Source organism: Bos indicus, chromosome 18 (genome assembly GCF_029378745.1).
Source record: "Bos indicus isolate NIAB-ARS_2022 breed Sahiwal x Tharparkar chromosome 18, NIAB-ARS_B.indTharparkar_mat_pri_1.0, whole genome shotgun sequence".
In the NCBI taxonomy this organism is placed as follows: Eukaryota; Metazoa; Chordata; class Mammalia; order Artiodactyla; family Bovidae; genus Bos; species Bos indicus.
In genome coordinates this window covers 19,812,627-19,956,805 of record NC_091777.1, presented here as the reverse complement: position 1 = coordinate 19,956,805, position 144,179 = coordinate 19,812,627, and the positions used below count along the sequence as shown (strand labels likewise).

General features: G+C 46.1%; 1 long non-coding RNA gene across 1 annotated transcript; it reads left to right on the top strand.

Annotated features, from left to right (window-relative positions):
* Positions 1-81,501: 81,501 nt before the first annotated feature.
* LOC139177069 (uncharacterized) lies at positions 81,502-143,703 on the top strand. The gene is made up of 2 exons (XR_011561475.1): positions 81,502-81,984; positions 140,593-143,703. It is a non-coding gene; the product is annotated as an uncharacterized lncRNA (long non-coding RNA).
* Positions 143,704-144,179: the final 476 nt, after the last annotated feature.

Here is a 144,179-nt window from a genome sequence, read left to right as displayed (position 1 = left end):
TGGCCATTTCCTCCTCCAGGGGATCTTCCCAACCCAGGGATCAAACCCAGGTCTCCTGCATTGCTGGCAGATGCTTTAACCTCTGAGCCACCAGGGAAGCCCCACCACTCAAATAGAAACTCGAGGACCAGGGTCCATTTTGTTGCATTTTTGCTGCATGCACTCTGGCCTGAGCAGGAGAAGGCACCCAGGAAGTGTTTGTTGAGTGGGTGAATGACTAAGAAGGAGGCTAACGAAGTCTGTGAGAGGCGGGCAGTTTTCAAGGTGACACAGGTGAGAGTCTGGCCAGCCAGGTAGTACTAACATGATGGCAGGTGAAGGCACCTGCATGAAGGTACATGTGGATGCCAGTCAGGTAGCCTGGGAGTCTGGGTCAGGTGGAAGATGGAATGGGCCAGGAGCCTGCTGCTCCCCAGGGTCTCTGCCTTTCAGGAACGAATTTCTCTAAGTTTTCTTGCAGCAGAAAGGAGGGTGGCTAGACTGCAGATAAGGTTCTCCCCAGACCCAGGGTGTCAGGGATAGTTAGTCTTACCTGGAATCTGCTCTTGTCTTTGCAGGTCACAAAGCGCCCTCTTGCCTTCTCTTATTACTGTTTTACCACCACTCTAGGGGGATGCAGAAACATAGGCCAATGGCTTGCCTGGTCTCTCAGTGAGTAAGTGGCAAGGTTGAGCCTTCCACCTGGGTGTCCTGGCCCTGGTCTGGCCCACCGTGCCACCAGGTCACAGCCGTCTCCAAGATGAAGATCCATGATGGTGGGGAGCTGGCCTTCAATGAACAAAAGGAGTAAACAGTGCAGTCTGAGTGCAGGCCCAGAGGCCCTTCCTGCCTCCGACTTTAGAATTGCCATCATCTATGACCAGAACTGGGCTTCCCTGGTGGCTCAGATGGTAAAGGATCCACCTGCAATGCAGGAGCCCTGGGTTCAATCCCTGGGTCAGGAAGATCCCCTGAGTAAGGGAATGGCTACCCATTCCAGTATTCTTGCCTGGAGAATCCCATGGACAGGGGAGTCTGGTGAGCTACAGTCCACAGGGTCACAAAGAGTTAGACACAACTAACACCCATGTGACCAGAACCAAAGCAGCCATTTCTTCCCAAGGAGATGGCAGTGGGGAGCCCATTGGTTGAAGGTTAGAGATCAACCTGTGTGTATCTAACTTTGATCCCATGTTTTCATGAGCACATTAGCAATTTACTTAACTCTCTGTGCCTCATCTTTTCCTACCTGTGAAATGGGAAGATCAATGGTACCTACCCCTCAGGGCTGCTGAGTGTTGTCAACACAGCCAACACAGCAAGAGCTAATATTTACTGAGTGTTTGTTTGGGACCTGTGCTGTTCTAAGCCCTGGACATGCATCCAAAGTGCCCAGTAAATGCCAAAAGCTCTTGTGAAACAAATCACCTTCCTTGGATCCTTCTATGACTTCATGAGGTAGGTCTCCTATAATCCCCCTTTTATCTATGAGGAAACTGAAGCATAAAGAACTTCTACAGCTTGCCCAAGATGGTACAGCTGTGAAACAAGGAGCAGCGATGCAAACCAGACAGCATGGCTGCACAGCAAAATTCCTCAGCACCACCCCCCTCTGACTCACAAAGGCTTCTGCACACAGTATCGGGTTGAACTGTGTCAAACTTCAATCCTTGTCCAATATCAGCTGTTTCATGTGGATCAAAGCCCTAAGGGCTTGGCAGACTCCCTGGATAAAGATGATGCAGATGAGGACGAGGACAACTTGGGTCCATGAAAGAGGATATGAGGGCGTGTCCCAGGCTGCAGGTTGGACTCTTCCAGGGATGAGGGGGTGGTTGGGGAGGGGGGTCCATGGAGGGCCAGGGAACTTTAGAGGAATTGCCTGGGAGGTGACCAGGAGAAGTGAGCTTTACTTTATCATGGTACAGAACTAAAAGGGCAGACCAATTAATCATGGAAGTTTCTAAAAGTGCTTTTATTTTGCCATTTAGTATGCCAGCGAGATCATTTCCCTTAATGTATACTCCTGGTATTAACACGCCTTAATCCATCACAGGCTGTATTATGAAATTACTGTGTTTTACTCCCGGGTCCTGCGGAAGATCATTAACCCTACTCTTCTCTGGGCCATACATCATCGGAGGGATTACCTCATGGGTCCAGAGACCCCTCTCCTTGGGCTACACAGTGGGGCTGCCCCAGTCATTTTTCCTCACCTCGCCTGACAGACAGGGCTGTTTGCATTAGTGAGCAGATGGTTCCTGGGTGAGAAGCAGATGTCACCTCCCACTTGTCACCTCTCCTTCCAGTGACCCAGGTTTCCATGGAACACAGTGTTCACCCAAAGCTGCCCTTCCCCTACCTCTCCCGATGCCCTCAGGCAAGTCAGGGGCTGTGTTCTTCTGTCCTTAAGCCCATCAGGGACTTTGGCTGTCAGATCTCCCCATCCTGTGACTCATCTTCTAGGGAGCTCTGCTCTGGGCTCGGGGGGAAGCAGACGGTGGCCAAAGGTATCTGGCATGAACCAGTTCAAGGGACCATCTTATGTCATCCGACTGGATTGCCCCATGCCATCGCCCTTCTCTTTCCTTCCCCAGGCTGCCCCATGGCCACATGATCTACCATGTCCTTTCTTTTTTTATATATACTGTGTATAGTTGATTAACAATGTTGTGTTAGTTTCACGTGTACAGCAAAGTGATTCAGTTATACATCTATCCATTCTTTTCCTGTATAGGTTATTACAGAATATGGGGGAGAATTCCCTGTGCTATACAGTAGGTTCATGGTGATTATTTCAGCAGTGTGTACGTGTCAATCCCAAACTCCCAGCCTATCCACATTCTTAAATCCAAAAACTGAGATGTCATCTCAATTCCTTTCTTGCTCTGACTCACCCTTGTCCCTCCAAGAGCAAATGTTGTTGATTCTTCTAACAAAAAGCATCCTGACTCTTGCAGCATTTTTCTGTTTCAATGTTATCTACCTTGATCCAAGCCTGGATGAATATGGTCACCTCTAAGGTCTCCCTCTTTTGACTCTCACCCCCACTGCAATGCATTCTCCACTGAGCAATAGAAGGATCTTTTAAAAACATAAATGCTTGGGGTTCTAGAACTACCCTGTATTTTTACAGGTGTGCATGTGAACATTCATTGAGACATTCACTAGGGTGTGTGCACACTGATGCACTCCCTGAATCCAGTTTATACCTCAATTTTTTAAAAAAATCAGATTAATCCCCCTGCTGAAAACCCTCCTGTGACACTTCCTTGTCCTCACATGAGTCTGTAGAACTCCCAGTCTCAGTCCTAAGTGACCCACCATGCTTCCTTCCTGACACCATGTCTGGCGGGGGCCTTTGATTCCCACCTCCAGACCTTCTGTCCTCCTCTCCAGACCAGGAGCACACGGAGCTCAGGCCAGCCTCACCCAGCCTGCTAATATAAAGCCTTTTTCCTTCACCAACACTTTCTCTCACATGACCCTGGCTTATCCTCTCTGTGGCACCCGCCACTACCTGATATTATCGTGAACATTTTCCTTTCTTCCTTGGCTGCCCTGGGTCTTCGTTGCTGCACGCAGTCTTCCTCTAGTTGCGGTGAGCCAGGGCTACTCTTTGTTGCAGTGTACGGGCTTCTCACTGCGGTGGCTTCTTTTGTTTGGGAGCACAGGCTCAGTAGTTGTGGTGCACGGGCTTAGCTTTGTGGCATGTGGGATCCTCCTGGACAAGGAATTGAACCCCTGCCCCCGGCATTGGCAGGTGGATTCTTAGCCACTGAACTATCAGGGCAGGCCCATTTGTTTGTTCTGGACTCTCATTAGTCTACAAGCTCCATGAGAACAGGTAGCACATCTGTCTTGTATCCCTGACCTCCCAGGGCCCTGCCCATCACTTCCTGGGCTGGCAGAGGTGTGGCACCCTACCCACTCTGTGTCTGGGGTGATCATACCATTATGTTCAGATCCATAGAATAAAAGGGGGCGGTCTGTGGGCAACGCTGGCCATGGGAATAATCTTGGAGAGCAGCAGCTGGACCCACAGGTGTGGGCTCTTGCTACAGAAGTGAAAATGCAAGGCCCTTCCAGCTCTGGAAGCCTCAGTGTCCCCAAGCTAAGCCCTCCTGAGTAACGCGAGGCCTGGACTCTGCTAGGTGTGAATGTGGGAAAGAGGCAGCAGGGCTGAGGATAGCTCTGTGTGATTCAAAACACTTCACGTAGGCACGACTGTCCTTTAGAAACCCAGGATTTGGGGGCTTTTGAGACTCTGGTCTAATTACCGGAGGGAGGGAGAGGGCACAGGTCATCGAGGGGGCAGGGCATTGCCTTTGGCTGAGCCCTTCACCAGGAGAGGGCGGAAGACGCACCTCCCATCCGGGTATCTGCAAACTGCGTCAACACTTCGGAGCTCAGGCGAGTCATCTGCTGGCAGACGGGGCGGGGCGTGGTGGGCTGGGGTGGGGGTCGGAGGTGAGGCATTCAGGCCTTCTCAGAGGAAGCGAGCAGACAGTGAGCCTCCGGCACAGCACACAGCTCACACGATGGTGACTTCAGAGCCCTCAGAGGAAGCAGGGCACACTGGGTCCCAGAAGCCGGAAGCAGATATTTAAGGTCAGTCTTCATCTGAAGTGAGGTTAGTCCTTCAGTCATGTCCGACTCTTTGTGACCCTATGGATTGTAGCCCACAAGACTTCTCTGTCCATGGGATTCTCCAGGCAAGAACAGTGGAGTAGGTTGCTGTTTCCTTCTCCAGGGGATCTTCCTAACTCAGGGACCTAACCCATGTCTCCTGTATTGCAGGCAGATTCTCTACCATCTGAGCCACCAGGGAAGCCTAAGAACAAATCCCAGCTGACACAGAGAGTGTATTAGGGGGCTGATCCTGGGAAGTACAAATGAGGCAGTGGAGAAGGAAAGAAAGCCAGTGTAGGCTTTGCCAGTGAGCTGGTACAGCCGTGGGCGGTGGAGACTCATTTCCACTGGGCCCTCTGAGCAGTCATGGGGAAGACACCTTTGACTAATCGCCCTAGGAGGATGGGGGCTGGGCCATTTACCCACTGAGTCTCATCCCGATTGACTGAAGGTGGTCCCAGGGCATGTGCACGTGTGCACACAAACTCTCTCTCTCTCTCTTACACACACACACGCACACACACTCCTGACTAGTTGTGCTGCCTTGCTGACAAGCAAGCTCCCTTGGCCTCTGAGAAAAAAAAAGAAAGAAAAAGATTGATGGTTGGGGTAGGAGGCTGCCAGCCTACCGGGAAAGTGAAAGTGTTAGTTGCTCAGTTGTGTCTGACTCTTTGCAACACCATGGACTGCAGCCTGCCAGGCTCCTCTGTCCATGGGGATTCTCCAGGGATCGAACCCACATCTCCTGCATCTTCTGCACTGCAGGAAGATATTTCATCACTGAGCCACCAGTGAAGCCCCTCCTTTGTACATGCTGCTGCTACTGCTGCTAAGTCGCTTCAGTCGTGTCCAACTCTGTGCGACCCCATGGACTGCAGCCTACCAGGCCCCTCCGTCCATGGGATTTTCCGGGCAACAGTACTGGAGTGGGGTGCCATTGCCTTCTCCCTCCTTTGTACATACATGAGAGTAATTGTGATAGCTCAGTTGGTAAAGAATCTGCCTATAATGCAGGAGACCCCGGTTCAATTCCTGGGTCAGAAAGATCCACTGAAGAAGGGAAAGGCTGCCCACTCCAGTAGTCTGACCTGGAGAATTCCATGGACTATGTAGTCCATGGGGTCGCAAAGAGTTGGACATGACTGAGCAACTTTCACTTTCACACATCACTAACAGGGCAGGAAAAGGAAAGGAGGCATTTATTCCTCTCAGGTGACATTCAGAGTGAATCTTTTATCCCCAAAAGGCGTCCAAACTGATCTTTTTTTTTGTCCAAGGTCACGGAAGTCTCTTAGTTTTGTGCAGGATACCCTGGAGCCATAGGGACCAGTCTTGATTTCCTGGCAGTGACCCAGCTGTGCAGCAGGGACCCAAGCTCAGACACTCTGGGCCATTTCCTGGCCCAGGGCCTTGAGCTCACATTTAACCTTCTGTGTGTGACAAGCAAAATCTAGCAGAGTAGCTCTGCCTCCAGGGGATTCCAAATGAATGGATGATGAAAGAAGGCAATCATCTGAGCTGTCCGCACTGCAGGGCCTTTGGGTGTGCTCTCCATTTGCTCCTTTGCCTGAAATCCCCTTCTTCGGGGTCCTCCCCTGGCTGACTTTTCTTGTTATCCTCAGAGAGGTCATTGTTGACCACCCTCTCCAAATGGGGCTTCTCCGTTGTTCTCTCTCCACACCCTGTTTATTTCTGTCACAAAACTTGCACCGTACCATAGCTATTTGATTGCCTCCTCACCTGCCTGTGATCTGTCTCTCTCCTGGGTCTCTAAGCTTTTAAATGTGAGCACTTTCTGCATGTTTTGCTCACTACCGTATAACTAGCTGGTGCCAATCACAAGATGGATGGATGGATGGATAGATAGATGGATGAACTGATGTTTGGACAGATGAGTGGTAGATGAATGGATGGACAGATGGATGGATAAAAAGTTACCATGAAAAGCAAATGAGACAGCATGTTTGGAAATGCTTTGGAAATAGTTAAGCATGATATAACATATCATTCTGAAATGCTAGCACCAGGCATTCTGATTGAGGCTTTACAAACGTCACCGTCACCAGTCATCTGACTGCTTCCTGGATGCTACGCTCCCATCTTTCGGGTGGAAAACAAGCTCTGTTATTAACCTGAGATCACAAGGCTGATGAGGGATAGGATTAAACCCTAATTAAGTCACCCTTGAAGCTTGCACTCCTTCCATTATATCCCAAATTTCTCATTATTAAAGAAAGTGACTGTGTAGTGTGGTCCCGTGGTTACCAGCAAGTAGACAGCTAGACACCTTAACCGAAATAGCCCCAAGGTGGTTCTTGAGTTACTTTGTCCTCTTTTGGAAACTGAATCTGCCTCCTCTCACTGTCCATTGTCCTTTCTCGCTGTTGTCCCCCAAGAACCTGCATCCATACCCATCCATCTCTAATGAACTACTTCCAATTACTTTTATTTTTTTGGTTTTGAATTTATTTATTTTTTAATTGAAGGATAATCACTTTACAAAATTTTGTTGTTTCTGTCAAACCTCAACATGAATCAGCCATAGGTATACATACATCCCCTCCCTCTTGAACTTCCCTCCCCCTCCCACCAATTACTTTTAATACAAAACCTGTTCTTGTGAAAATTACGTATAAAGTGGGAATGAAGAGTGCCTAAGCAAAGAAAGCTGTTTGCAATTTAGTCACAATCTCTATTGATTCCTTTAGAGATTTTTTTTTTTTTAATTCTCTTTCAGGAAGTTACTCCAGAAAGTTGAACTTCAGGGGATAAGTAGTATTTAAGCAGGCTACAAGTCCATGGGGTCTCAAAAGAGTCAGACACTACTTAGCGACTACACAAACACACACAGATAAACAAATACACTTGTGTATTTCATAGGGTTCTTAAAGAGAACCAAAGGAGAGGATCAATGTGGCAGTATGCTGGGGGAAAAATATGTCAACTTGAAGATGTAGATATTTAAGAAGATGCTACTGCTGGTTTTGCTTTCCAGCTTTATTATGATGCATATGACTATACTGCATTTTCTTCATTTATCCTCACATAACATTTTACAGAAATAAATCCAAGTCAGAGGAAATCTCCAGGCTGAGCAGCCATCACGTTGACCAGGAATATTGGAAAATGCAGATTCCTAGTCCCTAGTCTAGACTTACTGAACTATAATCTCTGGGTGGGACCTAAGAAATCTGTATTCTCAACAAGGTCCCAGGGGAAATGGGATAACTGGCCAATTTTAGAAAGTTACTGAAGAGGGAGAGAGAGAGCCAAGTTGGGGTCTGTACTGGATGGAATAGTATCCGCCTATCAAGTCTACAACCACCCAGAACCTCAGAATGTGGCTTTATCCAGAAGTAGGGTCTTTGTATGTATAACTTCAGTCAGTTCCGTCAGTTTTGCTCTAAAAAAGTCACAATGAACACTGAATTCAAGAACACTGAACCACTGCTCCTGGGAATATAGGGTTAGATTCCCATGAGACTTTGGTCACGGTATTTTCATCAATCTAGCATGTATGTTTTTTGCGTCTTTCCATCTAAAGACAACTTATTTACTGTATACTCTTGACTCATTAACATTGAACCCAAGGCCCCCGCCCTATAACTGATTCCTGAACGAAGCTTGTCTAACACTCACATTTTCTGCATTTTCTCTGTAAGGTACATCACAGTCTTCTTGCTCATAGGAATGACTTGGTGCCATTTTATAGAGCAAAATCACCAACAAAAAACACAACACTGAGCAAAGTCAAAAAGACACCTGTTTAGGAGAGCGGAAACAAGAAGGCAGAGCTATGAAGCCTCAGCCAGGAATGGCAAATCAGGCAACTCACATTTTTCACCATTCTGTGCATATCTTTAATGACCGTGGGTATTGACTCGGGGGTCACAGATAAATTTTAGCAAGTAGGTAAATTTAGCCAATACAGATACATGAATAGTGAGTGTTAGTTGCTCAGTCATGTCCAACTCTTTGTGACCCCATGGACTGTAGCCTGCCAGGCTCCTCTGTCCACAGAATTCTCCAGGCCAGAATACTAAAGTAGGTTGCCATTTCCTTCTCCAGGGGATCTTCCTGACCCAGGGATTGAACACAAGTCTCTAACATTGCAGGTGGACTCTACCACCTGAACCACCAGGGAAGCCCAAATGAATAGTGAGAATCTACTATAATTAAGATGAAGTCTTTCTGGATTAGAGTGGGCACTAAATCCTAGCCAGGACATACAAACAACCTGAATGTCCATTGAAGGAGGAATGGATAAAGAAGATGTGGTACAGATATACAGTGGAATATTAGTCAGCCATAATAAGGAACTAAATTGGGTCATTTATAGAGACCTGGATGGACCTAGAGACTGTCATACAGAGTGAAATAAGTCAGGAAGAGAAAAAGAAATATATTAACACACATATGTGGAATCTGAAAAAAAAATGGTACAGATGATCTTATTTACAAAGTAGAAATAGTGACACAGATATAGAGATCAAATGTACAGATCCCAAGGGGGAAAAATGGGTGGGATGAATTGGGAGATTGGGATTGGCATATATACACTTCAATTCAATTCAGTTCAGTCACTCAGTCGTGTCTGACTCTTTGCGACCCCATGAATCGCAGCACGCCAGGCCTCCCTGTCCATCACCAACTCCTGGAGTCACCCAAACCCACGTCCATCAAGTCAGTGATACCATCCAGCCATCTCATCCTCTGTCATCCCCTTCTCCTCCTGCCCCCAATCACTCCCAGTATCAGAGTCTTTTCCAATGAGTCAGCTCTTCGCATGGGGTGGCCAAAGTATTGGAGTTTCAGCTTTAGCATCATTCCTTCCAAAGAACACCCAGGGCTGATCTCCTTCAGAATGGACTGGTTGGATCTCCTTGCAGTCTATGGGACTCTCAAGAGTCTTCTCCAACACCACAGTTCAAAAGCATCAATTCTTCGGTGCTCAGCTTTTTTCACAGTCCACCTCTCACATCCATACATGACCATTGGAAAAACCATAGCCTTGATTAGACAGACCTTTGTTGGCAAAGTTATGTCTCTGCTTTTGAATATGCTATCTAGGTTGGTCTTAACTTTCCTTCCAAGGAGTAAGTGTCTTTCAATTTCATGGCTGCAGTCACCTTCTGCAGTGATTTTGGAGCCTCAAAAAATAAAGTCTGACATTGTTTCCACTGTTTCCCCATCTATTTACCATGAAGTGATGGGACCAGATGCCATGATCTTAATTTTCTGAATATTGACTACTATGTATAAAATAGATTAACCAATGAAAGCCTTCTACTCAGTGCTCTGTAGTGACCTAAATGGGAAGAAAATCCAAAACAGAGGGGACATATGTATATGTATGGTTATTATTATTATTATTTTTTTTTGCTGTACAGTGGAAGCTAATGCAACCTTTTAAAGCAACTACACTCCAAAAAATATTTTTTAAAATAATGAGGTACTTATAAGAAGAGGAGAGGACACACAGATATAGACAGACACAGAGGGAAGAAGGTCAGGAGACAATGAGAGCAGGAAGGCAAGGACTTGAAGCCATGACAAGGACTGCAGGTAGCTGCCCCAGCAGGAAGAGGCCAAGAAGCATTCTTCCCAGGAAGAGCGGTCCTGCCAACACCTTCCTTTCAGAGTCCTAGACTCCAGAACTGTAGAGGAATACATTTATGTTGTCTTAAGCCACCCAGTTTGTGGCATTTTGTTCTGCCTGCCCTGGGAACGGGACTCAATGTGCTGGTATCAGCCGAGTTTCAGGACTGCAGGACCATGGGGTGCCGGGGAACCCCTTCCATTGGGCAGCCAGCCCAGATCTCAACGCTATAGCCTTAACTCGAATAAGAGGATGTTTGGGAAGACAACAGAGGACAAGAATGTGTTCCATCAGTTCAGCAGGTTATTATTTGAGTCCTCGGAGCCCTACATCACCTTCCAGCGGCCTTGTAGCTGCCTTTGCAAGCACTCTGGTCCCCAGCAGGACTAGACCCTTCCACCTTCCAGGAAAACATTTGGTGCAGGACCACACCCACATATTTGTTGGGTGTATTTTCCTACACCAGGAACCCCATCTTCAAAAGCTACATCTTTGAACTGCAAAGAAAGTGGCATTTTCCTCGTCTCTGAAAACTCAACAGCTTAGAGAATGCTTCTCCCTGACATCACATCAGTCTTGCCATCAGTAATAATGTACATCCATGAAGCAATTAAAATCCTGCAAGGTGGGAAATTCATGGTCAAGGTGTCTTGCTCAGGCCTGGCACGTGATAGGTGCTTAATAGATAAGCTGGAGTTGTCCAGACACTCCAGAAGTAGACATCCCCCAGTAGATACACTGGGGGGTGATTCTCAAGGATAAGACTCTTTGGGCCAAAGGACCTTCAAGGTCCCTCCTTAGGACTCCGAGTATGTTGGATAAATGAAGGAGTGGTCAATTTCTAGCCCCTCCCACAACACATGAGAAAACAATGGCTCTGAGGCTTACCCAAGATCAGACAGCTCCAGAGCTCTGAAATCAAGAAGGAAGGAACTTGTTCTGATGCTGCTTCTGGAGGCTGGTTTGAGCCTCCTTGCGCACCTGCATCAAGGCCCTGGGATCCCCCTCAGCCTGTCCTGGTGATGCCAGTTTGTAGACCCATTGGAAGGGCAGGGATGACATCACAGCATTCATTCTGAACTTGGGTGTTCTCCAAGTCCCTCGGCTGTGCATTCGTTCACAGGCTGGAGGAAAGTGAGCAAGGTGGCTGGGAGTCACTGAGCACCTCCGGGCATTGATGCCTCAGAAACCAGACTGAAGGAGTGGACAGCTGGACAGGTTCTCAGAAGGTTTGGGGCTGGATTAATCAGAGTTCTCCAAAACCAGTGGGCTAAAATTAAATAAAAATTATGTGTGCTCAATCAGTTTAGTCATGTCCAACTCTGTGCAAGCCTGTGGACTGTAGCCCACAGGCTCCTCTGGCCATGAGATTCTCCAGGCAAGAATACTGGAGTGGGTTGCCATGCCCTCCTCCAGGGGATCTTCCCAACCCAGGGATCAAACCCTCCTCTCCCGCATCTCCAGCATTGCAGTGGATTCTTTACCAGCTGAGCCACCTGGGAAGCCCAAGTATAACTAACAAAATACATATAAAAAGAAAGAAATACTGTGAGAAAGAGAGAGAAAAGGGGTGAAGAAGGAAGGGAAGGAGGGAGAGAGAAAGGCAGGCCATAAGATTGTGTAAGTCCCAAGGGGGGCAGGAGAACACTGATGTTCCAGCTTAAAGCATCAGACAGAGAGGACAAATTCCTCTTTCCTCCACTTTTTTGTTCTATTCAGGCCCCCAGTGGATTGCATGGTGCCCACCCACACTGGGAACCCTCAGAAATAAACCCCGAAATAGCATCCTATCCGGGAGCTCCATGTCCCATCAAACTGATACAAAATTAATCATCCCAGGGGCTCTTCCCAGAAATAGAGCCCACTCTAGGGTGTCCACAGGTCCACAGCCCTCCCTTCCCCTTCCTAGATTCACAAGATGTCAGAGGAGGAAGGGCTCAGAGGGATGGCTAATCTGAGATCACACACTGAGGACCAGACAGGGAACCACTGTGGGTGGCTGGACCAGGTGGGGGCCTCCAGGGAGGTGATGACCTGTGGACCCACCCAGAGAGCAAGTGCATCAGTCATTGTCACCTTTAATGTTGCACCAAATACAAAACATCTGGAAGGCCAGACTCAGTCTTATATCCATTGAATCTGATTTTCGGGTTTTCCTGCTGGAAACTCTGACCCATAGAGAGAGGCGGGGCTGCTATGGGCCATGTGGTAAGAGATGAGCAGCATGAAGATGAGAACCAGGCTCCACCCCCACTCTGACTGCCACCTTTTGTTAATTCATCAAATCAGCAAACTCTCCACCAGCCAGGTGGGGACGAGATAGTTTCTGTTTCTGAGGAGCTCTGGAGATCTGAACTGAGCAGAGCTAGAAGGACCACAGAGAAAGCCCATTATACAGATAAGAAAACTGAGGTCCATGGAGGGGAAGAAACTCTCAGAAAAATGTACGGTGTCAGGCAGAACTAGGACTCATATAAGTCCTATATAAGTCCATATAAGTCACAGAAATGTGACTCATATAAGTACATACAAATGAGTGTGTGTGTGAGTGTGCTGGGAGTGGTTGTGCTAATTTCTTTCCAACCTTCTGTGAGGACAGAAGAGTACCTGGCCTAGAGCAGGTACTTGATCGGTATATGGTTTGAGGGTGATTACAAACTGAAGGATCCTGCTTTGGGAACTTGCAGGCTGAGAATGTGTTCTCCTGGCATCCATTTCTCCCAGAAGGCTTCTGAGCTATCTGCATTTCCCCCCAAATTCCTGAGCATTCCCTTTGGGCACCAAGTTTGACATGCCCTCTTCAAATTCATAATGAGTATGAAATAAACAGAAAGCAGCTCAAGGTGAATCATTCATTAATCATAAACAAAACAGTCCCTGATTGAGGATACATCAGCACAAACCATAAAAAGAAAGGGGGGAGGGTTGCCCAATCTCTTTATTTAATATTAACCACATTATGTTTTTTCATTTGAGTTCTAAGAAAGACTGCTCCCCACTCCCGGGTGCTGTATGAACCCAATCCAAAGTCAATTTTTCTTGACTACATGGATGCCTGCCTCACAGGTGCTGAGAGAGAGATGAGGGACTTTGGAGCCATGGTCACTCATGCTAGATGGATCCCCAACCAGCAGGACCATCTCCTTGGGGCATGGTAAGGTCTCATCCTCAAACCAGTTTCAGCATTGCCTGATATACATGGAGGGAACACAGCCACCTAGCTGAAGATCTGTCCTTGGGAGATGCACACATCACTAGGGTGGAAGCAGTAAGCACCCAAGGCACTGGGCAAATAGCCATCTATTGACATGGCTGGGCTGTGGCCCAAAGGGGTATGGCCTTATCTGGGGGGTGAGGGAGATACATAAATATCAAGTGGCTACAGACTGCTCAACTACAGTTACATTTTTTCTCTTTTGCTTCTGCTTCCATGATGGATATAGGTTAAGAGGTGTGATCCCATTTTATAGGTGGATAAACTGAGGCTCAAGGTGTGGAATAATGTTCAGTGCAGGGCTCTTCCCCCTGCCAACACCACCTTCAAAGCAACATTGCAGGCTCCTAAGGGAAAGCTGTTACTTCATGACCGAGCATCTGTCCCTCCCAGGAGAGGAGGTGTCTTTTGACGGAGGTGGGAGACGTTGGGCCCTTGGCACTGGTGGTGATGCCCGAGTGTCTTCTCCCCTCTCTGGCACTCGCCACCTGCCAACCATCAGCTCCACTGCCTCCGTCTGGCTGGGGAAATGCCTGAGCTCTGCTGAGCTCTTCATGAGAGTGTGCAGTGCCTGGTGGGCGTGGGCACACCCCCCCCAAGCCATTTGCACAGCATGGGGGTACTGTGATCCAAAGGTGAAACTCAGGAGTTTACTTCCCAAAAAAGCCCAGAGATGGAGGGCAAGGATTGGGAAGTCAGAGTAAAATCTGACACAAATTACCTGGTGCTTGCTGGAGTGGAATCAGGCAGTGAAGCTTCCAGGGCCAGTCTGGTTTGGTGCCATCTCGGCGGAGCAGAGAGGCTGGCCAGGGAGGTGGGGTGCTGACGTGGACGTCGAGTGGGCTTCATGTGGAAATCCAAGGCCATCAGAACTGGACAAGTTCTGAGGGGTTTTCTTGCCTGGGAGTTCCAGACGCCAGGTGCCTAGCAGGCTGCAGTAGAATGGCTTGGAAGCTTTCTTTAAAAAGCAGATAATTGAACTTCACCTTCAGAGATTCCAAATAAAAAATTGGGGATAAAATAAATAAGTCCTTGGAATTTAAAGTACAGCATCCTGACATCATGACTGTAGTTAATAATACTATGTTGCATGTTTGAAAGTTACTAATTAATTTACTAAGAGAGTAAATATTAAAACTTCTCATCACAAGAAAGACTGTAACTATGTGTGGTGAGGGAACTTAACTACACTTCTTGTGTTGAGCATTTCACAACACATACAAGTATTGAATCCATATGTTGTACACCTGTGTGCATGCTAAGTCACTTCAGGGTGTCCAACTCATTGCGACTGTATGGACTGTGGCCCACCAGGCTCCTCTGTTCATGGGATTCTCCAGGCAAGAATACTGGAGTGGGTTGCCATGCCTTCCTCCAGGGGATCTTCCCAACCCAGGGATGGAACCCACATCACTTATATTTCTTGCATTGACAGGCAGGTTCTTTATCACTAGCGCCACCTGGGAAATCTAATGTTGTACACTCAAAACTCGTGTAATCAAAAAAAAGGACAATTTGGAGTGCAGCTAGGGTGTCCATATTATTGTTCAGTGCCAGACATGATCCTGATGCAAAGCCTACTGGTAAATCACTGTTTATTGATACCCCTCTCATTTGACAGGGGAAAAAATTTCAGGCCAGTAATGAAAAGGGTCTTGGCCAAGGTCTCACAGAAAGTTAGAAGCACATCATTCTTTTTTTCATAATTTTATTTATTTACTTATGGCTGTGCTGGGTCTTCGTTCCTGTGTAGGCTTTTTTCTAGTTGCTGTTAGCAGAGGCTGCTCTCTAGATGTGGTGCACGGGCTCCTCATTGCAGTAGCTTCTCCTGTTGCAGAGCTCAGGCTCTAGGGTATGTGGGCTTCAGAAGTTGTGGCTCCCAGGCTCTAGAGCACAGGCTCAATAATTGTGACCCATAGGGCTTAGTGACTCCCTGGCCTCTGGGACCTTCCTGGATCAGGGATTGAACCGGAGTCTCCTGCATTGGCAGGCAAATTCTTTACCACTGAGCCACCAGGGAAACCCAGAAGCACATCTCTCAATGTCCTCTTGAGTCCTCCTTACCTCTGTTTCTTCCTTCCCCTTTTCATTCATGCAGTCATTAAACAAACGTTTGGTGCTTGCTATGTGGCAGATACTGTGTTAGGTGAAAAAACAGCCCTGATCCCTCCTCTGCTGAAGCAAAGACCCTATTGGGAAAGACTGGAATTAATCAAATAATCCCACACTGAAGTAAAATGACAACTACGATTAAGAGAGGCAGAGAGGCTGTGTCAGGGGCATGTAACACTGTCCAGTGTCCTCGTATGGAAAATGGAATTTCCTCCCTTGCCCTGTCCCCTTCTCTACCTATACAACTCACACAGGATCTTAGCAGAGAACAGATACTGCAAACATAAAAGTAACTGTTCAAATGCTTGGCCTATCATGATTCTGATATTGGTGGTGGTTTAGTTGCTAAAAGAGAAGCAAATGGCAACTCACTCCAGTATTCTTGCCTGGAGAATTCCATGGGCAAAGCAGCCTGAGGGACTACGGTTCATGGGGGTCACAAAGAGTCAGATACAACTGAGTGACTAGTTGCTAAATTGTGTCTGACTCTTGTGACCCCATGAGCTGTACCTTGCCAGGCTCCTCTGTCCATGGGATATTCCAGGCAAGAATACTGGAGGGGTTGCCATTTTGTCCTCCAGGGGATCCTCCCAAGCCAGGGATCAAACCTGCATCTCCTACATTGGAGGCAGATTCTTTACCACTGAGCCATCAGAGAAGCCCCTCCTGACTCTGGTAGGCACTCAATAAATATTTGTAGAATTGAACTGCTGAATTGAATTATCCTGCAAAAATAAAGCAAAGATTAGCAAGCATCCCCAGCACCAACCCAGGGTTCATTCAATTTTCCTGTTAGTGCTGACCAGACGCAAGCTAAGTTTTCCAGATCTGAACAAAGATGGCCTTCTGCAGATCCCTGAAATGTCCAAGCTGCTGGGACTCAGCTCTCACCTGATTCATCCTTGTCCTCAACTTCACAGAATGAGATACTGGGGCTCAGGGAGGGAAAAGGCTATTCAAAGTCACGCACAGGAAGAGTGACAGAGCCAGAGCCAGGCCTCCCAAATCCCAGGAAAGCTGAAGATGGACAAACAGAAAAGTGGATGTGTCTGGGGCACTCAGATGCTAGGCCTGTGACTCTGCGTGTGGAAAATGCCACAGTTAGGAACATCCTCCATGTATTAAGTAATGCTCTATGATGGGACCTGTCCCCAAGTGCCCACGACCATTTCTCCACAGGCCGCAGCCAGGAGTAAACATCTACATATGTTTGATAGACAATGATTGCTTCTTTGTTTTCTGTTCTGGTAAAACACTCATATTTCTCTTTGTGTAACCACCTGCTCCCTTCCTGCTCTCAGTTTATGAAGTCTAGGTAGAGTTGCCTCCATCTGCCTCCAGGGAAGGTGAGCACATGTCTCAGACTTAGCCAATCACCTTATTTCATCTCCTGTGCCATAGTGATTGGTTCAGAAAAGGACATGTGATTCAAGGTGATCCAATAAGATTCAGCCCTGGGGTTTTGACCAGCACTCTCCCCATTGTTTTTGCTAAGCTGGTGAAATGTTATCCTGGAGCTTCTGGTTGACATCCTGCATTAAAGCTGAAGACCTTTTCTATAAATGAGTCAACAACATGGGGTGGGATGTTGCAGGGAGCCAAGAAGTTTAGGAGAAACAGGCTACATACATAGATGTAGTCATTCCTGTGACTGAATACTCTGCAGTTATGGAGGCAGTAAATTCCCTGTAACAAGTTAATCCAGAATGGCAGAGACCGCCACCAGAGATCTGGGAAGTTTCTGCTGAGAAACAATTACCCAGTGTGGAACTCTGCTTTGCATCCTTCTTTACAAGTCCCACACAGGTGAGTTCTGGCCAGTGAAATCAGAGACAGAATTAAAGAACACCACTACCACCAAAACCTTCCATGCCATCTTTCACACTCCTCTCTTTCTCCATCAAGGGCTAAATGGCAAAGCACCCAGGAAGATTTGGGAAACCATATACTGAAGATGGCATCAGGTAGGGTCCCTGAATGACAGTATGGGTGAAGGTGCTTTCTCATTCCACTGCCACTTGGACTGAGGTGAATGAGAAGTAACCTTCCATTGTGTTAAGCCACCAAATTCCTTGGACTTCTTTGTAATAATGGTTATGTCATCTTAATGCATTCATCTGGTGTTGCATGATAGACAATAGAAATCAACACTAGCTAACTTAGACTAAAAACGATGTATTAAAAGGATGGTAGTTGCTCACAGACACTCATCAGGAAAAATAGAACCAGGACTCGGAGCTGTCCTGCTCAGAACTATGCCCAAATTCATGCCACAGAACTGGAGCCAGGAGGACACCACTGGGTGCCAGTCTCACGTTGCCTCCTGCCAGTCCTGATGCCAGACCTTAGTGCTGCCCTAGCAATACTCTCATGCTGCCTTTGAGAATCTGATACAGCTGCCACCATAGCCATGATCTTTTTCAGCATGGATTCTGGTAAGTCCCTGCTTCTCCATGTCCAATGGAAAGTCTAGGGCATGTATTGGTGGAGCCTGGATCATGTGACCGTACTGTAGCTGCAAGGGAGGCTGGAAAAATGGACAGATGGCATTTTCCCACCACAGTAGTGCAAGATGGGCTCTGCTACAAAAGGTGGGGAATTCTCCAAACATGAGGAAATGCTTCAAATACAGGAGAGCCTGATGGATAGATAAATACATGCTGTAGCCAACTTGAGATGGATTTCTGCCATTGAGAGAGCCTAATAGCATAGTACTCAATAGTACTCATAGTACTTAATAGTACTCATATATGCTCCAAATTTTGTACGAAATAGAACATAGGGATTTTCTTGGTAGTCCAGTGGTTAAGAATTCACCCTGTAATCTAGAGGACACAGGTTTGATCCCTGGTTGGGGAACTAAGATCCCACATCCCACAGGGCAGAGCAACTAAGTCTGTGCACCTCAATGTCACATGACATCACTAAGATCTGATGCAGCAAATTAATAAAAAAAAATTTAAAAATAGAACATAGGTACGTTCTAGAGATTGTGTTACTAAGTATGTGATACATACTATCTTACATAATCCTCATAATGACCCAACAGAGATAGAAACTATTATTCTAATTTTGCTGATAAGGAAATGGAGTTGTGGGGAAGGAAATTACTTGCCCAAGGTCACACAGCAAAGATGTGATGAAATCTTCTAACTTAGACACCTGCATCACAGTTATATTTCCCAAAGATGCAAGTCTCTCAGCTTAAAACCACAGTGGAATTCAGATGAACTGGGAAAATGAGTGGGGTATTCATGGACAACTGCAAGAGTCCTTTTGGGTGCAAGACTCAGCCTCCTGGGACAGGCTACCCTGAAGAAGAAGCCCAGGTGTGGTCAACTTTGCCAAGGAAGAAAACCTTGGCTATAGGATGTTAGGGAAGGATTTGGAATCTGAATACAATGGAGGAGCAGTTGTTTCTGGTATGGTCAGCCTTGGGGACTATCATCAGAGTCCTGAGAACAAGAGAGATGAAGGTAAAAAGTGAGAAGGCAATTTCATTCAAAAACTTGACGCAAGATGCTTCAGTCCACGTCCTTGCTTTGGGACCCCTCTGATGGGGGCTGATCCTCTTCACTACCGTGAAGCTTTGCAGCACGAGGCTGCAATGCATCGTGGTGGTGTCCAGAGCAGCGCTCACACCCAGTGTCCTGGAGAAGACTTGTGAGCACCTGTGAGACTTACAGGAGCTGGGAAGTGCTGTGGCAGTGAGTGGGGACAAGAGACAGTGGAACGTGACATTTCAAGGTCAGGGTGGACCTCAGTGCTAACCCCCAGGCTGAGTCAGGGGCACATGTGCTGGCTGTCTTCCGCTTGCTGCTCCAGATCCTCTCTCCACCCTTTCTGCCCTGTTCTGCAGACCTGGATTATGAGCTACAGAAGGGGGATCCCTGGTCCTTTGGCTTTTGTTTGGGTTCAACCAACGGGACGCACTGGCAGGTCTGCCTCCAAGAGTCACCATGACTGACTGCCTCCTCCACCTCCCCCACCCTCCAAAGTCACGACTCCTCCTAGGGACCCTCTCCATACAGCCTTCTGTCTCCAGGATCTCTTCATTGACCCCATATTGGGCTGTTTTAGGCCTGCGTACATGCATGCTGAGCCACTTCAGTCTTGTCTGACTCTCTGAGACACGATGGACTGTAGCCTGCCAGGCTCCTCTGTCCGTGAGATTTTTCATGGCAGGAATACTGGAGTGGATTGCCATGCCTTCCTCCAGGGGATCATCCCAATGCAGGGATCAAGCCCATGTCACCTGCATCTCCTACACTGCAGGCTCATTCTTTACCACTTTTTAGGCCCAAAGGAAGGTTATACTACTGCTATTCGTAGCCCCCCAGGCTGCTCCATTGCAGGTGGATTTTCTACATCCTGTTCACATCGTTGTAGAGTCCCAGTATCAAACCTGCCTCTAGTTCCCCAGTGTGCAACACTCAAGTTTTGCATCTCTTTCCAGATAGGACTCCAACCAATATAAAGAAACTTTGATTCCACCGAAAGATAACCTGCATCATGATACTGAGGAACAGTATCATATAGAATTTTGCATCATCTTTTTTTTAAGATAAACACTCTTGTACAAGAATGTTGGTGGGGTTTTTGCAGTCCCCCATGCATCTGGTAGTCTTGTCACAGCATTCTTTTTACTTCCAGTTGGCCGCAGATCTGCCATTGTTGGGGAAAATGCCATAAACCAGGGAGTTCCTACAAATGGCTGAGGGAAGATGTCATGGAAACAGCTACTCCAGGGGCTCAAAAATAGAATGCTGAATCCTTAAAGACACCAAGATGATGAGCAGGCTAGGGCTGTCCTGTGGTGGAGCTTGGATTTGGAAAGAGCTTGTGATAAACTGGGGACTACAGATCCCTAAACACCTTCATAGGAGGGAGTCACCCATGTTTCTCCTGTTGACCATCCATTCTCCTTGGACCTTCACTTGGCCTAGTTGCAAACAGCCCAGCCTGAGATGAGCAAGAGCTAGCTTCTGATCTCACTCTGAACCCCCTTGCAGTGGGGCCTTCTCTGCAGAGTCCAGGTGGTTCAGAAAGCCCAGGCAGAACAGGGCAGGCAGCGGAGGAGACAGCCTGGGACCACTCACTACCTCCTATCAGGGAGCGGGAGGTACAGACGAGCTCCCAAATCCATGAGCTCACATTCACTGGACCTATTTTTAGGACGACAAATATACCCACTCAGGACTTCAGAAGAGTGACTCACTACGGCCCAGAATGGCCTCCCAAGCGAAGGCTGGCTTTCCTTCCTGCCACAGCTCCAACCCTGCCCATTTTCTCCCCCGGGAATGTCCTTCCAAGTTACTGTCTGAGGTGCCTGATTAGGGACTACGAACTTCCAGAGACAGCATTTGGGAGGGAAACCACTGTAGCCAGACCTTGCCTCCAAATAGCCACTCACATAACCCCTGAAGTCTTTCATGTTCTGAGTCACAGCTTCAGAAAAGAGGCCATTGGGGACTTTCCTGGTGGTCCAGTGGTTAAGAATCTGATTTGCAATGCAGGGAACAAGAGTTTGATCCCTAGTCGGGGAACTAAGATCCCACACACCACAAACCAACTAAGCTTGTGAGTGGCAACTGCTGAAGCTGGTACTCAAGAGTCAGAGAGCCACAACTGCTGAGCCCATGCCAGCAAGGAGCTTGCATGCCACAGCTAGAAAGTCTATGCACTGCAACAAAAGATTCTACATGCCAGACTAAGACCTGACACAGCCAAATAAATAGCTATTAAAAAAAGAAGAAAGGGGAAAGGCCATTTGCTCCAGGATAAAGCCTAAACTTCCACCTGCTCAGGGATTTTTGACCCACCAGCTCTGTCAACTAGGCCAGAGTGGAGGTTAGACCCCAGACAGAAGTCATCTGAAGGAAAGAGCTTCATTTTGACTAATGGGTATCCCTGAAGCTTTCCATATTTGGCTGCACATGCTGCATTGCACAGTTGCAGGGAGCATCACCCACTGCCTGGTCATCTTGACCCGTCATCATTCTTGTAACTGCCCTCTGATAGATGGCAGTAAATAACAAAGCAAAGGGCATCTGTCTCCTCTTCACTCATTTCAGAGGGACTTAGGCCAGTTCCTGGTCAATCCTAAAGGAAATCAATCCTGAATACTCACTGGAAGGACTGATGCTGAAGCTGAAGCTCCAATACTTTGGCCACCTGATGCCAAGAGCCAACTCACTGGAAAAGACCCTGATGCTAGGAAAGATTGAAGGCAGGAGAAGGGGACAACAGAGGATGAGATGGTTGGATGGCGTCACCAACTCAATGGACTTGAGTTTGAGCAAGCCCCAGGAGATGGTAAAGGATAGGGAAGCCTGGTGTGCTATAGTCTATGGGGTTGCAAAGAGTTGGACATGACTTGGCGACTGAACAGCAACAAGGCCAGTTCCTGAGTTTCCAGATCACAAAGGCCATTAGAGGACAGTGGTGGGAAATGTCCCCTTCTCCATTCTTGGAAAGAATGGAACTCATTCCCTGGGGCATTTATGCCACCCTCTGTTGCCTCCCTCTCCCCATCTATCCCCACAAAGCCATATAGGCACGGTCTCAGGATACTTCTCCATAAATTCTCTTTTTGTTGGAGGCCCAGCAGATAATAATTTAAAGAACTAGTCACTGCTTGCAATTAAGCACAGAGGAAATAGATCAGGCCCATAATTTATGTCTGTGCAAGGTTGGACTGGATTCGTAATTAATGTTTGCTCCTTTTAATGAAATAATCCAAAGGTCTGCACTTCTGTCATTCATGAAGGTAATTTTTCAATTGATTAGTAAAATAATACTTGAAAAGTAAATGCACCTGCTTCTTCCCCGAAATGTCTCAGTCAACCGGACACTGGTTGAGACGCTAAAAAAATACCACTCCAGCCCAGTGGACACCGGGCTCCACACCATCAGCATGCAGAGCACCCGAGAAGGAGGCAAGGTGAAAAGTAATTAGAGCAGCCTCGGTGACCAGAATCCCTGTGTGGCCCTGGGTTGCAGAGCAGATTGGCCTTCCTGCCCGGCTCCTGCCTGCTATGAGGGGTTGGGCAGGACTAGGAAGGCGCAGAGGGGGCCCAAGCATTCTGGTTTTCCCAGTGGGGTCCCAAACCCAGGGTCACAGAGCACCAAGCTGCCCTGGGATGACCTTGGGGAAGATGCTTCAGAGGTCAAGCAGGTGCCAGGACCCAGCTGGAGGGCACTGTGGCCAGGGCAGGTGCAGGCTGGCCAGGGTACCTGGCAGAGAGCCAAACACAGAATAAATATTTTTTGCTAAGATCTCTATCAGCCCAGAGTTAAAGGCCACTGAAAAATGAGATCCAACACTTGTTAGTAGTCAGGAGATACAAGATTTGATGGGCAGTGGGGGTGGGGGTGGGGAGGAGGGCTTCACTTAAAAACTGAAACTAAAAGTTATGAATACAATTTCACTTTATGTTCCAGATGGTAAAGTTTAGGCCATAAAGTAATACAGCATCAACTCCTAGAATAACTCCATTATTGATTTGGGAGGGGGGTAGTTTTTATCCAAAATTGTTTAGTAGCTTGATGTAACATCCTTCCCCTCACAATAGATTTTCACAGTCCAGACATAACAAAGATGATCTGGGCAAAACTATTCAAAGACTGGAGCTGATTTTTCCCAAGTTGGTTCTTCATCTTTGACATTTGAAGGACTCAGCTATCAATTATTGAACAAGTACTGAAGTCCTCAGCCTGTCTGTGGTCATCCCTGCCAGTTGTTTTCTCCTCCTGGGTCATCATGTGCCAGTAGCTTGGCGGGGAGTCCAGCGGCTCTCCAATACCACTTCTGCAGATTTTAAGAAATCCAGCATCTTTGGAAGATGATTTATTTCTATCTGCAATCAACTAACATTTTAATGACCACCGCAGGTGTCACTGGTGAGGAGAGAAGGTGGCTGTTCCGGGAGCACTAACTTTACAAGGGGTTAGATCCTCAGGGAACACCTCCGTGGGTTCTAGGCATGCAGCCTTATCTCTGCAACCTCCTACTAGTGGGGCCTGGGAGGGCAAACAGTCAAATCACTGGACGCTCGTGGATCCCTCTCCTAATACTTGCTGGACAAAGTTGCTTGGATGGTGCCTGAAAGAAAAGTTTATCAGGGACTTTCCCAGCAGCCCAGTGGTTAAGAGTCTGTCTTGTAATGCAGGGGACGTGGGTTCAATCCCTGGTCGGGGAGCTTAGATCCCACATGCCACAAAGCAACTAAGCACGTGCACCGCAACTACCGAGCCCTTGTGCCTGAGCCTGGGCGCCACAACTAGAGAGCCTGCAGGCCCAGCATAAGACCCCGCATGACACAGTGAAGACCCCATGCACTGCAGCTAAGACCCAATGCAGCCAAACAAGTTCAACGTTTAAAAAAAGAAGAGTGTATCAGTTAGGATCTTAGCTGCAATAAACAGAAATGGACTGGCTGATTTAAGCAGAAAGAGAAAGCAGGAAAGTGAATCCCTGGGAGAGCCCTGAGGGTTTCCTAAAAGCACCAGGGCCATTGCTTTCTCTAAATGAAAAATGGGCCAAGAGGGCAGCATGTGGCAAGGAAAATGTGAGATGGGATTTTTGTTTGTTGACTGAATAAGCTCACGGATGCCGATGTGCTGATATCACATGTACAGGCTCTGCAGAAGCTGGTCATCTAAAGCCCAGCATCTAGGACATGCCCTATTCTCCAAAGTTCAGAATGGGGCAACTAGTCACAGGTGACTGTTTGAATTTAAATATAAATTAAAGTTAATACAATTAAAATTCCAGGTCCTCAGTTACACTAGCCTCCTTTCACATGCCATAAAGTCACTTGTGGCTAGTGGCTACTGGGTTGGACAGCCCAATATATATGGGAGCCATCCATCGACATGTAAAGTTCTCCAGCACAGCGAAAGTCACTCAGTCATGTCCGACTCTTTGTGACTCCGTGGACTGTAGCCCACTAGGCTCCTACCAGGCAAGAACACTGGCGTGGGCTGCCATTCCTGTCTCCAGGGGATCTTCCCGACCCAGGGATTGAACCCAGGTCTCCCACATTGCAGGCAGATTCTCCTGCACAGCCCGGCTCTAAATTCCCACCCCAGTCCTGACACAGTGTCCCTTTCAACCAAGCAAGCAGCCTGTTGCAGCTTCTGAGCTACCAGGACACAATGACCCAGGGCTGGGCCCTCCTTCTCTGCTTCAGCCGGGCCTTCCACCTCCCTTCCCGGAGGAGACTAATCTGTATTTGCAGCTCCTATTCTTCCCACGAACAATGAGGCAGCTCCCCGGGAAATGGCTGGATCCCTTTCTCCAGCATCTCCTTTACGACTCCCTTAATAGGTGGAAATGCTTGATTATTATTTCAAATGAATATAATTACAAAATCCTCTACTTAGAGTAATCTTCCTCCTTTGTGGGAGCAGACGTCTCTTTTCTCTCGTTTTCTCCTTTTTGAGAGGCACTTTGCTGCTATGAAAAGTGAAATTAAATGGTTCCGGCAGGACGGTCTCTCCTCACACTACGAGGGGCAGAGTAACCCTGGGTCTTGCCGGCAGCCCGCAACTGCATTTCCACACTCATTCTCTGGGTGGACGTGAAGCTGCAAGAAAACACAAACTTGGAGGAAGAGCCACTGGCCCCTTAGCTCCTTGAAGCATTCTCACCCTTTTCCCAGCCCCAGACTGCCCTTCCCCATCTGGGCAAAGATGCCAGGTGTCTGCCCCCGCTAAACTCATTTGGCATTCCCTGCTCTTTCCTCTGCACCTCGGACTCAGGGAGCTGCTCTGGTGACTTCACAAGGGTCCCCTTCTGTCCAATGTAAAGCCTGTGTTCCCCATGAATTTGCATTCCTGGAAATATCTTCCATTATCGTAGAGACATCAAAGGCTCTGACTTGAGTTCAAACCCCAACTCTCCCACTCACTGACTATGTGATCTTTGATGAATGAATCACTTTCTTTGAGCCTTAACTGCTCCACCTGTAAAAAAGAAACACTAACCACTGTGTACAGCAAAGCTTCCACATTCTCACAATGGGACTCTGCCCTGGCCCTGAGTGATTGGTCCAGAAATGAGCACATGACTCCTTCCCGGGGGTCTTTGGATGTAAAATGAGAGAGCCTCGTGCAGCTGGGAGGTGTCCAGTAGTCTGCAGCCATGTTTTCCCTGCTTAGAGGAAGCTGGCCAAGGAGGAATGAGCAAGAAAGAAGCAAGGAACACAGGGAAGCCTGTCCTCAGCCTGTGAGGACAGAGGCCCCACTGGTTTGTTCACCCCTATCTATCCAGGTCCTGGAAGGATGCCCAGCACGTAATGGGCACCCACCCACTGATGGCTGCAATGCTGAAATAATGGGAGACAGAGAGTGGGAGACTCTGGCCCCATTATCCAGAAGTCCAGATGCTTTTCAATTCTTCAGTGTACTTGACCGTCTAGCCCTTCTGAGACTCGGCCCCTCTAGGCTTCTGCTGGTTTGACCTTAGTTTCTGCCACTTGCAACTCCCAGAGTTCTGATACCACAGCCCTGCGGACACCCATCCCCTCCTCAGCTTGTGCCTGCAGATGTGCCCAGGGTGAAGGGAGCCTTATGAACATCTGGTCTACCCTCCACTTTCCCATTTTAAAGAAGCAATTCAGGACTTGCCGGAGCCTTGTTGCATACTGGCAACAGCCTAAGGAGAGAACACAGCTCCTGAGGCTGGTCCCTTTGTACATTTGAAACCCTTCCTCTTTCTCTGCTCAGTCCCAGAGGTGAAGGCTCTCTGAATAGTGATATTCTCTCCCCAGCCAGAGGATTCTCCCTCTGGAGAAGATACAGCCTCCGGGAAAATGCAAGAAGCTCTGCTCCCATGTCCAAGTGTATTCATTACTGAGCTAGAGGTGCCCCCACACTCCACCCACTGCACGGCCTCCTCCTGGTGCATTCTGTATGGTAAAGGAGATGCCTTCAAATTCAAGGACATAGAATGGAAATGAGGCATGTTCACAGAGCTTTGAGCAAAGAGGTGGCCCAGCTCTCCAAGGCCAGGTACCAACCACACACACACAGACACCACTTAACCTCATGTCTCCCTTCCAGACAGCTGAGTGGACCCCTGTTTCCTTTTGCCATCAGCACCTCCCCTCACTATGGAATCTTGTAGACATTTCCAATGTGACGGCAGGGCCTGAAGGACATCTGCGGATGCTCTTGGTGTGGTTTTGGGCCTCAGGATCAATTTTGCTGTATGAGCAGTGCGACCTGGGGACAGATGTGAGCTCAGGTCCCAGTTCTGGAGTTCTGTGCCATCATCATTGGCTGTCCAGTTGCTGGTCCTAAGTACAATATTAACTGGGTCAGTCCCTGCGGGCATAGTTCTGGAGGGAGACAAACGGAGGGGACAGTGCCCCCTAGGTGAGCCCAGGCATCTGGCAGGTATGCTGGTAATGAAGTATCTCCTTCAGGTCAACATCAGCATGACCTGAGGATCAAGGAGGGCTTCCTGGAGGAAGTCATGTATCCAGTCAAGAATGAGGAAAGTTTGGATAGTTATGGATGAGGTGGAGGATGGGGTTTCCCAGCCAAAAGGAGCACTGGAGGCAAAGTAAAGGGACCCATCCTGCTTATTGAGACGACAAATCCAGGAACAAAAAGTAAGTCTTACGACCACAGTGTTTCTTGCTAGTAAACTGAGGTCAGCTACTCAGGATTATCATTCATGACTTCATTCATTCACTCACTCAGCACCTATTAATTGAGCCTGGTGAAACTGAACTTAATTGGAATAGAAATTGGAAACCAGATTCAGAACCTTTTTGTTCTTGATATAAGGATACAGAGGTAAATAAATCAGACAGTTCCTGACCTGGAAAAGAGAAGGAAGTGGAGGAAAAACAACCAAACGAATAAACACACCATTCCAAGCAGGAATTCCTGCTGGAATGTGCAAGGTGGATGAGGGGGTCCAGGTGGCCAGAGAAGGCCTCTCTGAGGTGGGAGCCTTGGAACCAAGACCTAAAATTGGAGAAGCAACCAGCCACCCCAGAGGGAGTCGGGAAGAGAATATTCCAGGCAGAAGAGAGAGCAAGTGCAAGTGCTGAAAAGGAAGCTGAGCACCAGACAGAAGGTCCACGTGGTCGAGGGCAGGGGCTCAGGCAGTGTGGTGGGCGGGGGAGGGAGAGGCCAGCGGGGCTGGTCATAGGTCACAGGTCATGGGGCCTCGGAGGCCAGACCATGGAGCTGTGGATTTCATCCGATGCCTCTGCCCTGACTACGAATCACACTGTTATGAAAGTTATGTAAGCACACGCTTCCCCTAGAAGAAGGATCTGCAAACAAATGGGGGTCGCCGCCTGGTTTTGTCCTGCCTGCAGGCCAAGGATAGCTTTTCCATTTTTAATGGTTCTTGTACAAGTGCCCACGTAGCCCTGCAGTGCCTTGATTTTGCCTCTTGACTTGCAAAACCCAAAATATTTGCTATGCGGTTATTTGCAGAAGAATGTAGTTGATCCTTTGCCTAGAAGGATGCCAGATAAGCAATCCCTCTCTAGGAATATGTTTATCATCACCAGTGGGTGGCTGGCCGAGGGTGGGGGATGTTCTTCTTTGGGGGGAAGAACAATAAGATAACCGAGTAATATCTAAAGAAAAGACACTCTCCTCAACTTTCCAACATGGGTGTTCTGGGTACAGAGAAGACTGGAGGACTTCCCCCATCACCTCATGTCTCCCCACAACTTTTCTCCCTCCCAGCTCCTGGAAATCCAATTTCCTAGTTATGGCCGTGCTTATTAAAAGCATGATTGTGGAGGCTGTTTACCCCAAGATCTATTTTTGTCATAACTGTTTGTAATGGTTAAGCCTCAACAACTTAAACACTTCATACAAAATAATGTATCTTCAATAAACTGAAATATTAACCAATCATATGTAATGGTTCCTTTCTAACAAATGCCCAGTTCAGGGTCCTCGGGGCATCATAGAAATTGAAAACCGTATTGATGGACTGGCCAGCTTTCAAATTACACTGCGTGGGGATGAAAAAGCATAGGAAAAGTTCTCATTATAGCTCTCTGACATTAATTTGAGCATTTTTATATGTGTGTCCTATTAAACACTTTAAGTGCTTTTTGATAATTGTGCTTTGTAGTTTTTACAGCACTTCAGCCTATTCCCAGTTCAATTTCCTCTTTTATCCGATGTTTGAAATATTGATTTCTGACAGATAAAAGCAAACCTTATAATCTCAGCAGCGAGTAATAAGTGAGTGGGACGAGGCTTCAGAATGCATCGGGGAACGGTCATATTTGAAACAGTCTTTGTTTTATTACATTTCGTCAACAGAATTTACTTACTGCTCGCTGATATTTATGTAAAAAGCCCGGCCGCTGAGAGGGCCGTGATATTGCCAATTTCAGGTCTAGTTTTTGCATTTAGTAAGATAAAAGAAGCTTCTCCCTGGGAGCCCGATGATTGCAGTGGCTTAAACTGCTGTCAGCCGGCTGCAAGTAACTGTGATTTATCTTCTTCAGATTGTGCCGTGGCGTGGCGTGGCTGCAAACTTTTCTTTCAGTTTTGCATTAAGAAACTGACAGCCCATTGGAGTGCTTAAAGCCTCGCCTCGCAGGCTGGCCCCAGCCCCAGTGGAAACGCTGGCCCTGGGAGACGCCTGGAGTTCATAGTGGAAGCTGGAAGTGAGTCAGAGATCATGCTGTCTGCCTCTCCCGTGAAGCTCAGGGACCGCCATGGGCATCGAGATTAGTTTGGGGGCTGCACAAAACGTCCCCCTTTAATGATGCTGTCTCCCATTCAGTCAGCACAAGTATTTTTTACCGGGTCATGTCCGGTTGCTAGGGCTACAGAGATGAACAAGGAAAGTAACTGCCTTGCTCTTAAAACACTCGCATTCATTCCAGTAGTGATTCTGGAATCAACCGGGGGTGATTTTGCCCACCCCCTCACGTGGGATACTTCTGGTTGTCCCAACTGGGGAAAGAGGGTGTTATTGGTCTCTTGCACGTGGACGCCAGGGAGGCTGCTAAATGTCCCGTGTGCACAGGAATCTCCCACCACAAAGAAGAATCCGGCCCCAAATGTCAATAAAACTGATGCTGAGAAACCCTGTTCTAGTGGAAAAGACAATTAACCTCTAAATGGACAAGAAAATAGCAGGCAGTAATACCGGCAATAGGAAAATAGAACAGGGCAGCGACAGAGAGACCAGATGACATTTAAACTGGGGGCCATGAGAAGATCTGCAGAAGGCGTGTCGCTGGCAGAGAAAACAGCTCCTGCAAAGGCCGCACAGCAGGAGAGAGCTCACAACCTGAGTTGCAGGAAGAAGCCAGGGAGGCTGGAGGCGGGACCTAGGAGCCTGGGAGGAACAGCAGCAGCATTATTGAAGCAGTGTTGAGAGAACTTTGAGGCTGAATGTCGTGTAAGAAGACAGTAGATTTAGAATGATGCCAAAATTCTGTCCAGCTATATGTTTATTTTAATCTGGATTAAAAATATTGCTTAGGGTGAAGATAAAGTATGCAAGGGAAAAAAAAAAAAACACTTAAGTAAATCATCACTAAAGTGACACAGCTATATTAACAGCTGTGAAGAAGAAACTGAAATGAGTTGAAACTGGGAGGGGGAAATAGAGACCAGGAGGGTCTTGCCCAAGGCCTCAGGGCATATGAGGAGCAGAACTGCACAAAATCATTTTCAGGAACGTCCCTGGTTTTCCAGTAGTCTCAGGGTTAAGAACACAGAATATGAAGTCAGGGCTTGTTTTTCCCAGAACCTTGGGAGTCATTTATAACCAAGGAAAGACCGTTCAGGGACCCAGCCGAGCTCCAACTACCAAAGACTACCATGGATTGCAGCCTCTTTTGGACATCATGACCACCCACCCCTGCTGCCGGAAACCCTCCCATGTGCTAATACTTTCAATCAGTTAACAAATATTTATTGAGCACCAACCATGTGCCAGACCCTGGAGACACAGCAGAGAACAAAGCAAACCAAACAGAGGGCTGCCCTTCCCCTCTGCTCCTGCTAGCAGTCCTCTGGGCTCTGGAAGACTGGCCGTGAAGCCCATAACTGGAGGTGAGATGGCAGTCAGGGGCAGCTAAGTTATCCTGCAGTGACAAACATACCTGGGACTCTCATTCACTCTACATGCCCATTGCAGGGCAGTAGAGGGTCTTGGGGGCCTATGGGGTAGCCAGTGTCTGGAGCAATACCAGTCATTTTGGTTGAGGAAGATAGAGAGTGGTGAAGCTTGTGCTTCTGCCCATATGGTATGTCTGCTCCCATATTCTTGGCCAAAGGAAGTCACATGACCACATCTGAGTTCTGGAGGATGAAGAGAAGAAGCCAGATATCTGAGATCAACCCTAAGGAGCGGCGCAGCGCTCCAGGGATGGAGGGGTAGGCTGGAGAAGCCCGGGTTCGGGAACACAGTGAGGGCACTAGCCCTTGAAATGACTCCTGAGACGTCTAATGGGTAGAGCTGCAGGGCCAGAGTCTCCAACCACAGGCCTGCAGGCGGCATTCAGTCCGCAGCCATGTGATGTTTAAAAACCAGTAGCTGATATTTTTTAATGGGCAGATTTTGCATAAAAATCAGTTTCTCTTAAAAAAAAAAAAACAAAAACTCAGAAGCACCAGCCCCATTGGGTTGGCATTCTCAGTGGTGACAGTCAGCTGTTCCTGGGAGCAGCTGGCCTCCAGACAGGGCCCTGTCTTTGTTCCCAGCACTTTAAGTCACCTTCCCAGCCCTTAGGTTTGGACTTCGCAAACCCTGGTCTAATCTGTCACGCAGATGAGCCTTGCAGAGAGAAAATGACCAAATTCAGACCCGTTAGTGGCAGACTCGAATCGGAAGCCGTCTCAATCTCTGGCTTCAACAGGCTGCTGGGAGAGAAGGGGGTTTTGACAAAATGGGGGGGTGGGCATGGTGGGGAAGGACAGAGGTTGGAGAGAGCCAGGGCGGGCCGGGCCATGCACACAGTTGCAACAACGCTGCTGTCTGGGAATGTACACTTGTTCCCGCCAGGCACCCAGCAGAGTTCTCAAAGCCCAGGCTTGGCCAGCATACCCAGCTCGCGGTCAGCCGGGCAGGGCCAGGCACTGCTCACTCCTCATAAGACAGCGGCCGCCTCCACTCCCAGACCTCTTCAGAGAATTGCCTGTAAGCTGGAACCAGACATGCTTAGAATTTCAAAGGGGATCGTTAGCATTTTCCATACTGGCCTGGTTATTTACAATTCATTAAGAGAATTAACTTTGAGACTGGGTTCCTCTGATAAACCACCAAAAAGGAAATGGAAGGCTAAGGGATAGAGTAGGGAGGGGATCGAGGCCAGGGGCTTGGGTGTGGGGGGGGGTGGGGGGTGGGGGCAGTGGTTTTTGTAGAAATACAGATAGTCCTGCCTCCTCAACTTCCAGGTGACAGAGTAGGACACCGGCCCAGGGGAGACTTGGGAAGTCTCCTAGCTCCCATGAGTGGGGCCATGGGGACGGCTACATACCCAGGCACAGCGGCCAGTCCAGAATGGGACCCCGTACTTGTCCCGGAGGGCCATCTTACTCCAAAGTTCTTCAAGCTTGTGTAAACAGAAACTGCTGGAACAGCGGAGGCCCTAACACACTATGTACCAAAGACAGTGGGCTTCCCAAGGCACTCAGCAGTAAGGAATCCGCCTGCCAGTGCAGGAGATTCAGGTTCGATCCCTGGGTTGGGAAGATCCCCTGGAGGAGGGCATGGCAACCCATTCCAGTACTCTGGCCTGGAGAATCCCCTGGACGGAGGAGCCCAGCGGGCTACAGTCCATGGAGCTGCAAAGAGTCGGACACGACTGAACAACTGAGACACCAATGCCAGTACAATTCCACCTTGGAAAGGGGACAACCGGATGGAAAGGATGAAGATATCAGTCCCTCGGCCCTGAGGGAGCACCACCTGTCGGGACTCAGAGAAACAAAGATCCAGTCTAACTGAAGGAAGGACCTTCTTGGCCTCCTGGGGCCCTGCCAAATGCCTGCCATTAGCACCTCTTCCAAATAGGCTTTTGAAAAGTTTGCTAATGCATGACTTCAAAGCTCAGCAGTTTCATGAGACCTCATCCCCTCTACCTGAGGGCTAGTGGCCTCCTCCTTCCTGAGGACCTCAGGGGTATTAGATTTAACTATTTAACTATGTATAAAAGAAGGTTTATAGCATTGATAAATTGAGGATCTGGTGAGAGCTTGCCGCCTGCCTTCCAACTGTGTGGTTCCTATGGACAATAAAGTCCTATTTGTAAATTCTGAATGTAGGGTCTAATATTCTGCTACTTTTACGGTTACGGAGTCTTCTCTAGTTCCTCATATTTAATGCAAGGGACACAGATTTCTTTCTAAAGGTAGTTGTAGGAAACCTGCTTTTAAAAATAAACATACAAAAAAGGAAATTTTAAAAGATTAAAAGCCAACTTAAAGAATGATGTTAAGTGAGGAAATTCTTTGGCAGTCCAATGGTTAGGACTACACAGTTTCACTGCTGAGGGCTGAAGTTCAATCCCTGATCATGGAACAAAAGTGTCACAGGCCGTGCAGTATGGTCCCCCCGAGAAAGAATAATGCTAAGTGAATAGCAGTACAGGGGTCTGCAGATGTGACCAAAAGTGTAGTGATGGCACATGAGTGCCCTAAACCAGACAGTGACTCTCGAGTGCAGGATTCCCAAGAGTCCTGGCAGAAGAGCCCGTGAGTGACTTCACAACCGGTATGATGCCTTACTCCTGGTTCCTCAGTACGTGGTACATAGGTATTTCAAATTGCACCATCAAAGCAATGAATGGGTAAAGAATCTAGAGACACTAAGGCAGAAATCTGAGTAATGCCTGGGGTCAGGGAAAAGGGTTTGAACCATACTGAGAGTGCCAAGTTCTTGACACACGCATATCACATCAGGATTTCAAGACCACGGTGGGCATTCCTCAACCACACATTTCACTTCCCCTGAAGCAGAATGCAGCCTCAGAATCCTTCTCAACGCTGCACTCCAGGCACCTAATCAGAAGTAATGGGGACAGAGTACCTTGGAAATATACATTACCATATGTAAAAACAGATAGCCAGTGGGAATTTGCTGTATCACGCAGGTAACTCAAACCAAGGCTCTGTAACAACCTAGAGGGGTGGGATGGGGAGGGAGATGGGAGGGAGCTTCAAAAGGGAGGGGATATATGTATATCCAGCGCGGATTCACACTGATGTTTGGCAGAAACCAACACAATACTGTAAGGCAATTATCCTTCAATCAAAAATGAATAAATTTTAAAAAGAATAAATCACAAAATGAACTCTGTCCTTCTTGGACCATATGACCCTTTTTTGGTTGAGGGGAGGTGACATAGAAAAGTATAGATTTGTTGCTTTTCCAGGCAAAGGAAGACACACTGGGCTTCTGCCTCAAAAAAGTATGTGTCCCCCATCCCAAGAGGATTGGATAAAGGGTTTTATAACAATGAGTCCGAGTGGGGTCTCTGAAGAGATTAGTGTGTGTGTAGGGCTCCAGTCCAAGGGGTCGCTAAGAGTCGGGCACGACTGAGTGACTTCACTTTCACTTTTCACTTCCCTGCATTGGAGAAGGAAATGGCAACCCACTCCAGTGTTCTTGCCTGGAGAATCCCAGGGACAGAGGAGCCTAGTGGGCTGCCGTCTATGGGGTCACACAGAGTCGGACACAACTGAAGTGACTTAGCAGCATCAGCAGCAGGGCTTACACTCCTGAATGACCATTTGAGCTTCATTCCAGCCCCTAAAATTGCAAGCGGGTGTGAGACACTTGAACAGCTAAGCTTATAATGTTATTCCTCAAACCACCAAGCGGTCCAAACAGCTGCCTCTGAGTTGAGGCCAAAAGTCTCGAGAGGTGTTCTGTTTTCTTGTGGAGCCAGACATTCCCACAAGCCTCAGAGTCCCTGTTTGGTGTAAGGGGTACAACGGGTGATCTGGAGGCCTCTTGGCTATGATGTTGCCAGGAGGCAGTGACAAAAGTGTGATTCACAGTCTCCAGGGCTTCCACACACCTGGCACCTGCCAGGCCTCAGGGGACAGACTCTGGAGAGAGGACAGTGACTGCAGTGGGAGCTGCCCGATTTGACCAAGTGAAGGACAGGGAAGCCTGGTGTGCTGCAGTCCATGGGGTTGCAAAGAGTCGGATACAACTGAGCGACTGCACAGCAGCAACAAATTCCCCAAGCCCTGCACACTTCCACCCACCACAGGATTCCCTTCCACAGCATCTCTGACTGGTAGCTTGAAGATCCTGCTCATATCCCTCCAGGGCTGGGGAGGTCACTGCTTGCCATCCACCACAGTTCTGGAGGGTCTTTATTTTTATACAATCATGAAGAATAATGTCCATGAGGAATCTTTAACAACCTGGGAAAAAGCCTTGCAATGAAACATTAAATGGGGGAAAAGCAAGATATCAAAATATGTCACTATGGTTTTTTTTTTTCCCCCAGTTTTGTTGAGGTGTAACTGGCAAATTCAATCGTATATATTTAAGGTGTACATGACGATTTGATAAATACATATATACATTATGAAATCATTACCACAATCAAGTTAATTATGTATGTCATTGTGTTTATACGTAAGTTTAAAATGCATTAAAAGGGAAGAAGGAGGTGGGTGGCATTCAATTTAAAATATTATCCACAGTTGAACTTCAGTGATAAGGTAAGAGGTGAATATTTTTGTTTTTCCTTTTCCAAAGTTTTCTGTAATGTCACATCATTTTCATGATGTGTGTAGTGGGTTCCTGTGGTTTATGGCCAACTTATCAGCCTCATCTTTTGGTAAAGATATGTCGGTTTTCCTTTCAAAACCATCCCTTCTCACTACAATCTGCAAAATCGAGTGGGACTAAGCCCACACCCACTCGTTCCAGGGAAGGGCACATGCCCCAAGCATTCCCTTCCCCCTGGCTCCAGTGATTGGTTATGGGTAGATTCACTTCTGGAACATCTGGAGCAATTAGAGAAGAGATGAAAGTTGTGAGGATAAGTGTGCAGAGCTACCGGCAACCATTTTACCACTTCAAAGAGAGAAACTGTCTGAAACCGAAGCTGGACAAAAGGGAAACGGAGGAAAGATGGAGGTGCTGAGAGAGAGAGCGTACCAGCTCCCGTGAGCACCTGTATCCAGCCGTTCCTGAAGTCCACATCCCCCTGTAGTTAGAAAAACAATAAGCTCTTTTTATGCTTAAGTCAACCTGAGTTGCAAAACTGTCACTTGCAACTCTGAGTGTCCCGACTAACTCAGAGGGAAAAAATTAAAAAACAAAGCACCAAGCCTGCATACCCACCCTTTTGGTCTTAGTTTTGAGTGGGGGGAAGAAAGGGCCCTTTTCTCCTTTTAGTCATTTGACGGTAACTTCTCAGCTTTCTGCCCGCCTTCCCCTACCACTGTTCAACACACAGGCACAGCAAGGTGAAGGTAAGGCCTGGCACTGTGGTTGGCATCCCTTCTGATGTGGTACCATCCCAGCTAAATCAGTTATTAATACGTAGCCTCTCACCCTTGAAAACACTCCCTTATTATTTTATTTTTGGTTCCCCTTGAAGCAGACCCTGAGATAAAGATTAGGGCACAGATCATTTATTTGTACATGATCCTAAGAAGGGTTTCCAGGTGGCTCAGTGGTAAAGAATCTGCCTGTCTCTGTGGGAGACATGAGTTTGATCCCTGGGTCAGGAAGATTCCCTGGAGAAGGAAATGGCAACCCACTCCAGTATTCTTGCCTGGGAAATTCCATGGACAGAGGAGTCTGGTGGGGTATAGTCCAGGGGGTCGCAAAAGAGTCGGACACAGCTTAGTGACTGAGCGTGAGCACAATCTTGAGAAGCAGCCATGGAGAATAGGGAAGGCAGTTCACCGTGCATTAATGAGGCAACAGGAACTCAAGCCTGGGGTCCTCCAGGAGACTGCAGAGAACACACCTCAGAGTTGTGCACTGAGATGGGAGGGAGCTGAGAGCACAAACACTGACTCCCATGTGTCTGGTAGAATGCTGCTCTGGGGGCAGTAACTCTCTGGCACTTCTGGTCTGCCCTGGGCTCAGCTGAGAAAGGTTGCCAGGGAGGCAGAGAGATGCTTCAGCAGGAAGTTAGAGCGTGCACTGAGCAATTCATTGAAAGGACTGATGCTGAAGCTGAAGCTCCGAGAGTTTGGTCACCTGATGCAAAGAGACGACTCATTGGTAAAGACCCTGACGTTGGGAAAGATTGAGGGTAAGAGGAGAAGGAGCCAACAGTGAATGAGATGGTTGGATGGCATCACTGACTCATCATGGACACGAATCTGAGCAAATTCCTGGAGTTGGTGAAGGATGGGGAAGCCTGGTGTGCTGCAGTCCATGGGGTTGCAAAGAGTCACACACGACTGAGCGACTGAACAACTGAACAAATCACTGTGGGTAAGCAGATGCCAACAGAGTCTGCCTCAGCAGAGAAAAATCAGTGCTCGGGATGGGACAATTATCTACCAGGTGGTTGGGGATCTCCAATCATAGAGGTTTATTGGCAGGACACGCTGGCTGTGTTTTCTCTGGATGGTTTGTTTGGGTGAGCTTCTATGACTTTCCAGTTCCTAGATTGCTCACTTACAGAGTGACTGAAGCATTTTCCTAGCGAAAAAAAAAAAAAAAGGGAATGTGGAGAAACTTCAACATTCTAAGAAAATTCGACTCATTGCCTGCTTTGTGTTAATCTAGCCATTTTCAAGTTCCCCCTTTGCAATTACTGCAATCAAGTTATTATCAATCATACTATCAATTGCTTGCCCCACTCTAGGATGTAGGTTAAATATTCTTGTGTCGGTGGGATGCTGCATCCTAGATTTTCATTGAAATCTAATGACTTTCATCTTCAAAGAAACCATTTGGAGCTAACGCTTCGTCCCCACCCCTGCTGGTTTAATCACAGCGCTTCATACATCTCACATTCTGAAGATAACACCCCGTTCAGTGTTTATCCCAGTAAGATGCTTTTCAAGGGGGAATGTGACGATAGTGCCCACTGCAGCGAAACGATGGCTCATCACCCTGACCTTAAGAACTTGTATCTAGCTTTGGATGAGATGCAGCTAGGATACTTCTGTGTCTGCCTGTACTGGGACTGGGCATCTGCTCCAAACAACCTCAGTGAAAGTCTCCAATGACCAGCATTGGAAATAACCCCAGGTCACAAGCAGGCACTTCTGAAAAAATGGAATATTTAGTATTCGCCAAAGCATTTTTATAGGTTTAATGCTGCTTCAATTTTCCCATCACCTATTAAGCATTCATTTAACAAGTATCTATAGAATATCTGTCACATGCCAGGCACTGGGGCATCACAGTGAACTCTACAAAGATCCTTCAAAGCACGTCACCTGCAGGCATTTCACAGTCCAGAGGGAGAGGCAGCCCATGAACAAGCACCTTCCAATATAAAGCATCACACATTCAGATCAGTCCCATGAAAGAGCAAAATGAGAAGCCCAGAATGCAGAAATATAGAAGAGACCATGTTTAAGGCAGGATGGCCAGAAAAGGCATGTCGACTGGGTCTGCCAAGAAGCGGACAAGAGTGGGGATTTACTGGGCATAGTGCTGGAGCAGGAGGAAGTGGGGAACCTTTTGTGATGCGGGTCTGACACCCATGAAAGGAGAGTGGGAAGGAGGGCTTGTGTACGAAGAGTCACAGCCTGAAGTGGAGTTCTGAGAAAGTTCTAGAAAGTCTCAGTCAGGTCCAAGGGTAGGAGTTGCACAAAGCAGCATGTACATGGGGTAGAAATGGTCCAGTTCTAGAACCCAAGACACGCTCTATCACAGCAAGTCTGAGTTAGCCTGGGCTCAACATGAGAGCCATAGTGGATCTTACCAAGTGACAGCTAGAGGGCCCCTCATGGAGAGAGCTGAACAAGGCACCTCCACGGCCAGCACTGCCCCCACTGGTGATCCATTTCTCCATGCATGTTCAGAGAGCAGCTCCCCCAGAGGTGCCATGGACCTCTGTTCCCAAGGGGACGCTTAGAAGGGGGAAGAAAGTAGGATGAACTACAGCAGCAGTCTCCAGTGTTTTGGGGACCAGGGACTGGTTTCATGGAAGACAATTTTTCCATGGACTGAGGGGATGGGGGATGTTTCAGAATGAATCAAGAGCATCACATTTACTGTGTACTTTATTTCTATTATTATAATGTCAGCTCCACCTCAGATCATCAGGCATTAGATCCCAGAGGTTGTGGACCCTTGAACTACAGTCCTGACCACTGGGGTTGGTCTCAAGTCTGTAAATGGCACTGACTCTCTCCCTCCTTCACCATGCTGGCATGTGTGTGCTAAGTGGCTTCAGTCATGTCCAACCCTATGGACTGTAGCCCACCAGGCTCATCTGTCTATGGGAGCCTCCAAGCAAGAATACTGGAGTGGGTTGCCATGCCCTCCTCCAGGGGATCTTCTTCACCCAGAGATCAAACCCAAGTCTCTTATGGTCTCCTGCATTAGTAGGCAGGTTCTTTACCACCTCCTCCACCATCCTTTCCAAATTCCCTCCATCCTTGGCAGTTCTGAGACTTACTCAGTGGTGTGCCTCCACCCTTTGTTGCTGAGGAGTCTGGGCTCTTGGTAATCATGCATTTCTCATGCTGGGGTTGCTGCTCGTGTCACTCACAGCTACAGTGGGGCAAGGGCATAATGAGAGGCACAGAAGTTGGGTCACCTGTGTCCGCACACATTCTTCTCTGCCCCCACGGTATAATAGCAGCCCTCACCCTTCTTAGTGACAAGGTCAAGTTCCCCAACAGCCCTGGACAAAAGGTGTCCAAAGTACCCTTCTGGCAGTTACAGCTTGTAATTCAGTGGAACTCTTGCTGTATCCCTTGGCAAGAGTGTATCCCTTGGGGAGTCAGAACCTTGAATTCCACAAAGTCCAGAGTTCGGGGGATGACAAGCACGAGGTCCCCTGGTGGGTCATTGGGAGTGATGCTCAGTGAAGTCCCTCTTGCCTCCATCCCTTGCTTCCTGGGTGGGTGTATTTTCCCTGTAGAGGACCCAACGTCATATAAACATCTCTGACATGATGCATATGTTGCATCCAAGAGGACCAGGAGGGCACCCCATCCTCGCCTCCAAGCTGCCACTCTAGTTGTGCATTTAGAGGGCCATGCTAACAATCTGTAAGGCAGCTATTTCTGTGGTATGAGACACAACCAGTCGATACCACAGTTACAGGCACAGTCTCTCACCTTCTCCACTAGGAAGTGTGTCCATCCCCAGGGAAGATGCTACATTATGTGGGATTCCATGCCTATAGATCAGGGCTTTCTCGAGTCCCTGGACAGTTGTGCTGGTTGAGATACTGCAGGCAGAGAAGGCAGACTCACCCCTGGACTAGGAATTCACCCCTGTAAATACCCATGACTGGTGTGGTCAGCTTGTGTCTGCAATGCCCCTGCCCCTTGGCCTTCCCAAAACGGACTCCCTTCTCTCCACTGGATTTGGGGCTTCCAGTCAATATCATCCCTCCCAACCATCACAGCAGCTTACTCCTGTGTTCCAGGTGGGGCCTACCTGGCCTCCCAGGGGTGTGCACATCTCCAGACTTGACCAATCAGATGACTCTGCCTCACTGAGCTATCAAGAAGAACCTGCTCCCAGGGTGCTCCAATGGTGTTTTCTTAGATTTTGTATGTATCTGCTAGGCATCCATCCATTGTGTGTGCTAATATGTCCTCTGCTGAACACTTTCTTTAGTATTCACGTAGTATTTGGAAAGTGAGTCTTTCTATTAATCTCTGGAGTTTTCCCTCTGTGTAGCTCTCTCTTCTCCAATACTCAGTCCTGCAAACTCTAGGTGGCTTTGTCTTCCAGACTCTGCCTTTTCAACTCAGGGGTCTATTTGACTTCACCCTTCCTGCGCCATGACCTGGAAACTCTCCCTAGATAGGTAAATGGGGCAATCATAGGGCTCACCTCATTTCATTCCCCTTTTTCTTCCAGGGTGGCTCTTCTTCATTGCTTAAAGTTCATTGCCTTGCAAATTATTGTTTCATATATTCTATCCACTTTTGATTGTTTCACATACAAGAGCAAATCTGAAACTTGCAAGTCCATCCTGGCTGGAAGCAGACCTCCAGATCTTTCCTCCATTTTACCTTCTTCTGTTTGCAGACACTAAGAAGCAGCCTTAGAGGACAGAGGAGCCTGGCAGTCTACAGTTCATGAGGTCGCAAAGAGTCAGACACGACTGAGTGACTGAGCATAAGAAGCAGGCTTATTAGTGGCCTGACTGCTATGCCTCTAAGGACACCACGTTCTACGGTTCACCTTCTCACTGTTCTGCAGATCAAGCCACATGGCTGCCCTTCTGAATTTGCAAGTCACAGTGATAACTGCAGCCTCCTGGCTTCTAGTCCTTCAGGAGCCCGCCATCCTCATGACTACTAACAAGCCCGATTCTGCAGCCACCTCTCCTGCCAGCAGCCTTGCTCTGCAGAGAAGACCCACCACCAAGTTTCTCAGTGCTGTTGGCATCTGCCTCGCTCAGAAGTGTGTTCTTAATGTCATTGATGAAGGGTGTGTCCTCTGAATCCTCCAGGGCAACACAGTTCTCTCGTGGGTCTTCTGGCTTCACATAATACTGCCTGCTTATCTCCCTCAGCCTTTTCCTTCTTCTGTCATCTTCCAGAGCAACTCAGGTATTTCAGCTTCACTTCAGCATGTTCAGTTCAGTTCAGTTCAGTCGCTCAGTCGTGTCTGACTCTTTGCGACCCCATGAATTGCAGCACGCCAGGCCTCCCTGTCCATCACCAACTCCCAGAGTTCACTCAGACTCACATCTATCAAGTCGGTGATGCCATCCAGCCATCTCATCCTCTGTCGTCCCCTTCTCCTCCTGCCCCCAATCCCTCCCAGTATCAGAGTCTTTTCCAATGAGTCAACTCTTCGCATGAGGTGGCCAAAGTACTGGAGTTTCAGCTTTAGCATCCATCCTTCCAAAGAATACCCAGGGCTGATCTCCTTTAGAATGGACTGGTTGGATCTCCTTGCAGTCCAAGGGACTCTCAAGAGTCTTCTCCAACACAACATTTCAAAAGCATCAATTCTTATGCACTCAGCTTTCTTCACAGTCCAACTCTCACATCCATACATGACCACTGGAAAAACCATAACCTTGACTAAATGGACCTTTGTTGGCAAAGTAATGTCTATATGCTATCTAGGTTGATCATAACTTTCCTTCCAAGGAGTGTCTTTTAATTTCATGGCTGCAGTCACCATCTGTAGTGATTTTGGAGCCCAGAAAAATAAAGTCTGACACTGTTTCTACTGTTTCCCCATCTATTTTCCCATGAAGTGATGGGACCGGATGCCATGATCTTAGTTTTCTGAATGTTGAGCTTTAAGCCAACTTTTTCCCTCTCCTCTTTCACTTTCATCAAGAGGCTCTTTAATTCCTCTTCACTTTCTGCCATAAGGGTGGTGTCATCTGCATATCTGGGGTTGGGCCATTGCCATCTCTAGGTTTCTAAAAGCCCTCTTGGCATTGAGTTTGCCCCATATGCTGGAGCCTTTGCCAGGGTATTAACCCCTGTGTTCCAAGAAAGTGCCCCAATTTGATGAATTCTTGCTTATTCAGTCTTCTGTTCTGATCCCCTCTATTGAACAACCAGAAATTGTATCTCAGGTGACTCCTGCTAGTAAATGCTGGCTAATTCAGGCAGCTCCTTCAGAATGTAAACTCTTTCCTTCCCTATCAAGCTCAGCATGTCCTCAGCAGATTTCTATTGGGATGGTGTCATCACATTTATAGAGAAATTGAGGTGTATCATACATAATGCTGCTGCTACTGCTGCTGCTAAGTCACTTCAGTCGTGTCCGACTCTGTGCGACCCCATAGACAGCACCCCACCAGGCTCCTCCATCCCTGGGATTCTCCAGGCAAGAACACTGGAGTGGGTTGCCATTTCCTTCTCCAATGCATAAAAGTGAAAAGTGAAAGTGAAGTCGCTCAGTCGTGTCCGACTCTTAGCGATCCCATGGACTGCAGCCCACCAGGCTCCTCCATCCATGGGATTTTCCAGGCAAGAGTACTGGAGTGGGGTGCCATTGCCTTCTCTGATCATACATAATAGAGGGACATAAATCCTAAAGGTAGAGAGAGATTACTTTTCATGACATGAACACGCTCAGCCACCCAGCCTCCAGATTAAGAAAGAGAACACAACCAGCTCTCCAAGGAGCTCCCCTGGTAGCCCGTTCCAGGCCCTGCCCCATCCCTTTCAAAGACTAGCATGAGCCTGACTTCACCACGGGTTAATTTGGTCTGGTCTTGGGCATTGCACAAGTGGAATCACGCAGTAGGTCTCCCCTTGTGTCTGTTGGACCTTCTTTGGCTCAACACTGTGTCTGTGAGTTTGAATTTCATCCATGTTGTCAAGCGAGTTTATAGTTTACTGGTTCTTGCCGCCGTGTAGTATCCCACTATATGCTTACACCACGAGGTAGTTACCTCTCCCCCCACTGTTTATGGATGTTGGTTTCCTTCCAGTTTTGCACTATTTTTGGAATAGTCCTGCCATGGACATTCTTGTGCGTGTCTTCTGGCAAACACGTGATCACATTTCTTTTGGGAACGCACCCAGTGGTGGGACCGCCAGGTTATATGGAAGTTGTAGGTCCGTCAGTTATACTTCGGTTTGTCAATTTTGTTTACCCTTTCAAAGAGCCAGCTCTTGGTTTTATTGATATTTTTCTATTGTTTTTTCTCATCTCTATTTTATTTATTTCCTCTCTGATCTTTATTTCTGCTGACTTAAAAGGCTTTGTTTGTTTTCCCCTTTCTAATTCTTTTAGGTGGTAGGTTCAGTTCAGTCGCTCAGTCCGACTCTTTGTGATCCCATGAACTGCAGCAAGCCAGGCCTCTCTGTCCATCACCAACTCCCAGAGTTCACCCAGAGGGAGGTGGGTTAGGCTGTTTATTTGAGATTTTTCCTTGTTTTTTGAGGAAAATGTACATCACTATGAACTTTCCTCTGAGAACTGCTTTTGCTGCATCCCAGAGATTTTGTGTGGTTGTGTTTTCATTGTCATTTGTCTCAAGTATTTTTTTTATTTCCCTTTTTGATTTCCTCATTGACTCATCGGTTTTTTAGTAGCATGTTTTTTAGTCTCCATGTAATCATTTTTTTCTCATCTCTTTTCCTGTAGTTAATTTCTAGTTTCAGGCCATTATGGTCAAAGAAACGTCAGCTATACTTTGAAACAAGCTGGCAAAGGGGACTTTCCTCCCTGACTGAAGCCCCAGAGCTAAGCTATCACACACTAGGTGATCAGGACCTCCATAATCTATAGAAGAGTAGAGGATGCTCTTCTTCTTCTAGAGTCTCCAGACTCCTTATGAGGTGACTGAATAAGTCCTATGAGTATCACACATCACCCACTCCAGTCTATAAGAGATGAGGAAACGCTGGAGAGGAACATGGAGAAGTGAGAAAACTGTCAGCTTTGAGAGTCGTCACCCTGAGCAGAGAGTGCTCTGACTCATGAGGAGGGAAGAAAAGGAATGAGACACGGAAGACCTACCATTCCCCAAGCCACGGAGTGTGCACAAGAGACCGGGTGTAGCAGCTGGCCTGAGGCCGCCAGCTGGCTGCTGGCTGAGCCATGGAGTCTGAGGGCCCCACCCCAAGCCTGCTCCCTGGAATGAGATGAGAAGCACCCTGGGAGTTTAGGCGCATGTGTCTTAGGCTGGGTTGCTCCCATAAGCCGCCCCGTGCTAAAAATTTGAGTGCAAGCAGTTAAAGAGATGAACCCAGGAAGCACTGGGAGGGGAAGGGGGGACTGGCAAAAGGATCGGAAGGGAGCCAGTTCCAATGTGGCAGGAGCAAGCTGCTGCTGTGTGGGGCATGCACCTGTGGGCATGGGAGTTGGGGTGTTCATGCACCACCTCCTATTCATCTTGGCTTGAGGGCTACTCCCAGCCTCATTTGTTATCAAGAAAAAACTGCTCCACTCACAGAGAACAAACTAGTGGTTGCCCATGTGGAGGGGAGAGAGGGGCAATACAGGGACTGGGGAGCGGCAGGCACGAAACACTGTGTATAAGACAGGCTGTGGGAATGCATTGTGTAACACACGGAATATAGCCAATGTTTTGTAATAACTATAAAATGAAACCTTTAAAATTGTTTTAAAGTATTTTTAAAAATTTGAAAAGGAGCTGCTCCCAACTATGTTTTCTTAAATTCTATACTTGACTATTTGGTATCCATTCATTATAAGGCCAACCATATTAACTATATATGCTTATTTTCTGTACTCTTGATACTCCGGCATTGAATACATCTGGCCTCGTTGACTGTGGAGGGACTGTCCCTCCCAAGGCTAGATAATTCCTAGAGGTAATAAACAACTCACCTGTGGACATGTACTGAAATATACACCCAACCAATCCCAACCCCATACCCTCCAACCACCTCCTTCATCTGACTCTCACCCACGAAGGCAACATTACCCTTGCCCTAAAACAACCCAGGGCCAAATCCCAGAAACCAGGGACCACTCCCACACCGCAAAGTCACAAGGATTATTCAGACTAGCCAGTCCCAAACCGTTTCCCTGCCCTACCTTTCCTGAAAAATCCCAGTCAAAGTTCTGGCCTGGACTTGCCCCGACTCCTGACTCCCAATCAAAATAGTGCTTTGCTCTGTGGCTGTGTAGTGAGGCATGCTCCTCTTCTTGGGAATTGTAAGTAATAAACATCTTCTTCAGCAGCAAAGACCTCTTCATGCTGTCACTCGGTCACCTCCATAAATTAAAATCCCATGGGGACATTTCCAGACACAAGGTACAAGGGCCTTGCAACCTGGAGCTACCAGGGGCACCTTTCCAGTCCCATGCGGGCAGCTGCTAAACAATGATATCAACCCAGAGCGATGCAAAGCTAAGAAATGGACAGATAGAGCTCAGACCACATTGTTGGAGCACCTGGGTCCATATGCTTTACTCTGAGCTTCTGGATTATATGAACCACCTCCACCACCAATTTTTTTTTTTTCTTAAATTTTGCTTTAATGAGATTTCTGACCTTTACAGCTCAGAGTCTTGGCTAACATACTCTCTCCTCTGAGGTCCTGATTAAGTCTCACCACCCCCAGGAAGCCCTCCCAGATTACTCCGACTTCCAGTCTCTTTCTCTTCACAATGCCAGTTGTGTCTAGGATTTCATAACATTTTATATTATTCCTGCATATACCTTTCAGAATACTCTCTAACCACTCCATGGCTTCTCCTTGCTCCTAGTCTCTGGAGGGCAGGGACGCTCTCTGATAACTTCTCTTATGCCCCTACTTCTTCTGGGCACGTTCAGAGCTGCCATTTGCGATCAAATTGTCAGTGGCCTAACGACAGAGGACCTTCCTGCTCCCGGATGTTCAGGCACTGCCCCTCCGAGAGAACCGACAAACTCAGCTCCAACTTTCTCCCCAGTCTTTTCTAGAATTCAGACACATCCCAAGTTCCCTCTAGACTCCTAGAACCATCAAGAACCACATCTGTCAAGCATTCACCCGCCTGGCTCACTGGCAGATATTAGTGGGAAACCCTGAGCGGGCTGAGGTGAATGCAGACCCCTTGCTGGTGCCTCATTCAGCTTTGCTGTTCACCTCACCCTCCAGCTGGTTCACCAGGGAGAGGCGGGGAGTGAGGATCCCGCTTCCCGAGTGGACTGATCCCGTCACAGCCACAGCGCTTTGGAGTCATGCGTTTCTGGGTTTGTGTTTGGGTTCACCACCACCCGGCTAGATGTCTTCAAGAAAGTTTCATCCTCGCTCTGATTCTTAAGAACTTTCCAAGACAGACGTAATAATAACCCTGCAAGGAGGAGTTCCCTGGCAGTTCACTGGTTAAGACTCCGTGCTTCCACTGCAGAGGGCACAGAAGAAGAGTTATCTCTTGAATTTCACATTCATCTGTTTAATACTCTGGTCTTCCTGTGACGTTTCTTTTCAACCCCTGTAATGGGGCCAGAGGAGGGATGTTCCCAGGATGAATAAATTCTTTGGTGCAGGAGAAGGAAGGTCAGCAGTCTGGGAGCCACATCAGTTTGACCCATTTTATAGACAGATAAGCTGAGGCTGAGAAATTCTAAGTCCCTGCTGACCGAATCTGCTGATTCTTCTCTGGACCCTCTCTCCCCAAGATCAGTGTGTTCCAGTATTTGCACACCTGGGCTGCTCCAAATGTGGCCAACGATCACTGCAGGGCCATGAACTCTTTCTTATTGATTGATGTCAAGTATAGAAACTGAAGGTAAATATTGAGAAAATGTTTTTGGAATTGTCAATAACTTTGGAAATGACACAATATCCAAGTTCCTGGTCTGTGGACTCATTTCTACAAACAAGATAAAACCTGTTCTGGTGGCAAGGGAACTGCATGGTAGCCTCGTGAAGTGGACCGTGCCTCCACCAAAGTGAGCTGAAAGAAGAGAAACTACTCCTCCGGCACCACTAGTTTGGCAAGCATCATCATGTGGGTTTGAAATTTCACGAACAGTATGTTTAATGATAATAGATATTTCTTGTCATCTGTTTTAGAAAATACACTACTAGCCCATAAAAATCTCTGAGTTCATGGATGTTTGCCTTGGCATAAATTTAGCCGAGGAATTTAAGTAAAAAATGTTTAAAAGATGTTCTAAAGAATACTGTCAAAGACTTAGGAAACAAACTTAAGGTTGCCAAGGTCAAAGACAGAGGGAAGGGATAATTAGGGAGTTTGAGATGGACAGGTACTCCCTGCTATATTTAAAATGGATAACCAACAACGACCTACTGTATAGCACATAGAACTCTGCCCAGTGTTATGTGGCAGCCTGGATGGGAGGCGAGTTTGGGGGAGAATTGCTGTTGTTTAGTCGTTAAGTTGTGCTTGACTCCTTACTACCCCTATGGACTGTGGCCCCCCAGTCTCCTCCATCCATGGAATTTCCCAGCAAGAATACTGGAGTAGGTTGCAATTTCCTTTACCAGGGGATCTTCCCTACCCAGAGATTGAATCTGCTCTCCTACATTGGCAGGTGAATTTTTTTACCACTGAGCCATCAGAGAAGCTCTCTTGGAGGAGGAGAATGGATACATGTGTTTGTATGGCTGAGTTCCTTTGCTGTCCACCTGAAAGTATCTCAACACTGCTAATCAGCTATACTCCATAACAAAGTTAGAAGTTTTAAAAAATAAAAAAGACTGTCAACAAGACATTTGGTACAGGAGAAGATACAGCAAAGCATAATAAAGGTAATATGTGATAAGAGTGAAGAGTAATACTCAATGCTAGATATATTTGCAAATAATTAAAAGCAATTTTCAGAGTAAAAGCTTGGAAAGTGTAATAGCAAGCAATACCAGATTTCATTTTAATGGGCAAAGCACTTTCCCATCTATGATAGACTGGGCTGTTATAACTTTATGAGGTGAATGTTCTTGCTCCCCATGTTATGAGGAAAGAAAAAAGTGAGGCAAAGTCAAGAATGTGAGTCAGATTGATCTGGGCACTATTTGGAACTAACCTCCACCCACCCTAATTCTGGGAGAAACGGGCAGCCTCTCATCTCAGCATCTTCAGTTCTGAAGACAAACCCCAAAGGTAGCAAGACCCATTCCCCTGGGACAAAGCTGGGCACGTGCTCCAGGTCTTAGATTAAAATGTGTCAGCCTTGTAAAATCCTATTGACTGGCTGCTTCCAATCTTGGATCTCTTCTCCATCCGTCCCCTTCCTCCCTCACCCTGGGCCCCTGACACCCCAGTGGGGTGGCGACTCTTTCAAGGATGCTAAAAATTGCTTTTTTTCCCCCACTAATTTGCCAACAAGCTCAGCCGTCAGTCCAGTTGGCCCGAAATGAAATTCTATAATTACACAAAAGCCTGGGTCAGCGACCTCCTGATTGCAATATCTTGTCTTTTTTGTCCCTCCCTTCCAGCACCTCGCCCATGGGACAAAATTGCTTCGGCTTCTCCGGCAGCCTCCCGGATGAGGTGGTATTGGAAACTAGTGAGGCGTGGCCCTGCGGAGGTGTTCATAGCTTTGCAATAATTTACCCATTTTCATTTTGTTTGATTTCATTAACACCTGGGTCTCAGGGGAGAGGCCAGTTGGGAAGGAGGAAAAAACAAATGATTTCCATTGAAGTCGAGTGGTTACCGCTGCCCTCTCTGGCAATACCCAGGGAGTGTGAGACACCAAGGGAGTAGTCCAGTCTGATCTTGGGGAGGAAGGAGATCTTTCCTTAGAGGCAGCCTGAATGGCCAAGTCTCTCCTTTCGTGCTCCACAGCCCTCCAGGGCTCCCTGTCGGGCTCACTCAGTTGGCATCAAGCTGGTGCCCCACACTGGTCCTTCTTTCTCAAGGAGTCAGTCTCAACTGCCCAATGGACCAAGGTCACTGGGATGGCTGCATCCAGACAGCAATGCTCAGGGATTAAAAGCACGGACACCCAGAATTAAGTTCAATCCTGGCTCTGCCTACTGCTTTTCTGGTAGCCCTGAAAATGGAGCTTCAATTCTACAGGCCTCGGTTCCCTTTTAAATAAAGTGGAGGTGATAGTCCCTGCCTTGTGGGATTCCTGCAGAGATTGGCTAGGACTGTGGGTGTGGAGCACTGTACGGGTCTCTCACACACTGTGAGTGCCCAGAAACCAGAGATGCAATAGTAATTATGGTCATCCTCTTCATCATTTTCTCTTTCCCCTGTCTCCTCCTTCTCTTCCTCTTTACCTTCATCATTATCAGACCCTCTCCTGCCATCTCAGTGTCTACAGGCTCTCCTCAAATAGAACACAGTCTCAGAATGAACCAGAAGTGCTTGCCAGGGGTGTTTATGGATTGAGGAGCTTACAGTCCCCAGATGCAGAGCCCTCCAGAAAAGATTCTCACCTGATTCAAGCCATGCCACTGAGCTGCATGGCACACTTCCTCAAAGGCCTGAGAATTCTGGGTAACTCGGTGATGTTCCAGTGATGGGGAAAGCACTCGATGACAAATTGCAACCAGATGCTGAGAGAGCCCACCATGGCTGAGCTGAGCCTAAATACTGGGTCTCCCTGTTTATCCTCCCAGTTCCCTAGGAGACACCCCAGAGAGAGGCCATAACTGGAAGGCAAAGCCACCACCATTTTGACCCATGACAGTAGCAGGCAGACGGAAACCTCGTTTTCAGGTGGAAGGCTCTTCCAGATGCCCCTCAGATCAACAGGTTGATCAGTCTACGAAGGCAAGCCCTTCCATTCACAGTCGTAAGAACATAATGCCAACTGCAGCTGGCATCTGTTGAATGCTTGCTGTGTGCAATGTAGCACTGTCCCTGTATTAACTCACTTCATATTCATGAGAGGCTGCTATCATTGTCCCCATTTTATGGATGAGAAAGCTTAGGCAGCAGGAGGCTAATCTCTGGTTCAAGATCTGACAGTCAGGAGCTAAGATGACACCCTGGTCTGCGTGGCCCTGAAGTCCACCTCTCTAGCTGTTGCAAGATTCTTCACTGTCTTGAACTAAAACTTCCTGGAACTGGGGCCCTTTGGTCCTGTTTTGCACTTAGGGGTCTCTGCACTGAAGCTGGGGCTTCCCAGGTGCCTGCCAATGCAGGAGACATAAGAGATGCAAGTTTGATCCATGGGTTGGGAAGGAAGATCCCCTGAAGGAGGGCCTGGCAACCCACTCCAGTATTCTTACCTGGAGAATCCCATGGACAGAGGAGCCTGGTGGGTTATGGTTCACAGAGTGGCAAAGAGTTGGACACAACTGAAGCAACTGAGCTCACAGGCACTGAAGTCAGCTCCTCTCTGGTGACCGAGCCTTGCAGGTGGTACCTTCAGCTCAGAGTGTCCCCACTCCAGCTCCTCAGCTCTGGACTAAAACCACCATCAATCCCGGCTCACCGGTCATGTGGTAAGGAGCCCCTCTACCCAGCATGTGAAAGGCCCCTCTCAGCAGGGGCACCTCGTAGCAGGAAGCCCTGAACAGCTCTGAGGTTCCAGAGGGAGAGTCTCACCTCCCTCCTTGGATATTTGGTCTCTAGTCAGGAATTCTTGGTTCCCCAGCTCTCAAATTCCCATGTGCTCCAGAATCCTCTAGGTCAACCTGTAGGCTCCTGGACTCTATGTCGAGACATGTGGCCTTAAGAGGATACAGTGAACCCAAGAATCTGTATATGTAATAAGAACTGCAAGAAATTCCTAAGTGGAAAAGGTCAGGGGCAAGGGGAGATGTCCTTCAACTCTACTTTAGAAACCCAGACTGGGGCGGGGGTGAGGGGGCGTCTAGAAGGGACAGATTGGGAGTTTGTGATTAGCAGATGCAAACTATTATTTAGAACAGATAAACAAGGCCCTACTGTACAGCAGTCAGAAGTACATTTAATGCGTACTCAGTCACTCAGTCCTGTCCGACTCTCTGTGGCCCCATGGACTGTAGCCCGCCAGGCTCCTCTGTCCATGGGATTTCCCAGGTAAGAATACAGGAGTGAGTTGCCATTTCCTTCTCCAGGGGATCTTCCCAACCCAGGGATTGAGCCCACATCTCCTGCATCTCTTGCATTGGCCAACAGATTCTTTACCACTGCGCCACCTGGGAAGCCATCACTATATTCAGTATCCTATGATAAACCATAATGGAAAAGAATATGAAAAAGAAGGTAAACGTATGTATAACTGAAATCACTTTGCTGTACAGCAGTAATTAACACAGCACTGTAAATCAACTATACTTCAGTAAAATAATTCTTTTTCAATGAACACAGCCTGAAGCACCTCCTTGATCAGCCCCCCACATGTGAGGGACAATTCAAATACCCAGTTCTTTCCACTTGCCTCCACCCATCCCCCTACTTCTGGCCTATGCAGCTGGGGGCCCCAGCACATAACTATCCCTAGGCCATTGGAAAGTCCAGGGCCAGAGGGCATTCGGTTTCCTCAGCAAAACCACACACGCTCCCTCTGTTCCAGCCTCCTTCTTTCTGTTTCTTTACTCACCACATGGCTATTTCCACGTCAGGGCCTTGGCACTTGCTCTTCTCTTCCCAAAATCTTTCTGGGGTTGGCTCCTTTTCACCACCACCATCTCACCGAGGACTTCGCTGACCATCTAGCTTCTCCAGGGCCTTCTCCATCGCCTGACTTTGCTCCACTTTTTTCACAACACTGAAATTTCCCATTTGTTGTCTGTCTCCCTTATCAAGGAAGCTCGGGTCTCTTGTTTCTCCCTGTGCCTCAGTTTCCACGTCTGTAAAATGGGGATAACTTGACCTCACAGGACTACTGGGATGATCAAAGGAGGTACTACGTAGAACACTCAGAACAGTGCACAGTGATGGTTTTTACTGTTCATATTAATACCATCATTCATTGCTTTTTTCTCAGCTTGCAGAACTGCATCTCATACAAAGCAGGCCCCCAGTACATATGTTTGAATGAATATACACATGGATCCCAAGAGCCTTGACACGGAGGATCTGAAAAGTCCCACCCTGTCTGCTTCCCAAGACCCAGGCCACCCCCTCCTCATGGGCTGTAATTACCCATTAACGAGAATCCCAGCCCCTGAGGGCTTCACATAGGGCGCCTTCCCCAAAGATGAAAAGCTCATTTGTTAATAACTACATTTACAATATCTAAAATTTTGGTTGTATTGTGAGGCCGGGTGCCTTCCCCATTCACCAATAATGACAGACCACTTAAAAAATAAATAACACATATAATTTAAGCAACGAAAACAAATAGCAGTGTTGGCTTTCCCTGGGAAAATATTTTCACTATTTCCTCAAGACGTCCTCACGGGTGCCCCTGCCTTGGCCTCCCCTGCTGAGACGCCTTCTCAGCAGGCGGCCTGGGAGTGGAGCACAGAGCTGCAGCAGGGAGGAGATCCCAGCCTCAGCCTCTCTGGAGGCTGGGGTCGTTTTCTCCAGAGCCAAGAAGGGGCAACTACTTTCTCCTTTCATCCCCACCCCCCCTGTACTTCCTAGCACCCTCTCCCCATCAGGGGTCACATACTCAAGTGCCTATAGGGGCAGACAGGCAACATTCATAAGCAAAGCAGGGGGTGGTGTGGGGCAATAGGGACAGGTGGGGCTTGTGGTAAATTGAAGAGCAGAGTTTCCTCCAATAAGGGCCAAAGCTGGCCAAAGGTTGCCAAGCAGATAGGGAAGCATGGAGACCCAGTTTTGCCAAATCTCCTGACATAACAAAAGAAGCCACCATTTTTTATTTTAAATGTTGGTCCTTTTAATGATCTCAAAGGTCCTAATTCAAGCTCCCATTGTCTCTGCTTTCATCTCTTACCTCACTCATCCTGCTCTGGCCACACTGGTCTCTTTACTGTTTGGGAGCCACACCAGATACATTCCTACCTCAGGACCTTTGCACTAGCTGTTCCACCCACCCAGAGCATTCCTCACTCAGAGTACAAGGCCAGTGTGGCTGGAGTACAGTAGGTAAGGAGGGACATGGCAGAAAAGGAACCTGGAGAAGAACCCAGGGTAGCCTGATTACAGATGGTGGTGGGGAGGTTAAAATCATACAGGGATGTTTTTGCTTGTCACAAAGATTGGAGTATGCTAACAGCATTTAGTAGGTAAAGACCTGCATGCCAGATCCCCTTGCAAAGTGTGGACAGCTCTTCACACAAAGAGTTTATCCACTAAATGTCAAGGCAGGTGAAAAACTTAGATATAATGCTTAGTGCCTAGACTCTCACTTGATTTCACATTTAATATCAAAGGTTTTTATCTTTGGTACAATATTATTTAACACTGAACTTTCTAGGATTGTTGTTTGTGTGTAAATCAAGGGGAAGTTATACTGTTCTCTTGGGAGCTTTATCAGGAATTGGTCCTCTTTATGGGAACCTCATCATTGAATGGGGCTTCCCAGGTGGCTCTAGTGGTAAAGAATCTGCCTGCCAATGCAAGAGACCCAAGCGATGTTGGTTCGATCTCTGGGTCAGGAAGATGCCCTGGAGTAGGAAATGGCAACCCATTCCAGTATTCTTGCCTGGAAACTTCCATGGACAGAGAAGCCTGGCAGGCTACAGTCCATGGGGTCACAAAGACACGACTGATCGACTGAACACATACACACATCACTGAAAGCCAAACTGCTTGTAGAGCTTGAGTCACCGGCACAGCATCAGTCTGTGTCGACAGGATCACATTCATGAAAAGTCTGCCTACGTCTGCTGCAGGCTCTGACGCCTTCACTGTGTCTTGCAGGAGAGTTGGGCTGGAATATTTATGTTCTGAGGTAATTGTTATTTTATTATAAATTAGTTGCCTTTTAATTCACCTCTAGAGTATACTTAGACATTATATGGCTTATATGGATTTATTTGAATGATGTGTATAACTAGGTTATGTTATCTATGAATTCCATTTCAGCACAGTGTAAAGAGCATGGCAATGCATTTGTTATTTAATAAAGAAAAAGAAGAAAAGGAAACCATACCTGACATGCCGGAGGCCCCAGATGTGGACGCTTGCAGGATGCAGAAAGGGACTTGGGCCCTTTGTTGGTCAAGCTGGGAGTCCTGGGAAGGCCTCTAGAGAGGCAGGGACACCAGCGAGGGTCTGCTCAGCCAACCAGGAGAAATACTAGGAACAGCAGTGCAGCAGGTGGCAAGAGGTGGGGCTGAGAGATTTGCTGATGCATCAGATGTGGGATGTGAGAGATGACCCCACAGTTTGGTTCTGAGTTACTCAGGGAAAGGAAAGAGGACAATTTCTGAGCTAGGAACATCTGTGTCTTGATATGGATGCAATCTGTGGTGAGGGAATAGAAAAAGCCTACTGGCAAACGCTAGGAGGCAACCTTCTTCCTGCCACCCCACCCCACCCGCACCCATTGCAGCCTCACCTTATGGAATGAACATAAGATTGCGAGTCAGGACACCTGTGCTTGAGTCCTGGCTCCAACATGGACCAGCTGTGTGCTGCTGAATGGATCACTTGACTTCGAGACTTGGTTTCTCCACCCCAAGGATTGGTTGATAATGTTCACTTTAGAGTGTGATTATGAAGACAAAACTAGATGCAAGTAAAATGGGGCGGTGAAGAGGATTATCTCCTTTGCCACTAATGGCTCCATTGCTCTCAAGTTTCTAGACATCCTTGTGTCCCCTTGGAGGCTGTCCTCATGTCCATTGGGTCAGTGATGCCATCCAACCATCTCATCCTCTCGTCATCCCCTTCTACTCCTGGCTTCACTCTTCCCAGCATCAGGGTCTTTTCCACTGAATCAGCTCTTTGCATCAGGTGGCCAAAGTATTGGAGCTTCAGCTTCAGCATCAGTCCTTCCAATGAATATTCAGAGTTGATTTTCTTTAGGATTGACTGGTTTGATCTCTTTGCTGTCCAAAGGCCAGGCAAATAATTTTTATTAAAAAATGGTTTTTATAAATAACAACCAATCATAAATAAATACAGTACAGGTAGCACGTGTGCTGTGCTTAGTCACTCAGTCGTGTCTGACTCTTTGCAGCCCCATGGACTGTAGCCTGTCAGGCTCCTCTGTCCATGGGGATTCTCCAGGCAACAATACTAAAGTGGGTTGCCATGCTCTCCTTCAGGGAATCTTCCAAAGCCAGGGATCAAACCCAGGTCTCCCACATTGCAGATGGTTTCTTTACCATCTGAGCCACCAGGGAAGCCCACCGATATTGTGTGGCCACAGTAAAACTCCTAAAGATACAGACAGTGCGCTGCAACTTGGAAAATACATTCAAGGATCTCTTCATCCTGAGATGCTACTGTCATTTCCGTTTTGAAGATAGGGAAACTGAGGACAGATGGGGCCCACAGAGGCTGAGCTCCAAGATGCTGCCAGATGTATGACCCTGCCTGGAAAGACCACGGGCGAGAGCTCCCGTGTGGCCTGTAATAAGAAGCCTGGCACATAGCGGAGGCCTGCGGCAGCATCTGTCCCCAAATGAGACCTCTGGGGCTCCCTGTCCCCGCCTCCCACCGTTCCTGACTTCTGAGCATAACGAGGACGGCAAGCTAGGGCCCTGCCAAGACACACTCTCTGAATTTGAATCAAATGGAATTTGAATCAGAAAGTTCCCCAGAGACCCGAGTGAGGCTCCACGTTGAAATTTCCAGGAGAGGTGAGTGAGAGTACAGTGCATGTAAACTGAAATCGCCTTGCACCCAAGTGGCTAAGCGCACAGGGCACAGCTGAATAAATCAGGAGAAAACCGACACGATCGTGGAAGGGGAGTCTAGAGGTCCCTCTTGGCTTGCGTCAGGGGCCATCCTGAGGCCAGGAACTGAGCCCAGCGAGGGGCAGAAGTGGTAGGGGGATATGACAAAGCTCTCCCTGGCTCCACACCCCGGGATTCTGGCCCCACAGGTATCCAGCTCCCATTCAGGGCCCCGGTGTTTAATAGTACTTGGAAGTTCTACCTGGTGTCTAGCTGTTTCTCTCTCTCTTCTTGAAACATTACCTCCTACCCTGGCAGGGAGGAAAAGGTGACCACTTTTTATGGAACACTCGTGCTGGATCACCCTTCAAGCAAGGGCCAACATCAAGATGCCACAGATGTCCCCAAAGCTAAAGGGTATCCAGGGAGAGGCCTGCGGATGGTAGGTGGAGCCAGAAGTCTGGTGGGAAAGTGATTTCTGTTCTCTCATTCATTCATTCACATGCTCATTCATTCACATGGTGGCCTAGCCCTATGTTTGAGGAGTTCGGGGAAGCCTTTGGTTTTCACTCCCACCCACCTCTGAGGGCAGAGAAGAGCAGGGCTGAGTGAGGCCAGATGGTCAGCAGCCTGGCATTGACATTTGATCCTGCCTTTATGGGCTGTGTGGCCTTGGCACACCCTACAACATCCAGAGCCTTGGTTTCCTTACCTGTGAGAGGAGAATAGTAGTCAAATCTCAGAGGATTAAATGAGATGGCAAGTAGAGGGCTTAGGAAACACGTGGCACATGGTCAGCCTTCAAAAACAAGGCAGGGGGGAGGAGCTAAGATGGCAGAGGAGTAGGACGGGCAGAACACTTTCTCCCCCACAAATTCATCAAAAGAACATTTAAATGTGGAGTAAATTCCACAAAACAACTTCTGAATGCCAGCAGAGGACATCAGGCACCCAGAAAAGCAACCCATGTCTTCGAAAGGAGGTAGGAAAAAATATGTAAGACAAAAAAAGAGACGAAAGAGGGAGGGACGGAGCTCCATCCCGGGAAGGGAGTCTTAAAAAGAGAGAAGTTTCCAAACACCAGGAAACCTTCTCACTGCCGAATCTGTGCCGAGCCTTGGAAGCACAGAGGGCAACATAACAGGGAGGAAAAATAAATAAACAATTAAAACCCGCAGATTACGAGCCCTACGGTAACTCTCCCAGCGGAGAAGCAGCGCAGACGCCTGCATCCGCCATTAGCAAGCGGGGCTGGGCAGCGAGGTGCAGCGCGGGCTACATCGCTTAGAATAAGGATCTGGCCTGAATACCCCGAGCACTATCTGAGCGAAATAATTTGGGCTAGCAAACCAGACTGTGGGATATCTACCACGCGAAAAGCCAGCCCTAACCTAAGACATCGCCAGGCCTGCACACTGAACAAAGGACTGTACAGAGATAGCCGGCTGCAGACCGTCCCCCTCTGGTGACAGGCAGCCAGAGCCGGAAGGGGGCAGTCGCAGCCCCAGAGAGACGTTATCTATAAAACTGTAAGCAGGCTTCTTTGCTAACTAAGACTTCTTGGGGGTCTGGACGGTCAACATCTGCCTGAGAAGGTGCGCCAGTTGTACACCTAGATAACCAAGCGGCGGGGAGGCAATAAGTCGCAGCAATCGCACTCGCCAAACACCTCATCACCTGAGCTGCTCGGACCTGGGAAGGGCACAAAACGCAGGCCCAACCGATTCTGCGCCTCTGAGGACTACCCGAGTGCCTGAACCTGAGCAGCTTAGACCTGGGAGGTGCAAGCAGCCCAGGGCCGGCCACGGATGGTTCCTGGCGGAGCAGCCTAGGGTCTGAGCAGTGTGGGCAGGGAGGCTACATGCGCCGTGAGCGGGGGCAGACCCTGTGTGGCTGAGGCACTGCGAGCGCACGCCAGTGTTATTTGTTTGCAGCATCCCTCCATCCCTCCCCACAGTGCGACTGAACAAGAGAGCCTTAAAAAAAAAAAAGTGTCCTCCACCGTCCCCTTTGTGTCAGGGCGGAAACCAGACACTGAAGAGACCAGCAAACAGAAGAAGCTACAACAGAGGGAACCGCCTTGGAAGCTACAGGCAATAGATTAAAACCCTATGGTTAGAACTGAATACATAGGAAGGGGCATATAGATCTTGAGAAATATAAGTCGGACCAAGGAACTAGCCGAAAATAAACTGACCCCACAATACCCAAAACAAAACCAGAGAAATCCTAAATATATTTTTACTATTTTTATGATCATTCTTTCTTCTTTTTTTTTTTAATTTTTTAAAAAAATTTTGAGTCCTCTATTATTTCTTTAATTTTCACTTTTATAACCTACTATTACTTTGCAAAAAAAAAGACCCTATTTTTTTTAAAAAAGCAAACTTCAGATATATATTTTTTATAATTTTTGTGACCTTGTTTTTTTTTCTTCTTTTCTTTAACATTGTATTTTTGAAATTCCAAACTCTACTCTAGATTTTTAATTTTAGCTTTTTGGTATTTGTTATCAATTTTATACATATATATATATATATATATATATATATATATATAAAATAATTTTTGTGACTTTTTTTCCTCTCTTTCTTTCTCTTCTTCTTTTATATAACATTGTATATCTGAAATTCCAAACTCTACTCTAGATCTTTAATTTATGCTTTTTGGTATTTGTTATCAATTTTGTACCTATATTTTCTTTATAATTTTTGTGACTTGGTTTGTTTTTGTTTGTTTTTCCTCTCTTTTTCTTCTTCCTTTTTTTTTTAACATTGTATTTTTGAAATTCCAGGCTCTAAATTTTTAACTTTTGCTTTTTGTTATTTGTTATCAATTTTGTACCTATATTTTCTTTATAATTTTTGTGACTTGGTTTGTTTTTGTTTGTTTGTTTTCTCTCTTTCTTTTCCTTCTTCTTTTCTTTAACATTGTATTTTTGAAATTCCAAACTCTACTCTAGATTTTTAATTTTTGCTTTTATGTATTTGTTACCAATTTTGTACCTTTAAGAACCCAATCTTCAGTACCCATTTTCATTAGGGAGCGAGATTACTGGCTAGACTGCTCTCTCCCTCTTTGGACTCTCATTTTTCTCCACCAGGTCACCTGGTGTCTCCTCCCTAACCCCTCTCTACTCTATGCAACTCTGTGAATTTCTGTGTGTTCCAACGGTGGAGAACACTTAGGGAACTGATTATTGGCTGGATCTGTCTCCCTCCTTTTCATTCCCCCTTTTATCCTCCTGGCCACCTCTGTCTCCTTCCTCCTTCTTCTCTTCTCTGTATAATTCCGTGAACATCCTGAGCGGTCCAATTGTGGAGTGCACATAAGGAAGTGATTACTGGCTAGCCTGCTCTCTCCTCTATTGATTCCACCTCATCTCATTCAGGTCAGCTCTAACTCCCTCCTCCCTCTTCTCTTCTCCATGTAATGCTGTGAACCTCTCTGGGTGGCCCTCACGGTGGAGAAACTTTTAATCCTTAACATAGATGTTTTATCAATGGTGCTGTATAGAAGGAGAAGTTTTGAAACTACTGTACAAATAAGACCGATTACTGGAAGCAGGAGGCTTAAGTCCAACCCCTAACTCCAGGGAACTCCTGACTCCAGGGAACATTAATTGACAGAAGCTCATCAAACGCCTCCATAGCTACACTGAAATCGAGCACCACACAAGGGCCAACAAGTTCCAGGGCAAGACATACCAAGCAAATTCTCCAGCAACACAGGAACATAGCCCTGAGCTTCAAGATACAGGCTGCCCAAAGTCACCCCAAAACCATAGACATCTCATAACTCATTACTGGACACTTCATTGCACTCCAGAGAGAAGAAATACAGCTCCACCCACCAGAACACTGACACAAGCTTCCCTAACCAAGAAACCTTGACAAGCCACCTGTACAAACCCACACACAGTGAGGAAATGCCACAATAAAGAGAACTCCACAAACTGCCAGAATACAGAAAGGACAACCCAAACTCAGCAATTTAAACAAGATGAAGAGACAGAGGAATACCCAGCAGGTAAAGGAACAGGATAAATGCCCACCAAACCAAACAAAAGAGGAAGAGATAGGGAATCTACCTGATAAAGAATTCCGAATAATGATAGTGAAATTGATCCAAAATCTTGAAATCAAAATGGAGTCACAGATTAATAGCCTGGAGACAAGGATTGAGAAGATGCAAGAAAGGTTTAACAAGGACCTAGAAGAAATAAAAAAGAGTCAATATATAATGAATAATGCAATAAATGAAATCAAAAACACTCTGGAGGCAACAAATAGTAGAATAACAGAGGCAGAAGATAGGATTAGTGAATTAGAAGATAGAATGATAGAAATAAATGAATCAAAGAGGAAAAAAGAAAAACGAATTAAAAGAAATGAGGACAATCTCAGAGACCTCCAGGACAATATTAAACGCTACAACATTCGAATCATAGGGGTCCCAGAAGAAGAAGACAAAAAGAAAGACCATGAGAAAATACTTGAGATAATAGTTGAAAACTTCCCTAAAATGGGGAAAGAAATGATCACTCAAGTCCAAGAAACCCAGAGAGTCCCAAACAGGATAAACCCAAGGCGAAACACCTCAAGACACATATTAATCAAATTAACAAAGATCAAACACAAAGAACAAGTATTAAAAGCAGCAAGGGAAAAACAACAAATCACACACAAGGGAATTCCCATAAGGATAACAGCTGATCTTTCAATAGAAACTCTCCAAGCCAGGAGGGAATGGCAAGACATACTTAAAGCGATGAAAGAAAATAACCTACAGCCCAGATTATTGTACCCAGCAAGGATCTCATTCAAATATGAAGGAGAAATCAAAAGCTTTACAGACAAGCAAAAGCTAAGAGAATTCAGCACTGTCAAACCAGCTCTCCAACAAATACTAAAGGATATTCTCTAGACAGGAAACACAAAAAACGGTGTATAAATTCGAACCCAAAACAATAAAGTAAATGACAACGGGATCATACTTATCAATAATTACCTTAAACATAAATGGGTTGAACACCCCAACCAAAAGACAAAGACTGGCTGAATGGATACAAAAACAAGACCCCTACATATGCTGTCTACAAGAGACCCACCTCGAAACAGGGGACACATACAGACTGAAAGTGAAGGGCTGGAAAAAGATTTTCCATGTAAATAGGGACCAAAAGAAAGCAGGAGTAGCAATACTCATATCAGACAAAATAGACTTTAAAACAAAGGCTGTGAAAAGAGACAAAGACGGTCACTACATAATGATCAAAGGATCAATCCAAGAAGAAGATAAAACAATTATAAATATATATGCACCCAACACGGGAGCACCACAATATGTAAGGCAAATGCTAACAAGTATGAAAGGAGAAATTAACAATAACACAGTAATAGTGGGAGACTTTAATACCCCACTCACACCTACGGATAGATCAACTAAACAGAAAATTAACAAGGAAACACAAACTTTAAACGATACAATAGACCAGTTAGACCTAATTGATATCTATAGGACATTTCATCCCAAAACAATGAATTTCACCTTTTTCTCAAGTGCACATGGAACCTTCTCCAGGATAGATCACATCCTGGGCCATAAATCTAGCCTTGGTAAATTCAAAAAAATTGAAATCATTCCAAGCATCTTTTCTGACCACAATGCAGTAAGATTAGATCTCAATTACAGGAGAAAAACTATTAAAAATTCCAACATATGGAGGCTGAACAACACGCTGCTGAATAACCAACAAATCACAGAAGAAATCAAAAGAGAAATCAAAATTTGCATAGAAATGAATGAAAATGAAAACACAACAACCCAAAACCTGTGGGACACTGTAAAAGCAGTCCTAAGGGGAAAGTACATAGCAATACAGGCATACCTCAAGAAACAAGAAAAAAGTCAAATAAATAACCTAACCCTACACCTAAAGCAACTAGAAAAGGAAGAAATGAAGAACCCCAGGGTTAGTAGAAGGAAAGAAATCTTAAAAATTAGGGCAGAAATAAATGCAAAAGAAACAAAAGAGACCATAGCAAAAATTAACAAAGCCAAAAGCTGGTTCTTTGAAAGGATAAATAAAATTGACAAACCATTAGCCAGACTCATCAAGAAACAAAGGTAGAAAAATCAAATCAATAAAATTAGAAATGAAAATGGAGAGATCACAACAGACAACACAGAAATACAAAGGATCATAAGAGACTACTATCTGCAATTATATGCCAATAAAATGGACAACGTGGAAGAAATGGACAAATTCTTAGAAAAGTACAACTTTCCAAAACTGAACCAGGAAGAAATAGAAAATCTTAACAGACACATCACAAGCACGGAAATTGAAACTGTAATAAAAAATCTTCCAGCAAACAAAAGCCCAGGTCCAGACGGCTTCACAGCTGAATTCTACCAAAAATTTAGAGAAGAGCTAACACCTATCCTACTCAAACTCTTCCAGAAAATTGCAGAGGAAGGTAAACTTCTAAACTCATTCTATGAGGCCACTATCACCCAAATACCAAAATCTGACAAAGATGCCACAAAAAAGAAAATTACAGGCCAATATCACTGATGAACATAGATGCAAAAATCCTTAACAAAATTCTAGCAATCAGAATCCAACAACACATTAAAAAGTTCATACACCATGACCAAGTGGGCTTTATCCCAGGGATGCAAGGATTCTTCAATATCTGCAAATCAATCAATGTAATACACCACATTAACAAATTGAAAAATAAAAACCATATGATTATCACAATAGATGCAGAGAAAGCCTTTGACAAAATTCAACATCCATTTGTGATAAGAACTCTCCAGAAAGCAGGAATAGAAGGAACATACCTCAACATAATAAAAACTATATATGACAAACCCACAGCAAACATCCTCAGTGGTGAAAAATTGAAAGCATTTCCTCTAAAGTCAGGAACAAGACAAGGGTGCCCACTTTCACCATTACTATTCAACATAGTTTTGGAAGTTTTGGCCACAGCAATCAGAGCAGAAAAAGAAATGAAAGGAATCCAAATTGGAAAAGAAGAAGTAAAACTCTCACTATTTGCAGATGACATGATCCTCTACATAGAAAACCCTAAAGACTCCATCAGAAAATTACTAGAACTAATCAATGATTATAGTAAAGTTGCAGGATATAAAATCAATACACAGAAATCCCTTGCATTCCTATACACTAATAATGAGAAAACAGAAAGAGAAATTAAGGAAACAATTCCATTCACCATTGCAACGAAAAGAATAAAATACTTAGGAATATATCTACCTAAAGAAACTAAAGACCTATATATAGAAAACTATAAAACACTGGTGAAAGAAATCAAAGAGGACACTAATAGATGGAGAAATATGCCATGTTCATGGATTGGAAGAATCAATATAGTGAAAATGAGTATACTACCCAAAGCAATTTATAGATTCAATGCAATCCCTATCAAGCTAACAACGGTATTCTTCACAGAGCTAGAACAAATAATTTCACAATTTGTATGGAAATACAAAAAACCTCGAATAGCCAAAGCTATCTTGAGAAAGAAGAATGGAACTGGAGGAATCAACCTGCCTGACTTCAGGCTCTACTACAAAGCCATAGTCATCAAGACAGTATGGTACTGGCACAAAGACAGAAATATAGATCAATGGAACAAAGTAGAAAGCCCAGAGATAAATCCACGCACATATGGACACCTTATCTTTGACAAAGGAGGCAAGAATATACAATGGATTAAAGACAATCTCTTTAACAAGTGGTGCTGGGTAAACTGGTCAACCACTTGTAAAAGAATGAAACTAGACCACTTTCTAACACCATACACAAAAATAAACTCAAAATGGATTAAAGATCTAAACGTTAAGACCAGAAACCATAAAACTCCTAGAGGAGAACATAGGCAAAACACTCTCCGACATACATCACAGCAGGATCCTCCAGGACCCACCTCCCCAAATATTGGAAATAAAAGCAAAAATAAACAAATGGGACCTAATTAAACTTAAAAGCTTCTGCACAACAAAGGAAACCATAAGCAAGGTGAAAAGACAGCCTTCAGAATGGGAGAAAATAATAGCAAATGAAGCAACTGACAAACAACTAATCTCAAAAATATACAAGCAACTCCTACAGCTCAACTCCAAAAAAATAAATGACCCAATCAAAAAATGGGCCAAAGAACTAAACAGACATTTCTCCAAAGAAGACATACAGATGGCTGACAAACACATGAAAAGATGCTCAACATCACTCATTATCAGAGAAATGCAAATCAAAACCACTATGAGGTACCATTTCACACCAGTCAGAATGGCTGCGATCCAAAAGTCTACAAGCAATAAATGCTGGAGAGGGTGTGGAGAAAAGGGAACCCTCTTACACTGTTGGTGGGAATGCAAACTAGTACAGCCACTATGGAAAACAGTGTGGAGATTCCTTAAAAAACTGGGAATAGAACTGCCTTATGATCCAGCAATCCCACTGCTGGGCATACACACCGAGGAAACCAGAATTGAAAGAGACACGTGTACCCCAATGTTCATCACAGCACTGTTTATAATAGCCAGGACATGGAAGCAACCTAGATGTCCATCAGCAGATGAATGGATAAGAAAGCTGTGGTACATATACACAATGGAGATTACTCAGCCATTAAAAAGAATACATTTGAATCAGTTCTAATGAGGTGGATGAAACTGGAGCCTATTATACAGAGTGAAGTAAGCCAGAAAGAAAAACACCAATACAGTATACTAACGCATATATATGGAATTTAGAAAGATGGTAACAATAACCCTGTATACGAGACAGCAAAAGAGACACTGATGTATAGAACAGTCTTTTGGACTCTGTGGGAGAGGGAGAGGGTGAGATGATTTGGGAGAATGGCATTGAAATATGTATAATATCATATATGAAACGAGTCGCCAGTCCAGGTTCGATGCACGATACTGGATGCTTGGGGCTGGTGCACTGGGATGACCCAGAAGGATGGTATGGGGAGGGAGGAGGGAGGAGGGTTCAGGATGGGGAATACATGTATGCCTGTGGCGGATTCATTTCGATATATGGCAGAACCAATACAATATTGTAAAGTTTAAAAATAAAATAAAATTAAAAACAAGGCAGCTGTGTGCTGCTTTTATTGTTATGTCCACTCCCTCCACTAACAGGGCCCAGGCTTGTCTTCACACTGTCCCACACGCATTTCATGCCCCAGGGCCTTTGCTCAGGCTTTCTCCATCACCTGGAATGTCCCCTCTGCTCTACTTCCTAATGCAGCCCACTTCTGGGGCTATCCAGCTTCCACATCACCTCCCATGCAGCCTGCTGGGGCATTCACAATGACTGTCCCTTATCACTTCCCCAGGGTGCTCATCTCTGTGCACTGGAGGGACCCTCTTTGGCCAGGTCTAAGCCCTCCCCTTTCTCATCCCCTCCAGCAGCCTTGCCCGGGTGTGCTTCCTGGCTGTCTGATGAGATCTATTCCGGGAAACCACTCCAAGTGTCATCCTCTAAGGCAGTGGTTCTCAACTGGGGTGATTTTGTGCCCCACCACCCCCTCCCAGCCCCGGGTTGGGGGGAGCATTTCGCTCCGTCTGGAGACATTTTTGTTTGTCACAACTGGAGGGGTGGTAGCGTCACTACTCTCATCTAGTGTGTGGCGGCCAGGGAGGGTGCCAGTCACTGCTCAGCGCACAGGATGCTACCCTCAATGACCGATCAGCTTCAAAATGTCCATCAAGGGCTGAGGGCGAGAAACCCTGCTTTCAGGAAACACCTGTTCTCCTTCCGCGAGTGAGAACGTGGGGAATTCTGTTCTTAGGACCGCACACCTCGCAGCTGGGCTGCCGGCCGGTTTTTACAGCCTCGGGCACCTGGAGCTGTGTCTGCAGGGGAAATGGGATCTCGCACATCCCGCCCCTTGTCAGAGCATCCGCGAGTCCCTGCAGATTTGTACGAAGTAATTGACCAAGGCCAGCTGAGCTCGCTTTGTTCCCGCCGGGCAGGGACAATGTCCCATTACCAGGAGGCCGGGTCCCAGCCCGTAGCAGCTTGGAGTGTGGCTGGAGAGGGAGAGAGAGGGAAACGGGGCAGGGCCAGAGAAGTCCTAGGATGAGAGGGCAGAGAGACCCTGGTATGAATGGTTACAAACAGGACAGCACCAGATGTCAGTATCTCCTTCTAAATGCCCAGTCCGTGAGGGCTTAAGCTTTATTCACAGCCCTGATGGGATGTCTCTTCCTGCCAACTTACTTCCAGGGGTGTCGTTCGTTGTCCTTACAACCAACCAGGTGAAGAAACTGAGGCTGAGAAAAATCAGGTGCTTTGCCAAGGTCACCCAGCTGGTAAGTGGAGAAATAGAGCCCAGAATTCGGATTATCTGAATTATGGATTTTATAAAGGATCTATTTTGTGCTAAGCACAGTGAAAGTGCCAGGTGGAGAGTTGGTCACCTCAGTAGGGCAGAGAACTCGGAAGAACCTGGTGAAAACCCCACGGCTACCTTCCTACCGCCCAACTCCTACCTACCAAGAGGCTCCGCCTCCGCTATCATTGATTGGACTGGAAGAGGGTGCGGCCCAGTGTGAGCCAATCAGAACCCCTCTCCAAGGAATCCGACATCAGAACAGACCACCTGGGGGTCAGAGCCAAGTGGCCTGGGAAAATGTTAATGAAGATCCAGAGAAAGCAGCGTTCTTCTGATATAGGTGTTCAAAGCCAAGAGCAGGCAGAAACGAGGGAAGGACAAACCCTGCAAACTTCTACGTGTGTCGTTGGAAGTTCTCAGTCTATGGAGAGGCAGGCAACTTTCACACAGGAAGCAGCTGACCCGCCACGCAGCCCTGGAGGCAGAGGTGGTCTCTGCAATCACTGGTCCTCCAAGTGCCTGCGTCTGGATTCAAAGGAAGCTAGACTAGAATGTGGTTTTTCTCTTCGCCTCTAAATCTTAAGTTGACAAACTTTTCCTGTAAAGGACCAGATAGTGTTTTTGGCTTCGAGGGCTACACGGTCTACATCCCAATGCTCAACTCTGCCATTGCAGGAAAAGCAGCCATAAACAGCAAGGAAATGGAACGTGGCTGGGTTCCAGTAAAGCTTTAAATACCGTGATGCAAGAGGGCAGAATATGGCCCACAGGCTGGAGTTTGCTGACTGTTGTTCCAAATAAAGCCTGAGGTCCCGTGCACAGCATTTGTCTAAACCACAAGTTCGTGTCTCAGGAGATGGCATGGCCATTTATACAATTGTCTGGCTGAAAACCTGGTGTAACTGAGCAGACAATGCCTCATTCCATCCAATCCCATCCCCTGGGCACTAGCCTCTACACCTGAAGCTGCTTGCTTGCTACAAAGTCCTATGACTCTGGGGGACAGCATACAGTGTGACGGATGGGGACTCAGCCCCTCACCCCTTGTGTCTCAGATGTGTGCCCCTGACTCCCCCCAGTCCCCAGCCAAACTAAGCTGAGGATCCATGGATAGAGGAGCCTGGCAGGAGGTCCATGGGGTCACAAAAAGTCAGACATGACATCACAACTAAACAACAACAGCAAAGCCCACAGTGGTAATCTCTCATTTCGGTATCTTTATTGGCTGTGTTCCTTTCTCAACTCAGCTCTCTCCCCGCCGGGTGCTCCCTGGAAGCACTTCTCAAATAACTTCCTTGCTCTGGAATCCTGCTCTCAGGATCTCCTAACCCAGACTAAGACTGCCAGGACTCATCAATGGCCATGCCTATTCTCTCTCACCCCACACCCAGACTGTCATCAAATCAGTCTTTCAAAACATATGGAGAATCAAGCTCACCACTGCCACTGCTTTCCCCTTGGCCTGAGTCAGTCATCTCTGGGACCCTCACAGTCCATTTTCCACATACACAGCAACCAAATAAAACCGATGTAAGGCCAATTCCCACCTCTGCTCAAAACCCTCCTAGGGCTTTCCATACATTTAGAATAAAATGCCACGACTTTAACCTCATCTATAAGACTTTATAGGATCTGACTTCTTACCACTTCTCTGATCTTTCCTTGCAACTCTCTCCCTCTCACTGAGTCTAGTTCATCCCTCTGGCCTTCTTTTGAGTACACTACGTGTGCTCCTGCCTCAGGACCTTTGCACTGGCTCTTGTGTTTACTTAAACCACTGTTCCCTGAAATATCTACGTGGCTTCTCCTCTCACTACAATCAAGTCTCTTCTCAAATTTGACACGATTAATGATGTCCTCACTGTCTATCCTCCTTAAGATAGAACTCTTCCTGGGACTTCCCTGGTGGTCCTGTGGCTAAGACACTGTACTCCCAATACAGGGGCCTTGGTTTGATCCCTGTCAGGGAACTAAATCCTATATGGCCTCAACTAAAGAGCCTGTGTGTGGCAACCAAGATTTGGTGCCACCAAATAAATAAATTTCAAAATAATAATAATAAATAAATATCAAGATAGAAGCTTTACCTATTCATCCTCTTGCCCTACTATCCTGAATATATCCTAAATATTATATATTTATTTGCTAATTTGATTTTGTTTTGTCTTTCCCAACTAGAGTATAATCTTCTTGGTCTGTGCCTGGCACATTCTTGTTATTTAAAACATGTTAGTTAAGGAAGAGAAAAAGATATTAGGCTGCTTGGGTACAAATCTCAGCTTTGACATGAACAGCTGTATGACCTTGGGCAAGTCATTTTTCCTCCCCATGCCTCTGTTTCTCATCTGTATTATGGGAATAAATAAGAAAAATGATAATAAAATATATATAATGGGATTATTGTGGAGATAAGATGAGATAGGGCTTCCCTGGTGGCTCAGATAGTAAAGAATCTGCCTGCAGTGTGGGAGACTTGGGTTTGATCCCTGGGTTGGGATGATCCCCTGGAGAAGGGAATGGCTGCCCACTCCAGTATTCTGGCCTGGAGAATTCCATGGACTGTATGGTCCATAGGGTCACAAAGAGTTGGACACAACTGAGCAACTTTGACTTTCACTTTCAAGGTGAGATAATCCAAGTATAGTGCCTGGCAGATATTACAGCGCTTAATAAATGGCAACTGTGTTTGCCATTGGGATGATCATAGGGCCTCAATTTCCCAATCTGTGAAATGGGACTGTTGCAAGATTTAAATGAGGTGAAGAATGGACATTGCTTGGCACACACTCTTCTATTAAAATTAGTGATTTTTTAAAATAAATACACACACACACATCCAGTCAATGAAGCGCCATTCATGTTCGCCTTCCCTAAACAGATTCCCTGAGGACTGGGAATTAGCATGACCATAAGACCGTGAATTCAGTGGCTGAAGAAGGGTGGCTTCTGTTCAGCCACATCCACACTGGTTGCCTCTGAGCTGATGCCAGCACATTCTTTCTGGGAGTTTTCTCTTCCCGCACACTCTGCAACCCTGGTCTCCAGCAGACAGGCAGCCCGGCGTCCCTGTTAAAGCCCCACACAGGCATCAGAACCCCAGCTGCTCCCCCTCCACAGCCCAGACCACCAGGCTGAGCAGCCACCGCGCCTCTGTGTGGTGTTGCTCCTTATTAGGCATCATTAGGTACACAGTAATTATAATAATTATGTGCACTGCTTAGGCGACCATCCTCAGTAACAACCACTGCTATTCAGAAGTCATAATTGCTGCATCAAAACTTAAAATGAAGGCTAATTCGATGTCAGCTTCTCCCCCCACCCCAGCTCACAACCCTCAACATAATCTCTATACCCAAAGTGCCCCATGACCCCCGGCCATCCTTGATTAATCTGCAGAACCCCAAACAAAGAATCTGGTCCACAGGAGAGCATGACTCTGCCAGTGGGATTACAAGGAAGCATGAGGAGGCTTGAGGATGACTTTGTGGGGGTGTTGAATCATTTAAAAAGAAAAGAATTTGAGGGCAAGAGGTGATTGCAGAGCCTGGGTGGTGGCAGCGGGGGGAAGGGAACACGGTCAGGAGAGGGGGTTTGAATCCAGGTTATGTCAAAGGCTTCCATGAAGTTGAGCAGGTCACCCCTTCCCCATCAGTGAAGTAGGAGGGGTTGACTTGGGGAAGCACAATAAGGGCTTTGCTTCTAATGATATTTTATAGGGAAGCAACAAATAAAGAGATGCAAGCAGAGCTACTTTGAGAAAGGAGAAACAAAAGGGTCTGAAGACGCCCTGCCCTGTGCCATCACACAGTACCTCTGAAATATCTCTGTGAACCCCTAGGTTTCAGGGCATGTCAATGCCCTCTGAAGCACAGGGGAATCGCTGGGGAGATTTTAAAACTGCTAATGCCCAGGTCTTACTCCCAAGGTTCTGACTTTACTGTTCTGGATGCAGCCCAGACACCAGGATTTTTAAAGATTCCCCAGGTGATGCTCGGAGAAGGCAATGGCACCCCACTCCAGTACTCTTGCCTGGAAAATCCCATGGAAGGAGGAGCCTGATAGGCTGCAGTCCATGGGGTCGCAAAGAGTCAGACACGACTGAGCGACTTCACTTTCACTTTTCACTTTCATGCATTGGAGAAGGAAACGGCAACCCACTCCAGTGTTCTTGCCTGGAGAATCCCAGAGACGGGGGAGCCTGGCGGGCTGCCGTCTATGGGGTCGCACAGAGTCGGACACGACTGAAGTGACTTAGCAGCAGCAGCAGCAGTAGCAGGTGGTGCTAAAATGCAGCATCATCTGAGAAGCACTCAGGCATAAGCTTATACCTGGACATTATACCTGGGCTTCCCTGGTGGCTCAAACAGTAAAGAATCTGCCCACAATGTGGGAGACCCAGGTTAGATCCCTGGGTCAGGAAGACCCCCTGAAGAAAGAAATGGCAACCCACTCCAGTGTTCTTACCTGGAGAATCCCATGGAGAGAGGAGCCTGGTGGGCTACAGTCCATGGGGTTGCAAAGTGTTGGACATGACCAAGTGACTAACACACACTCACACTTGGACATTCAAAGGGTCTCAATTCCGCCCAGCCTGGTACAAGCATCCCCTTCCTGGGCCTCAGTTTCCCCACTTTCCAAGTGAAAGTGTTGAATGCAATGGCTTCTGCGGGCCTCCCAGTTCTCATTTCCCTCAGGTGGGGAATCACTCCCAAGCTCGGCATGATGGGACTACTTAAAGCAGGAGGTAAAATATGGCTATTTGTGTCCCTTTTTTTCTGCTGAATGTTTGTATCCATTTCTATTATGCAGGCCTGGCTTCAGTGCTATAGAACAAAAAATCATAAAAAGACTACTGAGTATTCCTTGCCCTCCAAGCACTTTAGGAACCAGCAGAGAACCATTTATTGAAAATAAAAGGGCTAAACAGGAATACACACATACACATTAGTCATTAGCATTCCCCCAAAGTAAACTATGGTTCTTGTGACTCACATCCAGCATTTCTCCAAGTGGGCTCGGCAGGGCACTAATCCCACGAGAAGATGCTCACTGAAATCTGGACACATGACGAAACACTAATCCTGCATACGAGTCACAGTGCAAGTGAGCCGAGTAAGAAGAACCCTGCAATAAAGAATCCTGTTCCATTCTTTTTAGCCTATAGTTCCCAGACCTTCTTTGACTAGAGAACTCCACTCAGGGTCTTTGGAAGTAGCGGTCATCTGAGCACAGACAGAAACAAAGACCCAGGCATGGACACCCAGTTAGTGCAGCCTAAGGAATGGAGGTCTAATTTTGAGCAGCTTTGGGCAGAACATTGGTAAAATTGCCACCAATTTGTCTGACTTTGGCTTCAGGAAAGACAATGTTCTGAAAGAAATGGAGACAAGCCATGGGTGCATTTCAGGAATTGAGGGGCAGCACAGGTCAGGCCTGTCCATACAAGCCTGAACATGGATCCAGAACATAAGTCAGCAAGAGGCATCCAGAGGGGATTCAGACAGAAGGTCCTACGCTAGCCCCATTAGAAGAGATGGGTAGTTGACAGCCCTCATTTGGAGAGGTCAGTTATTCACAGGGAAACTTTCTGTTGCCTTTATAAAATTTCAGGTTTTAAAAAACACGAATTTTCAGATAAGCAAGAAATGGATTGGACATCAGTAGTACCTCAAGAGGAGGAATTTCTTGAGACTGCAGTGGCTGCCAAGTACCCCCAAAGTACCTAGATGCCTCAAGTAAACCCTGTAATTCCATCCTAAGTAATCCCTGAGTCTATAGAATCATAGCCGGTTTAACAGAGGCAGTGGCAATGAGGAGAGCTTTTGCGAATGGTGACTGCAAAAGAACCTAGCTGGTGCCTAGGAGGAATCTATTCTCCAGAGTGGATTCTTCTAGAGTGTGATTACCTTCCTGATCTATGGATAATCCAAAGATCTTCTCATGCAGCTCAGGAAAAGGGCCTAGAATATTCCTCTTTCATCATGAAGCCTTGAATTCTAGGGGTTGTCACTGTGTGCTTGAGCCATAAATGAGCTCTGTGGGGCCAGGAGGAAAAAAGCAGATAATTCTTACATAGTACCCACTACATGCTAAGCACTGCTCCAAGTACTTTACATGTATTATCTCATTTAATCCTCAATATAACCCTATCTGTTGTTACTGCTATCATTCCCATTTTGCAGATGAAACTGAAGCAATGAGAAATTAGGCAAGTTGCCCTAAGGTCCTCATCATAGCTGCACATGGTAAGAAACACAAGTGTACGAGTGTTCTCTTTTTCTCAACTTTTTCCCTTGGGCACTTCATTAGCCTGAATTCCTCCAGGTTTTCAAGGCAGGGCACTGAGGTAGAGGGGCTGTTTACAAGCTGAGAACCAGAAACTTCTTTTGGGATTCCCTGAAGATCCTTGGCCAATAGAGGTGCTATGCATGTGCAGAACAAGACTCTGCAAGGCTAGTTGAGAGCTAGTGATGAAGGCTGATGGCTAGACATCAGAAGTTACATCAGGTAGGGAGTTCTGGCCCAGTGAGAGTGAGAAGGCTCCCAATGAACACCTCAGGCATAAAACTGAGAAACTAGAAAGTCTATGCAGTGGAAGAACCACATTGTAAAGTAAGGGCCACGTCCTAAGACTGAAGACAAAAATCGACATAGATGCAGCATAACAAAAAAGATAAAATCAAACCTAACAAAATCAAGAGAATCCACCAGTAGTTTAACCAATTGCCAGAGCAAACATCAACACCAAATTATCCAAAATATCAATGCAATAAACAGTTCCTACATGTGCAAAAAGCAAAGCAAAACAAACAAAAAGTGACTCCAAATTAAGTGGAAAATAGAAACAGATCTTGAGCTATTTAGAATTTATAATTGACAACCAAGGACATTTAAACAGGCATATATAAATGTTAAAGAACTTAAAGGAAAAAAAAAAGAAAGGAAAAAAAAACATGGAGAATTAAAAATGGGGACCTTCAAATACAAATCATAAAAGAGAATCAAATGGAAAGTCTGGAGCTGAAAAGTTCCATAACTGAAATGAAATATTCTCTGGATGGTTTTAAAATCAGAATGGAAGTGGCAGAAGAAAGCCAGGAAACTTGAAGACAGATCAGCACAAATTACCCAATTTGAAGAACAGAAGCAGCCAAAAATCTTTTAAAAATGAACTGAGCCTCAGCTACTGTAGAACAATATAAAGTAGTCTAAAACAGATGTTATTGGCACTCCAAAAGGATAAGAGAGAAAGAGAGAAATATTTGAAAGAATATTTTCCAAGTTTGAGGAAAAGTACCAGCTGAGAGATCCAAGAAGCTCAGGAGATCCCACCATAAATATAAATATAAGAAAGCCATACACAGGCATCTCATAGTCAAAACACTAACAAAGTAAAGATGTATCTAAAAAGTAGAGAAAAATACAATACATGAAAGTAATAATTATATAGCTGATAAGTAATCTCATCAGAAAACATGCAGATAAAAAATAGAAGCTATGTCTTTAAGATCTTGAAAGATAAAAACTATCAATCCAGAGTTAATATCTGTCAATCTAGATATTAATATATCTGGCAAAAATATCCTTCAAAAATAAGAGTGCAATAAAGATACTTTCAGATAAACAAAAGCATAGAGAATTCATTGTCAGGAGACCTACATTACAAAAAAGAAATGCTTTAAAAAAATTTTTTAAGCAGAGGGGTAATTAAATCAGATGGCAACTCAGACTTTGGGGAAGAAATGAAGCGTACTGGAAATGGTAAACATGTGAATACATTTTAAAAGATTCCCTTTTCCTTCTCTTGGCTTTGTAATAGACAACTGACTACTCAGAGCAAAAATAGTAGCACTGCGTTGTGACGTTTATAACATGTAGAAGAGAGAATGGCGATGATGATGATGATGGTGGTGGTGATGGAGACAGATAGAGCTCAGACAGATGTACATGGATAGAGATATATGAAAATAACAGCACAATGAATAGGGAAGAATAAATGAAAATGATAGCATTTAAGATTCTTATATTTTAGATGAAGTGGTAGAATATTAACTCTCAGTAGAGTTAAAATAAAAAGAAATATATCTGAAAAAAAAGAATAGAAAGAAAAATGGGATCAAAAAGTTTTTATATTCCAAAATAGAGAAAGCCAAAACAGAAAGAAAAAGAGATCAAATAGAGAATAAATAGTACGGTGACATGATTTAAACCCAACTGTATTAAGAACATGAAATGGCAATGTTCTAAACACTCCAATTAAAAAGCAAATATTATTATTCTGATTCAGACAAGCAAGGTTAACTTTATTCCAACAAAAGAAATATTTAAAATAGTAAGACTAATTAAAAGGGGAGAAAATGTATACCCTGTATGCAGTAAAAGTTTGGTGTAGTTACATCAATATTAAAAAAAAATAGACTTTGAGACAAAGAGTATTCCAGATAAAAGTAGGTGTATTTTTTATTGAAGTATAGTAGCTTTTGAACTGTGGTGTTGGAGAAGACTCTTGAGAGTCCCTTGGAATGCAAGAAGATCCAACCAGTCCATTCTGAAGGAGATCAGCCCTGGGATTTCTTTGGAAGGAATGATACTGAAGCTGAAACTCCAGTACTTTGGCCACCTCATGCGAAGAGTTGACTCATTGGAAAAGACTCTGATGCTGGGAGGGATTGGGGGCAGGAGGAGAAGGGGACAACAGAGGATGAGATGGCTGGATGGCATCACTGACTCGATGGACATGAGTCTGAGTGAACTCCAGGGGTTGGTGATGGACAGGGAAGCCTGGCGTGCTGCGATTCATGGGGTCGCAAAGAGTTGGACACGACTGAGTGACTGAACTGAACTGAACTGATAGTTGATGTACAATGTTGTGTTAATTGCTATTGTACAGCAAAGTGATTCATATGTAAATATATATATATATATCTTTTCCTATTATTTTCCATTATGGTTTATCCATATATATATATGGTTAAATGGATACGGATATATATATAATTCCCTGTGCTATACAATAGAACTTTGGTTTTTTATCCATCCTATTTATATTAAAAACTCACTTTATATCCAGAAGAACAAATAGGTTAAAAGTGAAAGGATGCAGGAAAAATTATGCATGAAAATAATCAAAAGAAAACTAAGGTAGCCTAACTAATATCAGACAAAATGGGCTTTAAGACAACAAACTTCCCAAGAGACAAAGAAGGAACTTACACATTGATAAAAGAGTCAATCCATCAAGAAGCCATTATATATAGCAATTCTATACATATATATGCTTAACAACAGAGTCCCCAAATATGTGAAGACAAAATTGACAAAATTGAAGAGAGAAATAGACAGTTCCACAATAATAGTTGGAAACTTCAATACCAAACATTCAATAATAAGTAGAACAACTAGATGGAAGATTGATTAAGAAAGTAGATTTGAACAACACTAAAAGTCAATTCAATCTTATAGAAGCATATAGAACACTTCATCCAACAACAACAGAATATACATCTTTTAAAGTGTATGCAAAACATTCTCCAGTACAGACCATATGTGCAGCCACAAAAGCAGTCTCAATATATTTTAAAAGGTTTAAATCATACAAAGTAACTCCTTTGGTCACACGTAATTAAATAACAAATAAATAACAGAGGCAAAGTGGACAATTCAGACATCTTAAAATTAAACAACACACTCTTAAATAACTAATGGATGAAAGAAGAAATTGCAAGGGTAGAAAATATTTTGAAACAAAAAATGAAAACACAAAATACAGAAAGCTATGGGATGTAGCAAAAGCAGTGTCAAGGAAATATTGTAGCTTTAGATGCCTACATTTAAAAAGAAGAAAGATCTCAAATCAAAAACTTTAACCTGACATAAGAAGTAGAAAAAGAAGAGGAAAATAAACCCAAAGCTAGCAAAGGAAGAAAATGATAAATATTAGAGTCAGTTAAGTAGAATCAAAAATAGAAAAATAGAGACTCAAAAAATCAAAAGCTGGTTCTTTTAGGAGATCAACAAAATTCACAAACTTTTTGCAAATATTTGGGCTTTTACAAATCGAAGGTTTTGGTATTGTCAGATGATGGTTAACATTTTTCAGCAATAAAGTTATTTAAAGTATGTACATTGTATATAATATCGTTATTATATCCTTAATAAACTACAATACAATGTAAACACAACTTTTAAATGTATTGAGAAACCAAAAAAAAAATTGTGTGACTCACTTTATAGTGATATTCACTTTATTATGGTGATTTGGAACTGAGCCCACAATATCTCTGAGTTATACCTGCAAAGAGAGTTAATCAGTAATCAAAACTTCCCAACAAAAAAAGTCCAGGACCAGATGGATTCACTGGTGAATTATACCAAACATTTAAAGAAGAATTAATACCAATCTTCTCAGACTCTTCCAAAAATTTGAAGAAGAAGAAGCATTTCTGAATGCATTTTATGAGGTCAGCATGACCCTAATACCAAAGCCAATCAAAAATAATACAAGAAAACAACTGACTAATACAACTTATAAATACAGATATGAAAATCCTCAACAAAATACTAGCAAACCAAACCCAGCAACATATTTAAAGGATTATGTACCATAACCATGTGAAATTTAACATAGAAACACAAAGTTGGTTCAACCTTCAAAAAATGATATAATACATCACATTAATAGAATGAAAGAAAAGATATTCATAATAATTCCAATTGATGCAGAAAAAAAAAAATTGACATAAGCCCACACCCTTTAATGATACAAACTAAGGAGAAGGGAACTCCCTCAACATGATAAAGACCATTTATGAAAAACCCACAACCAACATCATAATCAAAGGTGAAAGTCTGAAAGCTTTCCCACTAACAAACAAGACAAGGATTTTGCTTTCGGTATTTCTATTCAACATTGAAATAGTTCCAGCCAGAGTTACTAGGCAAGATAGCATTTAAAATTGAAAAGAAGACATAAAACTATCTCTATTTACAGGTAGACTCCACAAAAATAGACTCCAAAAGACTCCACAAAAATACAAGAAAATTTTATCCATCAAAGAACACCATCAAAAGAATAAAAAAACATAACTACAAAATGGAAGAAAACATTTATAAATCATATCTCTGATAAAGGTTTGGTAATCCAGTAAGTATTATCTTGTAACTCACTGACCAAAAGATAAACAATCCAATTAAAGTGTGGGCAAAAGACTTGAATAGATATTTTTCTAAAGAGATATAAATTACCTATAAGCACAAAAGACAAAGCTCAATGTCATTAGTCATCAGGGAAGCTCAAGTCAAAATCACAATAAAATAGTACTTCACACCCACTAGCTTGGTTATAATTAAGAACAACAACAAAGGAAACTGGAAAAGAACAAGCGATGGTGGCGATCTGGCATCTCCATACATTGCTGGTGGGAATATAAAATGATGTCATCGCTTCGGAAATCAGTGTGGCAGTTCCTCAGTAAGTTAAACATGTTATTAAACCATATGACCCATGATTTCCATTCCTAAGTATGTGCCTAAAAGAACTGAAAATGAATGTTCAAACAAAAACTCGTCCACAAATGTTCATGGTAGCACTATTTGTGACAGCCTGAAGGTGGAAATAGCCAAAAATCTATAACCTAATGGGTACATAAACCAAATACAGTATATCCATACGATGAGATATTATTTAGCCAAGAAAAATGAAGTACACAATACAATTTAGATGAATTTTGAAAACATTATGCTAAGTGAGAGAAGCCCAACACACATACACACACACACACACAGTTTTACTGTGTAATTCATTCATATGAAATATCTAGAATAAACATATCCACAGAGACACAAAACAGATCACCAGTTGCGCGGGCCAGAAAACAGGAGGGGGTGGGATGTTAAGTTGCTTCAGTCGTGTTCAACACTTTGCAAACCCATGGACTGTAGCCCATCAGGCTCCTCTTTCCATGAAATCTTCCAGGCAAGAATACTGGAGTGGGTTGCCATTTCCTTCTTCAGGGGATCTTCCCCATTCAGGGATCCAACCAGGGTCTCTCAAAATCTCCCGCACTGGCAAGTGGGTTCTTTACTGGATGCTTAATGTATAAGAAAGCTGAGCACTGAAGAATTGATGCTTTTGAAGTGTGGTGTTGAAGAAGATTCTTGAGAGTCCCTTGAACTGCAAAGAGATCAAACCAGTCAATCCTAAAGGAAATCAGTCCTGAATATTCATTGGAAGGACTGATGCTAAAGCTGAAACTCCAATACTTTGGCCACCTGATGAAAAGAACTGACTCATTGGAAAAGACCCTGATGCTGGGAAAGATTGAAAGCAGGAGGAGAAGAGGACGAAAGAGGATGAGATGGTTGGATGGCATCACTGACTCAATGGATGTGAGTTTGAGCAAGCTCTGGCGTTGGTGATGGGCAGGGAAGCCTGGTGTGCTGCACTCCATAGGGTCACAAAGAGTTGGACATGACTGAGCAACTGAATTGAACTGAATGTATATGGGGTTTTCTCGAGGGCGATGAAATGTTCTGAAACTCCGTAGTAGTAATGGTCACAGGACATTGTATATGTACTCAATGCCACTGAATTATACACTTTAAAATTTAAAATGCTGAATTTTATGCTACGTGTATTTTAACACAATAAAAACAATAAGATACCACCAAAAAAACCCAGAATCAGATGTTAAATAGAAGTGTGCAATGTGTACAATCTCCCTCTTCTACACTAAAATAATTCACAAAATATTAGCAAATAGAACCCAGCAGTACGTAAAAAGATAATACATCATGGCAACAAAGTATGATTTATCTTTATATGCAGGACCGATTTAATATTTGAAAGGCATACAATATAACTTATCACAGTAACAAAGGAGAAAAATCATTGGGTCATCTTAATAGATTCATCAAACGCATTTGAAAAAATTTAACATTCATTCAAAAACTAGCTAAATGTCTCTCCCACTCTCATCTCATGGCTGGGAAAACTGGAGCCCAGAAGGATCCCGTGGGGTTCAGCAAATGGAACAAGGGTTCCTCATGATGGTTCACCTGTAGCTTCATTTCGACCCACTCTGGGTGTGGCATCTTCCAGCCAGCCACCATTCCCAGGCCACTGGGTTTTCCCAGGAAAGCCAGATGTTCATAGGCACGTGGTCAAACATATATATGCACATATCCGTACATGTTTACACACATCTAGACAGTCCCAGAAATTCACACATGACACAAGGACAGAGATGCACAGTGGCAGCACAATTCACACTGACCCAGGCCACGCTAGGCATACACCACACCAGGCATCCCAGACATATACCTATCAGACACCCGGCCCCACGCACAAATATACTGATGTCTACACAACAGGCTCACACACAGTGCCCCAGGCAGAGACAGCTGTTGAGGTTCCTGCTCAGATATGTACACCCACAAACAAAGACACACACACATCAGAGACACACACTGTCCACCACGGCCGGGAGACTCACACAGGCACCACGATCACAGGCACGAGCACTCCTACACAAGCAGACAGACCTGCAGAGACAGCACAAACACACACCCACAGGTTCACACCCGTTCTGCCGCAGGAGCACAGATGTGTTGACACACTCCGACACCAGCACACGTTGCACGTGTGCTGAGAAACAGCGTGCTCTCCCACGCACGTGCACACACACACGCAGACACAGGGGCGCGCCCAGCACACAGGCAGCGTCTCCAGTCCGCGGTTCCCGGGCCCGTGCTGCCACACAGTGGAGACGCAGCATCCTCCCCGGGGGCCCCCGCCCCCCTCCCCACCTCGGCCCGGGCAGTCACGTGGATGAAAAGACAAAAATATGGATGGGGCGGGGGAGGCGGGTAGTGAGGAAGGGAAGGGGCAGAAGATGAAATAATAATACTGCTGGGTTTGTTCATTTCGGTGATAATTAGCGGTGCATTCACGCCGCCTCACCGGCCGCTCCCGGCTGATCCCGCGTGATGGATGCCTGGTGGTGCTGAATGCAAATTAGCATAATTTCATTACCGAGGGACCCGTGAAAAGGTTCAATTATAGAGCAATCTCATTAATACCAGGGCTTGTTAAACTAATAGAAAGAGACAGGCCCCGCAGCTCCAAGAGGTAGGCATGTGTTCGGAATGCAATTAATGCTGGAACCCCTAGTACCTGGGCCACGCCTCACCCCCTAGAACCGACCCCTAGTGCCCTGCAGACTTGGGCTCCCAGGGAGACAAGGGGCCCCCGAACTCGGTGGCCCAGAGCCTGATAAATAGACACCCATCGGAGAAGTAAAGCATCCAGGCTGGATCAGCCTTTCCAAATCTAGCCTGAGCCTACAGATGGGGAGACTGAGGTCCACAGAGTGGTGACCCAAGGTCAGGGACATCGGAGGCAGCACGGCAACAGAAGGGAACATTCAGGAGAGGGGAAGTGATGCTCACCCCTGTTTTAGGCACTGGTCTACATAACAACCTCCCAGGGGCCTCTCCCACTCTGACTCAGTTTCTCCATCAGCACTTGGAAGCAGAAATGAAGCTTTCCAGGGGGCTTTCTCTTACGAAATTATCTGGCTTCATTATGTCATGAGAAAAAGAGAGGGTTGCTTGGCATTCCTTCCTGTCCTCATGAATCTTATCAAAGCAAAAGGACCAGCTTCAGCCCTTCCCCCACCAGAGCCAGCCACTTGAGCCCCCAGCATCTCAAGAAGAGGGGCTGTGTCAGAGCACTGCTTTCCGAAGCCTCGGACCTTTGGAAGAAGCAGAACTCCTGCACTGTTTCCTCCAACCCCACTTCCATCCAACCCCTCCCACCTGCACACCCAGCCTAAAGACCAGAAGCCACAGCTCTCTTTGAGGGAGGAACCACTGCTTTCTTCTCCAACACTCAGAACTTGGATCCAGAGGCCAGCACATTCTGCCTTCAGCATCAGAAAGTTTCTTAGGGATGTCATCTTTGCCCCTTTCTTCAATTTCAGCAAAAAGGGGTTATGCTTGACAATCAACTTTCCCCACACTCCCCACTCCCCGCACCGTCAAAAACCCTTCACAATGACCTCAGGCACAGCTAGCTCCCTTCCCAGCCCTGGCATTGTGAACACACCAAGTTGGGTCATATGAATTTGCTGTATTTTTTATCACCTCCGTAATATTTGATTTTTTTCCTGCAATTGTAAGTAAAACAGCACAAGTCCCAAAATACCCCCAAGCTGGAGAATGACTCACACTGTATATTACTGAACACATAAAAATATGCAGTGACTCAGAAGGGCCCAGCAGAAGCGACAACCCCCACAAAAGGCCCCATTGTTCAGATTCTAAAGGTAGAGGAGGGGGGCTCCCCAATCACCAACCCTGGCTCTGGCTGCTGACACTTGTCAAACGCCTGGCAGTCTGTGGTGTGTTTGGATTCTCTCTTTTTCTCATGACATAATGAAGCCAGATAATTTCATAAGAGAAAGCCCCCTGGAGACCTTCGTTTCTGTTTCAAAATGCTGATTGGGAAAGATGAGGAGGCAACCTCAGAGACCATCTGGCCATAGGACCCCAAGAAGCTGAATGTCCAAAGGAGGGACTTCTGGTCACGCTGATATCCACCCCCTCTTAGGGGACCCTAGCAGAGCCTGGGATGGGGGACTGAACACGAGAGGAAGGACAGAGTGATGGGAAGAGGAACACAGGCCCAGGTCAGCCGTGATCGCTGGTCCCACAGGCTCGTGATTGGACCTTGGAAGGGGCCTGTGGAGCTGCAGGCAAGGCCGGGTCCTGGAGAGCCACCTCCGACCAAGAAGGGCTTGGGAGCTACAGGAGGGGCAGCCAACCCTGCAGAACCAAGAAACAGAAGGGGAGATAGCATCTTCAAAGTTAGGAAGGTAAGCACCGGAAGCGCTGGAAATTAATACCAGGATGCTGTGTGAGTGGAGTAGGCGTGAGTGTGAGCGTGGTCCTCCTGTGAGCACAGTCCTCATCCATCATAGCAGAAAGTCGATAGATAATGTCTAAAACTGATGAATCAGGAAATAGTGGCAGACGTACATTATTGAGAGATATGGGCAGTGCTCAGGAGGCCAGGCTGGGAGTGAGCCTGGAGGCTCTGGGAAGAAGGCCTGCGCCACCAAGAAAGGAAGGAGACTGGGCTTTGCGTAGGAAGCCGACCAGCACTATTTCATTGTTTGAAATATTGTCTTAAATGTCTGTTGTTTATGCTCCTGGCAGTGGCTCTGCTTCATCACCATCACCCTGAGTGGTTGTAGTCACTCCCTGGGCACGTAAATGAGAGGGGCCGTTGCCTGTGTGTGTGTATGTGTGTGTGCACACACATACACGTTCACACCCGTTCCATGCATCACGTAAATCACCACTCTCCTAGGCAGACATCCACCCAGTCTCTTTCTTATCTGCATCTCAGTCTCTCTTATCTACATCTTTGGAAGCCTTTCCTTTCTGACGCTCTGAGGTTTTGTAAGGATGAAGTTTAAAGCCAGAAGACCCAGTTGCATCCCGGTTCTGCCACTTTCTACCTGTGTGACCTTTGAACAAGACACTCACCCTCTCTGTGTCAGGTTTTTCTCCTCTCTTAAAACAAGCAGGCTAGGGACTTCCCTTGTAGTCCAGTGGTTAAAAAAAGAATCCGCCTTCCAGTGCAGGGGACACAGGTTCCATCCCTAGTCAGGGAACTATGATCCCACATGCCACAGGACAACTAAGCCCAAGCACTGCAAGTAGGGAGCCCATGCACCACAACTGGAGAATCCTGCGCACGGCAGCGAAGAGCCGGCATCCCACAGTGAAGGTCCAGTGAAGCCAAAAATAAAGAAATAAGCGGGGTAATTGCAGAGGCACCACAGGGATCCAGTAGGTATCAAAGTGGCTTGTTAGCTTCACAAATCCAAGGGGGTGTGGAAATCTGTGGGGTTGCTGCAGGTGGATCCTCATTCCTTCGGCTCTCTTGACTCAAATGGTATATTGCTGCCTCTGTTCCATTTTCTCCTTCCACTGTGTCTTCCTTTCTCTCATTTCATCCCCTACTTTGAGGGATCATTGGAAAGAAGTAGGTTAAAAGCTTAAACTACACTGAAAGACCAGGGGATGGAGAGAAGCAAGATTAAGGAGGGAGATGACCCTGGAGGATGACTGGTGTATGGATGGAGGAGGAAGGGGCACCAAGTGTGACTCTATGCTAATTGGGACTCTTTGGGCTGAGTCACAGAATCTAATCCAATCTGGCTCAGATGAAAAGGATAAGTTGATTGGCTTATCTAACTGGGAACCTGATGCGATCTTCAGGCATGGCTGGATCCAGAGGTTCTATCCTTTAGAACCTGTGTCTCTCTCCAGGTCTCAGTTCTGCTCTCCTCTGTGGCAGTTAAAATACCAAGGAGGCTTGTTCCAAGTGATGGGGAGGATAGTCTTTGTTGAACTTACAGCTTCTAATTTCACAAGAGCCTTCCTCTCCCACTGCCACTAGCACTTTCCCCCAGAGGAACTCTGATTGGCCCTTCCTGAATCACGTGCCCAGTTCTGGGCCAATTACTGTTTCCAGGCAGATGGGATTTCCTGATTAGCTGGCTGGAATCACATGGTCTGCCCTGGGGGCAGAAAGGCAGGGCCCTTGATTGGCAGTCCTACCAGAATCACCTGGAAAGGGAGAAAGAGACAAAAGGGGAGAGGGCAGCGAGGGACATACCTGAAGGCCACTCCCAGTGTCAGGGTTCTTAGCCCGGGAATGAGGTTAGGGGAAGACAGGCAAAGGGTCCCTGATGTTCCAGTGGGACACTTCCCACCAGCAAACACCTGATGCTCTGCTGACAAGGGCTGCAGCTCTTGCTGCCCTTGGCCCAGTGGACCTGTCATTGGGTGCTCACTGTCTGCTGGGCATTTTAGCTACACAATGTCTTTTTTTAATTCTCTTCTTTCATTGGAATATAATTGCTTTACAATGTTGTGTTCAGTTTCTGCTGTACAGTGAAGTGAATCAGCCATATGCATATACACATCCCCTAGGGCCCTCTTGGAGCTCCCGCACACCCCACCCCATCCCACCCATCTAGATCACCACAGAGGGGCAAGTTGACCACCCTGTGCTTTATAGCAGGTTCCCACTCATTATTCCAAATCTCACTTAACACTATTTGGGGGAAATCAAAGCTCAGAGAGGCAAAATGACATACCTGGGAGCACAGAGTTAAGGAAACAGTGAGTGTGCGTCAAACTCTAAACCCTATGCTTTAACCAACAGGTTCAACTGTGTGTAGGATGTTATACTTATTTACAATTACCTATGTAGTTTGTGGTTGGGGCCAGGAAGTCTCCAGGATACTCACTCTACATGCACCATCCCATTTAATCCTCACGTAATTCCATAAAGTGGATACTTCTGTCACTCCCATTTTACAGATGAAGAAACAGAGGCACAGAGGAATTAAGCAATGTATACCAATGCCCGGCCAGACTCCTTAGGGGATGCACCTAATTGCCCTCCAAGCCAGGGCTAGCCCAGGCAAGTATTGTGAGTTTTTGCTGAATGGCATTCCCTCTGGCAGCAGAAAGCCCTGCAGAGGATTCAGTACACCAACTGCCCCCAAAGCCCTGACATCAAATTTTCTGAAGAAACCTCTCTCAGTGCCTCAGCTTCTTCATCTGTAAAGGGGCTCAGACTTGGGGCAAAGACATGTTAATGCATGAGGGTAGGGAAAAGGAGATGAGAGCCATAAAGGAAAATAGAGACACAGTCCCAAAGAGCAACTTACAAAAAGGAGAGAGAACCATGCGGAACCTGGGTGGTCGCACACAGCCCTGCAGCCAACCCCAGAGCCAGTGAGTGGGACCGGGGCCTCCCAGCTGAGAGGGGAAGGAGGAAACCCCTGGTGGGGTCCCCGCAGCCCAGCTCACTGTGCTTTCCCTGCTGGCCCGCTGCCCAGCTGGCCTTCAGTGGGTCACTGAGGGTAGAGATCTCTCCCTAGGACCGAGAAAGGGTGAAGTGGGGGAGGGGTTGCTTGAAAAGAAAGAGACTTCAGCCAGGGGTCTGGAACAGAAAAGCCCTCCTTGCCATCCTGCTTACTCTCACACCTGCCATAGCTCCCCAGTCCCCAGCCAACCTTATGGCCCTCCACCATTTCTCCCCAACATCCCACCCCTCCCTCTACCCCTGGACATCTGTCTACTCATCACAGGACGTCTGACCTGCAGGCCTTTGATTCAGCCTGTGCTCTTAAACATAGATCACCCTTCCGACCGCGCCTGCTGCCCCTAATCCAGTCCAGCCCTCGAAGCCTGGCCCAAACTGGAACCCCAAGGACATACCCATCACTCTTATCCCAGACCCCGCCCAGCAGGCTTTCTCTCCTCCCCAAGCCTAGCATCCATCACCGAGTCTGCTTCCTCAGAGATCTTTTCCCCCAAACCCAGCGATTATCTGAGCCTCAGTTTCCACCTAAGTTTCATTTCTGTGTCCATATGCAAATGTAGATAATGATAGTAACTGTATCCTAGGGTGAGTGTGAGGGTTCAAATAAGATGATGCCCTTGAATTGGTTAGAACAGAGCAAGACACTTCGTAAGAACTCAAAGAAGACCACCATTATTGCTATTGCTGTTTGTGACTGTGGTTATGACTACTACTATCTAGGAGGAGATGGTTGGCTATATTTTTCAAAATATTTTTAGTCCCATGGGCTCTTGAAGAACCTGTCACTTCCCACCAAGGGTTGGAGGGGAGAAAATGATGCCATATGACTGCTAAGTCTAGGATATAAAAATGATGTAGCTTCTGTCTCTTTTAGTCTTTGTCTCTCTTGTCTCTGTCTCTTTCTCTGTTTCTCTGTCTATCTCTCTCGTCTTTCATTCCATTCACCCTCATGGTGTTGTGAGGATGCCCAGGCCACATGAAGAGACCATATGGGAATGTCCCAGCTGACTGCCCCAGTTACATCTTAGCCAACAGGCAGCATCAACAAGCAGCCATGAGTGTAAATGAGCCTTCAGCTGAGACCAAGTCCCAGCAGGAGAATGGCTCCCCAGAGATTTCTATGTGCTAGTCCCCAAAGCCTGTGAGTATTCTCCATTTCACAGCAGAAGAACTACACATGGAATTAGGGTTGTGGACTTTGAGAGGGAGAGAGAGCAGCCTGGGTTACACAGGTGCGTCCCCCATCTAATCACACAGGTCTGTATAAGCAGAGATTCTTTCCCCAGAGGCTGGAGGGAGCAACAGGGAGAGACGGGCAGAGACATGCAGCAGAGGAAGAGGCAGGAGCGGTTTAAGCAAGGCCAGGATTTAAGCAAGGCCTGCTGCTGCTACCTTTGGAAATGGAGAAAAGGGCTACCCTCTAGGAATAGCAGAAGGGAAAGGCTACCCACTCCAGTATTCTAGCCTAGAGAATTCCATGGACTGTATCTAGTCCATGGGGTCACAAAGAGTCAGACACGACTGAGCAGCTTTCACTTCACTAGGAATTGAGGCTGCCTCTAGAAGCTGAAACTTCCATCCCAGTAAAGAAACGGGGACTTCAGTCCGACCATCACAAGGAACTGAATTCTGCCAACCACCTGAATGAGCAAGAAAATAGATTCTCCCCTAGAGGCTCTTAAGGAGCACAGACAGCCCTGTTGTCCCCTTGATTTCAGCTTTGGGACACTCTAAGCAGAGACCTAGCTGTCCCCACCAGAATTCTAACTGATAAGAAGGTAAGAAGATCAGTTGGTGTGGTTTTAAGCCTCTGCATTTGGGATAATTTGTTGTGGCAGCAGCAGAAAATAAAGCAGCCTTGAAGATCTCCTCCTGAGGCTGGAGCAGAGGCGAAGACCCCCATTCCTGTAAGTGAGGGCATGTTCTGCGCCAGCGCTGGAGGACAGGCTGTTACCACCCAGCCCCAGTAACTGACACAGCGTCTGCCCCACCCCTCCCCGGAGGAGTCTGCTCTCTTCTTCGAACTCCCCAAGCTGTGGTTTATTCATGTGAAACATGAGAATAGTAATAATAAAGAGGCACCTGGCATATGCTGCCATAAAAAGGTACCATGCTGTGTTTCTAGGTGAATGTTTGGTAACCAATTTGCATTATATGATACCATTGTTGTGAAATTAAAACCTATGGACATCATAAAGAGATGTCTCATCACATCCATTAGCATAGCTATTATCCAAAAAACAAAACCAGAAGATGGGTGAGCAAGGATGTGGAGAAATTGGAATCCTTGGGCATCACTGGTGAGGATGTCAAATGGTATAGCCACTGTGGGAAATGATATGGTGGCTCCTCAAAATAATTAAACATAGAACCACCAACTGATTCACCAATTCCACCTCTGCATATATACCCAAGAGAACTGAAAGAAGAATTGGAATAGATGTTTGTAGACTCATGTTCATAGCAGCATTATTTAGAATAGCTAACACCTGGAACCAACCCAAACGTCCATTGGTGAATGAATAGATAAACAGGATATGGTCTGTGCATACAGTGGAATATTACTCAGTCTTAAAATGGAAGGAAACTCTGACACACGCTACAATGCGATCAAACTTCAGATAGTATGTTAAGTGAATTAAGCTAGTCACAAATACTGTATGATTCCATGTAAATGAATTATGAATTACCTGTAATAAATATAATATAGTAGGAATGTGTGTGCATGCATGCTAAGTCGCTTCAGTTGTATCTGACTCTTTGCAACCCCATGGACCGTAGCCTTCCAGGCTCCTCTGTCCATGGGATTCTCCAGGCAATAATGGAATGGGTTGCCATGCCCTGTTCCAGGGGATCTTCCCAACCCAGGGATCGAACCCAAAGAATAATATTAGTCAAATTCATAGAGACAGGAAGTAGGATACTGGTTGCCAGGGGCGAGGGCAAGGAGGCATGTGGTGTTACCATGTAATGGAATGGATACAAGAGTTTCTGTTTGGGATGATGAAAAAGTTCTGGAAATGGGATGATGGTGATAGTTACACCACAATGCAAAAGGATTTAATGTTACTGAACTGTACACTCAAATTAGGTTAAAACAGCAAATTTTATGTTGGATATATTCTACAAAATTTTTTTAAAACTTTATGCATGTATGTTTGTACCTGTATTATCTGTGGATGCTCAGTCGTGTCCAACTCTTTGCAATCCCATGGACTGTAGCCCACCAGGATCCTCTGTCCATGGAATTTTCCAGGTAAGAATATGGGAGTGGGTTGCCATTTCCTTCTCCAGGGGATCTTCCCTACCCAGGGATCGAACCTGGGTCTCTTGCATTGGCAGGCAGATTCTTTACCGTCTGAGCCACAAGGGAAGCCCCCACCTTTAAGCTTTATGGAAAGCTTAAAGGATACATTCTATATCATCAAGGATGGGAATAAAGTGTGGGAGCATAGTATGGGAAGCATGTATTTCATCTTTTACTTAATATACCTATATATTGCTTAACCAAATTATATAAGGAATGAGTTAAGCTTGCAATAATAATAATACAAACAAATATGTATTTTATTTTTAAAAAAATGTTTATTTATTTAGCTGTGTTGGGTCTTAGTTGCAGCATGCAGGATCTTAGTTCTTGGACCAAGAATGGAACTCCGGGCCCCCTGAATCATATGCATTTTTAAATGGTGCCAGCAACACCCACTTCAAAGGCATGATGTGAGGATTAACATCCTTGCTGTAGGAAAGGCACCTACCTACCCTGGGCCTGTTTTGGAGTTCTCACTGGAGGAACGTAAAACCCTCCCCCTCCCTTTTCCCAGTCCTGAGCCTTTTCTCATTACTAGGGTTGGCCCTAGAATTGAAGGACCCGAGCCCAGCACAGCTCTGTGCCCATCTCACTGTCCAGCAGAGCAGCCAAGACTAAGGAAGGATCCACCCCAAAAGGCCTACCCACAGCCTGGTGATCCACCCAATCGTGAGGCTGGGAAACTGTCTCCACCTCGGGAATGAGCAGGAGGGTTGAGTATTAAACACTAGGAGGAAAAACATGATCCTTTATGGGTGGCTGCATCATTAAGTGCAACAATTGCTGCCTTCTGGATCATTCTCAGAGACCACCCTCTGGGCACCTGTTTTCTGTTAGTCAGAATCTACTTCTAGGCCTGTACAGACTCAAGCTTGCTACATAGCTAGGTGCCCAGCGGTCGTGAGCATAGGCTCCAGAGCAGGCTAGTGGGGGAGCAAAGGGGCGGGAATTTGGAGGCCAGCTCTGCCACTTTCCTGCTTTGTAATCTTAAGGTACTACTTGGCCACACTGTACCTCTGATTCCTTACTATAAATTGGAAATAATGATGGCACCACATCACAGAATGTTTCAGAGTCAGTGAATAATACATGTATGGTTCTATGGAAACTGATAAATAGCAAGCCCTGAATAAAAACTTACAGAATGAATTATACTATCTTTGAATTGGTCCTAACAGGCCTAAATGGTTTGGTGGCTCCTGAGAGTTTTACATAACAAACCCAGAAGTACACTATTGCACTGGTCTTTTGAGCCACTCCAAAAATAAATATAGGTGATTTTCTGAAGTCTAAAACCCCAAAGTGCTAAAAGAAAAGTAATTTTTTGTCATCAAAATATTCTGATGATATAAAAATTAAAACTTTGGTTTTTGGCATCAGATAACAAATAGATGGGGAAACAGTGGAAACAGTGACAGACTTTATTTTGAGGGGGTCTAAAATCACTGCAGATGGTGACTGCAGCCATGAAATTAAAAGACACTTACTCCTTGGAAGGAAAGTTATGACCAACCTAGACAGCATATTAAAAAGCAGAGACATTACTTTGCCAACAAAGGTCCGTCTAGCCAAGGCTATGGTTTTTCCAGTAGTCATGTATGGAGAGTTGGACTATAAAGAAAGCTGAGTGCTGAAGAATTGATGCTTTTGAACTGTGGTATTGGAGAAGACTTGAGAGTCGCTTGGACTGCAAGGAGATCAAATCGTCAATCCTAAAGGCAATCAATCCCGAATATTCATTGGAAGGACTGATGTTGAAGCTGAAACTCCAATACTTTAGCCACCTGATGCGAAGAACTGACTCATTGGAAAAGACCCTGATGCTGGGAAAGATTGGAGGTGGGAGGAGAAGGGGAGGACAGAGGATGAGATGGCTGGATGGCATCACTGACTCGATGGATGTGAGTTTGAGTGAACTCCAGGAGTTGGTGATGGACAGGGAGGCCTGGCATGCTGCAGTCCATGGGGTCGCAAAGAGTCAGACACGACTGAGCGACTGAACTGAATTGAACTGAACTGAACAAACAAAATCAACTTAGACAAGTAATAGATTTGGGGAAATACTTGCAACATAGAAAATTGAAGGTTAATATTTATAATATGCCAATGAGGTTAAAAATAGAAGGAATTAAATTTCAAATTGGGATAAGTACATGAATAAGCAAATCACAGCAGAACAAGTCCAAAAGGTCAATAAACAACATATGTGAAACGAATCGCTAGTCCAAGCTCGATGCAGGATACGGGGTGCTCGGGGCTGGTGCACTGGGATGACCCAGAGGGATGGGATGGGGAGGGGGTGGGAGGGGCTTCAGGATGGGGAACACGTGTACACCCGTGGCAGATTCAAGTCAATGTATGGCAAAACCAATACAATATTGTAAAGTAAAATAAATAAACAGAAAAAAAAATAAAAAGAAAAGATTCAAACTCTGGGCTATGTAAATTGAAATAATAAGAGGATACTATTTTTCAACCAACAGTTTGGATTATATATAATATTTTAAGTTACATAACATCTACTACCAGGAAGTTGTGATAAACTGGGTTCTTTTGTTCAAATCTAGAAAATAAGAATTATTTCAGCTTTATGAGAATTACTTCCAGCAATAGTCATTAACATGTAAAAATACATATATTCTTTGACCTGGCACTCTCTTTCTAAGAAATATATCTTACAAAATAAAAACACTGGTACCTAATACATATGCTTGTCACACACCTCTTCACCATGACAAGACGCAAGCCACCCATCAAATCATTCATGGATAAATATATTCATATTACACAGCCATAAAAAAGAATGGATTAGAGCAATGGCAAAATTAGAAGGATTTCTTCAAGACATTGAAGAGTAAGAAAAACAGAAAGCAGGAAAATATGTATGAAAATAATCCCATTTCTGGTAAAAATAAATAAAAACTCCAAATTGATGCAGTTATGTAAATATTTGGGCTTATGAAATAAAAATTATTAAAAACGTAGCTGCAAAAAAGTATGTGCTATTGTTGGATACACATTTACACATGGAAAACACAAAAATGCTCTGTCTAGAAGATTAACTATGAAAATAGTGAGGATCATGGTCTCTGGGGAGGAGGAAGTGAGTGAGTGAAGGCGCTCAGTCGTGTCCGACTCTTTGCGACCCCATGGACTGTAGCCTCCAGGCTCTGAGGAGCCTCTCAGTCCATGGAATTTTCCAGGCAAGACTACTGGAGTGGGTTGCCATTTCCTTCTCCAGGGGATCTTCCCAACCCAGGGATCGAACCCTGGTCTCCCACACTGCAGGCAGACGCTTTACCTTCTGAGCCACCAGGGAAGCCAGGGGAGGAAGGAGAGGGTGGTTAAATGATAATTAGTTTTATTTGTAATACCTTATTTCTTTAATGAAAAGCACACTGTCAGCAAATATGAGAAATGGTTAATAGCTGAGTCGTAGGAGTAGGGATGTTTGTTACATTATTCTTTAAAATAAAAATAAGAAAAGTAAAATAAATCTAACTATACATTCTGTCTCAGTTGATTCAGTCTGGTGTGACAGAATACCATAAACTGGGTGACTTATAAATAGTACAGATTTATTTCTTACAGTTTGGGAAGCTGGAAGTCCAAGCTCAAAGCACCAGCAGATTCAGTCTGGTAAAAGCCCCCTTCCTGGTCCATTGACCACTGTGCTCTCACTGTGATCTCATGTGGCAGAAGGGCAGGAGAGTTCTCTGGGGCCTCTTTTATGGGGCATGATTTGCATTCATAGGGGCTCCACTCTCATGACCTAATCACTTCCCAAAGGCCTCACCTCCTAAAATCAGTACCTTGGAAGCTAGGCTTTCAGTATATAAATTTACAGAGGGGCATAAACATTCAGTTCATTCCACATTCATTATATAATGAGAAATCATCAAAAGCATCTGTTATGGAGTCTATAGATTTACCCCATACAGTTTCCCCATCTATACAATAAGTAATAATACTCATAATAGGTTGCTGAGAAGTTCAAATGAAAGAATACTTACAAAAGGGCCCAGCACTCAGCCAGCATCAGTGAGCCCTATCTCCTTAGGAACTTGTGTAGATATTGGCAAAATACTTTGGCGCCCCTCCCAGGGGCTGATAATCTGGCCCAAGCATGGGGGCCTTGATGGCTAATCTGAACTCTTGGGCATTTCCAGAAGCCAGGGGCAGAAGGAATACCACAAGAAAGGAAAACTACAGATAATATCTCTTACGAACATAAATCTGAAAATCTTCAAGAAAAATATTGGCAAACTAAATATAGCAACATATAAAAAGAGTTATACACCGTGACCAACTTGGAGTTATCACAGGAATGCAAGTTTGGTTCAGCATCTGAAAATTAACTAATGTAATAAATCATATCAATAAAATAAAAAACAAAAATCACATGATCATCTCAATTGACATAAAATATGCTTTTGCCCATCTGAATAGAGAGTTCCAAAGAATAGCAAGGAGAGATAAGAAAGCCTTCCTAAGTGAACAGTGCAAAGAAATAGAGGAGAACAAGGAATGGGAAAGACTAGAGAGCTCTTCAAGAAAATTAGAAATACCAAGGGAACATTTCAAGCAAAGATGAGCACAGTAAAGGACAGAAATGGTATGGACCTAACAGAAGCAGAAGAGATTAAGAAGAGGTGGCAAGAATACACAGGAAAACTATACAGAAAAGATCTTCATGACCCAGATAACCACGATGGTGTGATCACTCACCTACAGCCAGACATCTTGGAGTGCAAAGTCAAGTGGGCCTTAGGAAGCATCACTATGAACAAAGCTAGAGGAGGTGATGGAATTCCAGCTGAGCTCTTTCAAATCCTAAAATATGATGCTGTGAAAGTGCTGCATTCAATATGCCAGCAAATTTGGAAAACTCAGCAGTGGCCACAGGACTGGAAAAGGTCAGTTTTCATTCCAATCCCAAAAAAAGGCAATGCCAAAGAATGCTCAAACTACCACACAATCGCACTCATCTCACACGCTAGAAAAGTAATGCTCAAAATTCTCCAAGCCAGTACGTGAACCGAGAACTCCCAGATGTTCAAGTTGGATTTGAAAAGGCAGAGGAACCAGAGATCAAATTGCCAACATCTGCTGGATCATAGAAAAAGCAAGAGAGTTCCAGAAAAACATCTGCTTCATTGACTATGCTAAAGCCTTTGACTATGTGGATCACAACAAATTATGGAAAATTCTTTAAAATATGGGAATACCAGATCACCTTACCTGCCTCCTGAGAAACCTGTATGCAGGTCAAGAAGCAATAGTTAGAACCGGACATGGAACAATGGACTGGTTCCAAATTGGGAAAAGAGTACATCAAGCCTATATATTGTCACCCTGCTTATTTAATTTATATGCAGAGTATATCATGTGAAATGCCAAGCTGGATGAAACACAAGCCAGAATCAAGATTGCCAGGAGAAATATCAATGATCTTATCAGATATGCAGATGATACCACCCTTATGGCAGAAAGTAAAGAGGTACTAAAGAGCCTCTTGATGAAGGTGAAAGAGGAAAATGAAAAAGCTGGCTTAAAGCTCAACATTCAAAAAACTAAGATCTGGTCGCATCACTTCATGGCAAACAGAGGGGAAACAATGGAAACAATGACAGACTTTATTTTCTTGGGTTCCAAAATCACTGCAGATGATGACTGCAGCCATGAAATTAAAAGGCGCTCCTTGAAAGAAAAGCGATGACAAACCTCGACAGTGTATTAAAAAAGCAGAGACATTACTTTGCCAACAAAGGTCCATCTAGTCAAAGCTATGGTTTTTCCAATAGTCATGTGCAGATGTGAGAGTTGGATCATAAAGAAGGCTGAGCACCAAAGAATTGATGCTTTTTAACTATGATATTAAAGAAGACTCTTGAGAGTCCCTTGGACTGCTTTGACTGGATTCAAACCAGTCAATCCTAAAGGAAATCAATCCTGAATATTCATTGGAAGGACTGATGTTGAAGCTGAAATTCCAATATTTTGGTCACCTGATGCGAAGAGCTGACTCATTAGAAAAGACCCTAATGCTGGGAAAGATTGAAGGCAGGAGGAGAAGGGGATGACATAGGATGAGATAGTTGGATGGCATCACTGACTCAATAGACATGAGTTTGAGCAAGATCCAGGAGATGGTGAAGGAAAGGGATGCCTGGCATGCTACAGTGTGTGGGGTTGCAAAGAGTCAGACATGACTGAGCAACTGAACAGCATGCTTTTGACAAAATCCCACAACTTTTCATGGTAGAAACACTCAACAAACAGGTAATAGACGGGAACTTCCTCAACCTATTAAAGGGCATCTACAAAAGGCCCACTGTTTAACATCATATATAATTGTAAAAGATTGGATGCATTCCTGGTAAGATCAAGAATAAGGCGAGGATGTTCGTTCTCACTCCTTCTATTCAATGTTGTACTACAGGCTCTAGCCAAGGCAACTAGGCAAGTAAAAGAAATAAAAGGCACTCAGATTGGAAAGGAAGAAGTAAAAACTATCTCTATTCACTGATGACATTATCTTGTACTTAGAAAATCCTAAGGAATCCACGAAAACTACTAGAAATAGTAAAAGAGTTCATTGGGTTGCAGGACATAAGATCAATGTATAAATATCAATTGTCTTACTATATACTTGCAATAAATAATCCAAAGTGAAAATTTTTTAAAAATCATATTAACAATTGCATTAAAATGAATAAAATCATTAGGAATAAGTTAACAAAAGAAGTACAAGACTTGCACACTGAAAACTGCAAAACATTGTTGAAAGACATTTTAAAAGATCTAAATAATTGGAAAAACAACCTATGTTTATGGTTTGCAAGACTTAACATTGTTAAGACAGCAGTCTGCCAACCTGATCTGCAGATTGAGTACAATCCCCATCAGAATCCCAGATGACTTCTTTATGGAAATTAACAAACTGATTCTAAAATTTATAGAGAATTTCAAAGGACCATGGTGGATAGCAAAAAAAAAATAATAATAATAATCTTGAGCCAAGAAGAACAAAATAGGAAGACTCACATTCCCTGATTTCAAAACCTAGTACAAAGCTACAGTAATCAAGACAATCATGGTACTGGCACACAGATAGACATGTAAGTCAATGGGCTAGAATTGAGAGTCCAGAAATAACCCATCACATCTACAATCAACTGATATTTAACATGGGTGCCAAGACCATCCACCATCTTTTCAACAGATGGTGCTAGAACAACTAGACAGTCACAGAAAAAAAGAATGAAGTTAGACCCTTACCTATCACTGATGCTAATGCTAAGTCGCTTCAGTTGTGTCTGACTTTGTGCGACCCCATAGACGGCAGCCCACCAGGCTCCCCCATCCCTGGGATTCTCCAGGCAACAACACTGGAGTGAGTTGCCATTTCCTTCTCCAATGCAGGAAAGTGAAAAGTGAAAGTGAAGTCACTCAGTCGTGTCCAACTCTTAGCGACCCCATGGACTGCGGCCCACCAGGCTCCTCCATCTATGGGATTTTCCAGGCAAGAGTGCTGGAGTGGGGTGTCATTGCCCTCTCCGTACCTATCACTATATATAACAATTAGTTCAAAATGGATCAAAATCTTAATGTAAGGGCAAAACTGTCAATACAAAATTCAGAAGAAAACCAGGGGTAAATAGTCACAACCCTGAATTTGGCAATTCCTGCTCTTTTTCACTCTTTCCTCTCTTGTGCCTCTGTACAATGCATGGCATGGGGTAAGTACAGAGAGAATTATCATTGAATGAATAGCATGTCCCCTCCATGAGCAAGATGAATAAATAGAATCCATAGTGTGCAAGCCTTGACTTACATGCAACTTGCATGTCTGATTTCAGACAGTCTTCACAAGAGCCCCTAAGACAGAGGCTCCCATTAGACCCATTTTACAGATAAGAATACTGAGGATCAGAGGAGTTCAGCAGCTTGCCCTGAGTCACACAGCTTTGACAGCTGGAATTTGACTCCAGGCTATCTGGCTCTGGAGCCCATGCTCACCATCATCATACTCTATCAACCCTCACAAAAATATGAGTCTGCACAGCCTGTGTAGATGCTTGTCCTCTGAGCAGAGAGAGGAGATCAGGGTTCTGACCCCAGGCTGCCCTTTACATGTTGTACATTCAGAGGAATGTACAAGGAAGTACATTCTCTTCTGTAAGAGGAAGTCCTATCTCCTCCTTGGACCTCAGTTTCCCCATCCCAACAGGGAGCAGGTTGGACTGGATGGTCTCAGGAGGCCTTTCCAACTCAGACCTTCTGTGAAGTGGACATGAGCCCATGTGAGCCTCCAGGGCCACAAAGATGTGTGTTAGCAGCATTGTTTCTGGTGGCTCAGTGGTAAAGAATCTGTCTGGCAAACAGGAGACACGAGCTCAATCCCTGGGTCAGGAAGATCCCCTGGAGAAGGAAATAGCAACCCACTCCAGTATCCTTGCCTGAGAAACCCCATGGACAGAGGAGCTTGGCAGGCCACAGTCCATGTGGTCCTAAGAGGAACAAAGATTAGTTGGCAGGAGGGCCCATGGGGAAGGAAGAGTACAGACTGGGTGGGGGTTTGGGCAAACAGACCCTCTGGGTACAGGAGGAAATTAAGGCAGTCTGTTTGGAGTACAGTTTTGCAGCGTGTATCAAAAATGCAATTCCCTTGCTCAAATCTAGTAATTCCCCTTCTAAGTCTCCATCCTACCAGAATGCTCTCACCCATCCACCAAGACACACCCAAGGATTCTCCCTGCACCAGCATCTGTGATCTCAACAGGCTGGAAACAGATGGAAGGTCCCTCCGTGCAGAAGTGGTTGAATCCATCACAGACATCCCTCCTCTGAAATCGTCTGCAGCACTTCACAAGATGGGGTGGGTGGTATGTTCTGACATGAAAAGAAGATCGTCGAAATATTGCTGAGGGAACAAAAAGCAAGAGCAATATATTTAACATAATCACACGAGTGCTGGAAGAAAAACCAAGACATGAATGTGTAAATGGGTGTTGATATAAATGCAGAGAGAAAGATCTGGAAGAATGGACCCTCTGGGGCAGAGAGCAGTTTGGGACAGGGTGTTGGCAAACACTTTCCCCTGATTCCCTCCATACTATTCCTGTGTTGTATGAATTTCTTACTGTGAAGACGTATTCATATTTTCCTGCGTCACTTTTAAAACAAACTAAATTGCCAAAGAGAAAACAAAGCAAGAAGTGTGAGCATGGCTGGTGCCTGCTTCTTTTTCTCCATGGCGTTTTTCCTCACTTAGAATGTGCTGTGTGGAACTTTTTCTTGCCTTAGTTACTGTCTGTCCCCCCAGGAGAATGTCAGCCTCATGCGGGCTGGAACTTCTGCCTAGGATATATCAGGCACTTAAATAATATTTGATGAATGAATGAGTGGTCTCTCTATTCAATCTCAAATGGAACTGAAACCAAGAAACACAGCCACACACCCAGCAGTGATGTGGGCTGAACAAGGTCCCCTCTGAAAATAGCTTTCTGTCTTCAATCTCCCTTTTTCCATTCCCCAGACTCCAAGACCCAGTGCAGATGCTCCTTCCAGAAGCCTTTTCCTCTCATCCAATGATTTATTCCACAATCAGTCACTGAGCATCAGCTCCAGGCCAGGCCCTGAGCTGAGTGTTGGAGACACAGCCGTTTGCCTGGGACACAAAGAGACCTCCTGGGTCACCCAGCACAGAGCAGGAGGTAACAGCCCAGCACCCCCAAGACACACATCCTGGTTGCAGCTACTCATTTATCCATACGGGATAATTCTAGTGAAAAGATAAAAGTCCATTTCTCCATAATAACAAGTCCCAAGCTAAAAAGCCAGCTGCTAATGCTGGGGTGGAAACGAAGACCGAGAAGCAGTTTAAGAAAGCAAAGCATGGGGTAAGTCAACAGGCACAAAGTTACATGAATCTAGGCAGGAAGCAGTTCCGAGCCCACCCTTGCTTCAAGTGAAAACAGGAAATAGCCAATTGCAAGACTCTTTGGGTGAAGGGCTCCGAAGATGGGGAAACAGCTCATCAAATGAGAAAGAAAACTTGAGGCAGTTTAAAGTGGCAGAACTTATTTTAATACCATTATTCAATCATGTTGTGGCTGAGCAGTCACTGAAATGACTCTGTGATATTTCTTTTATGGAGGAGGGGGGCATCCCTAATTTACTAGAATGTTGTGCTCATATGATGCACCCTTCCTGAAGATATAGGGGGTGAGAGGGAAGAGCCCACAGAACAGATGTTCATAGCAGTGCCAGCTGAAACAGCAAAGAATTGGAGAATGTTTAAATGTCAAAAAAGCAAAAGCCCCTCTAAACCACTGGAGGTTCATCCACTCCATGGAATATATGCAACTCTAGAATAAAGGTCTTATAAACTTGTGGAAAGTGTCTTCCTGATAGTATTCTATATGGAGAAAGAAGCAGGAGGCTTTTTTCTTGTCTGGAAAAAATGCTGTCTGGCTGAAAGATCAACTTTAAAAACCATGCATTCACAAGGACAAACAAGAGCACAGAAAGACCCTTAAAATGTGAGAGATTGTAAATGAATTTTGTCTTTTATTTTTATGACTGGTGCTACACTATTGTTTGTGCAATTAGAAATGCTGAAATCAAAACAAAGCCAGTTAAAGGCTACTTATAACTCAGATTTAAACACTCACACACCGAACACTGAATGGAAAGTGACTGACTGGTCCTGAGCTTGGATTTTAGGGCCTTGGAGACAGAAGGATATGGAGCCAGTGCTTGAGAAACTCACAGATGGAGATGGGAAGGGATATCATCATAACATAGTAGCAAGGCTCTGAGCGAGATGGGCACAAGAAATAATAATGTCAGTATTAAGAATAATGATGGGGATGACATCTAACATCAATGTAGTACTGTATTAGTCAGGATAAACTAGCATATGCTGCAGTAACAAACAAGCCCACAATCTCAGTGGTCAAGGCCTGTTGCTTATTCATGCTTGTTCATTGCCAGTCGGCTTGTTCATTGCCAGTCGGCTTGTTCATTGCAGAAGGAAGAGATGCTGCTTATTCTAGTTTGTAAAAGACTTGGGCAAGTGAAGCAGCCTCCATCCATTCAAAAGTTGCCAGTCACTGTGCAGAGAGAAAGAGTTCAGGGGAGTCTTACACCAGCAGTTAAATACTCTGGCCCAGGAAGTGACACCCATCTTTCCTGCAAATAGTTCATTGGCCAGAGCTACTTCTGTGCACCCAACTTCAAGGGGACAGGAAGTGTAATTCTACCAAGCTTCCGCAAAGCAAGGGCCAGAAATCTTTACTATTTTTAACTGCCATCAACACGATTTTAGGTGCTGTCCAAATGCATTACATGTATTGGCATTTTTAATTCAGATAACAAGTATAAGAGGTAGGGACTATTATCTCCATTATAAAATAGAGGAAAGTGAAGCCCAGAGAGGTGAAGTAACATACTCAAGGTCACAGTGCACGTGTTGGAACTGGACTTTGAGCCCAGGACCCTGGCTCCAGAATTGGGCCTCTTAGCTACATTACTCTACTGACTGCACTCAAAGGAAGAATAGCTCTTGGGGGCCTGGGGCCAGAAAGCGGTCTGGGCGAGTGATGTTTGAGCTGATGATCAAAAAGCCTGACCATTGCCAACACCCCACAGCCTTGAAGGATGCTCTCACACCATATCAGGTATCCAGCTTCTTGCCAAAAGTGCATAACCTGAATAGAATCAGAAGGAAACAATAGGACCCAAATGGAGGGGTGTTCTACAAAGCAGCTGTCCTGAAAGCCTCAGCCTCATGGTTGTGAAAAACAAAAGGGGCAGGGAGGGTGGGGGCTGAGGCACTGTCTGGATTCAGGGAGACACACACGTGAATGCAAGCCTTGCTTCTTGGCTGGGTATTGCATATGGACACAGAGAATGTTGAATAGGGACAGTGTCAGATAACACTATGGTGTCAGCATTAAATTCCTAAATTTGATTATTATACTTGGATATGTAAAGAGAGTGCCTGTGTTCAGATATCCCCTGAAATATGGAGTCGTGTGAAGGGTCCTAACACCTGTACTTTCTCTCACAGGAGCCAGCATAATCATAAGGATGTTGCAGGCAGGGGCACCCCTTCCAGGGCCAGAGTGTGGACTCTTGTCTACTTGAAAACGAATTGTCTCAGGAGACTCATGTGCTGACCAAGCAAGAGACTTGATTGGGAAGGCAAGCCCAGGCAGAGAGCAGGAGGGTAAGGGAAACCAGGAGGACTGCTCTATCAGGTGGCTCCCAGTCTTGGTTCTTATGCTGATGGGATTAGTTTTCGGGTTGTCTCTTGCCAATCATTCTGACGCAGCCTCCTTCCTGGAGACACACCCATCATTCAGCCAAGATGGCTGCCAGCGAGGAGGATTCTGGGAGGTTGATAGGACATGTGGACTGGTGTCTCCTGTCTCCTTTTGAGCTTTCCGGAATTCTTGGGGCTTGTTAGTTCTGTGCTCCTTACCAGGACCTCCTGTTATAAAATAACTCACACAAATGGCTACTGTGGTACCTGGTCAGGGTGGGAGTTTCAATCAGTACTTCCTCTAACAAGAATACTATACACCGATAGAAGGAGAGAGAAAGCAAATGTAGCAACATGTTGCTGCTGCTAAGTCCCTTCAGTCGTGTCCAACTCTGTGCGACCCCATAGACAGCAGCCCACCAGGCTCCCCCGTCCCTGGGATTCTCCAGGCAAGAACACTGGAGTGGGCTGCCATTTCCTTCTCCAATGCATGAAAGTGAAAAGTGAAAGTAAATTCGCTCTGTCGTGTCTGACTCTTAGCGACCCCATGGACTGCAGCCTACCAGGCTCCTCTGTCCATGGGATTTTCCAGGCTAGAGTACTGGAGTGGGGTGCCATCGCCTTTTCCCAGCAACATGTTAGCAATTGGTAAATACAGGTGACAGTAAACAGGCATTCACTGGACATTCTTGCAACTTTATACAGGCAGGAAACTTCCCCTTCAAAAAAAAAACCAGTGCCATCTGCCTTCTGTCCTGTTCTTGCTCTATGCGTGTGTGTATGTGTGTGTGTGTGTGTGTGTGTGTGTGTGGTATTCACCATCTGGTTGGTGACACGGGCCATCCTTACCCACTGGTTACCCCTTTGAGGACTGACTCAGTCTGTCCCAGTCTGTCTGAGCAGGTGCTGAGGGTGTGGCCACCAAGCTCTGACCTTGTTACTTGTCACAGTGAAAGGAGGAGTTGCAAAAATCACATGGCCAGGATGGAGGAGAAAGGGGGCCAGTGTTGCAAGTAATTGATCCAAAAGTGTGCACGCCCCTGGGTCTGTCCTTATGTGCATGTGAAGGAGTGGGCCTGTGTGAAGCACACGCACATGAGAACTGCACAAAGTGTTTGTACTGAATGGCAGGCTTCCCACACTCTGAGACTGTTCATGCCACCCTTCTGTCTTCCCAAACGCCTCTTGGAGACAGAGCTCGTGGCTGGTGGCAGCTCTACCTGGAAACTCCTTGCAAAGTCCCTGCCCAGACCCAGTGCTTAGCCTGGTTGTAGAATGATTAAACTCCAGTTATCCTGCTTGTCCTGGTGGCTCAGTGGTAAAGAACCCTCCTGCAATGCAGAAGATGTAGGTTTGATCCCTGGGTCAGGAAGATCCCCTAGAGAAGGAAGTGGCTACCCACTCCAGTATTCTTGCCTGTGAAATCCTGTGGACAGAGGAACCTGGTGGGCTATGGTCCATGGGATCGCAGAAGAGTCAGATACAACTTAGCAACTAAATAGCAACAACAAGAGCCCTGCCTGCAGGATTGGCTCCATAATTTCTGGGGCCTGTGAAAAATGCAAACACAGAGTCCCTTACCCCAAGATTATTTTAAAAAATTTACTACAGGAACAGCAGAGCATTAACCCGAGCATGGAGCCCTGCTAAGCGTGGGTCCTGCACAGGTCACACGTTTGTGATCCTGGCCCTGCCTGCCAAGCTTCCTCTTCTGGTCTGACCCTGGCTATCCCACCAGACAGCCTCTGCTGCGTCCACCTTCATTCATTCATTCAATACAAGTTTCTTGAGTGCCCACTACACCCCCAGGGACCATTCTACGTGCTGAGGATACAGCAGTGAACAGATTGGTCCATGCCTTTATGGAGCTTACGTTCTAGAGAAAGAGACAAACAAATAAGATAAATAAACATGTCCTACGTCAGACATTGAGCAGGGCTATGGTGAGAAGGGCTTCCCAGGTGGCTCAGTAGTGGGTTCTATCCCTGGGTCAGGAAGATCCTCTGGAGGAGGGAATGGCAACCAACTCTGGTATTCTTGTCTAGAGAACCCCATGGACAACAGAGGAGCCTGGCGGGCTACAGTCCATGGGGTCCCAAAGAGTAGAACACAACTGAGCGACTAAGCACATGAAGAAGAAACAAAGCAGGAAGGGACACAGGAAATATGAGGCACCACAGGGAAGTTGGATGCTGGTAAGGAGACAGGATAATAACTAGAGTGGGCAAGGAAAGCTTCGCCAAGTAGGTGACTTCTGATTAAGGATCTGAAAGAAGTGAGGGACTGATCCAGGCACAGGGACCTAGGAGTTAAGGGACATTCCAGGGAAGGAGAACAGCCAGTGCAAAGGCCCTGAGGTGGGAACATGGCTGGAGTATTCAAACAACAGGAGGATGGTGCCTCTGCAGAGGAAGGACCAAGGCGGCTGAAGCAGGAGGCGAGGTCAGAGAGGAAAGGGGGTAGGGCACAGGAACCAGGCCTTGCTGGCCACGACCAGGAGTTTGGTTTGGATTTCAAAAAAAGGGAGGCCAGGGGAAGGTTTTGAGCAGAGAAATGAGCTGGCCTGATGAATATTTCAAAAAGATGGAACTGGCTTATGAGTGGAGAGTAGATGGGGTTTGGGGAGGCCAGGACAGAAGCAGGGAGGCAGGTTCAGAGATCCTGCCCTTCCCCCACCACGGGCAATTCTAGTCCTGGCTGTCAGCCCAGTGACAACACCTGTGACCTTCTGTGGCTTCTGCTGCCAGCACTTAGAGGGCAGGAGGCACTGGGAATGACCCAAAAAGCAGCCTTAAAAAGAAAAAAAAAAAGCAGGCTCAGCCAGTGACAAATGAGACAAACAAGCCAGCTTCCTCACCTTCAAGGGAGACACCCCGAAACAGGTGCTACAGCTTTGCTCCCGGTGCCCCCGCAGGAATGTGTCCCTGGTGCCCATGGAGGTCACTTGCTTGATAAGATAACCCCAGAGTCTTCCAGATGACAGTGGTAGCTCAGGCCATAAAGCATCTGCCTGCAATGCAGGAGACCCGGTTTGATCTGGGAGATCCGCTGGAGAAGGAAATGGGAACCCACTCCAGTATTCTTGCCTGGAGAATTCCATGGACAGAGGAGCCTGGCGGGCTACAGTCCATGGGGTCGCTAAAAGTCTGACATGAACTAACGCACCTTCCTTCCCTACCATTGCTTCCTGGATTACCTCCCAAAGAACCACTTGCCGCCAAACCTTTGCCTGATATATGCCTCTGGGAGACCTAAGAGGGAAGGATGGCAGGACCCCAGTGAGAGCAGAAGGTGGTTGGGAAAGCCAGGACATCACAGATGGTGAGAAGGGGTCAGACTCTGGCTACTACTTTCAGACAAAGGGGCTGTGGGTCTGTAGACTCAAAGCACCTGTCTTCATTCACCCCTGCTTGTGTGTCTTGGTGGTGGTGGTCTAGTCGCTGAGTCGTGTCCTGCTCTTGCCTCCCCATGGACTGTAGGCCGCCAGGCTCCTCTGTCCATGGGATTCTCCAGGCAAGAATACTAGAGTGGGTTGCCATTTCCTTCGCCAGGGGATCTTCCCGACCCAGGAATCGAACCCGGATCTCCCGCACTGAGGGCTTGACGCGGGGGTTGGGAGGGTCTGGACACAGGCCCTCGGTGCCCAGCCGCCAGTCCGTGTCCTGCAGGGCGGAGGGGCTGAGGCTGGGGGAGTTAATGAGGTCCCAGGCTGCAGCGCACCCCGCTGAAAATGACAAACGAACAGCATTAGAGGCCGTTCCCACAATTACTATCAGTTGGCTGTAATATAAATATGCAAATTCCCTGGGCTTGAACTTTAACACCCTCTGTAGAGACCATTCATCTCTTTAAAGTATTAATTTAAGTTGTAAAAGGGCCCATACATCACCGCGTGTCATTTTGAAAACAAATATTAATCAATTTTACCCTCGGAATTGCGGGCGGTGGAGGCGGCCCCCCGTTACTGCGGCACCAGGCGACGGCGGGGAGAGATTTACATATTCATCCGAGCTTAAGGAAGCCGGCGATAATGCAAGAACAACCCCCGAAACTTGGGCTTCCAGACCTTATCTGCGCGCCCCGCCGCCCGGCGCTGCTTGGGCATTCGCGGCACCGCCCCGCCATGCAAATGAGCCCCGAGCTATCTGATAACCTTGAAAGCCGGACCGCAAGCACGCGGGGCCGCTCCCGCTTCTCTCCTCCCAGAAACGACAAAGTATTGGGAAAAGGTTGGATTCGCCCGCCCTCCCCAAGCAGTGCAGGAACTACTTTGGCTTGTGGGATGCTGGTTAGGACTGGTAAGGGCGCGAAGTTTTCTCTTCTGCCAATCTTAGAACTAGAAACAGCAGGAGGGGCTGTTTCTAGTTGTAAGAAACAGAACTTCGGCACTGCGTTCGGCAGTGGGGATCATCTCAAGGGTGGGCTTCTTCTGGGGACGGAAAAGAGCTGCGGAGTCCTAGAGTCCTGGGTTTCAGCACTGATTCTGTGTGTCCACGCTGCATAAACTTTCATGGGTTGATTTGGCGTCTCTGAGCCGCAATTACATCATCTGAAAATTGAATCCGGATGGATGCTAAAGATACCGACTCACAGAGTGGCTGTCAAGATTAGAAATTATCTCTCAGAAGCACCTAGCACAGAAATGGATATATAGTCAGCTCTCAAATTGCATTATGGACAAGTATTATCCCCAAATATTGTCATCTCCCCATCAGCCCCTGCTTCCACTTCTCCATCCTTGCCTTGGAAGTGGGTGTAGAGGGACAGGAGCCCCCGCATCCCCAATTTCCACAGTGTGTGTCTAAGAAAATCTCCGGCCACCTGCCTGAATATCAGCCACTTCTTTACCAAAAAAGACAGGGCCCCCACAAAGTCCCTTGAGTGAAATGCCAGGCCTGGTGAAGTTACCGACCCCGCCCCCCCGCCCCCCCCCCCCCCCCCCCACCTCCCCGCCAAGGCTCTGACCCACCTCGGCTTCCCCAAGGAGATAGCGCTGTTCCTCCAGGCAACCTCTTGAGGCGGGGGCTTGCGGGCGCGTTAGGACTCCAGTTCAGCTCGAGGCTGCCGCTGTTCCCTGGCCCAGCCAGCAGAGGGCGCATCACACCTGGACAGGTGTAGGAAAGAAAACCTACGCTTGTCCCCTCTTCCCTTCCCAAGGTGTCCCTTAGTGGCCTGCACACGTGTGTGGGCACCCACTGCATCGCGTGAGTGTACACGCACATTCTGGCACAAGGGACATCCAATATGCGATCCACCTCCATATCACACCCCAGAAAATCCCACCTCCCTTCACCCCCACCCCCACCTAAAAGGCTGGGACTCACTGGGTGGAACTCTGCACAGCCCAAGTGTTCTCTGGGGAATGTTATATTGACCACTAAGTATTTTCCACCGCCCTCTGGGAATGTTGCTTATCAGCCAACACCAGACATTCTCTGGGGGAGCTGAAGATGCTGGCTCAGGTGAGGAACAGGACAAGCTCTCTACCCTCTTCCCTCTGCAACAGATGCTTATTGCATCACTTCTAAGCCTGGGCAGAATTCGGGCTCACTCAGGGATACAATCGGAGAAGGCAATGGCACCCCACTTTAGTACTCTTGCCTGGCAAATCCCATGGATGGAGGAGCCTGGTGGGCTGCAGTCCATGGGGTCGCTAAGAGTCGGACACCACTGAGCGACTTCCCTTTCACTTTTCACTTTCATGCATCGGAGAAGGAAATGACAACCCACTCCAGTGTTCTTGCCTGGAGAATTCCATGGACAGAGGAGCCTGGTGCGTCCCAGTCCATGGCGTCACCAAGAGTTGGACACGATGGAGACTGAGTCTCCGTCTCACAACTTTCACACGTAAGCTCTGCGTCTGCATCTGCTTGGGTGTGTGTTGAAGCACAAATAAGTGAATGGACTTGTGCGTGTTGGTCTGTGAGAGTAGGTCCAAAGAATGACAATCAGAGATAATGACAGGAAAAAATTAAGCACAGTCAGAAGCCAAAAAATAAAAAGAAATTCTTGTTCAAAACACTCTACATTCAAATTTTGAATTCACCACCCATCCATCCCACAAATATTTACTAAGGATCTAGTAAATTTCAGGTAAACATCCACTCAGGATTTCCAAGAGCTGCATTATGAGGAGCAGAGCAGGCAGCTGGAGTTTTCATCAAACCTGAGGAGGAGCTTTAGGCTATGAATCAAAGTACGTCTTGATAAAGTCAGGAAATCACAAACACATCCTTTAACCTCTGCCCTGAAACTTCGAAATTAACATGGTTATCCCCTGTTACTTAATGAAATCTCAGGATTTTGGAAGACAGTGATAATACTGAGGTGGAAAATTCCAGAAAAGAGGTTTTGTTTTATTTTTTTAAGGACAACATAGGTTTTTTGGGTTTTGTTTTTCTAAATGCAACATTGAAATAAGTCGTCCTCTGCCAGGAAATCTATCCTCAGACACAAGCCATATTTCCACACAGGCCCAGTGTCCTTTGTCAGTAGATCTCCAAATTCCTGGAAGTGAATTACCTGATAAGCTGGACAGCAAGGATAGTGACCTCGGACAAGTTACTTATGGAGCTTCCACTTCCTCACCTGTAAAACAGGGATAGCATCAGTACCTGTCTCACAGCATTGTTGTAAGGATGAAACCTGCCTCAAACAGACCCTGGTACGTGACAAGGACTCAACAATATTAATGTCAACTGTCATTCATCACCATCACCGTACTTAATCAGAACCAGCAGATATTCTACTTTATCAATGGAGTGGGGTTTCTCAATTTATTTTAATTCAGTGCCAACACTAAAAGTTAAAACAGTTGACCTAAAAATTCAGAATTCCAGGGACTTTTCTGGTGGTCCAGTGGTTAAGACTCAATGCTTCCGCTGACTGCAGGGGGCACAGGTTCAATCCCTGGTCAGAGAACTAAGATCCTGCATGCCACAGGTTGTGGCCAAAAAATAAACTCAGAATTCCAGTTCCTCTGTAAAAATCTAAACCTCTAGGTCTGACAGGCTTGCGTTCACCCCAGCAATATACAACCTGCTGGTGACCCAGTGGTGGCGGTGCCCTCCAGCCTGCCACAGTCCCCTCCCGGCCCACTTGCTCATCTCCACTGCTGCCTGGCGCCAGTGTGAACCTGAGTATAAGAGCCTTGACGTCCTGCTCACTTCCCATCTACTGAAGATGGGAAGACCAAGGCCACAGTGGGCCCCAGCAGGCAAGGGCACCCACACAACCCCTGGCCAAGAACCCTTTTCACCCTCCCCTCCTAAATTTCCTGGACCACAAAACCAGAGGTAGACTGAAATCTCAGCTCCGGTTTTTCCAAGCTCTAAGAGACAGATTCCCTCCATTCCTCAGAATAATGAGATTTCCAAAGATGGATTGGGGCCTTGAGTTTAGGGTGGAGCTGGGGTGGTTACAGGAGTATGTGGCTTGTCTCGACTTTAATGTTTTGCCTGTCTTGTGCCTTCTTTTGCATCTAACGTATTACCAATATTAAGACAAAGTCAATCTATTAGACGATTACACCAGAGAGCCCAGCTGCTACCACGAAGCCAATGAAGTTATGACAGCAGGGCCCAGGAGGAATCAAAGCTGAGTAAAACCTGTCGAGGTTGCTGACAAATGATGATAAAGTGATCGCTCGTGCCAGCACTCAATGGAAATTGACAAGGTGAGCCTCCTCACCTAATGAACAGATGCAACCCTTGCTTTCGATGAAATGCACGGCAAGTTTAATCTCCGTGAGCATCAAAAGAAATTTGCTCCCACGTTTAGAAAGGACACAGACACGTGGGTAGGAGGCATGGCCTTCGTAGAAGGGACCCCAGCGTGTGATGTCGGGGTAGCAGCAGAGGTGCTGGGGGCTTCCCCATATGCGGTATCCCCCATGCACCTGCCTAAAAATAAGTCCACTGCCCACCTGTCCTGCTCCCAGAACAGACACTCGGGCTCAGATGGCACCTACGTCACAGGGACCCGAACCGCTCAGAGTGCGATTGTCTCCATGACTCCTATTAAATGTACTCAGTTCTGGATTCTTATAAAGTAATGTCAGTTACAGAACAATACCAGCCTGCCAGACAAGACACATTAGAGGAACAAGGCGGATGGTGAGGGGGTGGGGGGAGACACCCCCCACCACCAACCCTCAGAATACAATGCACCAGCTGCACATTAATAAATATGTAATGTTTGATTAGAAATATGTATAGTATTTTTCCCTCCCCAAATGCCGGCTCGCCCTCAGGCGGAAGACGGGATCTGGCCCACACTGACGGGTTTCTTTCTTGCTTGCTTTGAAAATACAAACTCAAATGTTTTCCTGTCCCAGCTGTTTCCCATTGTTGCTGTTTATCAGCTTGAAGGATGAACAGTGGAATAAAAAAAACAGGCTTGCATTTCAAATGTGCCAGTCAGTCACTCCATTGTTCAAAGAAGAAAGCTTAATTGTCTGTGCTGGCAAACTTATTTTTGGTGAATGTCCAGGTTTTAAGAAAAGCTATTCAGCTGTGCAATTTGTTTAATACATGCAGAGAAAAGCATATAAAATCACACGTTTTCTGGAAAAAAATGAAATACGGGGAAAAGAGGAATCTGGGGGAAAGAACAAGTCATACACTGAAGTTTTCCAACTTGCCTGCACTGGGCACAGTTTTACTCTTCTTCTAGGGAAGTCTTAGCTCCTAAACCCCACCTTCCCCGCCAATTACACCAGCTTCTGTTGGAACACTTTCTGCTTTCTAGGAGTGAATGAGGTACAGACACAGCCCACATTGCTCCTGACTCATCTGGAAAGGTGATTCTGGAGCCCTCTCCAGATAAAACTACGGTGAGAAACGATTTCTATGGATAAGGTTGCGTGCGTGCATGCTAAGTCACTTCGGTTGTGTCCGACTCTTTGAGACCCTATGGACTGTAGCCTGCCAGGTTCTTCTGTCCATGGGGAGTCTCCAGGCAACAATACTGGAGCGAGTTGCCATGCCCTCCTTCAAGGGATCTTCCCAGCTGAGGGATCAAATCTGTGTCTCCTATAGCTTCTGCACTGCAGGCAGATTGTTGACCACTGAGCCACTGGGGAAGCCCATGGATAAGGTCACTTATGCCCAAAGCAGATGAAGCCCTATCACTACAGCTCAGCCAGATCCTGTCCAGTGGGCACACAGGCACGCCCTCTAGGGGCTGGCAGAATCTACAGTTGCCTGTGGAGAGAACCCACCCCGTCTCAAACAGAAATGCCATTTACAAGCAGCATGGCCTTCTGCTTGGGTGGAAATTTCTCAACTTATCTTCCAAAGGAACCTGGCCCTGAGAGGCTTTCACATTAAAGATGGATGCCAGGGATAGGAGAGTGATTAGAGTATCAGAATCGGCAGGAAGACCTTCTGCATCCCTTCCAGACCCAGTGTCTAAGAAACTGCTTCAAAGCAGTTTAGATGACTTAGATGACTGATGTGTGAATGGAAGATGGAAGAGCTGGACATGATGGAGTTGAGGGGATACCAAGGAATTGGGGAAAACGGCCTCAAAGTAGGTGGAAATAAGAGTCAGTGTCACAATTTAACCAGAGGGTGGCATTATTAGCCATCTCGATCTTTCTCTTCCCAAATTTGACCTCAGCAATGTTTTTTTTTTTATTCTAGAAAAGTATGTGCCAAACCAGAAGAGATAAGAGATGCAGGTTCAATCCCTGGGTGTAGAGGAGGGCATGGCAACCCACTCCAGTATTCTTGCCTGGAGAATCCCATGGACAGAGGAGCCTGGTGGGCTACAGTCCACAGGGTCACAAAGAGCTGGGCATGACTGAAGTAACTTAGCACACTTGCATAGTATATACATAAGTATCATTACAGCCCAATTCAGTACAATGTTCCCAGAATTTCTGAACATGCCATTTTTATGCCCAGTGTCACTCACAGCCACCCTATGAGGTCAGTGTCACCATGACCTCTGAAGAAAAAGAAGGGCTCCAAAGGGAGGCAGTGTTCCCAGGGTCTCACAGCTTACAAGAAGTCACAGGAGGATTTGAACCCAGACCTTCTGGGTCCTGGACCTCCTGGGTCTGTGAAGAAAATCACAGGTGGAAAAGATTAACCAGATCCCACCCAAGTTCTCCTGATCTGCCTCTTAAGAAACCTGTATGCAGGTCAGGAATCAACAGTTAGAACTGGACATGGAACAACAGACTGGTTCCAAATAGGAAAAGGAGTCTGTCAAGGCTGTATATTGTCACCCTGCTTATTTAACTTATATGCAGAGTACATCATGAGAAACACTGAGCTGGAGGAAGCACAAGCTGGAATCAAGATTGCCAGGAGAAATATCAATAACCTCAGATATGCAGATGACACCACCCTTATGGCAGAAAGTGAAGAAGAACTAAGTGAAGAGCCTCTTGATGAAAGTGAAAGAGGAGAGTGGAAAAATTGGCTTAAAGCTCAACATTCAGAAAACTAAGATCATGGCATCTGGTCCCATCACTTCATGGGAAACAGATGGGGAAACAATGAAACAGTGGCAGACTTTATTTTTGGGGGCTCCAAGATCACTGCAGATGGTGACTGCAGCCATGAAATTAAAAGACACTTTCTCCTTGGAAGGAAAGTTATGACCAACCTAGACAGCATATTAAAAAGCAGAGACATTACTTTGTCAACAAAGATCCGTCTAGTCAAGGCTATGGTTTTTCCAGTAGTCATGTATAGATGTGAGAGTTGGACCAAAAAGAAAGCTGAGCGCAGAAGATTTGCTGCTTTTGAACTGTTGTGTTGGAGAAGACTCTTGGGAGCCCCTTGGACTGCAAGGAGATCCAGTCAGTCCACCCTAAAGGAGATCAGTCCTGGGTGTTCATTGGAAGGACTGATGTTGAAGCTGAAACTCCAATACTTTGGCCACCTCATGCGAAGAGCTGACTCATTTGAAAAGATTCTGATGCTGGGAAAGATTGAGGGCAGGAGGAGAAGGGGACGACAGAGGATGAGATGGTTGGATGGCATCACCGACTCAAAGGACATGAGTTTGGGAAAACTCTGGGAGTTGGTGATGGACAGGGAGGCCTGGCATGCTGCAGTTCATGGGATCACAAAGAGTCGGACACGACTGAGCGACTGAACTGAACTGAACCCAAGTTCTCCAGCTTCCAAACCAGCACCCTCTTCAGAGTGGCTAAGGACTGGCTGGGGGCAGTGCCTGTGGGCTGCACCTCTGATCCAAGGGCTGGCTTCCAGCGCAACCCAGGAAGCCTATTTCCCTGTCTGGCTCACTCTTATGCTCTCCATGGTAAAGATTTTGTTTCTCTCCAGAAACCCTTGGCTCCTCTCTGCAACCATCTCCCTCTCCCCATGGTAACCTCACATCCTGCTCTCACAAAATACAGAAGGAATCAACAAGAATACGGCTCATCTTCTACCATCAAACCCGCAGGCACAGCTACACCTCTGCCTGCCCTTGACCCATGCTGCCTGTCTGAAATCAACCCTGACCTTTGAGTTCAGCCCCGCAAGGTGCCCAGGGGACTGCACTGCATCAGTCATCACTGCTTCCCTGCATCTTCACCTTTCCCTGCTTTGTTGGCCTCTGTCCCACCATGAAAGCATATCTCAGGGTCTCCTGACTTTGAACACACAAAACAACAAGATCCAGGAGACAAGATCCATTAAGCATTCCTGTCTCCCTGCCCTCCTGCCTCGAATCCCTGAAAAGTCATATTTTAAAAAGAAAGAGTGGGGCTTCCCTGGTGGCTCATTGGTAAAGAATCTACCTGACGATGCAGGAGACACTGGTTCGACCCTGATCCAGGAGGAGCCCACATGACGCCAAGCAACTAAGCCCCCAGTGCCATAACCTCAGAGCCTGTGCTCCAGAGCCTGGGATCCGCCGCTACTGAAGCCCGAGCGCTCTAGAGCTGGTGCTCTGCAATGGAAGAAGCCACCACAATGAGAAGCCCTCACACCACAGCTAGAGAGCAGCCTCTGCTCGCCTCAACCAGAGAAATCCTTGTGCAACAATGACCCAGCCCAGCCAATAATTACCTAATTAATCAAACTATAAAAAAAGAAAAAGGAAGAGTGAGTCCATCACTAGGTTGGACAAAGAGGAAAGTGTCTACAGTTCCTAGAAGACGAGAAGCAGACCGTGTAGGGTAGAGAGGAGTGGACAAAACCACAGTGAAAAACACCATAGCCAGAGCCACTGAGACAGGGGAAAAGACCCAAAGGAACCTTGTGTTCAGAGGAAACAAATACAGAAAGCCAGGGGCGGAGGGATCAGGAGAGAAACTAGTAGAATAACCACATTAGGAACCTGCATTGGAGTCAGTGGAGCCCACCTGTCCCTGTACATTATCTAGAAGGCTGCAGCGGCATTTCAGGTCAAAACCCAGGGACTGCGCATGCAGAAAGTGACCCAACTCCCACAGAGAGTCTCACCCTCTGATCTGCCAAGTGGAGGTATAGTCACCTTCACTCAGGAGCTAGAGACATTTCACCAAACCTAAAGAATCTTGTCCTGACAAAAGTACAATCCCAGAAACCCTCCAGGTTCATTCACAATGAAAACCAAAAATATAAAATAGCTGAGACTAAACCTACCAAGAAATGTTCAGGACCTATGAGAAGAAAACTATAAAAATTTACTGTGGGACATAAAAGAAGACCTAAGTAAGTGGAAAGGCACAACCATGGACTGGATGGGAACACTCGATATTGTAAAGATGTCAGGCCTCCTCCAATTAAACTGTAAATTCACTACCATCCCAATCACTACCCCTACAGGAATTTTTATGGAACTGGACGAGCCCAAACTAAACTTCATTTGAAAGAGAAAACGCAAGAGGATAACCAGGAAAAGCCTGAAAAGGAAACAAAATTGTTTGGGCATTTGTTCTACCAAAAATGAAAACAGACCACGAAGTATTCAAAAGAGCATGAAGCAGATGGGATTAGACAAACCAAAGAAAGAGAATAGAAAGTCCAGAAATGTACACATGAATATAGAGAAAATCAGGAAAATGATGGAGTTTTCAAATAAATGAGATCATGATATCTGGCTCTTCGTTTGAAGGAGAAAAAAAGTCAGATCCCTACCTCACATCATGTATAAAAGTAAACTCCTACCAGATTAAGACGTGAAAGACAAATACAGAAAAGCATCAGGCAAAACCACATGTTGTATTTGATGTGAATTAGAATGACCCCATGGACTGTAGCCCGTCAGGCTCCTCTGTCCATGGGATTCTCCAGGCAAGAATACTGGGGGTGGGTTGCCATGCCCTCCTACAGAGCATCTTCCCGACCCAGGGTTCGAACCCGTGTCTCTTACATCTCCTGCATTGGCAGGCAGGTTCTTTACCACATTCTTTACCACAGAATGATGTCATTTTGAAATCGTGTAATATAAAAAATTCTACACACAAAATCTGAAATTGCCCTCATGTGAAACAATTGTATGGTCAGGCCACTCAAGATGTCTGTTCTCTTGCTCTCTGTATACCTCCTGCTCGGCCAGGCCCTGCTTCACTCACAGAACTCTCTAATCCTCTTAATTATAGGGCTTCATCAGTAACTGCCTGTGTGCTTGCCCCTGCCCCAGCCTCTGGTTTCCATGGTAACTGATGAGCCAACCTGACGTGAGATCCCCCTATAAATGGGTATAAATAAATATACCCCTTCTCCCCGGGGGTAGTAAAGACTGCTGCCTCGTTCTGCCTGCTGTCTGCTGTGCATGGTAGGGTGTGGCTCCAGGACAGGAGCCCTGCTTCAGACACCCTGTTAAATCAACTTTTGCTGCCTCTGTCCCTGTTTCTGGACTCTTTTCTTCGGTCTCCAGACTGGGCATTTACAAACCCTGCAGGTCTGTGGGGTGCAGCCCAGCAACTAATCAGGAATTGTGGAATCTCAAAACTAGGGCAAAGAAAACTGAAACTACACTTACATGAATACAACTTGGCACTGCCTCTTCAGCAGGCGGAAAAAAGGACCTGCTGTCCTTTGTCATTACTGTGGTAACCTGAGCAGTGGTTCTCCCATCACAACCTCCAACAGGAAGTTTGATGACTAATGTGCTTTAACATTGACTGATTTTGTGATTCAAAGTCTAGCTTAGGGACTTCCCTGGAGGTCCAGTGGTTAAGACATCATCTTCCAATGCAGGGGATGCAAGTTCGATCCCTGGTCAGGGAGCTAAGATCACACATGCCTTGTGGCAAAAAAAAAAAAAAAACAGAACCAATATTGTAAAAAATCCAATAAAGATTTTTTTTTAAATTACTGCAAAAAATTATATAGTTTAATCTCTTAATGACATCCTCCAAGCATTTATTAGGATGGTAGCACTACGTTTGTAGCTAAAATACCCCCAACATACATACAAGTAAACATAGAAAACTCTAGGGTAGAGAACAGAGGCAATAAAATTATTTTGAGGACCAAACAGTTACCATGATGTGCTACTAACTTAGGAGTGTGTGCTCTGTAAACTATGGGAAACATTGCTGGAAAAATTTCACTATCGTGATAGAGTTGCACTCCAAAAGACAGTACATCCACCTCAGGAAACAATTCATCTTGAATGATGCTAACTTTGAATTAGCTGAGCTCTCTGGGATGCTTTGGTGTTCTCCCAGAGCTCCTTTCTGGACCCCAGCTGCTATGAAGTAGGCTGGGAATGGCCCCCAGCAGCCCCTTTTCTGGAGAATTGTCCTCAGCTGATGGCGAGTCCTTTGTCCTGGAAGTTAGCAGCACTCAGCAAAGGCAGCCCATAGCCCTGCGGAGGGACAGCTGCAGTGTGGTTTATGCCCAGAGCTCCCTCCCATCACCGTGACTCAGACAAGGCTGAGCTTTTCTGAGGGTACCTCCTCGTGCAGCTCTTTCAGCTTCTCCTGCTTGATCCCTCCCTTACAGGATTTTCTGGAAGAGAACCCTCTCTGTTAATCCTGTGCTCCTGAGTTCTCATCTCAGGCTCTGCTTCTAGGGAACCTGAGCTAACGGAATTGGGACTGAGTCGTCCTTGGAAACAGACTTAGGGAATGCAATTCTAAATCTGCTAGGCAGCTAGCATGACAACCCTATTAAGAGTCTCCGCTGGTGAGAGTAGAGAATTGTCTGGGACATGTAGTATCAGCAGTTACCAGGGCTCCCACCTGCGGGGCTCCTGGGGCCTGGGATCCATGTGGATGGCATGCACTGCCTCATGCAAGAACTCTGAGGTTGGAGCGGTATGGGGGTAAAATGGACATAGACTGCGGGACTGGGAGCCCATTGATGAACACCATCAATGCCTTCCAGGAAAAATCAGGCTCGGGGGGATCAGTCACAAGGTGGAGCACACCATGAGAGAGAGAGAGCCCTCGTGACAGCATCACAGGCAGATGGAGCTGACCTCTAGGAACCAAATCGCAGAGAAATCTCAACTGCCAACCTAAGCAAGTTTTCTACACCAGAGACGGGACCCTGATGAGGACGGGGTAGGACTCTGAAACTTGGGCGAGGGTCATCGGAATACATGCACCAGAAAATTTTGAAGCCTCTGAGTCTGCAGAAGTGGCCCACTCCCTGGATAGCGATGAGGAGACTATGCGAAAAGCCTCTCTTAAATGGGGCTTACAAGACAGTGCTGGTCCTCTTCACAGTCTTCTCCCACCTCCCTCACTGACCACCAGAAGACTTCTAGGGTTGGATCTGAGCGTGAGTCAACTGCACCAGGCCTGCAAAGGGACCGGGGGGTTGAAAAGCCAAGGAGCTGCAGGAGCCCATGAGCAGGACTGGCAGAGAGTGCCCAGGAATGGGTTTGGGGGATGCTGGTCACGATGATGGGAGGAATACACAGAAGATAAAGCTGGATATAGAGGGAATGTTTGTTGATAAATGAACCCTCTCCTTTGACACAGGAAATGGGACTTTCCATTAAAGCATCAGAAAGTTCAGAAAGAGACTTCCCTGATGGTTCAGTGGTTAAGAATCTGCCTGCCAATGCAGAGGACACAGGTTCAATCCCTGGTCTGGGAAGATCCCACATGCCTGAGAGCAACTAAAGCCCAGGCCTCACAACTACTACAGCTCTAGAGCTCTCGCGCTCTAGAGCCTGCAAGCCGCAACTACTGAAAACCCAGGCACCTAGAGCCAGTGCTTCGCAGCAAGAGAAGCCACCGCAAAGAGAAGCCTGCAGCGACAAAGAGTAGCCCCTGCTTCTGCTCACGGCAACTAGAAAAAGCTCGCAGGCAGCAACGAAGACCCAGCACAGCCAATAAATAAATAAATACAATTTAAAAAAATTTTTAAAAGCTCAGAAAAAGTGATGGCTCACATTAAATGAAGTAGAGATGCCAGAACTATCTTTCCAGATGGTGGGAGAAAAATTGAACCAAGGAATAGCTGAAACGCAGTTCCTGTGTCAAACAGGGTGTACTTACTAGGGCAGCTTAGCACAGTGTCACGTACATGGCTTGCAGTCTCTGATCTAGCAAAACATCTCCTCCATCATCATCCTTTCCACAGGATGTTAGTTTCCTGGGGCTGCCCTAACAATTTATCACAAAGTTGGTGCCTTGAAAGAATAGAAACTTATTCACTTACAGTTCTGGAGGAGAGAGGTCTGAAATCAAGGTGTTAGTAGGGCTGTCGGAGAAGGCAATGGCACCCCACCCCAGTACTCTTGCCTGGAAAATCCCATGGATGGAGGAGCCTGGTAGGCTGCAGTCCATGGGGTCGCTAAGAGTCAGGCACGACTGAGCGACTTCACTTTCACTTTTCACTTTCATGCATTGGAGAAGGAAATGGCAACCCACTCCACTGTTCTTGCCTGGAGAATCCCAGGGACAGAGGAGCCTAGTGGGCTGCCATCTATGGGGTCGCACAAAGTCGGACACGACTGAATCGGCTTAGCAGCAGCAGCAGGGCTGTGCTCACTCTGAAAGCTGCAGGGAGGAAGCCTTCCTCGCCTCTTTCAGTTTCTGGTAGCTGCCAGCAACCCTTGGCTTGTAGACACATCACTTCTGCCGCTGCCTCCATCTTCACATCACCTTCTCTCTAATGTATATTCCCTTCTCATCTCAGGACACTTATTTTTGGATTTAGGGCCCACCCTAACCCAAAATGATCTTATCTTGAAACTTTAGTTATATCTGCAAAGATCTTTATTCCAAATGAGGTCATGTACCTACATTCCAAGTGGATGTATCTTTTGGGCAGGGGCAGAAACGGACCACCATTCAACCCATGACACCTACCTATCACAAATGAGGATGCCTATATATCCAGTGAAAAATAGCACACATTTTGATTCTGGCCCTGGAAAATGGTAACTCTGATTTCTGTCATCAGTTCAGTTCAGTCACTTAGTCGTGTCTGAATCTTTGCAAATCCATGGACTGCAGCACACCAGGACTCCCTGTCCATCACCAACTCCCGGAGTTTACTCAAACTCATATCCATTGAGCTGGTGATGCCATCCAACCATCTCATCTTCTGTCATCCCCTTCTCCTGCCTTCAATCTTTCCCAGAATCAAGGTCTTTTCAAATGAGTCAGCTCTTCGCATCAGGCGGCCAAAGTATTGGAGTTTCAGCTTCAACATCAGTCCTTCCAATGAATATTCAGGACTGATTTCCTTTATGATGTACTGGTTGGATCTCTTGCAGTCCAAGGGACTCTCAAGGGTCTTCTCCAATACCACAGTTGAAAAGCATCTATTCTTTGGCGCTCAGCTTTCTTCACAGTCCAACTCTCACATCTATACATGACCACTGGAAAAACCATAGCCTTGACTAGACGGACCTTTGTTGGCAAAGTAATGTCTCTGCTTTTTTATATGCTGTCTAGGTTGGTCATAACTTTTCTCCCAAGGAGTAAGCATCTTTTAATCTCATGGCTGCAGTCACCATGTGCAGTAATTTTGGAGCCCCCCAAAAAATAAAGTCTGCCACTGTTTCATTGTTTCCCCATCTATTTGCCATGAAGTGATGGAACCAGATGCCTTGATCTTAGTTTTCTGAATGTTGAACTTTAAGCCAACTTTTTCACTCTCCTCTTTCACTTTCATCAAGAGGCTCTTTAGTTCTTCACTTTCTGCCATAAGGGTGGTGTCATCTGCATATCTGAGGTTATTGATACTTCTCCCAGCAGTCTTATTTCCAGCTTGTGCTTCATCCAGCCCAGCGTTTCTCATGATATACTCTGCGTATAAGTTAAATAAGCAGGGTGACAATATACAGCCTTGACAGACTCCTTTTCCTATTTGGAACCAGTCTGTTGTTTCATGTCCAGTTCTAACTGTTTCTTCCTGACCTGCATACAGATTTCTCAAGAGGCAGGTCGTGTGGTCTGGTATTCCCATTTCTTTAAGAATTTTCCACAGTTTTTGGTGATCCACACAGTCAAAGGCTTTGGCATAGTCAATAAAGCAGAAGTAGATGTTTTTCTGGAACTCATTTGCTTTATTGATAATCCAACGGATGTTGGCAATTTGATCTCTGGTTCCTCTGCCTTTTCTAAAACCAGCTTTAACATCTGGAAGTTCACACTTCATGTATTGTTGAAGCCTGGCTTGGAGAATTTTGAGCATTACTTTACTAGCGTGTGAGATGAGTGTAATTGTGCAGTAGTTTGAGCATTCTTTGGCATTGCCTTTCTTTGGGATTGGAATGAAAACTGACCTTTCTAGTCCTGTGGCCACTGCTGAGTTTTCCAAATTTGCTGGCATATTGAGTGCAGCACTTTCACACATTATCTTTTAGGATTTGAAACAGTTCAACTGGAATTCCATCACCTCCACTAGCTTTGTTGGTGGTGATGCTTCCTAAAGTGAAGTCGATCAGTCATTTCCAGCTCTTTTCGACCTCGTGGACTGTAGCTCACTAGGCTCCTACATCCACGGGATTCTCCAGGCAAGAATACTGGAGTGGGTTGCCATTTCCTTCTCCTGCTTCCTAAGGCCCACTTGATTTTGCGTTCCAGGATGTCTGGTTCTAGGTGAGTGATCATACTATTGTGATTATCTGGGTCATGAAGATCTTTTTTGTACAGTTCTCCTGTGTATTCTTGCCACCTCTTCTTAATATCTTCTGCTTCTGTTTAGGTCCATACTATTTCTGTCCTTTATTATATAGTCTAAAGTGACCTAATGACACCCCACTCCAGTACTCTTGCCTGGAAAATCCCATGGACAGAGGAGCCTGGTGGGCTGCAGTCCATGGGGTCGCTAAGAGTCGGACACGACTGAGCGACTTCACTTTCATTTTTCACTTTCATGCTTTGGAGAAGAAAATGGCAACCCACTCCAGTGTTCTTGCCTGGAGAATCCCATGGATGGAGAAGCCTGGTAGGCTGCAGTCCGTGGGGTCGCACAGAGTCGGACACGACTGAAGCAACATAGCAGCAGCAAAGTGACCTAAATCATTAGGACACCTCCCAGAACCTGACATTAGTTCCTTGTCTCAATGATGTCAAGGCAGTTGGATCAGATGAGAAAAAGGAGGCAAGTCTTCTGGATGCCTCATAAGATATGTGCTCTCTAAAGGGTGAGAAGGAAAGGATTCTAAGGTCTGCATCAGCAAGTTTTTGAAGGTTGTCTAAATATTCCTTCTAAAGAAAAGGAAATAGGAGGGTACTATGGAGAAGGAAATGGCAACCCACTCCAGTGTTCCTGCCTGGAGAATCCCAGGGACGGAGGAGCCTGGTGGGCTGCTGTCTCTGGGGTTGCACAGAGTCGGACACGACTGAAGCGACTTAGCAGCAGCAGCATGTAATTCCTTGGGGGCTTCCCTGGTGGTTCAGATGATAAAGCATCTGCCTGTAATGCAGGAGTCCTGGGTTCAATCCCTGGGTTGGGAAGATCCCCTGGAGAAGGGAATGGCAACCCACTGCAGTATTCTTGCCTGGAGAATTCCATGGACAGAGGAGCCTGGAGGGCTACAGTCTAACGGGTCAAAAGAGTCGGACACAACTGAGTGACTAACTCTTTCTTTTGTGTACTTCCTACTACTGAGAAAGAAGCCCAGTGCTTGGAGGACCTGTTTGAATTTTGGAAGCACTGTACTCCCACACTTGGGAAGACTGCTCCTGCCCATCCACTGGGTTATGTGGAAGGTTGCTCATCTTACATGTGGTCCAAAGTAAAAGGGGCCCAACCACAGGACTGGTTGTGCATCTTGGATCATATGACCTGATGGACCCCAGGGTGCTGACGTTAAAAAATAAGAAATGTCTCAAATTAAGGGCCTCAGCTTCTATTTTAAAAAACCTAGAAATATGAGAGAAAATTAAACCAAAACAGAAGAAAGGAAATAATAAAGATTATAGCAGAAATCAATATAATAGAAAACAGGAAAACAATTTTTAGGGAATCAAGGAAACATAAATCTGGTTCTTTAAAAACATCTATAAAACCAATAAACCTCTGGGCAGAATAATCAAGAATAAAGAAACTGAAAATCACCAATATTAGAAATGAAAGCAGGTATCTAACTAGAGATCCCATGGAAATTAAAATGATAAATTGATATTAAGAGTGAATTTATGGCAATAAAGTTGATAGGTACAGATGCCTTAAAAAACACAAACTAGCAAAGCTTATTTGGAAATAAATAGATAATGTTCCATGAAGGAGCCTGATTTATAGTTTTAAATCTTTCCATAAACAAAATTCCAGGCCCAGATGACTTCCCTGGTGAATTTGGCTAACCATTTAAGGAAGAATTAATACCCCTCCAGAAAACAGAAGAGAAAATAGTTTCCAATTCGTCTCCTGAAGCCAGCATTATCCTGATACCAAAACCAGATAAAGATCTTACAAGAAAACTATATGTTTTACATATATGTTTTACATAGAAACTTACAAGAAAACTATATGTTTTACATAGAAAACTAATGATCAATGTCCATCATTACCATAACCTTTAAAAATACTTTTAAAATATGAGTAAATAAAATTCAGCAATATATGAAAAGAAGACTGCATGATGACTATGCAGGGTTTATGTGAGAGAGGCAAAATTGGATTAGCATTCAAAAATATGTAAATTCACCGCACCCTCAGACTGAAAAAAGAAAAATGAAATGTTCATCCCTATAGATCTTACAAAAGAAATTCAAAGAATGCCCACTGGTACCACCTCTATTCAACATTGTAGTGGAGGTCCTAACCAGTGCAATAAGAAAAGCAAAGGAAATATACAGCATATATATTAGAAAGTAAGAGATTCAATATGACCATCCACATTTTTTAAAATCTACAATAAAGCTTTTTCTACCATAAAATCTACCACATAGCTGTTAGAATTAGTATGTGAGTTTAGCATGGTCACAGGATACAAGATATATATACAAAAATCAATTATTATTTCTATGTGCTGGCAATGAACAACTGGAAATTGAAATTTTAAAATAGAATGTATGATAGCTTAAAAGACATAGAATAGTTACGGATGAATCTAACAATATAAGTGTAGGATTTGCAGGCTAAAAACTATTTTAAAAAACCACTTTAAACCAAAATGCTGCTGCTGCTAAGTCTACTCAGTCGTGTCCAACTCTGTGCGACCCCATGGACGGCAGCCCACCAAGCTCCCCTGTCCCTGGGATTCTCTAGGCAAGAACACTGGAGTGGGTTGCCATTTCCTTCTCCAGTGCATGAAAGTGAAAAATGAAAGTGAAGTCGCTCAGTTGTGTCCGACTCCTAGCGACCTCAAGGACTGCAGCCTACCAGGCTCCTCGTCCATGGGATTTGCCAGGCAAGAGTACTGGAGTGGGTTGCCATTGCCTAAAAGCATTTTAAACCAAAATAAATGCAGAGACAAACTATATTCATGGATCAGAAGAATCAATATTGTTAAAATATGAATTCTCCCCCAAGAATTTCTATGGACCCAATTCAGTTGCAATCAAAATTACAGCAGGTTTTTGTGGAAATTGTCAAGATGATTTTATATTTAGATTTAAAATGAAGGACCTAGAATCACCAAAACAGCCTTGAAAAAGAAGAGCAAGCCTGGAGGAATCATGGTCATTTCAGACTTACTATAAAGCTATCTACTGATACGATCGCGAGAACCCCGCGCTCCCGACTTCTGCTTCCGGGTCAGAGGCATGGCGGTGGCAAATTCAAGCCCTGTCAATCCCGTGGTATTCTTTGATGTCAGCATTGGCGGCCAGGAAGTTGGTCGTATGAAGATTGAGCTCTTTGCAGACGTTGTGCCTAAGACGGCGGAGAATTTTAGGCAGTTCTGCACAGGAGAATTCAGAAAAGATGGGGTTCCGATAGGATACAAGGGGAGCACCTTCCACAGGGTCATAAAAGATTTCATGATTCAGGGTGGAGATTTAAAAAAAATAAATAAATAAAGCTATCTACTATAATCAAGATGACATAGTATTTGCATAATGATATCAGAGAGATCAGTGGAACAGAACTGAGAGTCCAGAAATAGACCCACACAAAATAATCAATTTACTTTTGACAAAGGATCAGAGGTAATGAAATAGGGAAATAATAGTATTTTCAAATTTCATGCTTGCGTGCTAAGTCGCTTTAGTCAGCTCCGACTCTTTGTGACCCTGTGGACTGTAGCCTGCCAGGCTCCTCTGTCCAATGGGATTCTCCAGGCAAGAATACTGGAGTGGGTTGCCATGCCCTCCTCCAGGGGATCTTCCCGACCCAGGGATTGAACCCACATCTCTGCATTAGCACTCGGGTTCTTTACCACTAGCGCCATCTGGGAAGCCCATTTTCAACATATGATACCTGAAATGTGGACATCCATCTCAAAAGCAAAGAACCTTGACTATTATGTTGTACCATATACAAAAATGTAACTTGAAATGGGTCATAAACCTAGATATAAAAGATGAACACATAAGACTTCTGGAAGAAAATATAGGAGAAATGTTTTTGACCTGGGTTTAGACAAATACTTTTTAGATAGAAAAGAAAAAGCTCAAACTGCAAAAGAAACATATTTCATCAAAATTTAAAACTCTGCTCTACAAAAGATAGTGTTAAGAACATGTAAAGTCATGCCACAAATGGAGAGTAAATATTTGTAAAACACTTATCTGATTAAAGTATACAGTCTCAGTGAAGGCTACATCACCCTACATCACCCTGGGATCTTCCCAACCCAGGGATCGAACCTGTGTATGCTGTGGCCCCTGCATTGGCAGGGGGATTCTTTACCCTGCGTCACCTGGGAAGCCTTATTAGTCATTAAAGAAATACAAATTAAAACCACAACAAGATACTAATACATCAGCATAAGAATAACTAAATTTTTAAAAAAGATTAAAAATCCAAGTGATGGTGAAAATGGGACACAGCCAGAACTCTCTTGGAAGACATTTTGCCAGTCTTTGATAAAATCATAACATATACTCACCTTAGGACCCAGCAGTTCCACTCCTAGGTGGAAATAATTTATGTGAGCACAAGGCCCTACATTCCAGTGTTGTGGCTGCATTATTTACGTTAGACTAAACTAGAAACAACCAAATATCTATTAGCCAGTGAACAGATGTGATGCAATACTGCTTATCAAGAAAAAGAAGGAATCGCTAATATGGGCAACAATACAAATGAATCTCAAAAGCATCATGGTAGGTGAAAGAATATCATTTATGTGATATTCAAGAAAAGGCAAAACTATAAGAACAGAAATCAACTCAGTGGTTGCCAGCAACTAGGGGGTCAGAAGGAAATTGACTAAAAGGGACATAAAGGAAGTTTTGTGGTCTGGGAAACATTCTATATCCTGATTGTGCCTATGGCATGATTGCGTATATTGTCAAAACTCATCGAACTGTGCACTTTTTAAAGTGATTTTTTACTCTATGTAAATTACACCTCAATAAAACTGACAAAAATAAAACATTTAAGGAGTTTCAACTGCTTGCCAAGCATTGAGCAGACGCTCTTCTCACAAAGCTTATGGTCACTTAGCGATTTACTCTGCAGGGTCCCAAGACCAGCACCGGACTCAGCTGCTGGGAGAGGGTGAGGAATGCAGAAACCAGCTCAGCACAGCTGTCCCTCCAGGCACCTCTCCTAAGCCTCCCTCCACACTGTACAATTTAGTGACTGTTGGCCGCAGCTGAAAGGCTGCTCTGTCTGCCTGGCTCCCCAACGTGTGGTCCCCAGACCAGCAGGCTCAGCATCGCCTGTTGGGAACCAAGTGGGGCTGGGGGGAGCGATGTTAGAAATGCAGGATCTCACACCCCAGCCTGGACTTCCTGATGACTCAGCAGATAAAGAATCCACCTGCAATGCAGGAGACACAGGTTCAATCCCTGGGTCAGGAAGATCCCTGGAGGAGGAAAATGGCAACCCATTCCAGTATTCTTGCCTGAAAAGTCCCATTGATGGGGGAGCCTGGTAGGCTACAGTCCATGGAGTCACAAATAGACGTGACTGACATATACACAGACGTATACACACACATGCACACATCCCAGCTCAGGGCTGCAGAGTCAGAACCTGCATTTCCACCAGACTCCAAATGATTCCTGTGCATATTAACACTTGAGAAGCTTCGAGTCTGATCACAGATTGAGTTGGATGGTGACGACTGTGTATATTCTCCCATACATGTATGTCCAAGTTGCTGTAATAGGAGTTAAATATTATTCAACCCATGAAATTTGAGCAGGAAAAATTGTTTCAAGTAATTTGAATGTATCTAATTTGAAGATTCCGTGACAGTAGTTTGCTTTAAACATTGTTGTAGAAATAGGTGTGTAGGTAAGGCAATTGTAAAAAATGAAGATAAAATATAGAAATCTAGGTTTTCATATTCAGATCGCTCCACAAGGGTCTTTAAGTCTGTCTGCACTGACTATTCATGATAACCAAGACAAAGAAACAGCCTAAATGTTCATCAACAGAGGAATGGATAAAGAAGATGTGGTGCATATACAATGGAATATTGCTGTTGCTAAGTCGCTTCAGTTGTGTCCAACTCTGTGCAACCCCATAGATGGCAGCCCACCAGGCTCCCCTGTCCCTGGGATTCTCTAAGCAAGAACACTGGAGTGGGTTGCCATTTCCTTCTCCAATGCATGAAAGTGGAAAGTGAAAGTGAAGTCGCTCAGTCGTGTCTGACTCTTAGCGACCCCATGGACTGTAGCCCACCAGGCTCCTCCATCCATGGGATTTTCCAGGCAAGAGTACTAGAGTGGGGTGCCATTGCCTTCTCCCAATGGAATATTACTCAGCTGTAAAAAGGAATGAATAATAACACTTACAGCAACAGAGATACAACTAGAGATTATAACAATAAGTGAAATGTCAAAGACAAATATCATATGGTATCGCTTACATGTGGAATCTAAAACATGACGCTGGATCATAAGGCAGTTCTATTTCCAGTTTTTTAAGGAATCTCCACACTGTTCTCCATAGTGGCTGTACTAGTTTGCATTCCCACCAACAGTGTAAGAGGGTTCCCTTTTCTCCACACCCTCTCCAGCATTTATTGCTTGTAGACTTTTGGATCGCAGCCATTCTGACTGGCGTGAAATGGTACCTCATAGTGGTTTTGATTTGCATTTCTCTGATAATGAGTGATGTTGAGCATCTTGTACCCCAATGTTCATCACAGCACTGTTTATAATAGCCAGGACATGGAAGCAACCTAGATGTCCATCAACAGATGAATGGATAAGAAAGCTGTGGTACATATACACAATGGAGTATTAGCCATTAAAAAGAATACATTTGAATCAGTTCTAATAAGGTGGATGAAACTGGAGCCTATTATACAAGTGAAGTAAGCCAGAAAGAAAAACACCAATACAGTATACTAACCAAATATATGGAATTTAGAAAGATGGTAACAATAACCCCCTGTATGCTAATGCTAATGCTAAGTCACTTCAGTCGTGTCCAACTCTGTGCGATCCCATAGACGACAGTCTACCAGGCTCCCCCGTCCCTGGGATTCTCCAGGCAAGAACACTGGAGTGGGTTGCCATTTCCCTTCTCCAGGGGATCTTCCAACCCAGGGATTGAACCCAGGTCACCTTCATTGGCCAGGTGATTCTTTACCACTGAGTCACCAGGGAAGCCCTAACTAACACACTGCTGCTGCTGCTGCTGCTGCTGCTGCTGCTTCTGCTAAGTCGCTTCAATCGTGTCCAACTCTGTGTGACCCCATAGACGGCAGCCCACCAGGCTCCCCCATCCCTGGGATTCTCCAGGCAAGAACACTGGAGTGGGTTGCCATTTCCTTCTCCAAAGCATGAAAGTGAAAAATGAAAGTGAAGTCGCTCAGTCGTGTCCGACTCTTAGCGACCCCATGGACTGCAGCCCACCAGGCTCCTCTGTCCATGGGATTTTCCAGGCAAGAGTACTGGAGTGGGGTGCCATTGCCTTCTCTGATAACGAACACACTACCTATCCTTAAAAAAAAGAAAAAGAATCTTCCATCTTTCATGGTCCTAGCATACCCTTATTAGCAAAATGATTAACAATATTAACTATGGGGTCAAATACATCTGGCTATGAGGTTTCTGCTCCAACCTTACTAATTACAAATATGAACAAGAAACAGTCAAGTAGTTCATTTCTGGGACCCAGTTTCCTCAACTGTAAAATGATATTAATCATACCTGGCTCATAGAATAATGATTTATACAAAATGGGAATTATGTATAAAGCATTATTAATAGGGCAAAGATTTATCCAGTTACAGCTTCTTCACTGGACAGGAATCAGAGTTTCCCCTTGTCTGAAGTGCCCAACCCTTTAAACTTGAACCATGGAAGTCAGAAGCCATCACCATCTTCTTTAACCATTTATCTGCTGATGGACATTTAGGTTGCTTCCATGTCTTGGTTATCATGAATAGGTATGGTGAGACTTAAAGACACCTGTGGAGCAATCTGAATACACAAACCTAGATTTCTATGATATTTTCTCTTCAATTTTGTAGTTGTCTAACATACTGCTATTCATGGGGTCTCAAAGAGTCGGACATGACTGAGTGACTAAACTGAACTGAACTGAACCTACAACTATTTCCACAACAATGTTTAAAGCAAAGGCAAATCCATCAGCTGGCAGAGGACCCAAGGAGCCAGAATCACCACTAACACCTCAACAGCATCAGATTACCTGGCAACCCACCAAAGCCCAAGAAGGGTGGGAAACCAGTATAGGGAGAGGGCTATTTAGGCTGGAAGAGTTCTGGTTAAGACTCAAGAGCAAACTCGCCCACTCCACATGGCACACCCCCTCCCCACTCACAGAGTTTGATAGTCATGTGTTCAACTGTCACACAATTCACACTCAGTCACTCAGAAATTCAGTCATTCATTCATTTGCTCATGCATTCATCCAGAAAAATATCTATTAAGGAGCCAGACCCCACACCAGATATCAGGTATACTGTCTTGATCTCTCTGAGGCTCTGTTTTCCCATCTGTAAAATGGGCTGTTGGCAAAATTTGTTATGTGTCCATGAAGGGTCCTGTATGGTGATTGGCTCAGAAAATGCCACTGCTGTGCTCCCTTCTCTTCCTGTTAGTACACCAGGCTCTGAAATTTCCTTTTCCTTAAAATGAGACTGGTGTTCATCTTTCCTGGGAGATAGGACAGGCCTGTGGACGCTGGCAACCACTCTCTTTATGCCAAGGGTTGCAAACTCAATTATCTCTGGTGACCAGGCCTTGGGGAATGTGACCAGTTTGGGGCAGAGCACAGAGCTTGTTCTAGGTGCTCAGCTCCAGCCCCTGGTTGCCCTTCCATTTAAATATGCCAGAGGTCCCAGTTTTCCAAGAAAAGCTGGAGGTCCAGAAAGCTTCCATTTTTTTTTTGGAACACAGGCAACTTTTCACATTTATTTTCAAACACGCAGACTTTGAGGAAGTGGCAACCCGCTCCAGTATTCTTGCTGGGAAAATCCCATGGATAGAGGAGCCTGGAGGGCTACAGTCCACTGGGTCACAAAGAGTCAGACAGGACTGAACATGCATGAAACTTAACCTTATGGTTATATTAGCGATTCTTTTAAACAAAGTTTTCATTTGAGAATATTTTTAAATTCACTGATTTGCAAAGAAAACACAGTTCCCATATGCCCTTGACTCGGTTTCCCTTAAGGTCCACGTAACTGCGGTACATTCGTCCAAGCTAAAAGCCTGCCAGTGGGACCGTCTCATAGACTTTACTTAGATCCACTGATCTTTACACAAATGTCCTCTTTCTGACCCAGGCTCCCATCCAAGGTCCCTGTCACATTAGGCATCACGTCTCCTTAGATTCAGTGTGACAATTTCTCAGACTTACCTTGTCTTCATGAACGGGAACGTTTTTGAAGAACTGTGGTCAGATATCCTGTCCAGCGGCCCTCGGTTTGGGTTTCCTCTGTTTCCTCATGGTCGGTCTGGGTTGTCGGTGTGGGAGACAAATGGCCTGGAGGTGACGTGCTCTACTTGTCACACCGCATCAGGTTCCGTGATGCGACGTTTACCCCTGGTGGGGTCAGCCTTGGGCAGCTGGTCAGTCTGTCTGCCGGTTCCCCCGCTAGCATGGTTGGTCTCTCCTGTCCATACTCTGTTCTTCTGATGGGACTCCCGGAGTCCAGCCCGCAGGCAGGGAGGGGAGATGCTCCGCTCCAGGGCTGCCAGCAGCTACACGTGTTATTTGCCATTTTCTGAGAGACTTGTCCCTTTCCCCCATGTTTTAATGTAGTCAGTCATTTATTTGTATCACTGTGGATTCATGTATATTTATTTTATTTGGGGGATTATAATCCAATACTGCAGCTATTTATTTTGTCATCCAAATTATTCCAGTTTGGGTTACATTTGTTTTTTAATGGTTTTTGATGATAAAAACTCATAGTCATTTTAAAAGTCTGTGATCAAGGATAAGGTTGCATGAGATCATGAGAAATTATTCCCAGGTCTCAATATTCCATGGCAGAGGGGGAAGTCCTGGGCAAGCATGATGAGTTCAGGCCCCAGAGTGAGACCAGGGTTCAAATCCCAGCTTTGACACTTACAAGCTGTGCAGCTTCTGGCAAGGGGTTAACCTCTCTGTGCCTTAGAAATACCCCAAGACTGGGAGGTTTGTGCTATATAATGCTTCCTAATCCTCAACTCTTGTGAGGATCAATTACAACAGGGTCTGGGAAGCATTCAGAATCTCGCTTGACACCAGTAAAGCAGGCAGTAACCATCAGCTGTGGTTGCCATTGGCACAGTGTGGGGTGCTTGGGGGGCACGGGGTTGGGGTCCCTGTGCACTCACCCCTCACCACACCAGCAGTCCAGGTCGTCAACATTAGTGGGCAGAGGGCCGACCACATGCAGTGGGAGGGGAAAGGCCTGGCAGAGATGGAAGGTCAGAGGCAGGAGACCTGACTTCCAGCGTAGCCCACCTCCAGCTCTGCTGCTGGGGACAAGCTGTGTTGCTCCTCTAGGGCTGAGTTTTCTCGTCTTTGGGGAAGGGCCTCGTGAAGCTGGACTGCCTTTCTCAGTGGTGGATACCCAACAGCTTTGGAAACTGCCGAGTTCAGGGGACCTGATGAAGTTGCATGCAGTTGAATCTCCAATCTGTCTCCCCAGGCAGGGATCCAATCGAGGCTTTTCCTAGCCTGGGCACCTTAGCCTGTTCAAGGCGGTCCTCTTTCAGGCTTCAGCAGACTTGAAAGACCCCAGTCTGCCTGCCTCCTCTGCCCTGCCCCCAGGGGCCCAAGCAGCAGCTAAAGTGCAAGGTGTCCATTGCCCACACTGAATTCACTTGACCTGCCTGGCCAGGGAGACAGAGGCAGGGCTGCCTTCCAGGCCCTTCCTCTGAGTGCTGCATGGCTGGGAACCCATTTCACAGCCCTGGAAACTGAGGCCAGAGTGAATTGCCTGCATCAGCATGATGAATACATTTCCAGCCAAGGACCTGCGGCAGGTCTAGACCTTCCCCAGGAATTCTACCCTGCCCATCATCTCACTGCTGTCATCATCACTCTGGGCTTGGAAAGTTGCAGGAGGCCACTGGAATGAACCATCACTTTCCTCCACATCTGTTCCTGCCCTGATCTCGTTCCCTCAGGAGTTAGCCTAGAGCATCCGCCCAGCCCCCTCCAGGAGTCCAGACCCTTCTTCAAGGCTCTCCACACTACCTCCTACAGGAAGCCCTCCTGACCAGATGAAAATTCCAGAAAGGACCCTGGATTCTCTTGGACTTGAGTTTGAACTCTGGCTCTGTATTGCTTAGCTGAGACACTTTGGGTGAATTACCTGCTTTGTGAAACGGAGGTACCACTGCCCACCTTGTGGGAATATCCCCAAAACTAGCTGGCTGTATATAAAGCACTTGGCTTTGGTAAGCGTTCAGAAAGTGGTAGACAGTACTCTCCTCTCTTTCCAGCAGAATTTACAGGCTAGTACAACCTTGTCCTGCATCATCCATCCCGCCGTTCATTCAGCAAGTCCTCCTGGAGTTCCTGTTCTGGGTCGGAATCTGGGAACCCAGTGCAAAACAATATGATGGTTCCCACAGAGCTTGCAAGGAGTCAGATACCATCAGAGTATCACATGATTTAAAATGACGGCTGGGGCAGGTACCTTGTTGTCCCAAGAACCCATACTTGGGGGACTTGGTGGAGCCTGGTGAGGGCGGGGGATCAAGTGAAGTCTCCCCCGAGCCAGTGGTGCTTAAGTGAAACCTGAGGGGTGAGTAGGTGAAAAGCAGGCCAAGGGCCAGCCTCCCAGCTCCTGGAGGAAGTCCAAGGGCCTGAGAGAGGGAGCTGGAGGGGCCCAGGGGCCAGTGAGCCAGGTGAATTCACGGAGTGGGTGACTGAGGGAGCTGGGGAGCCCTGTGCTCAGGCTGGGGAAAGGGAAGCCATGAGGTGGTGAGTCGCCGCTTACCGTCCAGAACATTCTACCCCTGTCCACCCCAGCTGCCAGAGGGGCATCCCCCTGCTCCCTATTCATTACCTGACATAACTAATTGCCTGGTGACATTTCCCATATTATAGACAAGTGTGAATTATGGGCCCAGCTGTTCCCCTGCTCGTCACCGAGAATCGGTTGATAAATATGTTTATTCGAGGTCAGCCCGGCCTCATCCATTAGAAATATTGTTTTTCTAAACATTACATTGATTTAATTTAACTCTAATCAATTTAAAATGGTTCTGACAATTAACAAAAGCTTCAAATATGACCTTAAAGTAATAGGATTCATTAGCTATGTTTAGGATTAAACTTACCCTAATAGAGCAATTTTTCTTCCGAGGGTATTTGGTGAGCGACTAGTGGTCAGTCAAAATGAAATCAATTATTATAAATTATACAGTTAAACTTGATTATGTATCCCCTGCTAATTTGTATAAATAAGGGTCTCTGACAATGGGAGTAATTTATTAATAACTATCTCTACCCCAACCCGGTATCACACTTCATGTAACAGCTGCCGGGGCATCTGTAACCCATGAAGTATTATTTTCCAGGGCTGCTCTCGATGTATGCTAATTAAACCCATAATTAATTGGAACAGTTATAGTTAAGACACAATGCTGGCGCCCTTTGCCCTACTATTCATGACAGTCAACTCATTCAAAAGGCAATCTGATCAAAAATTCATATGCTAGCTCGGGCGCCCCAAAAGGAAGGCGATCTTCCTACAAAGGGTGCTTGTGATATGACAGCTGGTGTGCTGGGGTTGGGGGAGATGCAGGCAGTCAGAAACTCGGTCCCCAGAGCTTGGGCTTCCCACCCCACTACCGCCAGCCAACGCCCCGCGCAGAAGGAATGGAGACTCAGAGTGGCAGAATAGAGGGCCTGGAATAGGATGTCTTGGCCAGAGCTCATGAATTGGTGGCCAGATTTTTAACAAAGTTGGCCAGATTTTTAACAAATTTGGGAAATCTCACTTCTCTTGGAAATTCCTAACTTCGAGAAAAACCGGACTCCTCCGGGCCTGCTTCTCCCATCCCGTTTATCACCTCAACACTTCTTTCATTACCTGTCTGGTCTCCATAGGCAGTGAACCTGACTGCCAAGGTCTAGGAGAGCTCCCCCATTCTACAGGTGAAGAAACTGAAGCCCAGAGGGATAGGTCATCAAGGAGCACATGGTGACCAGGCTCCAAGCAGGCTGGGTGTGGCTGGTTTCACAAGCATCTAGGCAGAGCCTGGGGCCCAAGGGCAGTGGGCCTGTCCCTGAGTGGACCCTCTCCCTGCTATAGGCTAGATGGGCCAACACCACCATGTTGGATGTTTGCAATGGGAAACACAGAACAAGTCCCGCTAATCCCAGATTCTTCTGGTGGAGCTGGGGAAGGGTGGGGGAAATTCTTCCTAACCCTGACATTTGAGGGGACCAGAGGAGAAAAGTTCTGACAACTAAAACAGCATGTGTACAAAAGAACAGTCAGCTTGGAGATGCCCGTGAAAAGGACCTCACGTGAACCATCCAAGCCTCCAGGGGACGTCACGTGCTTCCCATTGGGTTCTCCTGGGAGGGACACTGAGAAGGCAGGGACAAGAAGGCTGTCGCCCTCTGGTCGCCCTCCTACTGGAGCCAACAGATGAGAACAAAGCTTGGCTAAGTCCCAGGAGTCTTGGGGGTGCCTGGGGAGGGAGCCCCTTGACAATAAGGGAGGAAGAAGCTCTAGAGGTGAGGCTCAGCCTTCCTCTGTGCTCGGGCAGGTGAGAAGAGCATTTCCATAGGGAAAGTCTTGAATTCTCCCTGTGCCAACCTGAGGCAGGAAGTGGTAGGTGGATGAGAAGTGAGAGGCGTGAGAGGAAGGAGGCCTTGTTAGTGGGGAAACTGAGAAGTCTCATAGAACAACCCAGGAGCTAGAGGTGAGCATCTGAGAAGCATCGCTTCTGTCAAAAAGTCAGCCTTTGGACCAACTCACTCCCTGAGCAGGGCTTCCCTGGTGGTTTAGATGGTAAAGAACCTGCCTGCAATGCAGGAGACCCGGGTTCAATCCCTGGGTCGGGAAGATCCCCTGGAGAAGGAAATGGCCACCCACTCCAGTACTCTTGCCTAGAGAATTTCATAGACAGGCCATGGGGCCACAAAGAGTCGGACACAAGTGAGTGACTAACACACACACACACACACACACACACACACACACACTCCCTGCAACTTAGGGAAGGCCCAGCAAGCATGGCAGAAGCAAGCCCACCTCCCCCAAGGTCTGCAGAGTTGGGGACCCAGCACAACCCCCACTCAGCTGCTCCCCACAACTCAGCTCAGCTCAGCAGACAGTGACCCACCCAGGGGGGAGGGGGGAGGACTGGCCCAGACCTGGGGTCCAACCCAGCTCTGTCCTAATTCATCACATGACCCTGGGCATGCCCTTTCTTTGAAGGCTTCAGGGCACCCAACTACAAAATGAAGGGTCTGATCCATTCCTCATCACACCAGTGACCCAGGTCCCGGTGGCCGGCAGACTGCAGGAAAGACCTGCTCGCAGACCTGACCTTGTGGAGGGTTTTCTCATCCTACGTCGGGCCTCAGTCTCGAAAAGAAGCACAGTGCACACACACACACACACACACACACACACACACACACACTTTTGAGCTGGAGGTGACTATTAAAGTTACTGAACTTTAATGAAAAAATGTTTGTCAAAACTCATCCAAGTGTTTACTGAAAGTTTTTGTATGTAAATTAGACTTCGGTGAAGTTGGTTTTAAGAGGCAAACTGAGGCATGTGAAAAAATTTTTCAGCTCATTTGAGCATTGGGATCAGTATCAAACCAAAAGGGGTTAGGAGCTGGGAACAGGATTCTACAGAGAAGCCTGGGAAGCAAAGAAATTTGATTGATTACAGCATCACAGGTGCCTTGTTTGGGAAAGCCAAGCTCGTTGGCTATTTTTGATTGGTGGTCCTTACCGGCTGTTTGTGAATGGTGGTCCTTGCTGGCTGTTTCTGATTGGTCGTCCTTGTTGGCTGTTTGTGATTGGTGGTTTTTGCTGGCTGTTTGTGATTGGCTGTCCTTGGCTTTCATCTTCTGACTTAGAGCTCACCACTCTGGCTTAGATTTGTTTAGGTACCAGAGCAGAAGAGCCGCCCCAGACCAATGGCCTCCTTGTTTAATTGCATTTACACTGGTTTTATAAAGAAAACAAGGAGGGAGTGGAAATCAAAATCGCTTTGGAAACAGTCTGAAGTTCAGCTCGCACCTCTCTTATGACCCAGCAGGCCTGTTCCTCGGTGTTCCCAGGAGAGGGGATTCCAAGCACACACCAAAAACATGCTCAAGAGGCTCATAGCAGCGTTATTCATAGCATCCCCAAATTGGAAACAACCCAAACATCCATGAGCTGGAGAACCAATAAACAAATTATCGTGTATTTACGCAAAGAGCCCTACAGGGCCATGACAGAGAACTGTGGACACACACAAAGGGGTGAAAATCACAGGCACTACACTGAGTGTACAGGATCCTGTCTCCCTTTAGGTGGAGTCCCAAACCTGGCAAAACGAATCAGGGTGACAGCAGTTAAAACAGAGGTTGTTGCTGGGCAAGTGGGCAGGAACAGCCTGGGACGGGCAAAGCGACCGCATGCTAGAAAACCCCGGGAGATTGACCTGACGCCTGTATGGATGCTTGAAATCCGTGGAGCAATGCACAGAAGACATGTGCTTAAACAAGGTGCATCTCAATAAGAAAGAAGAAAAAAGGCGCCAGCCGGATGTGGTCATGCCCACGGTGGGCAAGGCATCCTCAGCCTCCCTCCATCATCAGATCCTCCAATAAATCCTAAATCTCAGCTCCGTGCCCCCAAGCACCCCCCCGTGGAGGGGATGATGGCATCCTTTCTGCAGGCAGGCCGGAGCAGGACTCCAAATGCTGGGCCACACCTGCCTCCGAAGCCAGGCAGCCCTGAATTCAGGTCCCACTGGATCTGTCTGGGTCTCGGTTTCCTCATTCGGGAACTGGGGCTAAGATTCTTATTAGAATGGGAGAGTACCGATAGGAAGCACCTAACCCAGGACCTGATGTTCACCAGATAGGGAAACTGAGACTCAGGGAGCAGACAGACTCGTCTCGATGGGGGTGTCCAGACTCCGTGGCTGCGGAGCTCTATGGCGGTTCCTTCTCCAGCCCCAACTCCCCCCAGCCTGTTCTGCCACCAACAGGGACACGTCCAGTCCTTGTGGTTCTTTCCTGTCCACCACTGCCCTTCGTGTTGGCCCAAACGACCCCCTCTCAGCCTCCCCCAGCCTCCCCAGCCCTGCCGGTCCAGACCCCAGCTCCGGAGGCCAGAAGGGGCGTGGCTTTGGGGAGGGCGGGGCTCCCTTCTTCTCCCCTCCCCTTCTCCAACTTGACCAGGCAGCAGGCTCTGCGAAGGGACTCAGCCCGCCGGCACCTGCTCCTGCAGGTCCTGGGAGAAGCTAGCTTATATTTTCAGGAGCACCGCAGTAGAAGTCTACTTTAACCTGTAACTCCTACCAAATCTCTAGCTTCTTGGGCCTCAGATTCTCCACGGGTAAAGTGAACCTCTCCATCCTGTGCATTTAGGTGATGAAGATGAAGGCTATGAGTGTCCTGGCACCAGCATGAAGGACTGAACACTAAGCAGAGAATGGAGTGAAAAGGGCGGGGCCCGGTTTCAGCCAAGTCTGTTTACACCAAGCCACCCTGAACACTGTTTTCTTCCTCAGCCACCTAATGCCTGAGTGGCTGCCTCGGTGTCCCCAGTGTGATCCTCGCAGTTCCTTGTCTTCCCTTCAAGATCCCCTCGCCAAGAATGGTCCTCCTGGTCTGGGAATAGCTTCTGTTTTGATCTGGTCATTGGCCTATTGCTGCCTCACACTGTGTGGGGCCCTAACGCCTTTGGACCTCCACAGCCCCTCCAGCCTCCCTTCCCATTCCCCAAGAGCAGTCTTTTCTCTCCAGGACTGCCAGAAGAGAACTTGAAAACTGGTGGACACGCAAGTATCTTCATCATACCACATGTGTGTTCTCAGTCGTGTCCAACTTTTTGCAACCCTATGGACTGTAGCCCACCAGCCTTCTTGGTCTGTAGAATTTAACAGGCAATGATACAGAAGCAGGTTGCCATTTCCTACTCCAGAGGATCTTCCCGACCCAGAAATCAAACTCATGTCTCCTGCATGTCTCTGGCATTGCAGGCAGATTCTTTACCACTGAGCCAATGACTTCCAGAATCACCACCCAAGCTCCCAAATGCCCCAGCAGTATCTGATTGACAGCTCACAGATGTTTTCACGCCTGTTATCTCCTGATATGTGGCCCTTCCTAGCCACCTCCCTGCGTATCCTGTCATTCAGTCAAACACGGGTTTTGATGTGTATGATACTGATAAAGGAAAAAGATGAAAATGTCAGAATCTTTTGCGGTCATGGTAATCTATGCAGTCAGTATATTCCCTGCTAACAAACTTTTCAGTACGTTCATACAGACTTTTGAAGGAACAGAATTAGATCTATTACGAAACGTGTTTCATCATCTACTTTTTTCTCCTAATACATTGTGGAATTTGGCTCATGTCATTAAAAAAAAAAAGTCCTAGAAGCATCATCAACGACTGCCAAATACTCCAAACATCTATCCCAGAAATTGATCAGAGCCCTACACACTTAAGCATCTCAAGTGTAGCCACATTATAAACAGAGCATTTGTGGTCTTACAGCGAATCTCCTGGTGATCACATCCTGAGAAAAATGGCTGAGCAATAGAATTGCCAGGTAGAAGAAAACATTCAGGCTTTCGAAAAATTAAGCACATGTGGATGGAACCCCCACATGACTCACAACCTGTGTGTAGTTGTTCAGGGCCAAGGGACTGAAGAGGAAATAAAGCAAGAGAAGTCACTGGGCTGAGGAGAGACCTTTGCATGCAGCAGACCTAGACATCCTTAGATGTGAGCATGGGGTGGGGCTTGGAAAGTTGCGGAGCCCCTGCGTGTCAGAGGACAGCATAGACCACAGCCCATATTGAGGAAAGGAGAAGCAGGCCAGAGAAAGGCAACCAGGGAGGGGGCGACCCCCGGTTCTGAAATCTTTCCAACACAGGCCTGGGCTTCCTGTAAAGTGACCCCGCTGGGGAACAGCAGGTCAAGGTGGTAGGGCTGCACCTGAGTGAGGGAGTGTGGAGCAGTCTTATCCCACCTGGCAAGCAGAGCTGGAGAGACGGTGGGTGCTACCTGGGGAGTTGGGACTTACAGCAGCATGCCGCGAGTTGGTTCAGGCCTCTGGGTCTGTGACCACTAAACCCACGTGACAAACTGAAGGAAGGAGCTACAATTTTGCAAGCGATTCCCCCTCTCACTCACACAAAAAGCAGTTTATGCAAGACGTCATCTAAATGCAAACCTTTTCTGGATTTTGCTGGGGAAAAAAGTCTTTCCCACAGGGGCAGAATCTAGGGTGTTGTTTCTCAAACACAATCAAAGCGAGTACAAGACTCACTTAGTGGGGCGGAGGGGGAGGTGTTCAAGTGCGGCTTCCAGGGCCACCCGCCGAGAGTGTGATCCTGTAGTTCTGTGCGGGCCCTATGCACCTGCATTCTTAAGGCCCCAGACGACTCCAATGCAGTGGTTCACAAACCACTCTTAGGAAACACTGATGAGAGCGTGGTTGATTTTCATGCTGAGACGCTGACAACTTCCACTGTCGCAAAGTTAGTTCAGTAGCTGTGCGGCTCACCCTGACAGTCTTTCCTCCACACTCCGGACTCCCAGAGAAGAATGTTTCTAACAAAAAGAGACGGAGAAGGCAATGGCAACCCACGCCCGTACTCTTGCGGGGAAAATCCCATGCGCGGAGGAGCCTGGAAGGCTGCAGTCCATGGGGTCGCTAAGAGTCGGACGCGACTGAGCGACTTCACTTTCATTTTTCACTTTCATGCATTGGAGAAGGAAATGGCAACCCCACTCCAGTGTTCTTGCCTGGAGAATCCCAGGGACGGGGGAGCCTGGTGGGCTGCCGTCTATGGGGTCGCACAGAGTCAGACACGACTGAAGCGACTTCGCAACAGCAGCTGCAGCAACAAAAAGAGAAACACATACCAATCTAGGGGCTTGACATCAGGACCCTATGATTTACTTACTTTCTTCCCATTAAGCCAGGGATTGATTGGTAGGCTATTTCTCGGCCGGTCCCCTAGAGAAGCGCTCACACCAGACCTTACGTCGTTCCCCCAGCAGATGGCACTAACTCATTTTAAATACCATTTGTAAAAGGAGACTGAACGCTCAAGATAGATGGAGAGGCAAAGTAAAGGCAAGACCGAGACAGAGGACAGTCACAAGAAAAAACATCACAGAGAGAGCTTAGACCCTCCTGGATGTAATTTGTAATCTAATGTGTAGCCTTGACTAACTGACACATTTGTTTAAACAAACAAACAAAAAATCACCTGCTGCTTCCCAAACCTGGGAGCTGGCTGCGGAGTTCAGTTCAGTTCAGTTCAGTCTCTCAGTCGTGTCCGACTCTTTGCGATCCCATGAACTGCAGCACGCCAGGCCTCCCTGTCCATCACCAACTCCCGGAGATCACCCAAACTCTAAAGCTGGGAGTTAAGATCTAGGACGTTCACATAACCTACTATGACCACAAGATGGCAGTGCTGCGCCAGGAGGACCAGATGCATAGGAACAGTTAAATCTTAAAAGGCAATAAAAAGACTTGAAACTATGTCGTGAAAATAAGATCGTGGAGGGAAAAGAGAGGAAGAGACATGTTGGTTAGATTGCAACTTGTCTCTCAAGTTCACTGTTATGATAATCATCACTACAGCTGCTGCTACCAGTGGCTGCCGTTTGCTGAGGGGTTACCGCGTACCAGGCTGTGATAGGCAGTCTGCACGTATACACAGTTTCGAGTTCATTAAGCCTTATGAGGGAAGTTTCACGATGTCTCCACTTCTGAGAGGAAGCATTATGTGGGGAACCAGAAGCCAAGACCTCTTGTATTTTCTCAAAAGAGACGCAGACACTGATCTGATTCTGGCCACATCAACAATAGTGAATGGAATGGCTTCTATACATAAAAAGCTGTAGAAAGTTCCTTCTTTCATTGAGCAAATAGCTGAGTACCTACTCGTGTCATGCCCTGTTCAAGGTGCTAAGGAAAGAGAACTGAAGGGAAAACCCTGCTTCTAGTGCAAAAACAGACCTTGATAAACCACTAGGTACCAGGAGAGGTGCCTCAGGGGCAAAAAGTGCCTCCAGGGGCATTTTAGAGGATGTTGGTGCTGAGCTGGACCTGGGTCCCACCGGCCCACAGAACCAGTCATTCAATTTTCAGGAATTCCAGGAGTCAATTTTTTTTTTTTAATTGAAGGATAGTTGCTGTACAGAATTTTATTTCCTGTCAAACATCAACATGAATCGGCCATAGGGATATAAATATCCCCTCCCTCTTGAACTTCCCTCCCATTTCCCTCCCCATCCCACCCCTCTAGGTTGATACAGAGCCCCTGTTGGAGTTCCCTGAGTCATACAGCAAATTCCCATTGCCTGTGTGTTTTACATACGGTATTGTAAGTTTCCATGTTACTCTTCCCATACATCTCACCCTCTCATAACACACCCATTATTAGTGTTAAGTTATGTAAACTTACAATTAAGTTATATTTTAAACTTACCATTAAGTCATATTTAAAACTCATTCCTTCCTAATTATTTTACATGTAACAGTTATCTATTGATAAGCACAGTCGTGTCTGACTCTTTGTGACCCCATGGACGGTAGTCTACCAGGCTCCGCGGTCCATGGGATTTTCCAGGCAAGAATACTGGAGTGGGCTGCCATTTCCTTCTCCAGGGGAATCTTCCCAACCCAGGGATCGAACCCGGGTCTCCTGCATTGCAGACAGACGCTTTACCGTCTGAGCCACTAGGGAAGCCCATTGATAAGCACACTTCTTCCCTAAAGGACCAGATAGTAAATATTTCAGACTGTGAGGCATACAGGGCCTATCATAACTACTGAAGTCTACCACTGGAGCATGAACACAGCCATAAGTATGTCATATGAATGGGCATAACTGTCTTGCAATAAAATGTTTTCAGAAACAGGCGATGGGAACTTCCCTGGTGGCTCAGCGGTGAGAGTCTGCCTGCCAGTGCAGGACCCATGGGTCCGATCCCTCATCCAGGAAGATCCCACCTGCAACTAACCACATGAGCCACAACTACTGAGCCTGTTCTCTGGAGCCTGGAAGCCACAATTTCTGAGTCCACGTGCTGCAACTGCTGACGTCCAAGTACCCTGGAGACCATGCTCCTCAACAAGAGAAGCCACTGCAATGAGAAGCCAGCACACTGCAACTAGGGAGCAGCCTCCACTTGCAGCAACTAGAGAACAGCCCGAGCAGCCAGAGACCCAGCACAGCCAGGAAAAAGTAACAGGCAGGGAGCTGGGTTTGGTCCCCCCGCCATACTCAGCAGTCCCGAGGTCTGCGCTCAGCTATTTCCGTCTACACGGTGGAAGCGCTGTGTACTTGTGTGCTAATCCCAGCTGCATCTCTTCTAAGCACCACCTTCAGGGATGTCACTGGCAGCTTGCAGTCAGCCACACTGAGAGTATTTACACCTCAAAATTGGCAAACACTACAGATCCGGGCTTTCTTTCTCCCTGGAGAGCTGGCTGTTAAACACTTACCAGCACACCAGAGGCCAGTGTGGTCTGAGAAGGCCTCTCAGGGGACGTGACCTCTTGCACAGGAACCTGAAACTGGGCTTAAGTCTTTCCTGCGGCTGCCTATCCCACCCACCGGGGGTAACATACAGGGCGTAGCTTGGAAGTAGATCTCAACAAAACAGTCAAAATTTAGCAGAGGCCAGAAAGAATAAAACACACACTTGTTAAAAATACGGAGATTCCATTACTCAGCTATAAAAAAGAACACATTTGAATCAGTTCTGGTGGATGAACCTAGAGCCTATTATACAGAGTGAAGTAAGTCAGAAAGAGAATGACAAATACTGTATATTAATACATATACATGGAATCTAGATAGTACTGATAATTCTATTTGTGGGGTGGCAAGGAGACACGAACATAAAGAACAGACAAGGGAGGGAGACGGTGGGAGAGCTCCAGGGAGTAGTATTGAGCATATACATTACCATATGTAAAATAGATGGCCAGGGGGAATTTGCTATATGATGCAGGGAACCCAGAGGTGTTCTCTGTGACAACCTAGAGGGATGGGATGGGGAGGAAGGTTGGAGGGAGTATTAAAAGGGAAATGACATATGTATACCTATGGCTGTTTCATGTTAGTGTATGGCAGAAACTCTCACAATATTGTAAGGCTCAATTCAGTTCAGTAGTTCAATTGTGTCCAACTCTTTGCGACCCCATGGACTGCAGCACACCAGGCCTCCCTGTCCATCACCGACTCCCGGAGTTTACTCAAACTTATGTCCATTGAGTTGGTGATGCCATCCAACCATCTCATCCTCTGTCGTCCCCTTCTCCTCCACCTTCAATCATTCCCAGCATCAGGGTCTTTTCAAATGAGTCAGTTCTTCACATCAGGTGACCAAAGTACTGTAGTTTCAGCTTCAGCATCAGTCCTTCCAATGAACACCCGGGACTGATCTCCTTTAGGATGGACTGGTTGGATCTCTTTGCAGTCCAAGGGACTCTCAAGAGTCTTCTCCAACACCACAGTTCAAAAGCATCAATTCTTCTGCACTCAGCTTTCTTTATACTCCAACTCTCACAACCATACATGACCACTGGAAAAACCATAGCCTTGACTAGACGGATCTTTGTTGGCAAAGTAATGTCTCTGCTTTTATGCTGTCTAGGTTGGTCATAACTTTCCTTCCAAGGAGTAAGCGTCTTTTAATTTCATGGCTGCAATCACCATCTGCAGTGATTTTGGAGCCCAGAAAAATAAAGTCAGCCACCGTTTCCACTGTTTCCCCATCTATTTGCCATGAAGTGATCGGACTGGCAGAAAGTGAAGAGGAACTAAAAAGCCTCTTGATGAAAGTGAAAGTGGAGAGTGAAAAAGTTGGCTTAAAGCTCAACATTCAGAAAACGAAGATCATGGCATCCGGTCTCATCACTTCATGGGAAATAGATGAGGAAACAGTGGAAACAGTGTCAGACTTTATTTTTCTGGGCTCCAAAATCACTACAGATGGTGACTGCAGCCATGAAATTAAAAGGCACTTGCTCCTTGGAAGGAAAGTTATGACCAACCTAGACAGCATATTCAAAAGCAAAGACATTACTTTGCCAACAAAGGTTCGTCTAGTCAAGGCTATGGTTTTTCCAGTGGTCATGTATGGATGTGAGAGTTGGACTGTGAAGAAGGCTGAGCGCCGAAGAATTGACGCTTTTGAACTGTGGTGTTGGAGAAGACTCTTGAGAGTCCCTTGGACTGCAAGGAGATCCAACCAGTCCATTCTGAAGGAGATCAGCCCTGGGATTTCTTTGGAAGGACTGATGCTAAAGCTGAAACTCCAGTACTTTGGCCACCTTATTCGAAGAGTTGACTCATTGGAAAAGACTCTGATGCTGGGAGGGATTGGGTGCAGGAGGAGAAGGGGACGATAGAGGATGAGATGGCTGGATGGCATCACTGACTTGATGGACGTGAGTCTAAGTGAACTCCGGGAGTTGGTGATGGACAGGGAGGCCTGGCGTGCTGCGATTCATGGGGTTGCAAAGAGTTGGACATGACTGAGTGACTGATCTGATCTGATCTGATGGGACTGGATGCCATGATCTTAGTTTTCTGGATGTTGAGCTTTAAGCCAACTTTTTCACTCTTTCACTTTCATCAAGAGACTCTAGTTCTTCTTCACTTTCTGCCATAAGGGTGGTGTCATCTGCATATCTGAGGTTATTGATATTTATCCCGGCAATCTTGATTTCAGCTTGTGCTTCCTCCAGCCCAGCATTTCTCATGATGTACTCTGCATATAAGTTAAATAAGCAGGGTGACAATATTGATGTATTCCTTTTCCTATTTGGAACCAGTCTGTTGTTCCATGTCCAGTTCTAATTGTTGCTTCTTGACCTAGACACAAATTTCTCAGAAGGCAGGTCAGGTGGTCTGGTACTCCCATTTCTTTAAGAATTTTCCACAGTTTGTTGTGATCTACACAGTAAAAGGCTTTGGTGTAGTCAATAAAGCAGAAGTAGATGTTTTTCTGGAACTCTCTCACTTTTTCGGAGATCCAACAGATGTTAGCAATTTGATATCTGGTTCCTCTGCCTTTTCTAAATCCAGCTTGAACATTTGGAAGTTCACAGTTCACATACTGTTGAAGTGTGGCTTGGAGAATTTTGAGCATTACTTTGCCAGCATGTGCTGCTGCTGCTGCTGCTAAGTCGCTTCACTCATGTCCGACTCTGTGCGACCCCATAGACAGCAGCCCACCAGGTTTCTCCATCCATGGGATTTTCCAGGCAAGAGTACTGGAGTGGGGTGCCATTGCCTTCTCTGTGCTAGCGTGTGAGATGAGTGCAATTGTGTGGTAGTTTAAGCATTCTTTGGCATTGCCTTTCTTTGGGATTATAAAGTTATTATCCTCCAATTAAAAATTAGATTAAAACAAATGAAATATAGAGATTCCAATATCAATAACCCCATCAAGGCACACTCTATGGAGCAGCCTCGCCTATCTGTCTT